Below are 144,179 nucleotides of genomic sequence, written 5' to 3'. Positions count from 1 at the left end.
TATCTAGCTTGGGGACACAGGGAAATACCCATTCCCTACTAAAATAAACCCCAGAGAGATCAGCATTAAGTGTCTGTGCACCAGGACCCAAGTGCAGAAGAAGTAGCTCCTCTTAAAGGAGCTCTGAATTGTGATGCCTCTCAGGGCCTCAGTCCAGTCTCTTCTCTGTCTGTGACAGGGAACAGGGGTTTCCAAGGGGTGAGATACTTACCAGTGGTCAAAAAAACTTCAGGTCTTTATAGGGCTCAAATTCAAGGTAGTACAACTTTTCTTGTAGGTGAGCCTGGCTGGCTGCCAGGTGCTCACCAAAGCCACCCTACCATTCTCCATCTCAGCTGGACAGGATAGAGAAAATATAATAAAAGTCTCCTGGGCTGAGATAAGGGCAAGGAGACATCACTCACCAGTTATCATCATTGGCAAAACAGACTCAGCTAGGGGAAATTAGTTTGATTTATTACCAATCAAATCAGACTAGGGTAATGAGAAATAAAACTACATTTAAAACACCTTCTCCCCACCTCTCCCTTCTTCCTGGGCTCAATTTCAAACCCCTTTTTCTCTACCTACTGCCCCACAGTGGTGCAGGAGAACAAGGACTGAGGTTTGGCATCAGTTTTATCACATTACATCTGCTGTTCCCTCCTACTCAGGGGGAAGACCCCTCATGTTCTTCCACTGCTCCAGTGCGGGGTCCTTCCCTTGGAAGGCATCCTTCCACAGTCTTCTCCAACATGAGTCCTTCCAATGGGCTACAGTTCTCCATGAACTCCCACAGGGTGCAGAGCTTCAGGAGCAGGCTGCTACAGTGTGAGTCCCCCAAGGGGTCACAAGTCCTGCCACCAAACCTGCTCCAGGGTGGGTTCCACCACCCACAGGTGCACAGGTCCTGCCAGGACCCTGCTCCAGTGCAGACCTCCCATGGAGTCACAGTCTCCTTTGGGCATCCACCTGCTCTGGTGTGGGATCCTCCACAGGCTGCAGGTGGATTTCTGCTCTCCCATGGCCCTCCATGGGCTGCAGTCTAATGGCTACCTCCCTGTGTGCTTCCCTAAAGGCTGCAGGAGAGTCTCTGCAGCTCCTGAAACACCTCATCCCCTCCTCCTTCACTGACCTTGGTGTCTGCAGAGCTGTTCCTCACAGCTCACTCCTCTTTCCCAGATTGTTGAACAGGGTTTTTCCCCCTTCTCAAGGCTGTTATCCCAGAGGCACCACCACCACCACTGATGGGCTCTGCCTTGACCAGCTGTGGGTCCATCCTGGAGCCCCCTGGCATTGGCTGTGTCAGACATGGGGAAGTTCTGGCAGCTTCTCACAGAAGCCACCCCTGCAGCCTCCTGCTACCAAAACCTTGCCATGCACACTCAATGCAGGTTTCTTATACCTAGGACTCTTTCACTAAAAAGCAAGGGAATATCCCTTCTCCTGCTGTCCATCCCTTTAAAGGTAACAAGAGGTTCCCAAAGAGAGAGTTTCTGAAGGAGCATTTGGCTATTTCATTACATCAATAACAATTCCTTGTACAAAATAACTTCACAGAGATTTGCTGCTGGGATGAAACTGGATTTGTCTTCAGGTCCTTCTAGTCCGTCTCTATAAGTGGATCCTGCTATTTTCACAGTCTGTCAATGCAATCACAAGAGATTCCCAGACCTCAGTTTCATAGGTTTTCCATTTACACATAGGAAATGACACCTTTTACTTCTATCCTGTTTCTGAGTCATATTAATAAGTTCAACTGCTTTGTGTATTACCAGTTTTAATGCTGATCTGTTTTTCAAATCACAACTGTTTTCATGTCAGCAAAAGAATTTCAAACCACAGGAAATTCTGAGGATGAGGTACAAATATACACTTGGAGCTATCTGGAAGCAGAATCAAACCTGCAGTTGGAAAAATATTAAAAGAATGTCACTGCTTTCATACTCAACTTTTAATTTCATCATTCTTTAAAGACATAAATGAACAAGATTAATAATTCAGACAGTAAAAGAAAGCCTTTGAAAATCCCTGAATAATTCAGAACTTCTGACATTATATCATTATATAGCCTTTGTCATACTGATCCATCCAACCTGAGTAAGATTCTGAAGAGAGAATGAAGAGAGAAGAGATTCTCTCTGAAGAGATAATCCAATTCTCTCACAACCCTCTCATATTATGGTTTAGGAACAACAAAACTCTGCAAATCAGAAGGTCACAAAAACATAAAAATCAGCTCATGTTCACCAGGGTCTGTACCAGCAAGATGATGAGAAGGGGTAAACAGAAGCATTATAAACACAGTGTTCAAACTATAACACCTGGCCTGCAGCCCAAGAAAACTCACTCCTGTGACCTACCCAGGCTGTAATCATAAGGTGTGTGAAAGGTCTGAGAAATTCAGAAAATATTCATCGTACAAAAACCATTTAAAAACAAATCAAGGTTTGCCAAACTGAGAGTGAACCTGAGAAAAATATAAACATATATTTCTTTCTATAAAGCAGCACTTGGAATTTTTATGTTTCCTGCAATTAATATGCATTTGCCTCATCCATCTAACTAAATTTAAAATCTTTCAGTATTATAATGATAATGAACTATATATACCTTCAACTCTTTCACCTCTTTTCAGTTCTGGTCAATATTTTGGGTCACAACTCATATAGATGGATACCACAGGAAAATGTAAGTTAATGAACTTAAGAAACTTTGTCTTCTTAAGAATAAATAATTGAGATTTCTGCTAGGATTCCTGGCATAAAATATTCCAGAATGGGAGTCATCCACCACTTGCCTGGCTGTAGTATTTGCGCACCAGACACTTATAAACACATATTTTGTGGCTAATCCTTTAAAGAGAAAACCAGAGGCTGCTTTCAGAAAAGACTTATTTCCAACTAAGCTGGAAACTTCCTAAACACTCTGTCACAAAGTTTAAGATATCTGCCACCACTCAGGAGAGTGGGCTGAGGGGCAAAGGGATTTAGTAGAGCTAAGAACCACCAGGCATACTCAGATTTTTTTGAGATTTTGAGGAGGTTCTGCAGCAGGACTTTGCTTACCCAGCATTAAACCGAGAAGACATCTCTGACTAAGCTGATTGTCCAGACTCTTTTGTAGTCACTTGAGATTATAAACATCTGGAAAAGAGGGAAAGTAAACTTCATTTGGAGGTCCTTAAGCAGACTCTTCAAAGGTTGCCCGACGGCACTGCCATAAGGATGACTCAATCCAACATTTGGGGCTTTCAGTTTCCACAGACTCATGAGTAGGAGCTGAACATTCATGTCATCTCACAAAAACTTTAGATGGCACAACTCTTTCCTGACCTCTGCAGGAGCTCAATAGTAGGAGTTTAAGTCTTTATCTGCAGTATATATCAAAGGCTCAGAAAGGCAGAAAGGAGGATCAAATAGGTCCTTGAACTTAATCAGCTGCTGCTAGGCAGGCAGATATTTCACTTGGGACATCTGTATTAGTAATGGTAACAGCCTTCTGAAGCCAGAAAGAAGAGTGAGAACCACGTTTTCAAAGCCTTTCTTAGAAAGTAAGTCCTCTGTAATGCAGAATTAAAGTGTTCCTCTAGACAAAAGAAGGATTTGAGTATCAAGGCTATCCATTGTAACGGCTCAAAAAGGCAATGAAAGCACAAGGGACTATGTTACACAAGTCTTTTCTAAGCTAATAAATACTTAACTCACATCAGCAGCTTCTACAGAATTCTTCCATGGGACCAGAATGGAAAGCAAGTGTTCCCCCAGCAAAGAGGAAGCTCTTTGGTTCAGACCTTCAGAGTCTCTTTCCAGGGCAGCTCGGCATAGAAACTTGTGTGGGTGTAGCAGTATTTAAAAATACTGAGAGGTCTCTTTCACAGAAAACAGTTTATACATCTGCCAGACATCCACTCTTGGCTGGCCTACACCCTTTCCCATCAGGACTGTGAATTCCCACAGCATGGAGACTCTGCTCTTCCTAGGCATTCCTACTTGCCGCTTCCCATATGCTTTGGTAGCACCGCATTTCTTCTGCCTCTAAACCAAAAAGCAACTCCCCAAGATGATTGATATCTATTTACATACATTTACAGGTCTTTAGACATAAGCTAACATAGAGAGGTGCAGAGGATATGGTGTTACATGACGGATGTGAAAGATCAAACAACACACACTGTGTTTGTTCATCCTGCCTCCCTTTTATTGCCCCAAGACCATCCCTTTCCTCAGACATCAAGTGAGACAGACAAGCCATAGAGATGATGATACTGCCTTGTTATTACAACCTTCTAGAGAAAGAAAACCAAGTTCTAGTCTCTTCACTGTTTTCATCAGGAGTCACTGACCCAATCCTGCAGCTGAGAAGAAAATTTATGTTTCAGAAAACCCACCACAAACTGTTGGAAACACTGTGAGTATACCCGGCTCCAATGTGCCTGATTTTCTTCCAATAAGTTAATTATCTTCCTTCCACCAAAAAAAAAAAAAGCAGGCAAGCATCCCTTGAGTTCCCAAAGGCAATCCTTTGAGAACAATGGACATTTGATAGACTTCTGTGCTCATTAACTATATAGTAAAGATGAAAAAAATTCCCATAAAGCCTGAAAAATATTTAGCAGTGACTGAAAGTCAGTAAAACCATGACTGTCATACAGCTATTATGTTATCCTGACAGCTCTCAGTCTGTGAAGCTATCAGCTATCAAACATCTGAGCTCAAAAGTACAGCCTCCAACTACAGATTATATATGACACATGTCTATGCAACACCAAAAAGAATTCACACTCTGCCATTGCTGCTGTCTCTGCAGGGATCCCTCTGCTTCTATTTCTAATTCTGCTTTTGCCCTGTGGATATGACATAAGAAATGCCAAGCACAGATTTCAATGCACAAACATATTATGTGGCGTGGTAAGAGAAGTACCTCATAATAGCCCAGTTTGGAAGCATTTACCAAAAATTTGCTTCCTAATAATGAAGAGCTGGGACTTTGACCCTTGTACAGAGACAAGGAGAGCAAACCGTGGCTTCAGGCTTCACCAGTTGTATTGAGCTCAGCACCACTCCAGGGACTGAGCACATTTGTTATGCTTTATGCCCTCGTAGCCTGTGCTCTCTGCAGATATTTTAACTTTGATTCACCTTGTGAAAATGAACACCTGCCCACTGCATCCTCGCTTTTGCTTCGCTGTGTCTATCCTTGACTCAGAATTCACATGTTGGAAAAACCAAGCTCAGTGCCTGAAATAAAAATAAAAATAAAACCTCCTTTCAAATGGCACAAAGCTGCTTAAAAATGTTAATCTCCCCTATTTTTATGATGTGTTTAATATTAAATGTTCCCATATGAGTACAACACAGCAAACCACGTCCTTCCATTTAAATAACCTGTTTACTTTAAAATCTGAGACTAGCTACAAATTGAAACCCTTTTTGTTTTTGTCCACCTGGAAAAAATTATTAAATTCTTAAGTCTGCATTGTAATCGGAGCAAACACGAAAGAGTGTGAATTCTTAAGTTTCAATATCTATTTTTAAATTGTTTTGCATGTAAGCTTTTAATTTAGATTTAATAAGATTCTAATTGCATTTTTTCAAAAATACCAGTTGATTATTGAAGACATATTTCTGTAGGATTAATTTACAGTTTAGACTTTCAAAATATTGTTTTAAATAATAATTTAGTATTTTATGATTTATGCTACTAAATTTAAATGTAGCTAATGTAAAATAATTATAGAATGATTGCAAGAAATTAACTTATTGAAGATTAACCATTTTATGAGATATGCACATCTCCTGTGTAATTATTCCATGTCATTAAGTGTCTTCAGAAAGCTGCGGGCAATTAATGTAAGAAGAGTGCTTAGTTATAATTTCACATATTGTGCAATTAAAGGCAATCAAAAGTTTTGCAATTTTCCATATAGCTCAGAAACAGGAAGAAAATATATTAGCGTGTTAAATGAAATAAGCTGTGCAGTTTCAAGTCTCAGGTCTGTCTCAGCTGCTTTTTGCTACTTCAGCAGTGCAAAAGAGCCAGAGACCCAGCAGTCTTTCTCTCCTGATGGTCTTTCCTCAGGGGAAGTACTGGGTAATTCAAAGCAGGAATAGTGGCTGCATGCCACCTCCTCTTCTTCAGCTGGAGGGTGCAGTATCAACACCACATTCCTCTCTTGCTGCCAGATGTACTCTTCAGGGTCACAAGTAGCCAAGATTAATTTATAATAGCTTTACAGCAGCCTAAAGATCTATAAAGTAATTTTTGCCTCACTAATCTGGCACTGACTACTACGGAGGATCTGGGCCTTTAAGCACAGTAAGGTCTTAATTAACTGTTGTCTTGGGCTAGCTGTAGGCTTCAGACCCGGATTGAAAAGGCATTATGGTCACCTGGAATCCGTTCCTCTCCTCACTGGAAGCAGCACAGACCCTCAGCGTGTTGCATGCTCCATGGAAACACCCTTCTTTTGGCAGGCAAGGATCTGCTGGAATAGTTATTATAACAGACATTATGGAAGGACTCCACTAGCAGAGAGGTTAAGGAGATAACCTCTGTCTTCTTTTTCACCAATTTACTTTTATGTTCTCAGAAATAGTACTTCTTTTCCCCCTCACTACTGTCATGACGCCCCTCACTATGCCTCTCCCCAAATATTATTTAGTACATTCTCTTCAGGAGTCTGAAGGTAGAAACTGTCTTTTGCTCTTTTCAGATTAAGTCAAATGTTTTGATTTTTACCATTAAGTTTATGTCTAAAACATGAACTAAATAAGGCATTCAAAAGCACACCCAGCATTTAAGAGGCACTGAGCATTGGAAGAACCAATAAAGATAACATCTACCTTTACTCCTGTGAGTAAAACTGCCCCAAAAAAACCACCATTGCAGAACAGCAGCAGAAGAATTTCTTTCCTTAAGTGCTTCTGAATATGTTAGAGGCACCTTCTATACCACCTTCCCTTAGTGCTAGTTCATGAGAAATTTAATGTTTGACATCTTTATTTGACATAATAATGCCACTTCATGTCAAAGTTAAACTTCCAAAACTCCTGTATGTGACAAGTAAGCCAAGCACATGAACCCCTGCACACCATCAGGAACCTCCAAAGAGCTGCAAGACTTCTGGTGATCCACATCATCACAGGCTCAGCAACTGCTGGAGACTGCACTGATGATGGAGCTGTGTTCCCCTGCCATGAATCACTCTTCAAATAATTAAAACCATTATTCAAGTCAGTACACAACAAAGAATAAAAGCCTGGAACCCCTGGTTTTGATGCTTGATCAAAGCCTATGCTTCTTGTGCAATGTGGTGGCACTAGCCTGCCGGGCTGCTGAAGGCAGCTATCAACCCTGCAAATATGCCAACAGCCCAGTGCAGGTTGGTAATGGCAACAATCATTCACAAAACAAAGGGTTATTTGGAGCTGAAATACAATTGATGTCATTGTTTTCTAGGCTTTTGAAAATTAATGAAGAATAAGCTAATCAGTCTGCTCAGGTTTTATATTTATTGAAGAGCAGTATGTCCAGTTGGGAAAAGATTCATGTGAATGTGGGCATGTTGCTCAATGGAGTAAGGGACTGAGTGACAACAGGCATGAAAAAGGCAGAGGTTCTCCATCTCTTTTTTTCTCCTCATTTTTCAGTGGGCAGATGTGTCCCAGGCATTGCAGACCCCAAAGGCTGCCAGCAGAGTCTATGGGAATGATGTGGAATCTGCAGTAGAGGAAGGCAGGGTCAGGGACATCTTCTGCAAACTGAGCACATGCAGCCCAGGGGAGCAGATCAGCTGCACTGAGGGGTGCTGAGGGAGCTGTCTGACATCATTCTAGAATGAGATGTTATCTTTGAAAGGTCACTGCACTCAGGGGAAGTTCCTGATGACAGAAAAGAAGGTCAACATCACACCCATCTTCAGAAGGAGCAAGCAGGGTGACTCAAGTCAAATAGCCTCACCTCAATTCCTGGCCACATCATGGAGCAAATCCTCTGGGAAGCCATCGCTGATCACATGAAAAGCAAGAAGGCAAAGGGGATCTAGCAAGGGCAAATCACAATGTAAGAATGGACGATGGAAGAACAAAAGATGTTTTACATCTTGACTTCAGCAAGGCTGATACTGTTCAGTTTTTACTAATAAATGAAGACACTCAGCCTCTTTGCAGGTAATACCAGACAATATACAGGGGCTGCAGTTCAGAGGGACCTGGACAAGCTGAAGGAATTGTGCTGATAGGAATCTTACAAGGACTAAGGCAAAGTCCTGTACCTGTGAGAGAATGGCTCCAAGCAGCAATAAGGGGTGGGGCTCAAGCATGTGGAAATCTTGGCAGAGAAGGACTGGGGCACCCTGATGGACAATATGCCGAGTGCAGATTGGCAGTCTAAAGAAGAAGGCCTTTGCAGGAAAGAAGGCCAACTGGACTCTGTTGGCAAGAATTAACAGTGTCTGCAAGTCAAAATATTTGCCTCTATTTGCCCTTGTGAGACTGCACCTGGAGTAGGACACCTAGTTTTAGGCTGCTCAGTGCCACAGAGACATGGACACGCTGCAGTGAGCAGTGATGCCCAGAAGGATGAGCGGGATACCAATGCCCAGGATGCACAAGAAGAGGCTGCCTGAACTGGGTTTGTTCAGTTTTCAGAACAGAGGCTTGGGTGGATCTTCCTGTTGCCTGTAACTAGCTCAGCAAAGGGAATAAGAAAGACAGAGGGAGCCTCACCTCAGAGGTGCACAGGTACAAAATAAGAAGTAAGAGAAGCCACTTGGAGCTCAGTTGAATCAGAAATTCTGATCACATAAAAGGAGAAAACTTTTTGCCACAGGCTGATCAAACACTGGTTTCCCAGAAGATTTTCAAAAACCAGGCTGGATAAGCCCTGAGCAACTGGCCTGGTTTTGAGCCAAAAACTGGATTAGATGAACTCTAGAGTTTGCTTCCAGCCTGCACCACTCTGTTGTTCTATTTTAGGAAAAGACAGGCACAGATGCCTTTACTCCCTGGGAATGCCATTTTTTTCATTGAATATAAATGGAGATGAAGCTGACGAGGTTAGGTGTTCACTTTTCACATTTAGATAGGGTCAGTTGCAAGAGAGAAATATCACTTTTAGAACAGAAAAATTCACTAAAATTGAGACACTGTAGAGCATTATACTGGTAGATACCTTTATCCTCGAAAAAGTTCCTAATTGAAGGTTTCCAGGCTTTAATTCTTAGTTATACTCAAGATAGGAGAATTCAATGGTGGCATGGGCTTAAAATCCCAGAAATCTGTATGAAACATATAATAGATCATGATATACTTTATAAGTACATATAAAATCTACAATATAGAGAAACATACATGCTCAGTTGTGGGTTTCAAACAATTTGAGTAGTATAAAACAGTTTTCTATACAGTTCTAAATGTCATCCTTAAAAATCTGGAATTGCACGTAACAGGACTAGATCCCAATTGTAAATAAGAAAAGATCGTATTAAATACAGGACACTTTGAGTAAGAAAATCTTGATTCTGAAGTTTTTTTTCCTCACTTTTCCCCCAAAGTCTAATTTTGCTGCTTTTTATATCTGTTGTACATCAGTGTCCCTTTCTCCAAAGTATCCCACAGTGAGGCTGACTGGGAAAGGGCTGTGGGGAAGTTTCAGTCTGCATGATTAAAGTAGATTGCTAAGGTGTGCATTTTAGTTTACTTGGTAACTTGAATTACTTTTTTCAATTTAAATATCTATTCAGGTTTGATTTGGGGAAGGAAGCAGAAGTTTTGTCTACCAGCACTACAGTTTAGACTTGAAGACCTATTGCCTTCTACTGGTGCCCATCACTGTCCGCTGACTGTAGATAACTTCCTGAAGAACTTTTCTCATTATTCAAGCATTTCAGCTGAGTGCTTATGGTGAGGGAGTGTAAACCAAGCCCTACAAGTAAATGTGGTAGTGTATTGTGATTTTCAGTTATGGAGCTGTGCAATGGAGCCATTTTATTGTATTTCCTTTGTTATTATTTTTAAAAGGAACATCAGAGAGGATGTTGGCTCACACTCTTGACATGTTTGATGACCTTATTCCTACTCGAAGGGGCAAATTCCAAAGAATTACTCTTACCTATTGCACCCTTCTCTGAAGCATGAAGCATTTTCTATGTTTTCGGGGAACAAAATCTGGAAAAAAGTTTCCAGGCTCATCCACAGAGAGGATATTAATACTAGTTCATTTGTGAGCAGCAAAGGGCAACAGAGTATGGCATGTGGTTATCTGAACATCTGAATTCTACAATAACCACACCTCAAAACTGAGAAATTGAGCCCCTACTTTAAAAGTGTGTTTATTTATTCATCAGATGGGTCTGGTTTTGGATAAGAATGACCCATGTGTGTGTCTGTACTACATTTCCTGTAAATGGTAATACTTACATGAAAACTGGAATATTTCTGAGACTTTCAAAATTTATGCTATATTTTGTGCTTTGAATATCTAATTTGGCCCATTTCCCAGACCACTAAATGCTTTCTAGACTTAGGTACCATTTTCTCCATGATGTCTCCCTGCATTTCCTGACACTAGCTAGAATGTGGAATTGAATTATCAATAAAGCTACGAATCACTTGCAATGTACTTAACCCCCATCCCTCCCAAATAATTTAGTATTCTAAATATAACTTAAATAGAAAGAGATTCTTACAGTACTTCCAGGGTAGTTCTGCAGGCTTTGCATCTTGCACTGCTATTTTTATCTGTCAGAACTGTTTTTAATTTATAGTATTTTGCAAGTGAAGTTTAGTTAGTTCAGAGGAAACTTGGGGTACACATGTAAGGAACTGGCACAAAAATTATGTCACAGTTTTATATTTTTCAAACAAACTCGGTCTACATAAATCACAGACCTTTGGATGCAACAAATCAGCACAGCAGTACTGCAATCAGCTTTATCTGCAGCTGGGTCTCTGGCATGAGTAAAGCCTTTCTTGTTGAATTAATAGCACTTCTCCTTGTCAGCATCTCCCTCCCAGACAGTCGTTCTCAAGAGCACTGGTTATGGCTGCTCAAATATTTTATGACTAGAGAAGTAGATTAATAATGATAGGCCGCACAGTAATGATATTTCTTTCATTTCTTTCCTTTTTTTTTTTTTGTTGAAAGGAACAGGTGGACCCAGGTCCCAGCCCCATATTTCATCAACTCTGTCATTCCAAAGGGAAAAAAGGCAACTTTTAATCAAACATCAGGATTATGCAGGTTGGGAAATAGAAAAAGCATTCTAGTGGGATTACCTTGTCAATACTGGAATAGATTTCCTGTGGGAATTACAGCCTCTTTAGTGGATGTGCATAATAATAGGAACGATAAACTCCTCAGGAGCAACAGAGCAATACTGCATCCTGCCTCTAGACAGGATAATGGACAGGTGATGTCTCAGATCCTTCCAGACTTATTTTCCTGATTCATTAATGCTACCAATTATCCTTCAATGTATGTGAATACCACATGTCTTTCCTGTGTGCCATGTCAAAACATTTGTTCCATTTAGATCTCCTCTGACATTGCAGTGTCACATTTAGTCCTTATTTGCAGTTGTTTATTATGCAAATCTGTGACCATTAGTTTACAGAATCTCTTCTAAAATTTCTAAATACCATAAAATTATTAATTTGTTAATTTATTTATTTCATAATTCCTTTCAAACTGGCCAAAATGTTGCTCTCCTTTAACCAAAATTAAAGACATGTTACAAAGCACCAAATTATCAGATGTCAGAGAGCAACCCAAATTGAAGTTCACAGCTAGCTGTGTATGTGGTCACAGATACTGCACCAGTGAATGGTGAATGATTCAGCCTCCCTCTGAGGGATTATATGCAGGAATCACTGCACAATTCTGGATACTTTAATACCAGTAAAAGGCAGTGGAAATATGGGCATGTGAAAAAAAAAAAAAAAAAAACAACATAAAAATAATTGAACAGCTAGGGGATTTGATTTATGAAGACATTAAAGGAATGATGTTTGATTGTCTGCACAATGTCCAAAAGCCATATGTTAAACACTTCAAGTATCTGAAGAGTGTAAACAGCAAGCAAGGGAATAATTAGCTAGGCTACAACAAGAAGGTGTAACTAAAAATACAGAAAATAAATATATTAGGGGAAATTCTTAACAATGAGCTTTGTTAATTACAGATAAGTATCTGAAGAAAAGCAGCAGGAGTCTCATTTTTCCTTGTAACTTAGAGAGTGAACTGGACAAATCACTGAAAAAAATTTAAATATCTATTTGGGGCTTGTTGGCAAGAGAGCTTGACAGCTATTATTGTTTGATAATATCTTCCTTTGTGGTACTTATAAATCAAAATGCAAAACACAAGTGGTCACTCAATGAATGGAAAGAGCCATTTACCTCAATTAACCCTACTTTTCTAAAATGTTAGAGCAAACAAAATAACACCCTTATGCAAACTATACTCATGAACACTTCCCGGAGGTACTTTCTGTCAGATATTTTTCAAAATAATAAAACCAATAACAATGCACATTTAAAACAAACCAACAAACAAAATTGTTCCTACACAATTGTTTAGGACACAAAGTTGGAACCGTTAACAGAAAACCAGCATCTTCTGCACTTGTAATCCAGAATTCAGGGAGTCTTCTTTTCCTCTGCAGCTTCAGAAATGCTCTCTTGTACTTCTCCTTTGCTACTCAGCCAGGCTGTTGTAAGAAGAAAAGTTTGTTCCTTGTCAAAAGGCTGTAATTCCCATTTATTTGCAAAAGAGGAACTTGATATTCCCACTCCTCTTACACAAAGAAAGCCATATCGTTATTTACTAATTCCCTCTTAGTCCTGCTTCTGTGTTTTAAAGATGGATTAGAAGGTGCAAAAGATAAAAATGTACTCTAGGTGAACTCCTGGGAAAATTCACCTCAAAAAAATTCTGCTTTGAAAATAATTAAACTTAAGCTCAGCCAAATAAAGGTCACAAGAAACAGAAAATGTTGGCAGAAACAGTTGGGTTGGAAGGGACATTTGAAGGTCATCGAGCTCCAAACTCCCCTGCAATAAACTGGGACATCTTTTACTAGAACCAGGTTGCTCAGAGCCCCATTCTGCCTGGCCTTGAAAATTTTCAGGGTTAGGGCAAGTACCAGTATTCTGGGCAACTTCTTCCAGTGCATCACTAGTCTCACTGTCAAAAATATCTTCCTTACATCTAGTCTAAATTGACGCTCGTTCAATTCTGCCCCTTGTGCTATTACCACAGGCCCTTGCAAAAAGTCCCTCCCCAGCTCTCTTGTAAGCCCCCTTTAGGTACTGGAAGGGGCTAAAAGGTCTTCCCAAAGAGAGGAAAGATCAAAGGTCTTACAGAAGCCCTTTGGGAGATTGACTTCCATGCTTCCATGCTTCTGATTGTAATAGCATGAATTATAACATCTGTATTTTCTCACCCTTCACATGAGACTGAAAATAGAATAAAAGTTTTTTAAATGCCTTTCAGTTGCCCCATCTCTGGGTCAAAAAAGAGCTTAATCTGACATCAATCCACTACTCAACAATGCAGGAAAAGAGATTAAACCAAGAGCTGTCTCATTTGAGAAAATTTAATTCCAGTAGTAAATAAGTGCCTCTACAGCTGGGAACCAGGGTCTACAGCCAAAGGAGGGAACAAGCCAAAGGAGCTTTGCTGTCATGCTGGTACAGCCCAGAGTACACACTCACAGCTTCACCTATGGGGGACAGACACCAAAATGCAAAATGCTTGTAAGAGTATCTAATACAGAAAGGAAAACCCATTTTCCCAAAAACAATTTGAACATAGGTGGAGAATTGTCGCTTCAGTATGCTTATTAAGATTACAGCTACCAACATTATACATTCAAATAATTTCTAAAAAGCAGAGACTGCTTTTTCAAATTGAAGTATTTTGTGTAATTCACAGTGCTCTTATTTTTAAGTTGTTTTTTTCTTACTTTCCAGGCCATCCCAGAAGGAATTAATCTAGAAGCTAAAAGCAGAAAAAGTGAGAGGAAAAGGAGGAAGAAAGATGTGACAGAGAAAACGAAAATTGACCATGGAAAATATATTTCAAAATACCAGAAAAAGCTAAAAACAAAAGTGGAGAAGTCTCATCAGGATCCAATGAGGGGCTTTCAGGTTACTATCTCATCTCCTGGTGAAACTACTCATGGAATTCTACCAAAAACTTTGGCAGAGCAATTAGTAAATAAAGGAGCAAATGGGTGGAAATCCACAACTGAGAAAGAGAATCCATCCTGCCAAGCTGGCACCACAGCCATGACCTGCTGGCTCCAGCTCTCTGCAAGGTTTAATGCCCACATCCTTAAAAGCAGTTAGTGCATTTAATAGGGGTCAGTGGAAATGAAGCACCTACATAATGGTTAGTCACCTAAATATCTTTGCAGATCCAGGTCTTATTTCAGCAAAGGGCACAATAGGGCACTATTTGTCATGGAAATTGAGATTCACATTACCAGTGACAGAAATTTCTGAAGGTCCCAAGCTGAGTAGCTTTCTTTGGAAATGACCATGTGTACAGCAGCAGCTACTTTTCTGAGCAAATGTGCACATTTACACTTGGTTCCCAGGGAAACAGTTACAAGAGCACTGAAATATGGAAAGAGTTTTGCTGTATCAGGTGTTTTCATAATAGAAAGTTTGTAAACATACACCTCCAAAAAGAAAAAACAAAAGGAAAAATAAAGGAAGTGTGACTCAAGGGAAAAAAGCATCCAGGGCAGAACAGAAAGTAAGCTGACAGGCCTGTGAACCCAAAACAGCCCCCAAAGAAGATGTGTCTGCCAGCAGAGCCAGCCGCGGCGTCAGCCAAAGAACTCAGCCACAAAGCCAGACACGGCTGCTGGAAAAACACATTCCAGGTCCTACACACCGCTGCCAAGTCCACCCCATGATTATAGCCACGGATTTTGGAGAACCCAGAGGAAGAAGGTGAAAAGGAATAGGATCAACACTGCCTACAGGGAGAAGAGGCAATGCCAAGGCAACACAAAAATTACTGGTTTGTCCGATTTTACTTTGTTCTTGCCCTACTTTAATGGAGAGTCTAGCTACGGTCTTTCAAAGTTTACAGGAGACTTTGTCATTTTTGGCAACAAATCCAGCTTTCATAGCAAACATGATAATGGCCTTGCATTACATGGACTTATGGCCCAATGGATTCCAAAGTGTTTTACAAACTTCAGCTGATACATGGCCAATGTATACAGGGACCTCTTCATCCCCCACTGAAATGTGCTCAGCCTCTAAGATATCCTGTCACAAATGCTTAGCAAAGCACAGAACTCTCCATAGTATTTAAGGCCAGGATATGGTGAATGCTTTGCGCTACTGAATCTGAATGGGAAGGAGGAATATAATTATGTGAGCAGATATTCAGTTGCCGTCACACTCCTTCTGCTCTGCACCTGCTCTTAAACTCTTACTACAGTGCCTTTCAGTGTCACAGTTTGATGACCTTTCTTTTCCAAAGTCACTTTGGGTAATGTCCTCAGTTACACATTGGATTCTCCTTGTATTTTGACTGTGCATATTCTGGGCTCACACCAGTGGTTACCCCTCCACACATGTGTCCCAGTACAGTTCCCAGCCAGAGCCAACTTCTTCTGGGACAGAAATATATAAAGGCCAATAAAATTCTGGGTCAAGTCTTGTAGATCTCTTCCCCTTTGCTTATTTACTGCACAGTGGTAATTTGCCATATATGATGCTTTCTTTCATTTCATAAGCACTGATGTATTTTAACTCTCTCCTCCAAAAAAAGAAAAACAAACAAAAACAAACAAAAAATCAACCCAAACCACCATTTCACAAGCAGTACAAAGTTTGTCAGGCCCAATGTCTACCTGTCATCATGAACATTAATCTTAGCCACAATTTGATTTCTTCCCCTAATTCTATAACAAAATGATCATTTTTATTCTAAGATCTCTATTAAGCACGTAAATCTTGTGGCTTTCCAAAGCCAAGAGAAGGTCAAATTATTTAATCCTGTAAAAAAAGCTTTGTATAGCCAAGCAGATTTGTACAACATCTAGAAAGTTTGATGGATTTTGAAATGTAACAAAATATGTAATGCAGATTTTCAGACACAACAACAACAGAATCACAGATACTCTAAACAAAATAAAATCAACACACTTTTAAACTTCACCTCCAAGACAGGGATATAGACACATATTTCTCTTCAAGGGTTGTTAGGAAAAAATATTTCTAATTCTATTTGTTTTCAACTTTCTTTTTCTTCTCTCATTAAGTATTTTCTCTGGTAACAGGAATTTTTACACCTGTCACTCACACTGTATCTAAATTTGGCCCATGCAGTGCCACCATGGACTCATGTCAGGATAATCATTGTAAGGATGTCAAACTCTGATTATTTTTTTTTTTTAGCTTTTGAAAACAGATGGTATTTTCCAAAGGTAAGATATTTCTGGTCATGTGTGAGAAAGAAATATTAACTGTCATTGACTGAAAATTTCATCCTAATACTGAGCAGATGGTCCCACCCCTTTCAGTTCACCTGAGTGTGTCACACAGTCCTACATTGTGCATCCAAGAACAGACTCGGGCCTTCTTCATATGGTATATGTACTATCACTTCACAAGGATCAGGTAGGAAATCTGTACCAGTCTAGAAGAGGTGATAAAAATATGAAAAAATTGACTACATTTGCCCCAGGAAATGTCTACAAATCAGGTGCATGCTAGCCTTGGGAAACTGCTTTCAGAAGCTCATACACATCAGAAGAACCGAAATAAAACTATTATACCTCAAAACTATGCCATTACACATCTAATAAAATCAAGCACATGTAAAAGTCAAGCCTGTGAATCTCAAGCTGGGTTGTATCTCAATGTTCTTATTTTCTTATTTAAAAGCTTCTTATGCCCAAAAAGTGAGGATAATGTGCTAGACCTGGATCCCATGGCCTGACTTTACAGGTCTTCAACTCACACCCAGTTACTCCTGTGCTGGGCTCAGCAGGTTGAGCTTGGCTGACTCCTGCAGCACACCCATCAGGCACCAGGGCTTTGGTTTGATTTGCAGATATCCAGAGATGGAGACACCAACATTCCCCACAGTGGTATTTTCCAAAGGTTAGTCTTTTCCCTGTTAAAACTTGTGTCTTATTTCCAATATGATTTTGTCTGGCTTCAGTTTCAGGTTATTGGTTTTCATTATTCTTTGGGCAAATAAACCTGTTCATAATCATACATGTAGATATACAGCTCCTATCCTGCTTTCTCTGCAGCTCCCAGAGATCTGAACAGATGGCAAAGGCAGATTAGCTCATGTGTTAAAAAGGGGAAAGCCCAGCTAGGGAAAATACTGCACTTAAGAAAGTCATTTGGTTGTTTGGTTTTTTTTTTTGTTTTTTTTTTTAAGAAGACAACAGCACCCACAAAGACATGCAGCATTTTGAGACCACAGTCTTTTGTTGAACTTCTCACCACCAGCTCCTTGCTGGAGAGCTGTCTCCACAGAAGCCCTCCCCACAGCAGCTAGTGGTGAAAATACTTTTCCTGCTCCAGTTTTTCTTGATGGGGGATCCAAATTTATTCCTCGGTTTGCCACATTTCAAAGGGAATTGTACAATGCCAATCTCTTCCAGTGCTTCTTTGTTGGACTGCTACTCTTAGCTGAGGTGGCTGCAGAAAATCACACCAGCATTTTAATGAGGAATTCAGAGAAGTTAAAAGACCTTTCCATTGGTGTTTAAATCTCACACAAACACCAGGCTGCAGCTGTAGCCTTTGCTGCTTATGGATAAATGTATTATTTTAGAACATGGCCAAGACTTCCTTCTAGGAGGTCCTGCAGGAGTGGAGCCAACAAGTGATTATGAAAGGCAGCCTAAAGAACATTTGACACTGTTTTCTGCCTACGCTTAACAAGCACCTCGTAGTTCGGGCTGCAGTTTGCACGATTTTGGCTTTTAGAAAATATGAAACACCTTAGTAGATGGATTTTACGTCTAGGAGATTCCATCTGAGGCACTGAACCCACCCAATTTTATTACTTTCAAAAGGTTGGGAAAAGCTTCAAAGTCGCATCTGACAACTTCATGAACTTATTCTAAAAAAATATCTGGAACTTTGGCATCCATGCACTTTTTTTTTTAAATAAACACATACAAAAAAAAGATCTACACTTCAAATAAATCTCACTAGACTTATTTTCTTAAGCTAAAATCAATGAATTTGTTCACTATTATGTATTTCATTTCCTTTGAATAAATAAGCCTTTGTTTACTACCTTTTGAAATAATACCCAGTATGTCACTCAGCCCAAGTCTGCCTTGTGATCCAGTGGCTGGGATGGGAGAACCAGCTGGCCACTGAGAACATTTGAGTGAAATAAAAGCAAAGAGCAGAAGCTTCAGAGCGGGCAGAGCTACAAAGGTGAAGAGAAGGTCACCATCCACTCCAGGAGAGAAGCTGGGAGCACTGTTAGGAGCAAACTTCTGAGGACTGCATATGGATTGCCTCCCTCTCCAAGTCTTTTCTAATTATTTTAATAAGACACACACGCCTTCACCCACAAAGGCACTCAGATAAATGATGACAATCTTATGTAGCGCACGGCCATTAGTGTCAATTCCTCAGCATTGAACAGCCACTGGTGCTCTCTACATTCTGCACAGGGCTATCAAGCAAGAAGACTGGATTGAGAATGAGGACCATACTGGAAAACCAACAGAAAATGCTGCAGAGAAGTAGCCTAGACATTTGGGATTTTAATTTCAGGTAAAATAGTGTAGAGCTTTGAAAGACTTGATTAGTGCTCAGTTCTGGTCTCCCCCAAGTAACACTCACTTACTTGGACCCAAAGACACCTATCAAGTTATATGAAATTCACATTTATTTCTACAGAGCAGCCCAGCCACAAAAGGAAGATTGGAAATTGCCTCTTACAATGTTAATTTGGTCAATATCCTTCTTCTTCAGAGTTCTTCTGAGAGAAGAATTGACCTTGGTTTCCTACTCTTTATTAGAGTTATTTGTCCTGGGATATTTGTCCTGACCACACTAGTTTGCACTGGAGGTGTCCATCAGAGGAGCACCACCAAATCTGAGGATGGAGGTGGTGTACCCTGATAAGAAAGGCAGCGAGGTTGCTAATTTTAACCATTGCAACTGTATGTACTCTGCTAATGTGCTGTCTTATGAACTGCTTTTAAATATATTGCAGTTGTATGCAAAGGTGTTTTCTGCAGCATTGCCTGCTTCTCACAACCTTAGCCCAGAGGGACTAAATCGAAGGAATAGGAAGGAAACAAAAGTCTTTTGCAACATCTGACCTTGGCATGCCAGAAAAGCAGGTGTTCATCCACAGGATGAGATCAATAGAAGTATGGGGGCAAGGGACAAAAGAGAAAGAGCAAGCAGAGGAAGGCAATACAAAGTAACAAGTAAAGGGGAAAAGTGAACAAATGACAAAAGGATCATGGCAAATTTCCACACAAGTTTGAAGTCACAAATGAGAAAAGAAGAAATTAGAACCTCCAAATTAGAAAAAAAGAAATCTGAAGCTCCCTTTGAGACCATTAAGGAAGACAGAGTCTGGACAAGCAATCTAATATATGAGAGGCAAGGCTAGACTTGGGCAGGCCTTCAGAATTTAATTAGGAATGGAGCAGGCTGACTCTACCCAAGAAGGAGCTCAGAGGCTAAAAAAAAGAATGGAGGACAACATATACCAAGGAATTGTGTAGGGTTACTAGCCCACCATTCAGAGATTTGAGCCTGGCAGCTCAGACATCCAGTGACTGAAACACTTCACAGAGATGCACAAGAGAGCAAGACCACTGGAAGGACCATTACTAAGCAGAACTCCAGATTGACAAAAGTCAGCAAGCCAGACAATGATGTGAGGAAAGAGCTCAACCACACCCATGCAATAAAGAAAGCAGTAACATCACATTTTGTTGGGCCAGTCAGCTTTCCAGCATTCCAACACTTCTCATCCTCTGGAATCTGGTATCAGAAAATATGACTAATTCAAGAATTCAGGTAGAGAACAATTGCAGTTGGCACTGCTGCATTTCTAAAAATATGCTCTTTTAAACCAAAAGTGCACAAAGTCTCCACAAAGTCACTATGCTACTCTACCTTCAAAATGAATTGTTATTAATTGTTACCTGCAGGAACCAGATAGTGTTTTCCACCATCATACTCCAAAGTCTGCAGTTTTCTGGGACTAGCTCAGTTATTCCAGTTAGCCTTGGAACAGGTTAACTCTGGACTGTTTAAAATCCTAATTCTTGAATTCAAATACAAGATTCAGCAATTTGCCATCAAGTTGCTTGAGCTTTCAACCCTTCTACTCTGCTACCCCTGGATGTGAAACTAAACATATAACAGCTGAAAATAAACTAAAATGATTGGTAGATTGTGGGAGTAAAATTATAAGTAACTGAGTATGTCTTGCAAGAAAAGGTGAATGATATATGAAGCAAGTTAGGACAAGTATGCTTGAAGATTCTCAGTTGAGGTGCTAAGACAGTTATTCATTTATTACACAGTTCACAACTGTGAATGGCTTACTTTGTTTTCTCTTCTTTATTTATTTTTTCCATTTGATGTGGAATATCAGGACAGGTACTCTTTTCAAGTTTGGAGAGGAGGATGAAAGTGTTGTTTCTTTAAAGTATTCTGTCCTTTTTGTTCATGTACCTAATGCCTAAAGCAGGACTGTAATGGAAATTATGGTTAAAGTATTTTCTAGAGGAAAAGGTCAGCCTAAGCAAGAAAGAAGGATGATCTCATATTTCTGACAGCTCAGATACAAGCAAATCTTAGCACCAATAAGTTATGTCATCTGTTAAATTCACATAAGCAGAATGCTTATGTAGATTTTGCACTGTTATGACAAGGCTGTAGAGAACAGGGGTAAATATTCCATATGAAATAGCTATCTGTACAGGGTTACTTATATCTATTATTATCTTTAAATAAATCAACTGAGAGTTAAGGCCAGCATGGTTTTCTGTTCTGTCTTCAGAGACCCAAGCTGTGCCACATTAAAAAACATAGAAAGCATAAATTTATGTTTGGCCAGAATAACAGAAAGCCGTACCTTAGTATCTTACTCACTGAGATACTGCCCATCCTGGCCTTGGCTGTAGCTCCATATTTTACACACTATTACTGTCATAGTAACAGACAGAGCCAACAATAATTTGCTTATACAATTTACAATACATTGTCTCCCAGCCACACTGAGGTCTCTTTAACCATCAGCAGATGTGTTGCTTGTATTAGCTGTATTTGAACAAAGCAGAATCTATTCAGCCCTAAAGTCCCTATGGCTGGTTGGCTGTGTTTGGAGCTTAGTGCATAGCTAATTTGGTGTTCATACCACTGTAAGTAATCACAGCACAGCTGAGGAGGTCTAGAAGTTTTCGCCCACAACCTGCTGACTTAATTTCATGTGTTTCTCCCCTTGCTGGCATCTGAGTTTTAGGATGCCATGATCAGAAAGGTTAATTGACAATTAATACTGTAGATGTTCTGTGACATTCAGTTCTTAAAGTTCTTTCTATGTGAATAATGTCCAAAATTTCTTTCACCATAACCTTAAAATATAAATGTCACTCATTAAATTCTCAGTATTCATGCTTTGTAATTGAGCCACAAAATCTTGTACAAAAAAATCTATATATTCACCTTAATAATCCTGAAAAATAAACTAGTGCAAAGAAGAAAAATACCACCACTGTTGTCTCACATAAAAGACAGAAGGGCTGTGTTTTTTTAATGTGTAGGTATGGACTACTTCTGTAAGCAAAGGCACTAAAGAAAGAAAAAAGCAGGCTCCCCCAAAGAAAAGGCAGGTCTTTTGTTCCAAATTTGGGTTCCTGATACAGCAATACAAATGTATCTAGCACAGTATCTAGCAGCTATAATTAAATACAAATGTATCTAGCAGCTATAATTAAATTTTTTCTCTGTATAAAGTCATTCTGACTGGTGAAAACAGGTTGATACTAATACTTGGTTAGCATCAGCAAATAACTTAAACTAGTTGTCCCTGAACTCAAATTCATTTGGGCAGAAAAGCTGTGTGGTTTCAAGGCTGTTTTTAACGGTAGAAGTAGACAAAGAATTGCCTCCCCAGAAGGTTCCCCAGACAACTTTTGCTTCCTATTAAAAGAATAAAAAGGAAAGAGAACCAGTTCAGAAAACTGCAGTATGTTTTACCTTTCTTTGCTAAATTTTGCTCTTTTACTTTTCAGAATTAGAAGACAAGGAACAAGGCAAGTCTGAAATAGATGGAGTTGACTCGAGCAGTCTGTGTATCCCTCTGCTTCCTTACCCCTTCTTCTATCAGTATTTCCTCACACATTTTACCCAGCATACAGCCTTTTCTTTTTAATATCTTTATCCCATCCCATTTATTTCCCTTCCTGGTATCCATAATACCCATCTTCGACATCTGGCTATTAAACCTACCGTTATAGCACAATGGTAGGTATAAACCCCATGTAAAACATGGAGTTTATAAAGCTTGTTGATTATTTTGATGGTGTGGCTCCACAGCCCAAAGATTTTGCTTTTAAGCCTGACATATCCAGTCTGCAAGGGATTCATACAGCTGTAGAGATGTTCTTATGCCTGCTAGAAAATGAGAAATTTAGGTTCAGAATTTCCCCTTCTTCTTGCTGCCTCCACAGGAGATAGCATTTCTCTAAGCTGATCCCCAGCTGCTTTATTGGACCCTTGAGTCCATTGCCAGATAATACATAACCCCAAACAGCCTTAAGTTTGCTGGAAGTTCCTGAAGGGTCTGGATGCAGGAATACTGCAACTCAGAAAAAGGCAGCTTTATACTTCCTCCCCTGGGCGTCCTTTTTGCTCTTTGGACATAATAGAGCATCCGGACTTCATATTTCACTTCTTTCTCTCTGCTTCCCTTTCTGGAATGCCAGTGTACATCAGGCCTCGTGTCTAAAAATCTAGGTGAATTTGCTGTAAAGTTAGATGTTGGTCTAATTGCTGCAGCCTGGATGTTTAATCCTTCTGCTGCTTCTCTCTGAAAAATCACAATGCCTGAACTGTCAAGCACTGGCAATGTTTCTCTAGGATCTTTTGTTCTTATATAATAATATTCATCTTAGTGGAGATGATTATGAAATGAAGGACCTTATTACTTTTCCTAAGATGGTTTTGCTTAGTTCCAATACGTCTCCAAATTTTCTGAACTTCAGGGTAGTAATTGTCATCAAAATAGATAATTCTGTTCTTATACAGCTCTTCATTGTTCTTCCCAGCTGCCTGAAAAAAATTATAGCTGAGTTTGATAATTCTGGAAACAAAAAACAACGTATCTTGAGGGCTTTTGTGCTTCTGCCCTTTAAGATCTTTACATAAGACTATCAAAATGCAAGGATTGTATAAGTGACAGAGACAGCATTCCCACATTTTAGTTATTTTCTGTGTTTTTAGGAATGCCATAAATCCTGTCATTGCTTCTCCTTTGAGCTGTTTCCTAAATCACCACATTTTGCTCTTCGGAGCCTGTTCTGTTTTACCAGGAAAAATGAGATGTGTGTTCCCTGCACAAGGTTAATCGATAAAATCTTTACAGTCTCTTCTCATCTGGCCAGCCTCACTTTAATTTCAGTAACAGTGCTGTCAACTCACTCAGAGAGGCAGTTTAAGCTTTCTGAAGCCTTTGTACTTCTTTTCCCCATTCTTTTACTCTTTATTGCCAACTCTTTTGAATGTATTATCCAAGTTTCTGATAGCCAATTGTTTTCACAAAACCCAAGCTCTTCAAGTCATGTTACCATGTGAAAATCTCAATTTTTGAGAGTATCTGTTAACCCTCAAAGGTGTGAAAGATTACTTGGAAAACATGTTGTAATGTCTGGGAAATACTGAAAAAACAGGGTACAAATATCTTCAAATGCATACTGTCTCTAAAAGTTCTTATTTTCTTCTTAATCTTGTGATTTTTGAGGCCTGGTTCATGATTTTCAAATGCCTGAGACTGGCAGTGATATTTTTTTCTCAAAAGCAGAGCAAATTTTATTTTTGGCCAGCTGAGTACCTCAGGACAGTTCTGGACAAGAGTCACTCTATGTCTCACCACTTAAGCCATTTTCCCCAGCAGTTGCTTAATACCATACTTCACCTTCCTTTCCAATGGAAAAGACTCTTACCAATGTTCCAAGTCCTTTTACATCAATTTTTTCACCATCTAAGTGTTGGAATGGATACAGTGAGGCAGGCAACATTTATTTTAAAGACATATTTTCCAATACCAGTCACATTTACACAAGCATCTCTGCAGCTTATATACACAGAGACACGTCAGAAGACTGGGTGATCAGACACAAGAGCAGAAATGAATGCTCAAGGACTGTCAGGTTTGGTTTTGCCAGACTGTTTGGTGCTTGTGCCAAATACCACACCACAGCCTGAGATTTGATGGAACTGAATGTTTTGGAGAATATTGTGAACAGCTGTCAACATTACCCTTAAAATTAAGAAAAAGTATGAAATATTGTATTTCATTTTATGACTCTGAGAAAAGTAAGCTATTTATTCAGGATAAGCTTTATGACTGAAATAGATTTTTTTAATTGGCAATTTCACTGTACCTTATTTTTTCAGATCCATCTGTCTGAAAAAATAAAGGGAACAGGACCTGAAATGGTGCACAAAACTTAAGCAAGGTACCAGGGCTGTTCAACATTTGTAATATTAATGCACTAAAAATATCTACTATGTACTAAATGTACTAAAAATATCTGCTATTTTTCCAATTCTCTCATTGTAATATTTGAGAACCTGAGATTATATATTCATAGCATTCTAGTTTTTAATTAAGGAAATTTTAAATTACGGGCATTAAAAACAAGGAAACAAGAATAGTGAAAAACAGTTAAACCTTCTAGTTTTTAATTAAGGAAATTAAATTATGGGCATTAAAAACAAGGAAACAAGAATATTGAAAAACAGTTAAGCATAATTCAAAGTGAATCTTCCTTCTATCATGGCCTAAAGATTACTGCATAGGCAACAAACTCAAGGTTTTCTAAATGAAAATTACCCTAGACAGACCTGACAGGAAAGCTGGGAGCTGAGTTGTTAAACACTGAAAGTAGTGCAAACATGAAAGCACAAAAAGGCCTCTTGGGCAAGTCTGTAAAATATATTTGAAAATGCAACCTGAGGAGATCTGGGAATCACTGAAGAAATTTAAAAGCTAACTTAGGCTGGTTTATACTGTAAATTTGGGTGGGTCTACAGTTCTGGATAATATGAAGAAGGGTTCAAATATACATGGCAGCTTCCACTGCAAAGAGCCACAAATGGCTATCAAAGGGCCATCAAATGCAGGTAGTAAGTGCCACAATTGAAACAAGCAGGATGTGGCAGCAGCCTGCAAACTTATGCAGCTCCTCAACTAGGAGCAAAACAAATTTTACATTCTGCAGCCTCACGCACCTAAATTTTTATTAAAATTGTTATTCCAATAGTAATAAATTCCATCTTTAAAAAGATTCCTTTTAGAGATATTTTAAATTTTTAAAATAAACCTCTCAAATGAAGATTCTTCTTTAAATAAATAACAAATTTTAAGGAGATTAGAACTATAATGTGTTTTAAAGCCTACCAGTTTGGTGTGTAAATTAAAAAACACATAATACAAGAATAGATCTTTTTCTGTTCCCAATTGTCTAGAAGTAATGTCAAAAATCTTTCTAAACAGCAGGATTAAAATACTGCACATTACTTATTATGCTGCTAGCAGCTGTACTATCCTCTGCAAGCTTAGCTTTTCCAAATGATTAGAGGTACATATTACAAAATCATGGTTTGTTTACATTTCTATCTAATACCTTTAATTTGCACTCTGAATGGAAGTGCTTTAGGTTCCAACTCAAATAACAGTAGGTTTTGAAGCTGTAGCCGCAAGGGCTTTAATCATGTGCTATATGGAACAAGTTCTAAATATTAAGGAGAATATGAGCTCCACCAGCTAAATAAAAGGCTGGGTTCCAGCAATACTTCTCTGCAAACACAAACTGAATCTCACTCTCTGTGTGACCTTGAGCAAGCTACTTGATCTTTTTGTGCCTTGACAAGACAATTATTAAAACTTGGACTTCTCTGACTAACAGATGTTTCCGTACATCAGCATAGAGAATACTAGAGTAAACACATTACTGAAAACATTCATGACAATAAAACGATGTGGAACCAAATTTCTTTCATTCCCTGTGATTTGCATCCTCATAATTCTTACTGCACTCACTGACAAAGCCACTTAAACCATGAGATCACTTGTTTTCCAACAAATTAAGTCCCAATACTTGCCAATCACTCTGCTTCAGAGGTCAAGGAAGATAAAGTCCTTCTCTTCCTTGCATAGATCCTTAAGACCATTAGAATTACATCTATTTGCAAGAAGGGCTCACAAAGCTAACAAGTTCCAAATGTTTCCTTTTCTTAAATGCATGTTTGTTTCAAATCACATGTTTTTAATCTGCACGAACTGCCCATTTCTTGCTTATCTCTAGTATATGCTGTCCAAGAGATAGCATAACTAAATACAAGTTAGAAAATACTTTTTCTTGCTATCACACAAACTGTTGAGCTAGACAAAAAACCACTATCTTCTCATGATCAAATTATGGAGTCTGTAGTACCACTTAGTAAAATACTAGTTGCAGAGAGTATCATTAGTAGAGCTGATTACTTAAAATAGGCCTAGCCATAATTAACACTAAATGCATCCCAGTAAAAGGTTTCAATGCTTTGGAGTCACAACCACATTTATCTAATCAGTGTAGGTTCATTATACACTATCCCAAGGTGATCATTCAAAGGTTAAGTCCTTATTCAAAGGACTTAATCATCCTTAATCATCCTAAATTCTAGATGTATTTAAGAGAGGAGGGGAAATGCTTCTGAGGGTGGGACATCCCACCCTCGACCAGTTGATTAAAGTCACCTGTCTCAGTGTAGAGACAGTCTAGACAAAATTCCTAGTTGAGTTATCAGGTTGAACACCTAAATTCAGGTAAGAAAAATGCCAGCCAAATGTGGGACTGTCTTTTTAATGATGGCAGGCAAAGAATGTAAAATTAACCAATGCCAATAAGTCTGTTAGATAGCAAGATACTTGTAGGTCTCTAATTCTTTTATGTGTAATGCTTGGTCATTCTTTTTTGGGAAGAAGACCTTTGAAGCATCTTAAAACTATTTGGTTTTTGGATTTTTAAAATTTATATTCAGTTTAATATACATATATTTATGTAAATAGAGAAATAATATGCTTCAAAATGTGTTCAATGGTTCTACTGTAAAAAGAGCAGTGTTGAAAGAGATAATGCATAAAACAGGGAAGGGAAAACATTAAAATTCAGACACAGAAGAAGTACCATTCCATAATTAATATGACCTCTGATAGGTTCAGATTATTGCTCTTCAGGCTAATGTAAAATAAAAACCCATTAGATGTTTCAGACTCAAGATGGTTCCATGAAACCTGCTCTTCCAGTGGATATCATTATAGATTTTGGGCATTATTTTATTTTCATAGCATTGATAAGATTTTATCACAGGGCAATTCAAATACAAGTGTTTAAACAGTGATTTGGAGAGTTTTGAGGGGATCTTTTTTTGCTTTGCTTAACATAAAAACATCCAATAGAAATTTTTACTTCCACCTAGGGTTATTATATGTGAATCCATATTCTCCCAAGGATACAACCTTGTTAAACAACCTTTCTAAGGTTGTTTAACTGTTAGGGTTTGAAAAATGAATTCATGTATATATTATATACCTAGACATATATATACACATAATGTCTAGGTATATAATAATATAGGGATTAACCCCTCTCTGGTGTCTCAGACTGATTCCAGAAGGTCATCCAACAACAGCAATGATTGCATATGTTATGTGTCATATACGCATCTTGTGATATCACAGCAAGAACCTATTTCATACCAAAAGGAATAATTTTGGCAAGGAAACTAAAGAGATTCTTAGGACATGTCAGTTGATGCTTACATGCTCTAGTGTTATCCATTCTTCCAACAAATTCATGGGGACTAGAACTAGCTGCAGAGCTGGGAATGAAAGATAAAAGGGTAATTTAAAAGAATTTGTGAGCAGCATTGATGGAATTATGCTTCCAATTTGAGTCTGGTATGAACTCTTATGAGGTTTCCTCCAGACAAGTGGAAATTTCTTTGCCACTTGTATCAAAATAGCTCCAGTAATTTGCACTTAACTCTAGCTGAAATGTAATGAGTTTTCTCTCCATTCTTATCTAATTCTTAGAGACATTGAAAATCTAACCATGCAAAGTGCTTGAAAGATGTCTTCGCAAGACATTTTCCAGCACATAACATTGTCCAGGCTCTCACCCATTTTCATGCAGTGAATGAAATACTGACATATAAAGATATTAATCCAAGAAGCATTTTTTCACTTCTAGGTTAAAAGAGCCTCACAACAAAACTCTGCTGTATGTCAATATCACACAGGCAGTTGTCATTACAACTGGCTCTGTCCAGCTTTCTTTACTGTGATCAGAGCTTGATATGAAACCTGAAGCCTTTTACCATACTTTTCGAGAAAAGAAAAAAGGCAAAAAAGCCAAAAAACTGACTTATGTTTCCCAAAGCTATAAATGCAAAGTGATGTTAGTTAGCAGGTTTCTAATGAGCTACATGAGTAATTAATCAGTTTCTTCTGGGAAAAAACAAATCTGTAAACATCAGTTACACTGTTGACCATGGGAAGAGTTAGGTTTTGAGGGATTTTTCTAAGACTGTAAGAGTAGAAAACCATATGGACTCTTCCTATGGATTGGCTTCACCTTCCTGTACATGGAAGTAAAACATACAGTTCTTTCCCACGCAGAGAAGTCCCAACTTAAATGTAACATTATTTTCCTTTGAGAGCCCCACTGCAAGGCAACTTCATCAAGTCTCCTCCACCATCACCTCCTGGCCCTGGCAAAGAGGGCACCCCAGGTCTGCAGGAGGAGGATAAATGACAGCAAGGCTCACAGCAAATTCGGGGTGATGTGCATCCCCTCTTTCACTCCCCTTTTTGAGTAGAACCTGGCACACCAGGAAGCTCCCACAATTTCCCTGGGGCACTCCCCCACCCCATCCCTTAGCAATCTCTTTTCCAACCTTTATGCCATGTCATTTCATCTTTCATCAGTCCTCTTCCTGGTTTAATTCCTCTGTTTCCTTCTTCTTGGCCCCTCCCAACTGGTGAAGACTTGGTTAAGACTGAACATTTGTCTTAAAAGGAAAACGACAAAATAACCACAATCTAGTGGTTACAGATGCTCTCCTACCTTTCAGTCTGAATGTATCCATATCATTTTGCAGCCCTGTGCCTTTCTTCCAGAGTTAGGTAAGACTGAGTAGATCCCAGCTTTTTTGTTTATTCTTATTGCCCTAAGCCACAAAATACATCTATGAACGATTTACATCCCCTATCAATCTTCATCAATCAGGTTAAATAGAAATTATTTTTTTTCTGCCTTCCTGAAGCAGGCTTCCTCCTCCACCCTTCTCCGCACCTGTTTCAATTTGAATATTTTTTGTGTTTTTAAACACAAGAAGATAAAATTGTATGAGAATTCAGCTAAGGTCATATTGGCACCACACAAAAAAATTCCTCTTTTGTTTAATGCTTCTGCTAGCAATATTCCACTTGAGATTTATATTTACTTTTTTCCCAGCTGTGCCACATCCTTGGCTCAGTCAGAAACTTTTGTCTTTCCCTGCTTTCAACTGCAGCTTCCTGCTTCACATAAAATTTAAGAGAAGCTATGGCAATGAATTGAAATGTGTTTAATAATGTCTTGCTTCACTTAATTTAGTCACAATGAAGATTAAATGTTATTTATAGTGCTATTTTACTTGTTTAGATTAGAAGAATTTCTTATTCTTGAAATTCTAATAACTCAAAAATTATACCAACAATTATAAACCAAAGGCAGGGTGAAGAGCAGGCATCTGTGCTGGTCTGGGACTGCAGTTCCAGAAGCTTCAGCTTTGCTACTGTCAGCTTCAAAGCCTGACTACAGTTTCAAAGATGTCATCATCTTGCTGTAAAAATTAAGGCTATTTTAAGAGGTTCCTCAGCTGTTTATAGGGATTCAGCTCTCAGCACAGTCAACTCAAGAGGTGGGGGCACATATTTGAGGACATCTCTGGGCTTCTCAGACGTGCATTGGACTTTTCCCAGTGCATGTTCAGTATCCTGTAGAGCCTGAGACTTATCATGGAAATTAGCAATGAGTTGAGCAGCAGAAGCCACAATCATGCTAAACTAACTCTGGTTGAAACATGAGGTTCTTTGCTTTTTCATATTCCTTGAAAAGGTCATGGCAAAATGACAGATTTACAGATCACATAATCTTTCTCCAGCTGTTGCTGAAGCCGGGTCTCCTCCCATGCTGGATGTGGCCAGTCAAGCCAGCACTGTTGCTGTGAAGCATTAGTAGATCAACAAGCCCAGGAATCAAGGCCTTTCACAGACCATGATGCCAGATAGATTATCCTTTGTAACTGATAAAATTCCTCAATCTAAATATCTTGCAGCTGAAGTAGCTTTATCAGTGCTGTTAAAGTTTTCCAGAAAATGCATAATTTCTGTATTATTTTACTGGCAAAGTATTATTTACTTTGCTGATTGCTGGAGTGTGTGCACATTAGGAAGCTGGCCTTCCAGGCCATGCTCTCAATTTTGTTTTTATTTTCTTTCAATGATTTGTCACTGGATAAAACAAAAGAGCCCTGGGAGCATGATCTGAAATCCCAATTCTGCCCTTGGCCCAAGCAGAGTAGAGAACTAGTCAGGCTCCCTTCTACCTCCTGCTCTCCCCCTCCTGCTTCTCAGCTGAGTGTCTTTAGCACTACCCCATCATGCAAGAGGCAGATGGCAGCATGTCAGGTGAGGAAAGTTGCTTCCCTGACCAGATACAGCACCAGAATGCCTAGAATTTGAATATTAGGATAGTTTTAAGCGGGAAATAAACTCCTCTCTTGAATGAGTGAGAAATAGATTCAAGACTAGACACGAGTGACTAAATAGAATTCTTCAGGCTGTCTGGGTTAGTGTCCAATAAATCTGCTTTCCTATGGGGCTGCCACATAAAAAAGTAGGTAGATTGGATGACCACTTGACCTGTTCCAGAATATTTCTGCCTTTTATCACTCCACTGCAAGGGTTAATATGATACGGGCTGTAATGAACTGGCCAGCTCCTGACATGAACAGAATCTGATTGATTATATGCATAGTACACTAACTCTCTGCAGATGATAATGGCCATTCATGTATCATGCATTCAGCAATCACCAACATCTTTAATACAGATGTAAACCTTTGTATTGATGCCAGTTATGCTACAATGAAGAGAGAAAGAATGTCAGAGAACATTCATTTTATTTCAAAGGGTCACTCCCAGCAGTGCAGCATGCCATTTTGTGCTGCCGTTGTTTCTCAGAAACATAATTCCCAGGAATGTACTGTTCCTAGTTTCAGAAGTAAGGACACAATTAAACAGAGAAATACTGCAAACAGATAAAATCCATTGCAGCACAGCTCTCATCCTTTATGCAACAGCATGACAATGCAATGGCGTTTGTGACAAGATGTCAAAGGGGAGAGGGTGACCACTGTTCCCTGCTGGACCATTTAGGATGAGCTGGACACTAAATAAATTCCAGTATGTTTTTCTTACCTTCAGTTCACAAGAGCATTTGCAAGTACCATGTCACGGCATTTTCAGAATAACGTCAGATCCTCCTGGAATCAATGAGAGACACAGGCAGATATCACAAAACAAATCTGCACAAGAATAACTCAAGGAGAAACTTGTGCAGGGAATGGAAATGAGGTGCAAGTGGAAAAGAGGATAATATGCAAAAGAAACAAGAAACATTTAAGAGCAAGAGAAAGGAAAGAATGGTGAGATATCTACATTTCCTAGTTTTCAGTATGGCAATATCACATAAAAACTTGCATGACAGACTAGACAGGCAAGGAACAGAGAGCAGGAAAACATGGGATGGGTCATAACAGAAACCTGAAATTGCCAGGACAACTAACTTGAGCTGAAAAGAAAGGTGAGATAATAATTTCAAAGGATATGTTTCTTTGCAATTTAAGCTGAGATCAGTCATCCTAGGTGCAACTACTACACACACTGCTAAATCCTAGCCTTGTGTTGAACACAGGTAGGGCTGGAGATGGTGCCCCCAGACGCTGCCCTTGGGTTGCTGTCACCCTGTTTTGTTTTACTCTCAGCTCTTTTCTCTCCTGTGCAAGCACAAGCACTGAGGCAGCAATGCACCGAAAAGCTCACCTGGATGAGAAGTAAGAAGGAAAACACAGCCATTCCTCACCTGCATCAGTTTTCTGATCAAATTCAGTAGGAGCTGCTGCAAATGCTTCTGTCAGCACAACACAGGAGTCAGCAGACAGAGACTGGCATGAAGAACGAGTGTTCATGGAATGGGGCACGGACACATGCAATGAATTACACCCTTGACATTTGCTGCTTCTGCTTCATATCTGAAAGAGGGCTTGTATGCCTGAAATCTTGTCTGTGCTATTTTATCAGTTAGTCTAGTAAAAACAATAACAGAGGAGGGTCAGAATTAAGATTTAGAGCAAAACCAGCTCTAGTTTGTAACTACAATAGTTGCTCCCTTGAATAATTGGATTCACAAAGTTAGCTCTGCTTTGCCTGCATGGTTCAGTACACTGTAAGCCAAATTTTGCAGCAGTTGGAATTATATCACAGTAATGGGATTGGTCAGACAACAAATTATAAAATAGAGTAGCTTAAATGTCAAAGTCCCAAAGAGTTAAGTATTCTTTGAGGAATATTTCCATTCCCTAATGTAGATGGGTGTAACGCTCAGGCTTGAAGTCATTGATAGGAGTGGCTGATTGCATCAGGTGCATGAATATGGCTCCTGAGAGGCCAAAATAACCCTCAACACCAAATTAGATAAATGGGAGATTTGTTTTCTCTTTCACTCTCCAAGTGGTTCTTCTTGCTTACTTCTTCCTCTCTACCCTCCAGCAAATGTGTGAGTCACTTTTCATGCCAAAATGTCCAACAGGGTTACTTCTCCTTTCAAGACAAGCTTAACCTATCTGATGTGCCATACCAAAAACATGACAGATATTCAGCAAATCTACATTTGCCCACACTGCATTTAGGCAATATTTTGACAGAGGTCATTTAACACTGGGACAAATGAGATGGTGTTAGGTATCTGTACTATATGAAGGAGGGGAAAATATTTACCACAATTATTTTTGTATGTATGTAATTCTGAGAGACCTCTGTATTCTGGTACTTAATAATCGTATGTCCAGAAGAAAAAACAGTCACCAATTCAGTTTATTCAGCAGTTCTTGCTGTATTAAGACACTAAGGAAAAAAAAGAAGCAAAAAAAATGTTCCATGTGCTGGAAAAGAACAGTCTAGGACACCAGAGAGACAAAGGAATGCAAGTCCACTTAATGTATAATCAATTCACCTCAGTTTATAATGGGAATTAATTTCACTTCCTCCCATGCAATAAAAAGAATGCAAACAGAGAAGTGTACCTGATGAAAGTATATAAGAAATGTCAAATATTCCACAGATGCAAGCCAGGAGCTCAATTTAATTGGCAAAGTACAATCAAGAGAGAAAATAGATCTAAGAACTTACTGTACTTCTCTTTTTGTATAGCTAATTCCTGTGTATGTTAATGTGCTGCAAAAATTATTTGACCTCAACACATCACAAAAAAATCCAAATTAACTATTTCATCCTGAAGGTGTAATTTTAGGCTACTACGGTTCAGCATTTCCACCTCTCAGCAAAATCATTTAACATCAATTAATTTGTCTGAAATTTTCTGGGGGAGATTACTGAAACTAGGATCTGTCACTTTCTTTGTTTGTTTCATTTATTCGTATCAACAATGGGGATTTCAGACCTCTGTGTTTCCTCCCCAGGAAAGTGTCCCATTTCTGGCATGGATTCAGTCACCTGTAGGTCTGCCCAGAGTCTCAGCCCTTCCACTCAAGAAGAGACATAGAGAAACTTCCTACAGCACAAATTCACCCAGAAATAGCTGAACATGGCCACCAGGAACACAAATAGCCCCAATATATAAGATAACAGTGTTGGTGAATTTGTCTTTTTCTCCTCCAGAATGAGTCACACAGAAACTGATGGCAATACTGTCCCTGAAGATGATGATCAAATCATAGGATCATAGAATAATTTGGGTAAGAAGGGATGATAAAAATTCGTCTAGTCCCTGCTTTGTGCAGGAACACCTTCCTCTAGACAGTTTGCTCAAATCCTCATCCAGCCTGGCCTTGCACACTGTCAGGGATGGGGCATCCACAGCTTCTCTGTGCAATCTGTTCCAGTGCCTCACTGCTCTCATAGTTAAAGAATTTCTTCCTAATATCTAATCTAAACCTACCATCTTTCAGCTTAAAGTCCCGTGTCACTACAAGCCCTTGTAGAAAGTCCCTCTCCAGCTTCCTCATCGGTCCTTTTATGTACTGGAAGGTGCTAGAAGGTCTCCCCTGAGCTTCTCTTCTCCATGCTCAACAACCTCAATTCTCTCAGCCTGTTTTTCATAGGAGAGATGCTCCAGCCCTCTGATCATCTTTATGGTCCTGCCCTGGACTTGCTCCAGCAGGTCCACATCCTTCTGATGCTGGGGTCCCAGAGATGGATGCAGCCCTCTGGGTGGGGTCTCACAGGAGCAGAGCAGAGGGGCAGAATCACCTCCCTCAATCTGCTGGTCACGCTCCCTTTGACTCAGCCCAGGACATGGCTGGCTGGCTGGGCTGTGAGGGCACGTTGTGGATCATGTTGAGCATCTTATCACTAAGATAATCTATCATCCCCAAAGCCTTCTCCTCAGGGCTGCTGTCAACCCATTCTCCACCCAATCTGTGTTTGTGCCTGGGATTGCCCTGACCCAGGGCCAGGACCTTGCACTTGGCTCTGTTGAACGTCATGATGTTCACTCAGACCCACCTCTCAAGCCTCTCCAGGTCCCTCTGGATAACATCCCTTCCCTCCAGTGTGCTGACTGCTCCTTGCAGCTTAGTGTCATCAGCAAACCTGCTGAGGGTGTGCTCAGTACCACTGTCCCTGTCACTGACAAAGATGTTAAACAGCCTCCATCCCAACATCAGTGCTTGAGATATGTCCCACTCTTTGAGCATGACCATCTAGCCAATTCTTTATCCACTGAGTGGTGCATCCATAACATCATGTTTCTGCAGTTTAGAAACACAGATCTTGTAGGATGAACAACTAAAATGGGGAAAGATTTGTGTATCCTTAGTTCTCTACTTGTCTTGATTTTGAGCAACTAGTTGAGATGCAGAAACCCAGAACAACTTCAAAATAAGATGTAAACACCTTCAGGGCTTAGGATTCCAGCCAGCAGCAGATTTCCTTGCAGGACACAGCTATTTTTTAGTGTCAATCCTGCTGTCCCCGAAACATTGAGTAGCCAAGGTCTCTAACATTATAGTTTTTGTTACAGAAGTTCTCCTGCTCTGTCATATCTCAGAAGAGGTATTGGAGAGGTCTCTTGCCTACTTCAGAATTTGTTGAGCCTCTCTTGTAGATCATTTTCAGAGCTACGTGCCAGAACTGCAAGTCCAAATAGAGCCTATGAGCACCACTATTATATCCTACTATAACAGTCATCCTCATCACCACAACTTTCTTGGTTAAACAGAAGGAAGAAGTACCCACAAAGAAATAGGACACACAAGAAAATCTAGGACTAATCTCTGAAACTGCAGGATGTTCTTTTTCTTGATGTCCCCAAATTACATCTCCCCTGAAGCCCTTCAAAATTCATTTCTGGCAACTACTGGGAAACACCACAGGATGAACTACCTGACCAGCTCAACACCTACCTAACACCTGAACTTTCTTCAGATCCACAAACCAGGCAACCTGTTAATCTCTCCTGAGACACTCAATCCAGCAAGTGCTTGAAGGAATATGCAAAAGGCAGTGGAGGCTGCCATAGTTTTCCAAAAGAGTTCAATTTAACCAACACTGGATTTGCTCACTCTGTTGCTGCCAGCTATGGAGACCTACCCTTCCCTTTCACCAGCTCTTGCATTAATTTGACCCCTTGGAAAGTGAATTTAGCTCACTAAACTGGCAGAAATCTAACCCAACAAAACAAAACAAATCAAGAAAAAGTGAATACTTTTCACCACTTTAGTGAGCTAATGGATCAGACACATCCCAGGGATGACAGAAGGGAGACAAATGGAGTGTGTGTCCAGGAACAGGCCGGGCCCTTTCACCAGCAGCAAATTCGTGGGCTGAATCAGCTTCCTCATGAAGCCTCACCCACAGGAGAGGATAAAGCCTGTTGGAGAGGCCAGATACTCTGAGGAGGACTGGGAGAGATAGAATGAGACCTTTTAGTCCAGCTGCGGTGCTGCAGGGCCCAAGCTGCTAGAAAATCAGGGCCAGGTAAGTCTTCTCAGAGCAGAGTTGTGACACCCTCTGGCTTGAAGTTTGATCACCCACCAACTCCAAATGGAAGGAGAGGCAGGAAGGAATGGAAGGAGAGGCAAGGGAGGCTGTCAAAGCCTGTCAGCCCCTGGAGCAGGGGTCCTGCTGGACTGGTTGTGCCTTTGAAAGGGTAGTGCCACATTTGGCTGTGAGCACAAAAAATGATGTGTCCTCCAATAAGAAAATTAAGGACCAATCACAACAAAGTTTACCACAGTGACTGAGGACATAAAGGCCTGAGCTGAAATAAAAGCCGATCTAACACAGCAAAACTGGACCACATGCAACATTTTCTGGTTAGTATATACAATTGAGAAACATCAGAGAGCAAGAAGTCTGGGTTGACAAAGCAAGTAAATAATTTGTCAAAGAGAAGAACCTGCCCCGTGTTATATCCATGTATGGATATAATTGACCACATTTCATCTTAGGAGAAAAGAAAAGTTGTGGCCAACTTCAAAGGGAACTGAACAAAAGTATCCTAATGATTAATGAATTAGCATCGTTGAAGTAAACGAGCTATTCTGAATGCCTGCCCAGAGGCAGTCATGGGAAAGTTTCCAGAACTATTGTCATTTTTCCTGGAACTCATTGACTTTAAGGACTCCACAGCTGCAAGAATTGTGTGAGCATTTCAAGACTGTCATTTTCACCACCGATTTTCTGAAAAATTCTTCCTGAACTGATTTTTATTGGTTTCAGCTGGGGAATCCATTGCGCCCAGCCAGGAAATGCCACATGCCTCCTAAGCTACTGCTCTATTCTTCTTGCACTGATGCTATCAGAGACTCAAATTCACTGCAGGGAGAATGCTGGGGGCCAAATTTGCCCTCTGATGTATGCACACAGCTCCCATAGAGCTAATGCAGAATTTTTTCGCCTTTGATGCCTCTTATAAAGAAGCCTGGAAGTATTGCATTAGAACAGGGAGTTCACACTATTGGTGGTCCCCATTGTCATTAACACAGTTAGTGGCGTTCCAGTGAAAAACACAGAACAACTCTTTTGTTTGTTTGTTTTATAAGCAGATCTTCCAGGGTGGGATCTGGCTTGCTCAAATCCTGCCAAAGATGAAACTTCAGCCTCTAAAATCCATGTAAACCAAAAGTGATCCATTCTGCCTTCTTTGGAGAACTCTCTTACCTTTTAGGCACTCAAATAAATCAGGCACTCTCCTCCTCTACCTGAAAACTCCACGGGCAACTAATTCACAGCTCCATGATCAGCAAGGCCAACTGAGCACACTCCCAAAAGGAGTTAGGGAGGGTATCTCACTCCTGCTCCCACTCTTACTCCCAGCCACACCAAACCATCCCTTCTGTTGTGCTGTGATGCTCATGGGACCCTTGCTGTAGCAGTCTAACTCACTGCACAGCAGAAAATCACCCACTTCTTTGCAGGGCTTGTTTTCTGCTACCACAGTGAGTTGGATCAGCCCCCAGAGGGTCTCAGTCCCACAGACAGCCCTATGTGGTTGCATATGCAGACAGGAAGTGTGAAAGATACCACTCTGACAGAATTTTTGGCCCATGAAACTGGCTGCTCAATTGTCAGTTCATGTTCAGAAGGTCCATTTCTGGGGAGAGAGGAGCTCTAAGTCATCTGCTGCAACTTGCAAGCAGGAAACTACCCCAGATGTAGCCCTACCCTCAGCAAAATCTGCATAACCAAGTAAGGCCAAGACTACAGCTACTGTGAATCACTGACTCTTGAAAAAACCTACATCAGGCAAATTTGTTCAGTTGACTTGGTTTTTCTTTGATACAGTTTGGACTTTTTCTATGAAGTTGAATAAAGACAGACAAATTAGAGCAAATCGTTAAAGTGAATTAAATACATATAAACATAATTTCACATTGAAGGGAACATAAGTGAAGACGTGTAACTTGGAGCAGAACTGAACTCCACGCCCACCAGCTGCAGCCAGTTCACCTCCTCCTTCCCGCATGAGCACACACCCCGGGTGTGCTGCTCTGTGGAACTGCTCTGGTCCTCTGTCCAGGCGCCCAGCTTCAGCAGAGCTTTGATCACAGCTCCTTCCTGAATGCATTCTTGTGTGCTGGAGCAGCCATGTGAGGGGCCTGGATGGGACTGAGTGCTGAGAGCCGCAACAGAAACTCATTTAGTTTGATGTGACAAAACTGCTCCTCAGACAAATGCTCCGTGGTGGTCCCATGGTAGGAACATGTGTAGAAGGCCTTGCTGAAGTAATAATACTGAAGTAATTTCATGCCTCCACCCACTTCCAGGCCTTGAAAATTTGTCATCCTCAACTGGTATAAATGGATGCAGCTTCTCTGAATTCAGTAAAGCCATGGTAATTTACTGAGGATTCAGATTTCCTGAGGGTCTGGTCTTCATGGTCTTACAGTAAACTACCATAATGAGCTTTATTCTGCGTCCTATTTATAAATAAAAGCTTGTTCTTCATAAGTTCAATCTTTCTCAAGTCACAAAAATGCTTGATTTTTTCTAGCTTCTGATTAGAGAATAGACTTACAGATACATGTATTTATAAGTATCTAAATACTTAAACTCCTATTTCACAAAATTAAGGACCAAGTTTTGTAGGAGATCTCCTACAGAAAGAATTCTTTCCCAGGTCTACAATGACGCTTCAGATGAATCTGATATCCTAAGATTACAAAGAAGAAATATTAACACCTAAAGCAAGTAAATCAATGTATGAACTTTTACAATACTTGCACAACTGCCATCAGTAACATACAGACACCTCATTTTGGCAGTCTAATTAATTCCTGTCAGCATTTATCCAGCAATTTTTCAAGCACACAGAAGGTCTAGATTCCCAGGACCACCATTGGTACAATAGCAAGAGGATACAACAAATTCCTCTGCCATCAAAAGAAAGCAGCCATTAATCCATCAGGAGTCTTGAGAAGGACTCAAAAACTAGCTTAGACCAGATTTTGGTGCAACAGAAAAAGTTCCAGAGAGCTAGATGTGACACAGGCTGAAACTGCAAGCTCAGCTTTGATTCTCCACAAGGAGGGGCCAATGTAATCTCATATCTTGCTTGCAAACCTGGTGTGCGAACAACCATCTGAAATTCCAAATCAATGCAGAATGTTAAAACTGTTAAGCTGTTTAAATCTGATGGGATGCATTCAGTGGGGCCAGTTCTCTAGTAAGTGGATATGAACTGAAATTCATTGAAACTATAGTCTCTTCCAGTCCAAGCCATTCTGTGATTCTCTGAAACACTGTTTAACAGCTATTTTATTTAATGAAGTACAATCACAACCAGGTTTTACATTTTCCTAAGGCCAACGGAAAAAGTTAGAGCATTAGATAATTTCATTGCCTGCTTAGAACACAACATTTCACACTGGAGCAGGATGGAAATCACACAGATCACTGCCAGGCATGCAGATTTGTTCTTATAAGATCTCTGAGACTCAAACTAATTTTAGAATAAAGAAAAACTCTCCTTCAAACTACCCTGCAGTACAAAAGTTCCAGTGACAAGCTTTTACTCTCTTCTTTTATATTCCACATACCCTTTCAAGTCCTTCTCTACTCCACTGTCAAGTTCTGTTATCATCAGCACACTGTGAAACAGACTGGAAACTAACCACAAGAAAACCTGTCTTGCTAAAATAAACCTGATTTTTCTTTTCATGTGAGATGACTAACTAGCATTTAAAACCTAGCATTTTACTTTAGTTTAGTGAAGAGTTTTGCCAGAACTGCAAAATTTTGGATAGAAACTTGGTTTTCAGTTTTGTTTTTCAAATTTCTGTTTATACTTTCAAAGTCAAATGGATTTAGGCTTGTGTTCTGACCTCTTCTGCAGGTTTTTCCTCGGTGACCCACCATTCCACTATCTTTCCTCAGAACCTAAGGTTCCTGTTAACTAAGAACAATATATTTGCACACTGACTTGCTAACATAATGAGCATCGTTTTAAACCAGAACTGCTGGACACTTGAAGTTCTCAGCAAATGGTTAAATGAGGGCAGCCACAGGAGGGGCTTAAAATAATTAAAGGTAAATTAGCACTACAGTTATAGAGGCTAAAGGACAATGGTGAGCAAGGAACCATCTCTTTTCCATGAAGCAAATAAGGGGAAAAGATAATTGAGCCCAAGGTCTTATTGCAATATTTCATTAGCAGTGGATGATCTATAGAACTGGCATATTTAGAGAAGTTTTATGGTTTTTTCAGTGGAAAGGAAAAATCTGACATACTAATCACGCATACACTTTCTTTTAAGTCCAAACAGAGAGAGACTTGCTGCTTTAAGATCTCTGGACAATATTAAAAGGGCTAGAAGACTATTGGGACTGTCTTGGATTAGAACACAGCAAAATATCACATTGGGAAATTCACACGGCAAGGCTTGTGGCAGTTGCAACAAAAATTACCTCAAGTGTATAATTTGGTGTTTTGAATTTCTCAAACTTTAGCTGAAAAAAAAAATATTACAAGGCCTGTTCAAGTTGGCCAAATATTCAAACACTTTTATAGTCAGTGAACAGAGATAAAATTTGGCATAAGCTATTAATCCTAGTCAGATATTCTAAATGGAGTCAAACCATCTTGGGAGTGGTCCTATCTACTGCCTGAAGAAACAGCCTGGACATCTGGTCCAGAAATCCGATGTGTAGATGTGTAGGATACATGAGCTGACTCCCTCCCAGCAATTTCTTGAAATGTATCTGTCCTGGAGCAAAAAGGACAGTACTTGCCTGGACTCCACTCTAAGGAGTAGGGAGGGATGGGGTGGAAAATGGAAGTGGGTTTGTGACTGTGGATTTTTAGAAGACAAAGTGGCAAAGAGCAAAACAGACAATGAAATTTAGAATGGAATTTAGGAAAACAGCTATCAAGAAATGCCATATTAACAGGTTAGAAAAAGAGTCCAGTACAGGGCATTGTCAAAAAGCAGTAATTCTTCCAATTCTTCCAATGTCTCTTTGTCAGATGGTGGCACATCACAAAAGATGCCAGCCTCTTGTGGGGAGTCTGAAGAAGAAGTCTAGAAATACAAGGAAAATTAGGAATTGCTGAAGGAACTCAGAATATTTAGGTCTAGGAAAAAAACCCAGACTGATTTACAAAATTGTGATAATATTCTAAAGATAGAGTAGTGCAACATGAAGGAGATTAACCAGTTAGCGTGAACATGTCTGATTTTGAATTGGTCAAAAATGCTCTGAACTTACAGCAAAAGAGGTTTAGGCTGACATTAGAGATTTCTTTCTCCAGCAAGACTAGTGAGGTTGTGCAGTGGAAATTCAACAGTCCCAATCTATAAACAAAACTCCATTAGAATTTTATGAACAACTTTCATCAGGGCCTGCAATAAATGTAGATAATTGCCTTGGAGTAAGTGGTGGAGTAGATGAGCTCAGCCATTTCCTAAAGCAGAGTCCAGTAAAGCTAATTTTAGCCTAGAGATGCTAATTCCTCTTGGCTCTCTCCACAGTTAGCCGAGAGCAGCTACTAAAGATGTAGATAGAGAACAGAACTCTCCTCACTGGCCTAACATGAATAGCGCCAATATTTCCCAAAAGCTAAGTACATCCATCCTGGTGCCCCTCCCTCCACTGCTGCCACAAATAGTTTTGGTGCTCCTTTCAATCCACTCACAGTCTTCTCTTCCTGATCTTTTCAAATACCAGACCTCAGCCTGTGAAACCCAAAAATATTCCCATTCCTTCTCACTGTTATCCTTGTTCCTTATTTCTCTGTTTTGAAGAAGCATAATTTATCAAGAATTCTTACAAAACTGATCAGAGTGACAGGGCTGTGTATGAGAAATGCCTCGGTCTGAGTTACAGTCTGGTCTGTTTTTCAGAAAGTGCAATTACAATATCACAAGTGTCCTTTATCTCAAAATTTTTTTAAATCAACACTAACTAATTGGCAGATATTGGTGCTCTCTGACATATTCCCTCAGGTTTGAAAAGTAGTCACAAGTCAGCAACCATTCTTAAATACTTGCATGAGAAAAAAAGTGGCCTCTTTGCCTTCCAAGAAAACATCATAGAGCCTTAGAAATTAACCATAGTTTAGTAGGGTGTTATGAACAAAAATTCAGTTGATTTTTTTCTGTGAGAAAAAAAGTTACCACTACTGCTGGGCTGCTGCCTGTGTTATGGTAATTGCGGGTCGTTGTCGTTAATGGTTGTTTTTGTATTAGTAAAAGCCCTGGCTGGGGCGAGGTAATGGCCCTTCTCTGAGACAGTGAAGGGTGGGGACCTTCCCAAACAGCGAGGAGAAGAGACCTGGAGGGGGGGGTTATGCAAAGTGACTCCAAGACCAGCATTCTTTGCGGGACCCCCGACTCCAAACCCACGGAGAAAACCCCAAAAACAACGAGCCAAATAAGAGTTGAGAGACTGGAGCGATGTCTGGACGTGAGGAGCCGAGTGCTGAGCCTGCAGAGATGTGGAACATCTTTGGAGCCTCTCGCCCTGACCATGGGAGTAGTCCCCGGAGATGAGGGCCGGCTAAGACAGGCAACTAAAGCATGAAGATCTGATGGGGATCACTGCACCTTAAAGGCTCCCCTGAGGACTGGATCCCCCAGTTCTGCCCCTAGTGAATAGAGCTATTCATATCCTCCTTCTCTGAGTTGCCATGGGACACAGGACGGGCACTGCAGCCCTGCCGAGATACCCAATCCTGAGCTGATCACTTGAGAAGAAGTCTCCTGGCCCTGTTTATTTCATAGGGCATATTGCCCACTTGTGAAAACAAAAACATAATCCCTGACAGACAGAGGTCAACAGCTACAACAGGCTCACAGTCACTCTCAGGTTTCTGCCAGGGATAGGGTTCAACTTCCACTGTGCAGGTCATGTGCAGGTTCAGGGCCCACAGAACAAGCCCTTGAGCCTCCCACTTTCCTCAGGATAAGCTGGCTGCAGAGTGCTCCACCCAGTGCTGTCCTGCACAAGTGCTTCAGTCTGCATTGCATGGGCAGGACTGACGAGGGACACTGATCACGTAGGGTGAGACCACAGCCAATTCAATCTCAGAGGCACACACACAACCTCTGTGCTGTGCTTCCTCTAAGAGCAAGGCAAAAAAAACCCTTTGTGGCCAAAAGCATTTTATTAATTGCTTTTGCTTGCCAAGAAACACCTAGTTCAAACCCTCAGTTCAGAAATAAAGATTCTATCTAAAGCCTCAGGAGATAAAGCATAGTACAGGGTAATCCAGACACATGCAGGTTTCAAAATTATTAGAAGAGTAAACACAAATCTCAAGTACTGCTCAGCCCTTAACACTATGGTCTGCTAACTCCAGTATTATTCAGCTGCAGATCCTATCACTTGCTTCTGTCCTATAAGCTACCATACTGGGAGTCCCTGGGTGAGCCACAGCAGATGTGACAGGACAAGGCCAGAGCCCAGTATGGCACAGGCAGCATAGCCTCAGCGCTGAACCCACCTCGCTCACCCTTACATTCCCACTAGCCAGCTGCAGGATAAGAAGGGCTGTGGATAACTGCTGGGGGCTGTAACAACAGAACCACAGAATCATTAGACCTCCAAGATCATCAAGTCCAACCTTTGGCTGAACACCCCCTTGTCAACTAAACCACAGCACTAAATGCCACATTCAGCTGTTTCTTGAGCACTTCCAGGGATGGTGAAGCACTTCCAGGTGATGGCTGTTTCTCCACCACTTCCCTGGGCAGGCAGTGCATTGGGTGTGACAGCACTTTCCACGAAGAAACTCATCCTGATGTCAAATCTAATGGTTTGGAAGGAAGCAAAGTTATGTTTACACTGTCAAAAAGGTCCATAGGTCACGGTTTCTTCCTTAGGAGATGCTAAGCAGTATGAAGCCAAAGCAGACCACTGGGCTGAAGTGTTGTTGGCAGGAGAGACTTGAGGCTTGGCAGAGGAACCCAGCTATTCAAGAACTGTGGAGGGAGTAGAGTGAATGAACAGCTACAAACTCATTCACACAAGAACATTGAATCTGAATTAGATACCATGAAAAGGTAAAACCACATTATCTGTTGAAAATCAGACAATCCTACTAGGTCATAAGGGGATAAAAAAACCTGAAAATGGCAGAGAGAGCACATGCATTGCTCTCTGTGAAAACCAGAATGAGAGACACAAGAGATCGTTTGCTTAAAGTAACCAGACAATGGCCAGAGAGAAAGAACTGGCTAAGAGAGAAAAGCAGAGCATCACTTGGTGAAAAGGTATGGTCAGTGGCCATTTCTGTAAGCAAGTACCAGAACTAAGGCTCAAATAAGGAAGAGGTCAAGATGCAAGAGATTGAAAGGTCCCTTTAGCTGCAGCCCCAGCTGGAAAAGGGAGAGTGTTCAGGAAAAAAGAGCAATCAGTAAATAGGTACAAAACTTACTAAGAAAAGTAAACAAACCAGGAAATATCATTCAACAGACACACTTGGTTTATTTTTCAACTCATTGAATTGAACTCAACCAAGTTTATGAACAAGTTTATGATAAATATTAAGACCCATGCTGCCTAAGAAAAGCAACAATGTATTAACAAAAGCCATGCCAACTGAATACTGAATGCACCATAGGAATGCTATTGAATAAGAATGAATAAGAAATATTGAATGCCTGGAGATTATTATCTTGATGATGCCTCTATTATTCATGTCATAACCAGAGCTCAGCACTCCTACAGAGTAGCCCTGCATAGCTTCCAGCAAACCCCTGTTTCTTTTCTATTCCAAATGGTGAGGTTTTGTCCCAAGATTTTAAAAAGGTAAAGGACAGAAGACAGGTCTTGGTGAGGTACATGATCAGTCATTCACTCTTCTGACAAATATTCACCGTAATTATGATTTTAAAACAAAATTTCTTTGAAGCACTTTCAGGCGTTGCTTTACAGTTTTCCACACATAAATTTTGGATACAAATAGCAGCAGATTCAAACACTCTGCTGGCATTTCCAGTAGTCCACAGTCATCAAACTGGCAGCTGTACGGCACCAGCAACACCACCTGTAATTTAAGATGCATACGTAAATAGTCAAGGGTGTAAAAATAGGCTGTCAGCTTTCCTGAATATGAATGCTAAAGAGCGAAGTGTTGCAGTCCCTTTTCTCAGGTGATTCAGATTTATAATGAACAAACTTCTTATGAATCCTCAGCAAGTATGCAGACAGCTGAATGTTAGCCAAAGATCCAGCACAAAGGTAGGTTGAAACACAGGAAGAGAAGTGTAATAGTAGCAATGTATAATTTATTCCAGTATCCCAGTTACACTTGTATCTGCTTTCATCTCCACCCAGATATTTTCCTGCACCCTATAAAGAAATGTCAAGCACATTCCTAATCTGGTGTTGAGTGTAATCCGACATTTGGAAAAGTTTGGTAACTAGAAGGTGAGGTCACATACACCCCTGAGAGAATCTGGATACTTCAAAGGATGAAGTTACCAAGCAAGCAGAAATTATTTTTGCAACTTGTACCACAATACTAAGATTACATCTTTCTCCATTATTACTGGATGGAAAATAATCCTTATTCAAACACTATTCTTCTAAGACAGACAGAGGTTCTAGGCAGATAGCGGGGCCCTTTCACTTAAAAAAAAACCATGAAAAATTATTTTTTAAATTCTGATTACATTTCTAAAAGAGGAGGAGGAAAGATGCTCCATTAAATACCCCAAATAATGAGCAACATAGGAGGGTGAGAATGGCTGTGTATGATGGCAGAGTAGCCCAGCTTTCAGTGGGATCATAAAAATTCCAGTAGATCTCTTGGTTCCCCCTGTCCCTGGCTGTGCCAGAGCAGCAATAGTGCTGTGGTCCTACCTTCTGACCCACCAGGCTCCAGCTGTCCTTTCCCTGTATGCAGATTCCTGTAGCCCACTGACAGGGGGGCTTCTCATGACTCAGTTTTCAGTCTGCCCAGCACATTTCACATGCACCTCATGCTCTTCCTCACCAGTGCCTCACAGCACCATGGGCATTCCTCAGGCCCTTTCCCATCAGAAGCCAGCTCCACACAGACTCCCTCAGCCTTGCTTACCTCTCCCTGTCTACCAGCCTTTGTGGAAGATCCATATCCCACTTGATGAGAGTAAATCATTAAGTCATCACCATTTCTAGCCTGTCTTTTACTAGAGATCAGATCAACTCCCCCTGCTGTTCCACAGCTTCATTCTGCTTCATTCTGTCTTACCCGCTCACAATTTCTTTTGTACAGCAGACAGCTTCAAACCTCATTTTTGCCATCTGGAAGACAAGTCAGCATGCTTTGAAGAGTTCCTCTCCACCATATTTAATCCAAATCCTTTAGCCTTGTGGGGATGAGTTGGTTTTGTCAGTAATTTGAGTAGTAAGAGCACAAACAAAATTGCTAACTGAGCCAAGCTTTTTCTGATCTTTCCTCGGTAAAATTCCTGTCCTAAATCACAGCTCCCTGTGTTTTAAGAAATAATTGCTCTCCCAACTCAATCTGCCTTACAATCAGAATGGAGTCAGTGTCTTTTACCTGACTCCAAATAACAAGATAGATGGAGGAACCAGAAATTTAGCTAACAAGAGGGATTGAGAAGATCAGCAGTGCCAACTTGCTATAGAAGTTCTAATAAATGAGAACAGTCCAATTAATAATGGCCTTTTTAATTTTTCTTTCAGTTCTATTTAGTAGATGAGAAATTCTTTTCAAGAAAGATATTTCTAGTTTGGTTTGGTATTGGACCCCCTAGCTAATATTTTTCTTTAAATTCTGTGGCCTATTTGCCTTCATTCCTGAAGATTTCTTTTTCTTTTTTTTTCAAAGCCCATGAAAGCTCTTATTAAGCGTTCATCAGAACACACACATCAGTGCTTGTGTGCTGCCTTCTAGCAGAATGCTTTTAATTGAAAGGAAAACCCGGCCTCCTGCTAGGTTTGGGTGGGCTGCAATTAGTTCCATACTAGTTAGTTTTTCCAAAAAGTCATATAACTCTTCTACTCAGGCATTCCCACTCTGGACCAGCTGCAAACAATATGCTGAGTCAGAAAAAAAGAAAAAAATAAAAAGAGGGGGGAGGGAAGAAAAAAAGGCAGCAGAAGGAATTTTTCAATGAATTAAGAATCCATTCTGTCCTCAAATCTTATAAAATACGTGTTGTATTCCATCTGCCTTGGAAGATACCCACTCTGATCATGACATTTCCTGGCACTTGCATGGGACCTGTGTGCCTGCAGTGATACTGCAAATTCCCTCACTGCATGGAGGCTTTGGACTCCATCAGCCAGGGACAACACCTTGCAAAGCAATGGTGTGGACCTGTGTGGGAAGCAAGAATACAAATGTCCCCTTTTGCCTGAACCATGCTGCTCAGTGAGGAAAAAAAAAAAAAAAAAATTGGCAAATTCAGATGCAAATGAAAAAATGAAAGTTGGAAGAAACCTTTTTCAGGGTACTTCTGGTTTATTTGAAGCCAACAAAGCATAAAATGGTCTTAGCAGTTTGTTATTTTTTGATGTAATGTGAGGATCCAGAATCTCTTGACAAGTGGAGTAGGAGCTCGAGTTTCAATTCGTTGATTGGTGGTTTTCTGGATTCGTCCAAGAAATGTATTCAAACAGCATGTGCAGCAGAAACTGTTGTAGTCATGAATGTCCAATAGCAAACATCTGAAAGTGGACATCAGTTAAATAAATAATCATTTTCATTTCCAAAGACAACTGTTAGAATTGGGATATGTTTTATCTTCTCACATGCACCAAGGAGCATGCTAGGATTTTTCTCTGTTCTAACAGAAAACCATGAGTTGCAGGCACATTCAGAGCCTTTACTAGACCTAAGAAACACTTACGTTGAGACCCATTAATTTTGTGGGGTTTCATATCCATGGCTTGGATCAGCACAGTTGGTCCTCCAACATTACTGCATAAAAATTCAAAATAGTCAGCCCATATTTAGCTTATTCTTTCACAAGCTTCTCTTGGTAGTAGTAAAAGACACCAGGTAAATTTTGCATTGTTAACTACAAGTAAAAGGAGTGTGTCACATTTTATTTCACATGGGAAGTGAAAAAAGGAATCTTTATTTGAACTTTTTCCTTTAAAGTTGCAGTGATTTAGTATGAAAAACGTGATTTAGTATGAAAAAAAAACTTTTGGAGGTATTTGCTCTGGGAAATTGAAAGTTTCCAGTGGAAATGAAGTAACGCCATAAAAAATCCACAATAACAAAACAGTATTTTTGGTAAGAAAATCTTCTGCACTAAATACTGTGGCCAAGAGTAATTACAATTTATTCAAAAGCCTGAGAGAGTTACAATGGATTTTTGGAACCTTTTAAATATCCCACCTAGTGCAGTAATAATGTTGCACAGTGAGAGCGTGAAAAGATTATAGTGAAAGGTTCGTATCCCAGCAGCACCTGAATATAAACAACATGTTTGTTTAACTGACAACAGCTTTTTCCATACATGATTTTCAATTTGCAGAAAACTATAAATAGATAGCACTTTCACTGAAAGCATTAAATTAACCAACTGGGTACTCAACTTCGTAATGTGGAGCAATGTGGAGTGATAATGAACACCATGTGTGTGTGATAATGGGGGTTGTAGAAAATAGATCTGGCCAGCTGAGTGAAAAGGAAATGCTAAAAAGGAAAAAATCTGAAGTCCAAGCCAAAACAAGTGACCTAGTGGAGCAAGTAAAGGTTTGTATTTGGGGCAGGCTAGAGGCCTGAGAGAGATCAGCAATTCAGCAGGGTATTTTTAAGCACATGCTCAAGGCCCTCCTTATTCAGCAGGAAACTTAAGCATATGCTCAGAGGTTAAGCATCAGCTAAAGTCTCATTGATGTCAATGGGTCTTAAACACATGCCTAGAGATACATATGTGCTGAAGTGCTTTTACAAATAAGAATGGACTGGGGATCAGGGCCTCAGTCCCCTGGTATTCCATAGCAGGCTAACCCTGCAACCTCCTGGCTTTCCAAATTCTTCGGAGTAGATCTCATTTATTATACACACAGGACCAGACTTAAGCGTTAAGAACTTGCATTACTGTACATAACTACCATTGGCCCTTTGGTACCAAAATAAATAGGAAAGTACAGATACATTTATAAAACACCAGTAATTTCTACTGCAATGTGTCCAAAGAATTCTCTTCATGATAACAGTGAAAACATAAAATAAGCAGAAAGACAACTTTTGAGCAGGTCATTCAGTCTTTCCAATACTGATGTAAGAAGATTTCCACAATAATGTATTTAAAGATAAAACTGAATTTTAACTGGAAACTGACTTTGAGTAATTTATTTTGAAAGAGTACATGGTGCTCTTAATTTTAATGCGGCCAATGGATCTGTATTTCCTTATGACCTTCTGTGCCTGATTAGTCCCAGATAAGTCCACTTATAAACCACAGAGCTGACTGGACATCACTGCAACAACAGAATAGTCACTTTGGCAATCCAACTTCATATAGGCAAACTGCAAAGCATTACCCTGCCATGACACAAATTTAGAAATCCACAACAATTATTCTCTGAATCTCAGATGGCAGGTTAACATTATGAAAAAAGTCTCCAAAAATTTTAGGTAAGTTATGTCAAACTCAAGTATGGCTTGCCCTTCTTGAAAACTGAATGAAAATATACCATAAAGTGGCACAGGGAATTCTATGGTCAGGCTACTAATGATATTAAATATTTTTTCCATGAAGTTACTTCAGAATTTAAAATTATCAATGGAAATCCTTCCTGTGAATTTTAGTGAACCTGAACAATCACTTGGTCTTTGCATTTTGTAACTCTCCAAGGACAAATATGTGGCAGTGGAAATGGTAATAAAGATGCACTGCAGGGCCTGTTGAGAACTACATTAGATGGATTCTGTAAATGATGGCCCATTTTAAAACACCCTTAATGCAACAGGAGCAAACTGGGGTGCATTTGAGTATCAGGACACTGCCAGACTACTGCTGTGTGCAAGCATTCCATTGCTTTTCTCTAGTGATGCCACAGAAACAATTATAGCAAAAAGCTAACTTAAACAAACAAACAAACAAACAAAGATAACTTCAATAAAATTTAGTAAGAAAATCTATTATTTGCATGTGTGTTTTCCTTCTGTCAGAGGACTCATGTCTTTAACTGGAGAGCATTACAGTTTGGCATTTCCTGCAAATGCACTGAGGAAAAGCCACAGCAATATAGTACTCCTTCCATAGATGTTAACGTTTAAAGACTCACAGAAGTGGCTAATGTTCAATTTCTGGTTAACATTTGATTACTCTCTTGCTTTGTTTTTCCAGATGAAGACAACCTGGTGAAAGCGTTCCCACATTCCTCTTTGCACTTCTGCTATGACAAAACTTAGCTGAAGTAGGCAAATTCAAGTTCCAAAAGCATGTATCTTAGTCCAATTTTGTTTCAAGTTTCTGCCTCTTTATTAACTAGGGAAGAGCACCTCTTCCTTCTTGCCCAAGAAAGCTGCTGGTTATCATTCCCATCCCTCCGGTCGGTCGAGTAACACATGATGCTAGCCTAGTATAAATAGGAAACAGGTTCCTATGGAATCTGAAATACTGTTTGTACATCCTACCACTGACCACAGCGGAACAATGGTGTGCCAATGACAGAGAAAAAAAATAACTCTATTTGCTTGCTCTTTCTGTGCCTCTGTCTGAAATATACCTAACTCCAAAGCTATTATTTATAGTTATGAGGTGACAACTGAGAGCTAGCAGTCTGCTGAGTGAAAAAATGTTTGCATTTATCCTTTCTAGAGATATCTTATATATGCACACACATGCATGTGCAGCAGCTATTCATACATACTGGATAGGGAGAAATACCTAATCAACTGCAGTGCTTATTCAGTGCTATGAAAGAAAAGAAAAGTTCTTTTTTTGGTGTGAATTAAGTGGCAGAACTTCATTTTTTATGATTTTTCAAAATGAAGATAATTTTAATCAAAGCCTACAGCTACATTGGCATTGTTTAAAACACTGAGAAGGGTTGTAAGTTTTCTGTGAACACTTCTGGATATCAATTTTATTAAAAAATCACCTCTTCAGAGTTGCAATATGTTGTAACTTGCAAATATGGGGTTTTTTAAGTCAATCTTGGGGAAAAAGGTTGGACTGGATAGACATTAGGAGAATATCTTCACAGAAAGGATTGTCAAGCATTGCAACAGGCTGCTCAGGGAGGTGGTGGAGTCCCCATCCCTGGAAGTTTCTAAGAAAAGACTGGACATGACACTTAGTTCCATGGTCTAATTGACATGGGGGTGTTTGGCCAAGTATTGGACTCACTGATCTCAGAGGTCTTTTCCAACCTAATCAGAGGTTTTTTCCAACCTAATTGATTGTGTAATTTTTTGGAAAAAAATTTACATTGTTCACACAATCACCAAAATGCTGATGTTGGAGGGGTCTTCTGGAAGTTATCTACTTTAGCTGCCTGTCTGCAGGACTATCACCAGCACCAGACCAAGCCACCCATGGCTTTCCTTAGTCAAGTCCTCAAAACCTTTAGGGATAGATATTCTGCCTCTTCTCTGGGTGCCCTGCTCCAATCATCCAAAGCAAAAACATTATTCCTAACCACCATTCTAACACACAATTTGATGTTGTGACCCCTTTTTGGCCACTTGAAGCTATGAAGAAGGGTTTAGCTTCATCATCTCCATAGCTTGCCTTCAAGCAGCTCCGGATTGCCCATAGCACCTAAATCCCTCAGAGGTCATTTCCAGTGGACTTTACCTCTGAATTTCAAAAAATGTATTTATTCCTGGGTCATTTTTCTCCATGAATGGGTCATTTCAAGGAAAAATAAAAAACAGTTCTATGATCAGATGCAGCCTAAGTCTTATGACTGCTGCCCTTGATTTAAGAGGAGCAGAAATCCCCTACACAACTCTTTCCAGCAGAAAAGCATTTAATAAATCTTGTGAAAGTGTGAGATAAATATGGGGGGAAAGAGACACTGATAAGAGAAATACTTTCAAAATAGACAGTAACAACAGACAGTTTAAAGTAATTTTCTAGCCAAGTAATTACAAGAGTTCTCTGTCATAATTTCCCATGGAGGAAAAAATTAAAAAACAAATAGGTAGTAATTTGCTAGTCTGAACCACAGAAAATCTGTTGTACTGTCCTTCTAAGGGAAGGTTAGAACTTCTGTCAAAATAGGAGGTCTCTGTTTTTCTAATCACAGGAACATGAAGTCTACATCAGTCCTTGGCCCCTGATTGCATGGATTATGGTGGATACTACCCCTCTCATGAGCAGTGCAACTGACTTTGGCCTCTTCTTCAGCAGTTCAGCTGCGTGTTTCCCTCCTTAAGGTGGGAGAAACAACTACTGAACAGAAGAGCTACATTCTAATAGCTGTGATTCCACCCAAATCTATTTTTTCAGCATGTCAGGATGTTGTGTCCATGTTTCCTACAGAGCAAAGCTAATTCCACTTTCCTTTAGGTATCTCCCTGCTCAGTGCCTTGTTTATGCTCTCTGGGCTGCTTTCCAGAAGCCATCAAAGCTGCCTGGCTCTCCCCACATGCTAGGAAGAGGGGATGAGGTGGGATTTAGGTTATCTGACCATGGCCTGAAGCAGAGAGTCCAAGTATCCCACCAGCAGGTGACAATTGCTTGGCTCTCCTCACCTCAGCTATCATGCATGCCTGACCCAGGCCAAATCCCACCCAGCCCAGGGGCTACCCATTCCTACATGCTTCCAGTCAATCTTTGGGAGCTCAGTGTATACACACACACACTCCTCAGGCAGATCCCTGAGAGTGTGCCAGGCCATTAAAAATGTTTCTTGTTCCCAGCTTGGAAATATTTGACCAGTTGAAGAGAAATATACTTTTGGCATGTACTTCCAACCCACACTTTGTTTTCATATTCTTTGCTATCAGTAAAGACATTTTAATATGCCACAAAAAAAAGCTCTGGATGAATTTGCTCAGTTAAAAGTATTTCTGAATCTACACCATAAACAGAAACAGAGCTGACTCAACAGCAACACTTCCTAAAAGCCCAAAACTCAACAGCAAGTTACGTACAGGAAACAAGATAGTTTTAGTCATAAAAAGCAAACTCTAATCTAATATTGGGTATTTCTGTCATCTATATGAGACACAGTAATAAGTAATCAGACCTTTGTCATGTTATTTTCTCAATGCCTTAGGATGCAAATTAGTTCTAGAGAAATAATGAGCCTATTAGGAAAATATAAGGAGACATCTTTCCTTTTTGCACACCGGGAAACTTGAATACCACCTCTGAAGATGCCTACATACACTTGCTCTCCAGCCATCGGCTGACACTGAACAGCAGTGGCAAAAGCCAGCAAATTCCCTCCAGAACTCTCCTGGAGACACACTGATGGGATGGGATTTAGGATTTTGAGTCAAGCTAGATGTCAGCTCAGTTTGTGCCATCACAGCTTCATGGAGCAATTACAGCACTGAAACCAGTGGATCAGCCATGTGAGCAATTCCTGCTCTGTCAGATCCCTCCATGTAGTCTGAACATGAGTACAAAGGAGACCATGTATAACCAATTGCATGAAGCTGCATATTTTCAAGGAATAAACCTTCTAATGCCCTGGGAGACTGAGGCTGGAGGTAAAACCCAAGGTTTGACAGGTTCCTCCTCCCCTTTTATGCCTGTCTTAGGATTAGAGGTATCATTGGGTAACCCCTTCTCAAGGGAAAGGGAAAAAGAAAAGTTCTGGTAGTTGATCTGTTAGTTTTGTGAACATTTTGTTCTAAACTCCTGAAATTGTTTTCAAGAAACAGAAAATTTTTGCTTTGCAAGGACAATTGTTCCCCTTCAAAGAGAGGATAGAAGTGCATTAAAAAAAAAAAAAAAAAAGAAAAAAAAAATTAAAAAAAAAAGAAAGGCATACTTTAGGAATGTTTCTCACAGGAAAAAAAAAAAGGACACTCATACAAAAGGACATATAAGGCAAAATTCACAGGGGTATAAGATCATAATAAAGGAAACATTAAAGCTTACCAAACTTTTCTGGTAATCACACAGCTAACCTGTCTGACTCCTCTCACACACGACCAGACAAGCTGCTCCCAGGTGAATGTCAGTAAGAACAGACCCCACTACAGCAGGCTCAGCATCTTGACCCAGACTAACACTCTTACATGGACACTAAGGACATTGCTAAAGAAACACAGGCCCTATTGTTAATCATTGCTTTTAGCAAACTTCCCTCACAGCCTGAGCTAAGCACCATATTAAATTGTGAAGAAATCACTAGAACCACTATGCTGCAAGTGACTTTTAAATCAAGTGCATCAGTTATACGATATTTAGCGCTGTGCTGTAAAGGGTGGTAAATGGAGGTGTCATAAATATCTGACTTTATCATCTGTTGACTCATAATCCAGATGCCAATGGGATATAAATCATGTAAAGCATGTTTCCAGATTAGGAAAGTCTGGCTGTTCACTATTGTTCTAGCAAACCACATTATTTCTTTGTAGGATCAGGAGTGCCCTCTGATGGATAGCAGCTATTACTGGGAAGTAAGAGTTGACTGGAAAGTGACACATCCTAAATTGTGTATGCAATACAAGATATTCTCACTTTCTGCATTTACAGTCTTCTGTATGCTTAACTACTATAATAACCAACTTTTTTTTTTTCTTGGAAAGAACTTTTTGCATATTTCTCTTTCCATTTCCATCATTTGTATTAGTATTAGGAATGCAGTCTGGGCACTGCATATGCATACATCAAGTTGTAAAATAAATAAACTGAGAGAAATTTAAGACATAAACTACAAAATTTGTGTAACAAACTTTGAGAAAGGTCTTGAAAGGCTCTGACAAATTCAGACACCTGAAAATTCAAATATTCAGCTGAATATAAAAAAATATGTAACTGGGGAAACAGGTAAACTCTCTTAAGTGCTTATATGCATGTAAGAGCCCAAGAGCTAGTATGTATGTATTTTTCTAGCTCTATAAGGTCTATAATCTAATAAAACATGTTACCTCTCTTTGCAAACTTTGCCTCATTTATATCCTTAGGCAATCACAAAAGAGCTATGAGAAAACAGGAAATATTTTTTTTTCCTCTCTCATCTGTTACTTTACCTGTGTGTCAGCAGCACCTTCAGGCTGCTTAAAATTTTAAATTTTATCACCTCTGATATCAACTGCCCTTTCCAAACTGATTTAGAAGCTGGAGAAGAGTCACAGACATGGAGTTTTTTGTGAAGATGACTGTGCCCAGTACCTGGTAATGTCTCTCCCTTCCACTAGAGTAGCAGGACTGGAGCTAACTCCTTTGATGAAGCAAAATCCCCTCAAACTGGTCTCAAACACACACTTTCCCTATTTTACACCAAAAAAAATACAAATAGAAATTTGAAATATCCAAGCCCTTACGATACTCATGAACAGAACCTTAAGGTTAACAGCAATTAATAATAATACTGACCACTCAAAGACCCTTTAAAAAGGCAAAATATAAGAACTGCACATTGTTTAGTAAGTTACAAATGCAGACACCCACAAGTTTCAGAGCAAAACCCATCTCCTTAGACGTGCAAAGGAGGATGGGTGGCATCAAGGAATGTGGCTGAGGAACAGGGAGCTGTGTGCATTTCCCCACGTCTCCATCACTGCTGCTGATGCACAAAGGCATTTGTGCAGCCATCTCACCCCAGGTCTCTCGTACCCTGTTGGCAGAGACCCACACAAGCTCTGCTCTCTTATTGTTACTTTATTTTATTGTTATTGTTAAGATCTAAACCAAATGTCACTTTTAGATTTTGCCCCTGATGAGCAAAGCAGGAGGAGATAACAGCTTCGAATGAAAGACACCAGCAGAAAGTTTTTCTGTGACAGATTTTACTCGAGTTTTACATATACCATAGAACCATAAATATTCTGAAATAGCCAACACTTGGATACTATGACTGTAGCGTCCCTTTTCCACAGGGAATTGCAGGCAGCCGAGACTCAGACTGGGATTATCCAGCCTCTGCCCTGGGTGGGGTATGAGGCATGTCCTCAGCACATCCGTCTGGGAGAGCTCCCGTGTGGAGCCCAGCAGCCCGGCCGGCCCGGGGAGCGGGCCCGCTGCCGGCAGCGCCTCCGGGCCCCCGAGGGCTCTCCCTCGCCGGCAAAGGACGTTCCTGCCTCTCGGTCTGAGGAAGGACTGCCCAAGCCCTTGTCCCTGAGGGTTTCTACACCTCGGCGGAGATGCTCTGCAGCGAGCGGGAGGAGGCAGGCGCCCTGCTCGGGCCGTGCGGGACCCGAGGCGGGCCAGGGGCTCTGCCCGGCCCCTCCTGAAGACACCGGCCCCTCACGGAGGGCGCTGCAATTCTCCGCTAGCGATGAGGAAGGGGAAACCTCCTGCAGTGTGCCCTCAGCTGCCCGCGGCCCCCAGTTAGCCATATGCCGTCTAGTAAAGCTTCACGCAATCGCTCCCGACGGGCTGAGCCCGTCCCAAGGCTCCAGCCTCCGCCGCGATCACCCCAGGCTGCGAGAAGGAGGCAGCGGGGCGCAGACCGGGCCCTGCAGCTGGGAGCCGGCAGAGCCACGGCCTTTTCCAGCCGAAGGCTCTCCCCCCGCCGCTGCCAGCAGTCCCAGGGCGATGGGTGCGCAGGGCGGCGCAGGAAGGGCCCGATCCCCGGCACCGCCGCGCCTCCACAGCGTGTGCCGCGGGAGCGCAGGGCCGCGGGTGCCCGGGGTGTCCTGGAGCGCTCGGAGCCGCCTTAGAAAAGGCCTGGAAAATCGCTTGGAATTTTAGCTAATTTGCGCTGATTTGGTGGAAAAGTGTTAAAGTCGAAATGAAACATCCTTTCCACTTTTCAGTGGGGCCCTTTAATGTTATGTTCAGATTCGTGAAAATATCGAAAGCGGTGCCTTTTGGCTAGTTTTAGAGCAGGATTTTCATTTTTCATGCTATGACCTTTCCCGCACATTAGCACTGCCACCCCCACTGCACTATTGAAGGCGCTGAGGTGCCGTGCCGAGCCTCGGGGCCATGCCGTCCTTGGCGCCTCACAGAGCTTGATCCCAGCCCATCTGAGTCCAGACCCAGCCTTCATGCCTAAATACCCCTCCACATTAATTTTGTATTTTCTTGCATTTTCCCATGTGGGGTTGGGGAAGATTGAGGAGCCCAAGTCTTATGAGGAGTGGCTGAGGAAGCTGGGAATGTTTAATCAGGAGAAGAGGAAGCCCAGAAGTGACCTTATCACTCTCTCTACACCTCCCTAAAAGAAGGGTATAGCCAGAAGGAGGTCAGCCTCTTCTCCCAGGCAGCCAGCTGCAGGACAAGAGGACATGGCCTAAAACTGCACCAGGGGAGGTTTATGTTGGACATTAGGAGGAATTATCCACAGAAAAGGTGATTAGGCATTGGTATGGGATGCCCAGTCAGGTGGTGGAGTCACAATCCCTGGAGGTAGTAAAGGAAAGACCAGATGTGCTGCTTAGTGCCACAGTGTAGTTGACAAGGTGGTGTTCAGTCATGGGTTGGACTTGACGATCTCAAAGATCTTTTCCAATGCAATTGATTCTGGGATTCTGTTGCTGTCACCCACAGGCCTGCTGTGATCTGTGAGCTTGGTGGATAACTTGCATATACACACCCCAGGCAAGTGGCATTATAGCTCTGCAGGAAAGATTTGTAGCAGAAAACTGAGTCTTGTTCTAAAACTAGCCAAAGGGCACCACTTTAGATATTTTCATGAACAAATAATCTGAATAGAAAATAAAATAGATCCACTAAAAAATGGAAAAGTAGTTTTATTTTGGCCTTAACACTTTTCCACCAACTTAATAATAAATTTGCTAAAATTCAAAATTATGTGCCCTTCTAAATCAAAAAAAAGGTTCCATTTAAAAGGTGAAATGGGTTATGCTCTTAGCATTTCTTCAAAACACTTTTCCATTCAGAGTAATCGTAACTAACCCTTTAAGCTTGACATTTTTTTCCAAATGTAAACATTGTCCAGTGAGATAATAATCATCATAATAATCATCATTACAATATCACCAACGCTACTCAGCATCCCAAATACCATGAGATCCCAGTTCTCTTCTGAAATCTCAATGTCTTCACTGTCTAGATGTAGCAGTGTGCAATACCTGCTGTTACTGTTTAGCTATGGCAGTAGCATCCACAAAATATAATCTGTTTTCAAAATGTGAAATGAGTGGTAAAAAAATTTGAGTGAATTTTTTTACCCAAAAATTTTACAAGGGAAAATACTTGTAGTTTTCTAAGAGAAACTAAGCTGTATGGGAGTAGCTCAGAAACAGTAGCTGGCTTATGAGTATGCAAAATAATATGGTAAAAGAAGATGCCTACTGGGTCCTTCCTGTGTTCAGGGCCCTTGGTGAAGTGCTTATGTTATGAACAGTGTCAGAAGAAAAGTACCTGAGCTGGAGCAGGGAAAAAGTGTTACAGGTTTTTGAGGTTGTCCTTCAGTGAAAACGACGTAGTTTGAAATTGTCCTGAGTTTCTTTACAATAAAATACTGCCTTTTGTTTTTGCATAGCACTGGAGAAGCAAAATTACTGCATTTGTACTCTTAAGAGATCAGGGTATTATCAGTTAAGTAGTATGACACCATTCCTATGTGAACACATGGTTTAAATTTATTCTCCAAAGTTTGACTGGACTTACTCTTTATAGGTGAGGCCTTTCAGATCCTGCATACCTGTCTCTGCCATAAATAAGGAGTCAGAAGTGCAGTGTTGTACTTTTCATTTTACTTGTCATTCCTCTGATCTGAAATCTTCTTTTGATTTGCTGACAATTCAGGGCAATTGTGATTTAAACCCAATAGATATGAGAAAGGCAAAATTAAAAGCAGTCCAGAAACAGAACTCTATGGACAAAAGGCAGTGAATTCCCTAGTCACTGGGATGGATGGATTAATTTGTCAATAATTCATCAGTGTTATGGAGAAGTATCAATAATAAAATGATATGAAAATACCAGTCTTGTTGCTTTATGGACAAATCGACCTAGCCAGTCCAACACCTTGAATGAGGGGAGACTGACATGCAAACTATGGTCTATACATCTTTACCCTTCAGGCATGCTGAGGTGATGGCAAGATCAAAGAGGCTTTTGAAATGCCAAGTTCTGAGAAAGGAAATTGGGAAATATAACTCCAGAGTTAGCTGGAGGGGGCAGGGATGAGGGTCATGTTAGAAGGTGTTAACCACTGTAGAGAGAAGAGAGACTCTTATCCCAGATGGTGCAGACATTTCATTGTTGAAATACAACTGTGACCAGCGCTTGTTATAAGGTAATGAAATCTGTCACAACTGGAACATCAAAAGTGGTCACAGGCTATAAAGGAACGGTGTTTGTGGGAGCAGTAGGGGCAAGCAGTGCCGGACACTGGAGGCTGTGTCTCTGAGACGCTGCAGTCAAGAGGATCAGAAAGGAGAGGAAGGAAGAGATTGTCTTGCTGACAGCTGCCCGAGGATAGGAGCGGAGGACAAGTAAGATATTGCTTCCTTTGTAATGAATCCAAGATGTACCTCCGTAGCCTGACATTTACTGAGTAAACTGAGTTAGTTGCTCACTCAGACAAGTCCTTTCAGTCCACTCTGGTTTTCCTATACATTCTTAGTACATTCTGTTTTAATTAGACCAGTTGAGTCCTTGATTGTTTGCAAATTTCATGCAGACCTTTCCTTAGCGGTCCTTCTAAAGAAGAGGAACTGCAGAAAGATGCCTGGAGCCTATCATAGTTGGGATGTTTGGTCAAGGGGGCTTGGACTATGGAGAATTCTCACAGGAGATGGCACTTGCAGAATTGGGGACTGGCAAACACAAAGGAAACACCTGGATGGTCAGATGTCTTTTTATCTTCCTCTGATTTTCTTATGACTTTGAATTTGAGAATAACGGAAGTCAATTCAGAAAGAGGGCTGTCAGTCAGCTTTCATGAAAATGGATGCTGCAAAGTAGAATTGTATTGAAAAGTGCAAACTGATCGCAGGAAAATAGGGGAGAGCAGACTAAAAAATGCAAGTAGCAGAACTAGACACTTCCAGCAGAGTGCAGCATCACCCTGGATGAGATGTGCATGAGCATGAAGGCTGAGAACCACTTGCCTACTGATAAAAGATAAAATAGTAGGTGTCTGCTGCCAATAAATCTCTCCGAAAACTGATTACACCTTTCAGTTTTTGACTTTTGAGTGATACTTAGATGCTCTTAAATTATTGACTGTGTATGATAAATGTGTTGGGGATGAAAAGTAGGAGGAAGAATCTGGGACTGGAATTGGAAGTGGGAGCCAGGAAGATCCAGGCCAGACACGTGGGTAGGAGTGGAGGGTCAGCCAAAGAAATAATGGGTTGACTGGTAGCCTGGTGATAGGGCAGGACATTGGAAATAAATGAACTCATGGAACTGACTGAGCAGAGAATGAAATGAGAGGAAGTACAGGCAAAGAGAAGGGATGAGTACGTGGAGCCAGAGACAGGAAATAGGCAAGCATACTGGAAGAGATGAGACAGGTGAGATCAAAAAGAGAAGGAACAAGCAGAAAGGATATTCTGTTAACCAGTAAAGCCCATCTCTCTACAGAGGCCTTGGGATGCATATGTGGAATTATTCTGCTTCCTGCGAGTCTCTGTGAAACCCCATGCCTGTCATAATATAATATTGTCCTATCAAGGATGAGAACATATTGTTGCTGTCTCTCCTTTTGAAAAAAGTCCCCAGGATTTAGAGGTCTCAAACCAATTGTGGTATCATGGAGATAGTAGAATGCTGCCACGTGATAGAACTTATGATTTTTTGTTCTCATTTTATTAAAAAAAAAAAAAAACTAGGACATTGCAGACAAAATTATTTTTTAAAACCTTCTTAAGTTTGCAGAGTCAAATCTGAAAAAGTCAGGCAACGAGACAGTCAGAGGATTTTACCCAATCCTCTGTGAAAAAGCATTGTGATGGGTTCTTGAAGCACATGGCCACCTGGGTCTTTTTCCACTGGAATTCGGTTTCATTTTTTGTATGGAGAAAGCTTGTTTTGGGGATGATCAGATTTGTACGGTGAAGGAGGGTGACTTCCCTCCCTTTATACCTCTTTTGTTGCAGAAATACAAAGGACATAAGACATGTGGAGAGAAGTTTATAGAGAAGGACAACGATACGGTAAGAGTCACTGGACAAACCCTGAATTTTACTTCAGTGCCTTAGCACCTTCCTAGCTTTGTGATATCTGGGAATTCAGTTAGTGAAACTTTGCTAGTTGTGTTTGTTTTCTTCTGCTTTTTTCAGCTCACTTTTGTTTTCTACGTGGTGATCATGTCATAGGGTGCTTGGCTTGAGGATCTGTGGTGTGCAGTGTGTAGCACTACCAAAGGCTACAACTGCAGCAGTGTCGTGCTTGAGACAAGGACTACACCCACCTGAGAAAGCCAGGTATCAGGAGACTGAAGCTGGGGAAAGTGACAATTCTAATCTTAATTTCTGTGCACCATAAATTCCTGATTTATAAAATTGTCATGATGGTGTCACTGCATTACCCCAGAGAAGCAATCTAGAAATTAAATAACATTTAATTTCTAGATTGGTACAGCAGTGAGGGATTCCATAGTCCATCTTGCACATGAATCAGAGGTGCAATTGAAAAGCATATTTTATGATCTTCTCATTAAAACCTGATCATAACACGCACAGAGTGAAGTGAAATTAATACTGTGTGGCCAACATGGGATTCATCTGACCTAGTTTTAGTCATCTAGACTTGCTCCAGTCAGTAGGGATTTTATTCCAAAGCAGTGTCTGTGACAGGCAGGGCACTTATCTCTCTATGTCTACTTGCTAGGTGCTTTCTCAGAGAAAATTTATTTAAGAACTAGGTATTTTGCTTCATGGCTTAAAAATTACTGTGCTATTTCACATTGTTTGTGAAAACCAATGTGTTTTATTAATGGCAAGTGCAAAATACACAACAACACCCAGTCAGTCAAGAAGAGACACAGCTATCTGGTGAATTTGATTTCCAAACTTTATTTTCTGACCAAACAAAAAATGTGTAAGTAAAATCCAGCTTTGATCTCAAAACTTGTTTTATTTTAGATTCCTACATTATCTTTTTCAGACCCTTTTTTTTCTACTTGATATTTTCCCTAGACAGTTCTTTGTTTAGCAGCCTGTTCCAGGTACTCTTAATCTGGACTGTAAACTCTGGGCTAGGGTCTCTTTTTTATGTGCTGTCTGTGTAACACCTAACATCTGAGACACCTCTTGGGTTTGAAACTAAGCATTTCCATAGAACAGGTAATAAATACTCATAATTCCAGTATCATAATGATTTCAGTCAGGTAGAAGTGAAGCAGCATAGGTCAGATCCATAGCTGAATCTTGCACTGCATCCAGGAGATCTAAAGAGTACTGTTGAAATTTCTACAGTGAACCATTACATGCAGGTGCCATAGGAATGGAAACAGAGACTGAGGAAGTTAAATCTGCTTTCAGTGGCAGCACAGGGTTCAACCAACCACACATGGTTGCTGTTCCATTCTCAGGGAAGAAGTAGTGACTGTCCCATAGCAGCTGGAAGGGATGCTATGAGTCACTGGTACCTTCCCACTCAGATCTACTCTAGTGTGGAAAGGAAGGGGCATTTTTCTAGAGTTTTTTTTGCACATTTCTGACTAGCTAAACTGCCTTAGAAATTTCATTATAGAACCCCCCCAAAAAACTAGGTGTGACAGATGCTCTCCTTTCCCTATCTCCCCAGTCATATGCACAGAGCAGTGAATTATCCTCAAGGAAAGCAAAGTGTCTTCTCATTTTACTAAATTAAAATCACTATACTGGACATAAAGCAGGAGATATTACATCAGTTAATGCCACAAGGCTAACAGCAATTAGTGCTATCAGCAGAAACTGATGCACAGAAAATTTCACATGAATATGAGAAAGAATTTCTTTACCATGCAGGTGACTGAGCACTGGAACAGATTGCCCAGAATGGCTGTAGAATCCCTCTGACTGGTATTTGAGAACCATCTGGATGCAATCCTGTGCTTGAGGAGGGAAGTTGGACCAAATGAATCACTGTGGTTCCTTCTAACATGCCCCATTCTGTCATATAGAGAAAAGTAAAAAATACAGCTGCATCAAAACAGACTGAGTCTGTTTGGACTAAACATTGCAATGAAAATTCATACTTCTAAGACGCAGAAGGGAGAGACAGTAGGTGAGGGTCCCCACTTCACCAGGATGGAAATGAGAATGATGTCCAAAGGATTTACTGAGGGAAAGAACAGTGTGGAGGATTGTTTTGTTTTTTAGACATGCCTACAAGCCCATTACCAGAGGCGTGAGAGTGTGCCCAAGGAGAGCATGCTCTTGTTCAGCTCTGGAAAAGCAATGACAGCATCTCTCAGAGATTATGTAAACCAGGGCAAAATGAAGCCATTCTTGGAGGTGATGAGCTGTATGAGAAGCCAAGGACATTTTTTATGTCCCTGATAGCCTTCTGAAGTTGCTGAGACAGTTCATTGCTCAGTTCAGACTCCCTCTGTCACACAGCTAGAAGGATCGCCTATGTGAAGGCTGAAGGCTGAAGTCTGGTTATTCCTGTAATACCTCCAAGGAAAGAAATGCTGTGAATCACCATTCCTTGCAGTTTAGTAGATGAGCCACACCACCCTGGAATCTTTGCAGTAGAGCATGAGAAATTCCACATATGTGGGACATTTACCCAACTGGCTGACAGGCTCTGTGACAGCTCTTGCTTGTCTCAGAGCCAGTCCCTGAAGAGAGAACTCTTCTGGCCTCGCTGCTCTGAGTTCCTCATCCAGTACAGCTGAGTGGCCCTGTCTTGGCCCATTCCAGAACATTTGGAAACCAAGTATTTTGTAATATCTAATGTGAGCTGCTAGGAATTGCAACAGAGATGTCAGGAAGGAATACAGTGACTAAACAAGGTTTTTACCCAGAAACCCTTTGTGGACATTCTAGAAATTTCTTCTTAGCAACATTTGAACCCTAAAGTCAAAATATATAAATTAGCCTTTGTTCCACGCTGGCATCCAGAGTAAGACCAAGAGTTTGTTTCCCATCCAGTTCTGCTGAGTTACCTAGAAGGACAATACAGAGCAACCTACTCCATAGAGGGAAACAGCAAAGGAGAGGTAATACCCATGGTCTCTCAAGGTACTGCTGGCTGGCCGTGGAGGTCACCAACCAAGGTTTGCAACACTTGCCCATGTCAGAACTAGTCCTGTGTGAGAGGCTTGGAGGTGGTTAAAGGAACTTCACAAGAGCATTTATGAGATATATGCCTGTTCTGAACATGAAGACTGATCTCCACTGTCCTGGGACGTGCCACTGACATTCTGGAACAAGTCTTAATCACTTCTTTCTGAGGAGCAGAAGGGAAGGAAGGAAGGAAGGAGTCAACTGCATTACACATTAAGCCCTTTCCTCTCTCCCTTTAGTTCTCTCTCTTTCTCATAGACTTTCTAGACAGACCCTCTCTGATGCTCTCTTGTCTTCTCTCACTTCAATTTCAGCAGTGTCAGGTTTATTTCTGTATATTTTCGTGATGATACTCTTTTCCTTAAAGCATCGATGATAGGCTGGAGAGGCAGTGATAGGAGCAGATGGATTAGGTATCCAGAGACATCTTGTTTTACTAGCACATCCCTTGGCTCAGATACCCTTGTTTGGGGCATCCCTGCATGATTCTGGAGTAGACCATTTTAGCAATAAGCTAGTCCCACACATTTTCCTCTTATTGCCTGAATTAAATCCAAGAAGCTATTTTCCAGCATAAAAATGGCATCAAAGAGCCCTTCCCACAGCAAAAGGATGCCTATTTATGCATCGATCGCATTGTAAATGGATATCACCCGAGATGGGACCTTCCCAGCAGCAGAAGGAGCAGCTTCCTAAGAGAGTCATCATGAACAGCCAAGGCCAGCAGACACAAGTGGTAGGGTGACCCCCTACGAGTGCTTCACTGTCCACCCTGTTCCATGAGGTGCAGGGTCAATTCAGGAGAGCCCAGGCTGTTTCTACTTCACTCTGCCCAACCAGACTAAAGCACGAGCGTTCCAGGCGTGGAGAGCTCTGTGGAATTTGAGGTAGGGCTGTGCTGTACAGGCCGAAGACAATATTGTGTATACAAGTCCTCTTTGCTTCCTTTGGGGTTTTGCTGTCTCTCTGTTTGCACACAGCTGTGGTGGGCAGAACCAGCATCTGTTTAGAAATGGTGTGTCTGTGAAGGGGGATTGATGAGAAGAGGAAACAAGGCCAGACAGATGCCAACGAGATAAATGGCGTTGGTGCACACAAACATCCAGAAACAGAGTGACTGGCCAGAGTTATCTTTGTTTCTCACACAGCTGACTTCCTAGCAGATTTGAGACACTTAGTAATGATGGTGTTGCTATTTGTCGAGCAGATTAGAGCTGGGCCACTGGATGAGGATGAAGAGGATGTGAATAAACTCAGGCTCAGTGTTTACTTTCAACATATTGTGAGCTATCCAAACTCACCTGGTCAGCAGAGACCTAGTCTAGAGAGTGCACCCCAAAGAGCAATCCACGCCTGCCATGGCGTGAGACACTCGCTTGTCCAAAAACAGCCAGCCAGACACCCAGGCCTCTGCCATATGAGGCTGGTAGGTAGGGCACAAGATCCTCCTTACTGAGGGAAACCTGGAGAGCACCAAGCAAAACCAGCACCTTTGTCTGAGTGATGAATCCCACCCAGCTGGTGTGTCTACTTTAGTGTGACCAGATCCCTCTCTGACTGCCCATGACTGTCCCAACCAGATTTCCTCTGGCCACAGTGAAAGTTTAAGCGAACTAGAGCACATGTAGTCACCTCCTTGTGGACACCTGAATGTGTCCTGGCTTTGAACTGAATCCCAGCCAGGCTGCCAGCAGGGGCCAGCTGAGGAAGAAAGCATAGCCAAAGAGGATGTGAAAAGGAGGGCAGGAAGCACAGCTCCAGATTTTGCTAGCGTGCAACTCATGCCATTAAGAATTGCCCTGTGGTGAGGTGGGCAGTGCACAGTGCAGTCACCAGGGCAATAACAAGATACGAAACAGCTGTTTTAATTCAAGTCATGTCTGGGAGCACAGGGACAGCAGAGCATAGCCATCATGGAAGAAAACTCAGATTCATTCACTTTCCAGCCATCTGAGGAAACAAACAAACCAAATGAGTCCAGATTCCATTCTGTGGACTTCGGGTACTCAGGAAACTGGGGCATGACATCATCCAGCAGAAAGGAGACAGCAGCTCGTTCAACTTCTGTAGTGCTGTAAGAAACCACCACTTCTCTGCACAGTGGGGGAGCTCGTGTTTTTAAGGGAAAAAGTGACCTGTCAGTCACCACTTACAATGTATGATTGTCTAGAAGTTCCAAGGAAGTGTACAGAGGTGGCAGCGCTTCGACCTTGAAAAATTTCTTTCTCCAGATAATTTTGTTGTTTAATAGTGGAAGAAGATGTGGACTGTCACTGTGAGTGCATGATTCAAAGAAGCAGGTGGAATCCCCAGTCAGTCTGATTTTCCCAAGAGATGGTCACCCCATGCTGTACCCCTAACAAGCTGTTTATTTAAGGCATTGGCAGATTTTCCCCTCGCCGTGTATTTGCCAAACCACAACTAAGAGCTTTCCATTTAGCCACGGAAGGAAAATCTTGAAAGCAATTCATGAGTCTACACTAAAACCACTAGAGCTATAATTAAATCAACTCTTAAAGTAGTGTAACTCTTTTTATGGCTGAAATAGCAGTCTTTATTTTAAGCATCTATGGAGAAAGAGGAGGAGAGAGGCAAACATTTCCATGTGAAGGGTTGGAAACTCCTTTCAGCTTACTAAACATTCACCAAGGCTTCCTGTGAGCACTGGAGTTTGTCCTTTCCCTGCTGGCTGGATTTTCATTCCGTTTGACCTCCAGCAGCCGGCTGAAAGCCCTTCTCCAACCCGACAGCAGCTACCTTCGGGTCAAGGACACCGGTGGGACAGCGGGGACTGGGACGGGCGCAGGACACTGCCCGGAGCTCGGAGAGGACGGGCGGACCGCGGGAGAGCAGGAGGGGCGCAGCGGCAGCGCGGACAGCGGGACAGCAGCGAGGGGCGCAGCGGGCAGCCCGGGCGGACCCCGCTCACGCCCCGCGGGCGCGGCGCACCTGCGGCGGGCGGGCAGCCCGTGCCTGGCGGCGGGGCGGTCACGCCGGAGCTGCCCGGGGCGGCGCGCAGCCCGCGCGGTGTCTCGGCACGCTCGCCCGCTCCCCGCCCCAAAGCCGCGCCGCTGCCCAGCCCCGCTCCCGGCGCGGCCGGCCCGAGCGCGGAGCGGCGGAGCCCCCGCGGGATGGCGAGGCTGTGTCTCTGCCTGTGCCTGTGCCTGTGCGCGGCGGCGGCGGAGCTGCGGCTGACCCTGCTGCACACCAACGACGTGCACGGGCGGGTGGAGGCGCAGGGCGAGGGCCCGCGGCGCTGCGCGGCCGGAGCGCTGGGATGCTTCGGCGGCGTGGCGCGGAGAGCGGCGCGGGTGGCGGCGGAGCGGGCCGCGCACCGCAACGTGCTGCTGCTGGACGCCGGGGACCAGTACCAGGGCACCGTGTGGTTCTCCCGCTTCAAGGGCCGGGAGGCGGTCCACTTCATGAACCTCCTGCGCTACGATGCCATGGTAAAGCGGGCCGGGGGACGGCGAGAGGCGCGGTGGGGTCTTCCCCTCCTTCTCTCCCCTTGGCTGCTGGGTCTATTCCTGCCTTTCCTAGCCCGATGCCGGTTTTTCGCATTGCCGCCTCCTCTAGTGCGTAAAGTTGCATCAGAAAAGGCTGTAGGTAATGCTAAAATCGTGGCCAAAGGCAGGTGGGAAGCAGGCGAGGAGAAGGGATTTGGTAATGGGTAATGGGCTCCCGGCCGAATTAAGTCGAGAGCTGGCAGCCCCGCGGGCAGCCAGGAACCGGGAGATGATGGCAAGGCTACCCAGAGTGATGCAATGGAACTCTCCTTGGCAGATGCGGGCAAGGGGCTGGACGGGCTCTGTTGGAGAGGGGTTGGCAAGCCATGGAATGACCCCAGCAAAAGCCAGGCAGAGTCTGGTCTGAGACAAGGGAGTTAACTCTACCTGAGGCTCGAGCCTGTCCTGCTTCGGTCCTGCGGGAGGGCACAGGTGGCATAGGTTGGCAGTGCTATTTCAAAGGGTGGAGGTTTTTAATTTTCATCAATCCCGCCCTGCTTGTGTCCAGTGCCCTCAGAGCTGTGGTATATAAGGGGTATATAAGGGGCTGTGTACAAACAGCCCAGGGATCACAACAGCGCCTTAGTGAGGAAGGTCTCTGAGGCTGTGCTAACCGCGCACCTTTACTCTGCCTCTTTTGGTCATGCAAGTGCTGAGAGGAAGGCAGAATTCGTGGCTGAGGTTGGGGGATGTCACTCCATGTCCTTAAATCTTTTGTCGCAGGGCAGTGGCTTATTTTGCTTGTGTACAATCCCGGAAAGGAGAAAGATTAAAGTCATGTTTGAGCATGACTGCTGTTGTGAGAGTGACTGGAACTTTATTTTATCCCATCTGTCGGCTTGAGGGGAAAATCTGAGCATATCACATTCTCTGTCTTCATCTTTTTTGCTTTGTCTGGAAAGGACGGTGCTTTTATTTGCAGGTGAAAATGGTTTCACCCGTGTATTCCCTCTGCCTCAGGACAGCTGTGGAAGGGAAAGTCATGCCCCAGTGCACTTTCTTAGGCTAAGCACCAGACAGACAGGTCTGTGAGTGATACTGCTCCCTGTTCACGTGCTCTAGTGAACGGTTTTTTAATTGTGAAACATTAACAGGGTCTTTCCTCCCAATGGTGATGGAGAGTGTGTACATTCAGGACTTGTCCTCACTGAGAGCTGGAGAGCACCTTGGGATTCTGCAGTGCAAGAAATAGCTTGAGGTGTTTTTTCCTACTTTCTTCATAAAGCTTTCTGCTGTCTGTCATTTTTCAGTCTTGTGCTTGCTGGTATAACTGGTTCATGGGCAGCCTGCGAGCCTGTACAGTTCCTGATTTTATCACAAGAAGAAATTTTTTCAGGCAGTGTTGAAGTACTGTTCAGTTTTAGAAAAGTTATGTAGGAACAATCTGGATTTGGAGATACCATGAGTTTTCTCATCAGAATAAGCTTTAAAAAATAAACCCACCCCATACCAGATATCCAGAGGCTTGTGCCAGATGCGAATGCCTTAGGCGAAGTAGCCAACCACTTGTTCTCTGTGGAGGACCAGTATTCTATTACAATTTAAATAGAAGGTGACAGGATAGGTGCTAAACGTTGTGTAGCTTTTCAGTCCTTCTCTGCTGCCAAAGACCCTGAGGAATAGATGCCCAGTGTCGGGCAGTGCTGCAGCATCTGTTTCTATTCTTCTCTCTGTGGACCGTGGGGTCCGTGCAGTGGGGATGGTGGCTGGGTGGGAGCACAGGGAGCAGGGCAAGAGCCGCACTGAGGAGGGTGAGATAGTGCTTCTTCTTCAAACAGGATTTGGGAAACCACATCCCTGACAGTAGGGGTGGGGATTACTGAAAGTTTACAAGTGGGCTACAGGACGAGGATTACAAACAGGGTGAAGGAGGGAGCATGAGTCATTAAAGTTGTTATGGGATGCGGGCAGGAGCCATAGGAGGATTTAGGACAGCCTGGAAGCATTAGAGGTTTTCTCCACAAATAGGAGAAATTTCCTTTTTTGAGTTTCTTTTTCTCATTTATACCTGTTATCACCTCCAAACTGTTTTCTCCTGTTTAATTTCCTCCCAAAAAAATTCATGACGCCAGCTTTTTTTTCTGGTGTAATTAAGACTAAAATCCAATATAAATTCCTCAAAGGCAGTAATTGGAAAGGTGATACAAGTCTACTAGCTTTACTTTTAAGTTTCATCTTTCTGTTAATTTGTATCCTGATTTTTGAAATATTTTTAGACTTGCTGCTTGTGAAAAACAGGATTATATAATCACATGTTGTGTGCCTGAATATTTCTGTTTATTCCCCCTTGTGACTTGCACTTATGCTGGCCAAAAGATTCAGATTTGGTTAAGGGATATTGCACAGGTGCAGAGTCCCAGGAGCTCTGAGTGTAAGGGCAGTTAGTTAGAATATAGCAATCCAAAATGGTCCACATCTTCCTCCTCAGAGAAGGAGTAGCATCAAAAGTAAAACCATATTTTAGCCATCAGTGATTTCTCATCAACAACTTAGTAACCACCCGCACCACAGGAAAAGTTTTGATTAAAGCTAGTGTCCTAATGGATGTGAAATAATCCAAATGCAAGACAACAAAGCCAAGAGAAACAATCTTTCCTTACTGGTTGGTTGGGTTAGAATTCTGGGATTTTTTCCTCCAACAAGCTGGTGGCAGTTATAGCCCATTCAATTTCTTAAATCATTTGCAACCTTTTTTTTTGTTGGGGTTTAATTGCATATTTATGAGAAACAAAGGGCATGTGCACTAGCCAAAAGGAAAGAGCTTTTTACCATTCCAATAGACTCTACCAGTCCATAGATATCTTTTCAGAACATCCAGACAGCATCAAGATTAATGTTTTGTTTTTTTTCTCTCTATTAGTATTTTTTTACGGCAAATTAGATTGCAATTAGAATACAGTTAGAAATGGAACATAGTTGGAGTGCACTGTGTTTTCCCAAGTGAGGATTTTTTAAAGATAGTTCTTGGTTCTTTTGGAAAAGTGCTGCAGCAGCACACAAACAATTTGGCTCCTTCCCAGGGGTGTGAGCAGTGTTCTCACCAGTGTCAGCAGGAACAGCTGATTTCCAATGCAAGTTACTGCTGATATCCTGAAATTTCCACCAAGCCGTTGACTAACTGCCTGTGAGGATAAAAGGAGCCGGGAATCTTTATTTGCCCAAGAGAAAAACACTGCCAACCAATTGACTGAAATATTGAGCTCCCAGACCTGTGGTGGTTTAAGGTGCTCCTTGGTTTGGAACATGATCGGGGTTCATACAGCCAATTCCAGAATAAAAACTGGGGCAAGCACAGCTGGGTGTGTGGGCTGCTTAAGTAGAACAGAATGGTACATAAGCCACCTGAGATGATGAATGCAGCTTTACCCATTTAATTTCAGAATGAAATTTTAGAACACTTTTGCCTGGAAGAGTTGGCCCATTGGCTTTGGTACCTCTTATGTGCTTTGGTCCAGCTGCAACTTGAAACCTCATATAGATTTATTATTTACCAAGTTATACAATTGTAGTGTTTCTGTGGCTACATATTTTCCTTGCCTAACACCTAAACATGCTACAAAGTCCTGGCGTGTATTGTGCTTCTGCAAAATGCCATCTATGGAGGTTTTGCTGGCCTATCACCAAACTTGCAGGCATGAGGATGTGGCAAATTAGGCTGAGAATGAAAAAGGGGTAGGTAGGGGAAATTTCCCTCGAGGCAAGTCCCTTTCCAAAACAAACAGTCTCATCTGGGTGGTATTGCCTTGCTAATAAAAAAACAGGACTGCTCGTTTTGTGTGGCAGTCTCAACATTTCACGTGTTAAGTGCACACTCACCTGTGTGTACACACATCCACTGTGAGTTGGCTCTGGGGACTCTCCCTGACTGATAAACATTACATCTTCCATAGGCAAGTAATGATATTGATGGAGGATAGGAAATGATATTTTCTTGTTGCATGGTAAAGCACAAAAAAACCTTTACTAAATGCAACGTAAGTATGTTTTAAAAACTGTAGTCCAAGCAAAAAGCTCTTAAAATGCAATTTTTATTTAAAGAACATGCTATATATCAATGACAATATTTGTTTTCTTCAGTATTTAAGCAATGTATTTTCCATACACAAAATATATGTTTTCATTTGTGGTTATTGTTAATCCTCATTTTTAGAGCTACAGGATGTAAAATGAATGGGTTTTGATCTGATACACTGTCACAAACAGATAGGTTTTGGATTTTGAAATCTGTATCATGTATCTGTATCACATCATCTGTATTTCACATCTGAATCCATGTAAGAGAGTCTGAAAAACAAAAACCTACATCTAAAAAGAAAAACAACCCAACCACTTCTGTGTTCACGAGAAACAGGAATGTGTTGGTTTAGAAAAGTTAGGATTTTCTTTCATAGAACATAGACTTTATTTTCTCAAACATACCATGTAAATAATTATGAGACAATTTACACCGAATATTTGAGGTAGGGTCTCATATTTTCTTCTTCCTTTTTGCAGGCTTTGGGTAACCATGAGTTTGATGAAGGTGTGAGTGGATTATTGGATCCTCTTCTTAAAAATGCAAATTTTACAGTCCTGAGTGCTAATATTAAAGGGAAAACTCCATTAGCAAACGAAATGATGAAATATGTTCATCCTTTTAAAATAGTTCATTTTGACTCAGAGTCAGTTGGAATTGTTGGCTACACTACAAAGGAAACTTCTTTTCTTTCCCAGCCAGGTATGTTTTCTTTAGTATGTAAGTTTTTGTCCTTTGTTACTATTTTGCTCTTTGCCTACTTTTTTAAATCCAAAGATGAATGTTTGCAGCAGAAAAGTAGGAAGTCTGTTGTTTTATCAGAATTTACTTGTATTACTCAGCTTTGCCTGATTTTTAACCATAAAAAGTCTTGCTAACATTAAAACCCTCTTTTATACAGACCTGGACCGTATCTGTGAATATCAGAAAGTCACTGAGATTGCAGGAGAGCTCAGGGGTTGTTGGGATCCTTATTCTTGCTTGGGTTTTTAAAGTTATATTCCATGATATTTTACAGTTATTAATCCATTTAAATGAAAGTTAAAGCATGAATACAGCTTGTCTCTAGCATGAAGTGTGACATTTCTCTGTGTGTTGAAATTTTGTCCTTGGATGCATCCATGCCCAAAACCAAGAAGAGGTTCCTACTTGTTTATGAGGCAAAAGTTGCCCAAGATGTTTTTAGCCTCTCAAAATATTTGCAGAAATTTGACTACAGAAGAAACACCCATCCAGCTTTTACCACAATTGCTTCATTCATGAGTAAAATTAGAATTGATGAGGAAGAAGACTTCTCAGTTTCTGACTATTTTTTCCAGCTTTTTAGGGGGTTTGGTTTGATGAGGGTTTTGTTTGGGTTTGGTTTTTTGCTAAAATAAAATGGTCTACTGGAATTAGAAACACATTTAAATCAGCTGGTGGAGATATGAGTCACTGCCCGCTCAGAGTTCAGCCTACATGTAACAAAAAACAGAGTTTCTTCCCTGGGTTTTGCAGTTAGGGATACTCTTAGCACTGCTTTGAAGCACTTTCACATTGAAAAGGGACTTCATATTATTATTTCATGTTATTATTTCTCTTTCTATTGTGTAGTAATACAGAAATAGTGCATTGTTTTCCTGGAAAAAAGGAATATTATATTATAATATATTCCAATACTTTGAGGAAGTATTAGAATATAAAACTCTTCCTTCTGTGATTTTTAATTCCAATGCTGTATGTTTAACCTGTCAAGAAATGGACATCTGAGGTCTGAATAGACTTATTGATCTCACTTCTATTTTTTTAGTGATGTGGTTTTGGGTTCCTGTCTTTTTGTCTCCCCACAAAAAAAGAAAATGAATCTGTTTTTTGTGAAGGCAATAGAATTTCACTGTGCCTGAGGGCATGAGGGTGGATATCATCAGATGTCATGCTAGGTTTGAATAATGACAGCCAATATTGTCTTCTGTTAGGGAGTAATAAAATCTGCTGCTGCTTTTCTTCCAAACACCTGTGTCAGGGCAGTGAGATCATCAAAGTAACCATCTTGCAAATAAATACATACATAAATAGGTGAAAATCCAGATAGTGCTGGAATGATTCTATGAAGCATTTGAATACATTTCCAATAACATTCAGACATCATAACCAATGCCTCAGTATGCTGAGATACTGTAAGAGACCACAGCTAGATGAAAAAGCAGTGGTAAAAGGGAAATCCTGTTAGCTCCATTGAAGGAGCTGAAGCATCCCTAAGGAAGTATATCCCACAGTGTAACTGAGCAGAGGAAGGCAGAGGAAAATTTAACAGCAACATTTATAGTGATCAGAGTTTTTCTAGTTTTCTTCTTTGCCTTTTTGGTGTGTGGAAGAATATTTAGAAGCTTTGAAAATGTGAACTCAGGACACATTAATACACCCCAGTGACTATATCTTGCCCGTGACCTAGCAATCCTTCAGACTGGTGAAATCGTGGCAGACATCAGGCTAAATAATTATCAGTCTAATTCCTTATATTCAACTGAAAAGGGACCTTGCTAATTTTAAATTCAGCACCTTGCTTATCTCTACACATTTCTTCCAGATGATTCCGTTTTCTCTGCCTCTGTGTGCTTTGGCATACTCTACACTCTTAGGGCATTCTCAAGGCAAACAGGAAGCTTGAGAATGCTGAAACATGAATTCCTACATTACTGCCTTCTGTGGAAGTGTTTTGTGAGTGTGATTTCTTCTATTGTTAAATCTCCATAACTTCCACCCAGCTATGAAATTATAACTTGTACTTTTCTTAGTCTGCTTAAAAAAAGGTTATCAAAATACTTGAACAGAATATAAAGTCCTTAAATCTCAGTGTTTGCACTGGAAGGGACCAACTGATCTCTGCTGAAGGTACTGTTAATGCCACTATTTGGAAACCATAGGGATTGGAAACACATTTATAGATTACAGCCACCTGGCAGTTTTTCTGGAGTTCTGTTTTGCCATGTACAGCTATCTCAGCTGAGTGCCCAGCAGGTTTTTCCATGTCCTGAAAGAGTAGCTCATAACTTGGCACACAGACACAGTTACCTGTGTATTTACTTTCTAGTATTTGATGGTTCCAGCCTAGTTGCTTTAGTTCTGTAATGTTGTTTGGTCCACTGTATTTTTGTATAAGGTGTAAATGCAAACCTGCTTACTCCGTAGTAACCTTACAGGCAGCAAAATATTTACTTAAACTATCAACTTGGCAGAATTTTCAAAAATGGAATTTTAAATTGCATTTATTCCACTTTATTTTGGTTATCATGCATAATATTTTTAACAGGCAGACGGTTCTTCTCCCTTGTTCAGTTGTAACAGTTTGGCTGTTTTTTCTGAAACTCTACCTCACCTAAAAAGAGGATGCCAAATCAGATTAAAACTTTGAAAGAGAAGTGGAATATTGACATGAGCAATAAGTTAGTAATTTTGATTCAGATTGTTTTGAAAAATGCCCAGATGAGTGCTAAGCAGTATGGTGCTTTTTGCCTGGTTTCTTGGAGAATTGAACACTGTGTAATTGCTCTTACAGTCCCCCACTGTAAAACTTTCAAACCTGCTGGCCCATTTCATCTCAACTACATCAAATACTCCGGTGACCAGGATGCAGAGCTGTGTGCAGTGCCATGGCTAGGCCATGGGGAAGGGATGAAAGAAGCCCCTGCAGCCCCAGGCAGAATTCTCTTTCTGAGGGCAAGGCAGACAACAAGGACATCAGTGGGTGGGTGTGTTGGCAGTGGGATGCCCCACCCGAGCTCTGGTGTCTGTCTGTCCTGACAGGACAGTCCTGGGAGAGGGATGGGCTTACCTGCATGGGATGGGCCTTGTTCTTCCCCTCATGATGCGACTGGGTCAGTTTGTTTTGATACCTTTTCTCTACAACTGCCTGAAAGAAGGGTGTAGCAAGGTGGGGAGCAGTGTCCTTCTCCTAAGTAACAAGTGACAGAGGAAATGCCCTCAAAGATTTTCCAGGGGAGATTTAGGTTGGGTTTTTGGAAAAAAATTCTTCTTGGAAAGGGTTTTCAAACACTGGAGCAGACTACCCAGGGAAGTGCTGGAGTCACCATCCCTGGAGGTGTGGATGTGGCACTCAGGCACACAGTTTAGTGGTGGAATTGGCAGTGCTGGATTAATGGTTGGACTCTATGATCTTAGAGGCATTTTCCAGCCTAAAGAATTCTATGACTCTGTGGGTTGAAGACTAATAATAGCATGTCTTCAATGCAGAAGACTCATTTGTAGGCTGCAATGGTGTAGAGGCATAACAGAGCTGGTGCTGATGGGGACAGTTTTTTGTCAGGGACCACCTGGCTACTGGCCATGGCACAAGTTAGCCCACAGGCACCTGCATGCTGGCACAGCTTGTCAGTGGCCTGTTCCTGCTCTCTGTTTGAAGAGCTCAGCTCTCTTTGCAGAACTGGTCCCCTCACCAGTGGGGTGCAGCTGGTCCATGGTGGAGGGAGGAGTACGTGAGGAGCCTGAGCTCAGGGATCAGTTCCTGCACTTCCCTTTCTGCCAGCTGCTCTGCATCAGGCCCAGCTGCTGTCGATGCAAGGATGTGCAAAGAGGGGCCAGTGGCTTCCTTCAGCCTGGAGAAGAAGGCTAAGAGGGAACCAAACGCAGTCTTCCACTGGTGTAAGGGGATGTTTTAGAGAAGACAGGGACAGAGATTTCCCAGAGGGGAAGAGAAAGGACAAGAAACAATGGGCTCAAGCAGTAACAGAGGGAATTATGGTGGGACTTAAGGAAAAAATTTGTCATGGTAAGCATGGTTAAGCCATTAAACATGTTGCTTAGAGAGACTGGAATTTCAGCCAGCTCAGACTAGACCCTGAGCATCCTCATTTGGCTTTCAGTTCCTGCTTTGATGGGTTTTGGACTACATGGCTCCTGGAGGTCTCTTCCAACCTCAATTAACTTCTGACTCTTTGATTCTGAGAAGAGGTCCACAGGAAGAAAATGTGGGGATGCACTGCACAATTCACTCTGCAATGTGCAGTACAAAGATTCCCTCGGGCACTAACAGAACTATTGAATGGGTGTGGTGCTGAACCAACTTATGTAAGCCTCTTTTATCTCTTCCATTGTAGCAGCTTCCTCCTCATTTCCTGAAACATTTTGCAGTGGATTGTGGATTTGTTTCCCTCCTCCCTTTGTTATGAAATAATGTAAATCTTCTTACTTTAAAGGCATTTTTCAAAATGATTTGATCAAAAAATTCTGCAGGAAGGAGAGGAATTAGGTAGAGGAGGAATTGGTAGAAAAGTCACTTGGTTGTCTTCACCAGAAAGTTGAAGTTGAACCTGTCCTTAAGCTTTACTCTTAAAGCTTTGTCAGGGAAATTATCCTCTTACATAGGAAGTCCTTTTGTGCAACCCAAACCAGTGTGCCCAGGATAAAAACGCCTGTCATTCTAGTGTTCATGTAACTGTTTGTCACATTAGAGTAATTTCAACAGGAACAGAAAACTTGCAGAAGGACTGTTGGTTTCCCAACATCCTTGTCCGGAAAAGGTCTCCCCTTTCCAGACTTTCCGTTCCTTATGCTGTTGTTTCAGGATGGTAGCTCAGACATGTGCTGGCATTACTGAGTCTGGTTCACATTAGGTGAGAGTATTTGTATCAAAAGGCAATTCAGAGCTTAATGGACGACTTTGAAGAAGCTGCTTTTTAAAGCCTTGAGGAGGGGGGATAAAGGAAAGAACAAGATGAGCATGCAGTAAAAAGGGAGATTTAACTTGGGAAAAGATAGATGATCTCCAAGAAATACCATTGGGGAAGAAAAAAAAACTTTGTGATAGAATACAAGTGTTTATATGCAAACATTTCAGTTTCCTTTCCCTAGTATAAATAATAAAAGTCATTCAATTTTTGATCCTACCATTGATGCCACTGAATTTTTTTACAGAGTTATAACTTTTTTTAATCTAGGCAAGTACATACATCTTGTTGCAGAAATGTTGTATTAGTCTAAGCACACAGGTGCTCCTGAGAGGCTGAAAAACATTGGGTCAGATCAAGAGCTTGAACCAGCTAAGGATATTTGAATGACACTGCCATTCAAAATCCTTTTAATTATACAAACTAATATCTGATGTCAACTACTTTATTTCAAAGTAGCAATTAAGGTACTTTGTAAGTAAATTCTTTCCATTTATTTTCTTTTTTTAAGGGGATGATGTAACCTTTGAAGATGAAATTGAAGCATTGCAACTGCAAGTGAATAAACTCACTGCTATGGGAGTGAACAAAATAATTGCACTAGGACATTCTGGTTTTACTGTGGACAAAAATATTGCTCAAAAAGTAAAAGGAGTGGATGTTGTGATTGGAGGACATACAAACACATTTCTCTATACAGGTATTTTACTTCTTACTAAAATGTTGCTTCTGAAGCTGAGCTGAAACTGTTTTTAAACTTGGAGAACTTTCACTAATGTAGTTTACTGCTGGCTGCACTCAGCCAGGTTCATAGCTGGTACATGTCCCTAACTTCCATGGAAGAAACCAGTTCAAAACAGCCTGTGCACACCAAGTACCACAACTCACTGAGAGCTTCCATGATGCTGTGGAGGTTCAAGGTGACCTATGCAAAGAGGGGAAGAGGAACAAAGGTAGTAATACCTGTAAATTACTGCTAAACATACCATAATTTAAGCTCACATCTATAAAAGAATAAATTGGTTGTCTACTTTTAAACATGCATGTGACTTAGTCAGAAAAATCAATCATAGAAGACTTCAAAACTGCTATGGTGTTGATTTTCTCTATAATCTTATTCTATATTCATAGGTCTTCATTTGGTCTGACATTAAAATACTTTCCCCAAGTTTCATCTGTTTTTTTCAATACCTCTTTTATTCTTCTTTATTCTTCTTTTCTCTAAAGGCAGATGACATTCTAGACATAAACATTGCTAATCTGTTTTCTCCTGCAGTAGTGCTACTTTAGGCAACATCTACCATCAGCAACTTCCCCAATGCTGTTACCTTCCCCGGAGTGTAAGGACACAAGTCAAAGAGAGGCTGTTTGGTTGTTCTGTTTGATTGAATTTTTAAAATCCTTTAAATTTAACAGAAGCTTTAATAACTGGTTGAGACTATAATGAGAATTTTCTGTAATTTTTAGAAAAGTTTCCTATGTGCCCTAGTCACAGGGATAACATTATGTACCCTACCCTAGGAACTTGACCACTTAAAAGGTTTGCACTATCATCCTCTCTTCTCCCTATTCATCTCCTCTCTTTCTCATGCCCTTTTTTTCTTATCTGCACTCTCACCTTTTGTTATCTCACTTGTTAAAAAGAAACAACTGCATGCCACAGTTGCACACTGAGCAGATCAGAATATCTCTTGAGTTTGGCCTCAGGGAATAACTTTGATGACTAATCTGGAGGCACAAAGCATTTACACACCTACCTACAAGTCAGAGCTCACAAACACTTTGCATGGAGGTGCAGCAGAGAAGTAGCCAAAGTGGAACAAAAAGCAGGATGGAACATCCCAATACCATGTGTCTAAGAGTGACCAAGGGGGATGGTTGAGGGTACTGGATGAGCCTGTGGAGACACTGCACTCAGATCTGCCCATGTTTCCCACCAGTTTGCAGCTCAGGGACTCCCCAAGATAGAAATTATATTTTGATATTTGCTGGCTCCATCTCCTCCTGACTACCTTCAAGTTCCACAGCTGCCTGTAGCAGGGCCTTCCAACACTGACCTGCCCAAGCCACAGAGATCTTGGTCTTGTCTTGGGATGCAGCATGCAATTTTACTGAATTATTTTTGAGATGGGAAAAACAAGGATGGATTCCATATCCAAAGTGTGCATTCCTTGTGGATTTACACAGTAGAATCCATATTCTTTTGCACTGTGTTGTGCAAAATGTCTGTAGAGAGTGTGCTGTGTTGGCCAACGCCTGTAGAGATTTTGTGCCTCATCGTGGTAGCCACAGTAGTCAAAATACCTTTGTGGGTGTGATCCAAAGAGGTGCCACATGTCACAATTTGGAACCTTGATGTGAAGTGCTGCAGGAGCTGCGATATCTGAGCTCATATCTTGTCTAGATCTGCAGGAGTTTGCAAGCACACCTCTAGTCATCCCAGAGAGTAGCCTGCTCTGACCAGACTGGATTATGTCAAGCTGTTCCAGCCCTTTGTGGCTGTCCAAGATTCACAGTGCCAGAGAGAGCACACTGCAGGAGACTCTGCAGCCTTCAGGTTAAAAATCTCAGCTAGGAATGAGTTCTGGTCCCTTTTCCAAGGGCTCTACTCTTTCGATGAAACAAAACTCTCCTAATACTTTTATTAATACTGGCAAGGTGAGAAAAATAATGTCTGGGGGAGATACACCAAAAGTATCTATTTAGTCTAAACATGATTTTTGACAGAATGTGGTCTGAGCATATAATTTTTATCCCAAGTGCTGTGAAACACATGCTCACCCATTCAGGAGCATCCTGAGTGCATTTGTGAGCCATGCCCTGCTGAGTCAAAGCCACCAGTCAGCATTCCCAGAGAAACAGCCACATCTGTGGAGGTGATTGCACTGCAGAGTAAAACATCTGATTCGAAACATCTTTCTGCATGTCTCAAGCTGCTTATATTAAGCTTATAAGCTCTCATTTAAATCAAGAGGTGTAATCAATAAGTGTCAGCAGAATCTGGGTGAATGTTCCAGCTCAGTCTAAGTGGGGATGTATGAGCTGTTCAGCCTGTTCTGTCATGGAAGTTTAGAGACATACTGCCCATGGAGGCATTTCCACAGAGAAATCTTAATGTAAGGGTTTCATCTTGGACTAGTCCAACCTGTCTCTAAGATATTTGCCAATCTCCAGTTTATCCACAGGTTATAAGGCAAATATTGTCCTGACTTGTTCAGGCGTTTGGTTTGTAGAACTGATTGAACCAGCAGTGGTAGTTTTGGGTTAGAGCAGTTGAATTTCTGGTTTTCATCAGAACTGATGTTATGAAAATGTAGTGTGTTGGCTAAAACAGGGTTAGAAATAGGTAAGTGTTCCATGTTCTTCAGTCACCCAGTATGAATTTGTGCATTTGTAATGAAGCAGCGTCTCATGCCTTGACTGAGCATGAATTCTAGTGCTGCTGGGGTAAGATGCACTGAATAGTCTTTGCATTTCAGAAGGAACATATCTATCTTACAAGGGAAAGATGTCATAGTGCTAATTAATCCTGAAAAGAAGCATCAGAATCAGAAAGTATTTTGTTAGAAAACAAGAAATGAGTAAGACTCCGGACAAGCCGTTAACTACACACAGCTGATATAAACTATAATAATGCCTAGAAAGAATATCTTTCTAATGCTGTGTTCATTTGAGGACTAAAGAAGGACAAGAAATCAAAACTTATTCCTTTTTCAGTTCAGAAAACCCCAATGCCACTTTTGCGTGCATAAATCCTGGAGAGTCCTCATTAGTTACAGGATTTCTTAAATTTTTCCCTAAATAAACAAATAGTTAAGTGGCACTCCAAGGAACCAACTCTGTTGGCCAGGCTGAAAGTAGAAAATCTAGTTCTGTGGTAAGTTTGGTTCAGTTTGTTGCAGCTCCCCTCCCTGGAGAAATAGGAGGGATTAGAGAGGAATATGAATTGTACTGGAGTTCTAGCAGGAATATTTATCATGCTGCTTATCCTAGGATTTGATATTAAGTAAACAAATGTAAATGGAAGGAAGCAAGTTGTTCTGTGAGCAGTGGAAGTGAAGAGGCTGCTTTCCTCTGGATCCACCTCCCCTGCACCTGCTCCCCCTGCCCCTGCCTTGCCAGCAGCCCTGAGCTCACCAACACACAGGTGGGAAATGCCACCACCTTTGGGACAAGAGTCAGCAGCAGGCTCTGAGGGAGCTCTGTCACACAGCACGTGATGGCTCTTGGAGCTACCCAGCCTTGGTCTGACAGTGGGGCAGAAATAATGACAGGAATAACAGCAGGGAGAGATACTACTCAGATAATGTTGTCAATTCTCAGATAATGTCAAGGAGACACGGAGAAGCCTGGTACCCTTGAGGCAAGAGCTGTGCTGTGCAGTTCCAGTTTTCTTTGCCACTTTCTGCCCTGTGTGGCTTCTAAATCCTGTGGCCAATTGAGCTCTCTCTTTTTCTCTGCCAGTCCCTTCCCTTAATCTGTTTCCAAGTCCTATCCCTAGTAATCTTTCAGAATTTGCAGGTTGATAGGAATTTTGAATCCATGACCACACAACTTTAATGTTAATGAAGGTTGATTTTGCAGAGGGTTTACAGGCTGTCTGAAATTTTGGAGGCTGTTTGGTATAGTGAAAAAAACTCATCTGGCTCTAATTCACAGAACTGTTTATAGGTATTCTGTCTGCTTATTAGCAGTAAAATGCATTAGACTTTTTCAGACCAAGAAGTCTGATGTATGATTTACTCTGATTCTTACTTTCTGCCTGATGCAGAATAATGTGATGTGAAGGCTCAATAGTAAACTTTTTGTCCAGTGGCTGGTATGTTTGCATTACTGAGGGGTTTGGATTGCAATAATTGGAATGAAAAGTTGCTTTGTTGCTGTTGTGATGTGATGTCATGGCGGAGTGTGCAGTCATAACTTCAAAAAACACCGTGGTAAAGCAACACTGTCTCTTATGAGATAACTGAACGATCAAATGTCTGCTTGACAGCCATGGCTGTTTCTATCCTGGCTGGGTTTGTTAAGGCTGAGAAACATTTGAAATGTCACTGTAGTAGCTCCTTGAAGGTCACATGAGCTGAAGAGCCGCTTTTCATGCTTGTTCTGTGCAGGCACCCCACCCTCCACTGAACTGCCAGCTGGCCCCTATCCATTCATGGTTGACTCAGATGATGGGAGGAAGGTGCCAGTTGTACAAGCTTATGCTTATGGAAAATATCTTGGTTACTTGAATGTTACATTTGACAAGAAAGGAAATGTAGTTGAAGCAGTTGGAAACCCCATTCTGCTGGACAGCAGCTTTCCTGAAGGTATGTGGACTAGGCATTTGAGTTTGCCTACAGCACTCTGCTACAATTCAAGTCTTGTCATGTTAAATACAATGTCTGAATAAGAATTCAGCTTTCTTTCTGAGCTTGCCCATTCTCTTCTGTGAAGGGTTCAGCCTGTGTAACAGTTGAATATGCATGCATTCAGAGTGTGTTTTTATCTATTTAAAATCCCTGAAAGTCCTTTTGTAAGAGTTCAGGTGATACAATACCCTACCACTTTGTAGGACCTGTTTTAGCTAGTCCTGTAATTGTGATTTAAAAGATTATGAGGACTAATTTACAGTTTTGCCACAGGCTGGGTTCTTCAGAGCAGAGTTTAGAGCAATATGGAAAGTGGAAATGTTCCAGGAAAAACTTGAACTACCCTGCCAAGTGCTCTGCCAAAGTGCAAATACAATACAAAACTACATACAAACCCATGAGTTCTTGTATGCAGTTTTAACTCCGAAACATTTAAAGAAGTGGGATGAGGAGAATCTCTCTGTCGCTTTTTGTTTGTAACTCCATCTGAGCTCATTAACTGGGTTTTTTTTGTCAGCTCTGCAATTACCCAGGGCTGGTTTTCTAATCTGTTTCTTCTCCTGTGTTTTTTGTATGAAGTTCTGAGCTTTTATCAGACTTTCTGGGTTCTACCTGAGTATTTGTAAAACAAATAGTTTAAAAATGATTTGTTCATAGATATTGACTGTATTATTCTCACTACCTAATAATGTAGTGAGATGATGTAATGAAACTGTACATTCTTCCCCTGAAGTCAGTAAAACTTAAAATTCAGATACACTGCTGGTAAAATTTCATAGATGTTATTCTTGCTGACAGGTGTGAGCAAATTGATTAAAAACTAGTAGCTGATATAAAATAGTTGTAACATCTGTCTGCATATATAAGTATCTTTGGTTTCTTTCTGAAATAATTAAATTTTCACCTAAGAGACAGATGTGCATAAAGAATTAATTTCTTCAAAATGTTTATTCCCTGATATTGATATTTGAGCCATTTTTTCTTTTAGTACAACATTAAAGGGAGGAAATTACAAACAGCAAAAAAAAATTTGCATCAAAGACCAATCTCACTTGTATTTTTAAAATTCTCTCACCTGTCAAGGTAGGTACTAGAAACCCCATCAGTCAGAGGTTAGAACAGGACTGGGAAAAAGTACAGAGGAGGTAACCTTGCTGTGGCACAGGACTGGATTATTCCCTTGATTGTCCTGTCCTGCCTTCTCCCCTTACAGGCTTTTTTTGAAGTGAATGTAGTTGCCAAGTTGCTTGAGAAGTTTTTAGGGAAAGTGCAACCTTTTAGAATCTTGAACCTTTTCTTTTCCTAAGTTTGTATTCACTTAAGTGTCATTAATATGAGATATGTATGATGCATATTTTACACTTTTATATTACTTTACAGATGAGCACATTAAGGAAGAAGTGGAAAAATGGAGAGAAAACCTGGGGAATTATTCTAAAGAGATTGGAAAAACTAGTGTTTACCTGAATGGTACAAGCCAAGCGTGCCGTTTCCAAGAATGTAACATGGGCAATTTGCTTTGTGATGCTGTGGTAAGATGTTTTCACCACTACTGGTGGCAATTACATCTAAGGGTTACTCCAGAGCTATCCAGATCCAAACCATCAGCACATGGGCTCTGTGCCTGCTTTCCTACAGTGCAATATCCAGCGTGTCCCTAGAAAGACCTGGCAGAAGCGAGGCTGGAAGGAATGCTGCTGCAGAGAGTCAGCAGCAGTTTATTCTTTGTGCACAGCCTTGCAGAGAGAACAGCTTTTTCACAGATGCCTTTGAGGCTGCACTTTCAAGGGACGTGGCAGTGTGATCTAAGGGCCCAGCAAGGAGGAGAGCTCAGCTCCCCTGGCCCTCTCCTGCTGCTGGCCCCTGCTCACAGCACTCACCCTCTGTCCTCTCATTACTCACTGGGCTTTGCTGTCACTTCAGTGCACTGGCACAGAAAACAAATCTGGGTAATCTTCTGTCAAGCTGCTGACAAGAATTGTCCCCCTGAAGAGCCCCAAAGGTGCCAGCTGAAGCAAGGAGGGGGTGGGAGAGGCCATGAACCCAGCTGGGCACAGAACACCCCAGCCCAGAAGGAGCCACCAGCCCCTGCTGTGTTCTGACAGGCACTACTGGGCTTTAACAGTCACATATCTCCAGAAAAGTCTTTTTACAAGAGGTCATTTCCAGTTTTTAAACTTTCTGAGTTTGACTGTTTTACTGCCCTGCAGCAACATAATTTCATTTAAGTGTTTCAGGGAAAAACATTCACTAATGTAACTGTTTCCAGAAAATTAACTTTCCCTTTATGGGAAAGTTAAGGGACAGTTAATAATCATGACTTAGATATGTTTCCAAAGCTATTTATCTAGTCCATGGTATTGCTCTTATTATAGTCCTCAAAATAATTCTCTAGTTCAAGAGCTGGTTTTCAAATCAGACTAACATTTGGGAATTCTGCATACAGTTCTAGAATTGGAGCATCTTGCTTTTTTAATTCTGCTAGATTTTTTAATATCTTTATTTGCAAAAATGTGAACAAATGCTTTGGCACTTTTCAAGCTTAAAGAAAGTAACCCTGCAATCTTTCAGAAGTTTGTAGATTTTCTTGCAATACATTTTTTTTAGGAGATCAAATTCTATTTTAGTTCAATCAATGTCCCTAGACAATCACCTGCAGTCATCAGCAGATACATAGATTTCTCTTCATGTTGCCTTGCCAGTTCTGTACTTTCTTTCCTGTCTGCTGACATGTGGTCAGAGGTATAAAGGTAAAAAATAGATCTGCCTGTTCCATAAGCTTTAATATTTAGAGCTGTCCTGAGAAATGGAGAGATTGAGAATTGCAGAAGATTGAAAGTTTGTACTGGGTCAAAACAGAGATCCATTTAGTTCAGTGATGCATCTCAACCAGTAACCCAAAATCTCAGAATGGAAAGGTTGACAGGCCTAGATGGCATTTTACAAAGGACTTTAAAGGGACCCAGAGGTGAAAAGACTGTGAAATTGGTAACAGCACTGTGTGAGCTCCTCTTTTAAGCTGCCTCAGCTCAGGGCTGGGAAGTTGCAATCCTTTGATTAAGAGTTACAAACCTAAGCATGACTCTGGCCTCAGGGCATGACTTTGATGACTAAGATGGAGGCACAAAGCATTTACACAGCTGCAAGTCAGAGGTCACAAACACTTCACAAGGGGTGCAGCAGAGAAGTGACCCACCTGGAACACATGACAAGACCATTCATCCCTAAATTTTGTCTCCAAGAATGACAGAGTGAGGATGATAGGGGATGAGCACACTCCTGGACAAGCCTGTGGAGCTGCTGTGCTCAGATCTGCCCGTGTCCCCCACCAGCTTGCAGCTCAGGCATTCCCAAGGCAGAAGAGGTCTCTTGACATTTCCTGGCTCAACTGGAACGTGTGAGGAGAGCAAGAAACAGCAACAGGGAGAGAGGGAGGGAAAAGGGGAGGGAGACAGTGGGGATTAGCTCCTGCAGAGTGGCTCCACTGGCCTTTGCCTGCCTCCAGCCTTCCCAGCAGCCGGTGGCAGGGTGTTCCACTATGGACCTGCACATCCTGCAGAGACCTTGCTCTTGTCAGTGCCTTGCTGCTGCCCACTGCCTGCATAACTGCTGGGGGTCAAGAGGTCCTTGCTCTGGAACTAGCTTCCTATCCACCATCACACCAGTCAAGAAGATTTTATAGCCTTAGATATATTCCTTCATGGAAGGAATACTTCCTTCCATGATCTCTGCCTGGTCAGATAATCCAAGTCTACATCATCATTCTATATTCAGAAGTTTTGCGTGTCTTTGGTCATCCTCATCACCCCTCTCTGAATCTTTTAGGTTTTTATCATTCTTGAAATGAGAAAAGACACAAATTCCTACCCAGCCTCCACATGTCCTTCTTCATTTCATAGGCTTCTGTCATGTGTTTCCTGTACTTCTCTCTGTAAAACCAAAGAGTTATGGCAATAGTCACTCCTCCATCCTATTATCCTAGGTCATTTCAGCCTTTCCCCATTCTACTCAGTTATTTCTGAGGATTAACACTGGAGACTTATCATCCTGATGCAACTGAGCAAATATCTGGTCTTCATTTTCTTTACTATTAAGAATGTCACAAGCAAATATTATCCTGTCCTTGCGTTTTGTCAGGGCCTCACCACTGAGCTGCTGGGGACCCATTGCTGTGCAGAGTAGACTTTCTAATCTAGTATTCCTGTTCTTCCACTGTTCTACACCTTTCTAGTTACCCAAGACTGTTCCACATACTAAAAACCAACCACAGAGGAGCTGAAAAAACTTAATTTCTGGCAAAATGATTAATTAATGCTTTCCCTAAGAGATTTTAATGAACAACAGTATTTAAGGTCCTCTTCACTTCTCAGTTCCCCAAATATGCTTGAATCATTTGTCTTTATCACAGTTAATAAAATAAAAAAATTAAGTAATTACTTTTCCTTTGTTCAGCTGGCCTGCCTTGACCATGCCATAGACACACAGACTAGGGCAGAGCCTGAGAGGTCATTACAGTAAAGGGCAAATATTTTTCATGTTAAGAATTTTAAAAAGCAAAATAGTTACTTGGGTTTTTTAGCAACTAAGTATTTTACAACAGGGCTGAAGATAATGAGAAAAAGTCAAAACCTTTCTGTTTTTTTCAATCTCAGATTGTACTTGGTGTAAATTTCCAGAGGCTATAGTAAGTGAAGATAAAATCTGTTTAAACATTTTCCTTTGGTAGCTTTATGAGAATGTCAGGCGTCCGGATCAGAAGACCTGGAACCACGTTTCAATGTGCATCCTGAACGGAGGTGGGATTCGGTCACCCATTGATGAGCAGAGCACTAATGGTAGGTTAAATTACCAGCTGAATGGCAACTTCATCAGAGGAGGAAGGAATCAAGTTATGTCAGCCTGAACACAGTAATAGGTATGGGCTTGTTCTGATGGGCTTTGCACAGTGTTAGGTGTGATTTCTCAAATGGTTGTCCATCATTTGAGCACAACTGCACTCAGGCTGACATTGACAGAAGTCTCTAGCATTGTTTGTACGCAATGCTTTTTACAATTTCCCTCTCTCCTTGCTGCCTTGGAACAAAGGAAGGTCTCCTGCTGTACAGGGTCATCTGGTATGGTCGCTGTGAGCCTTGTGTAGTCTGCTGTAGAGTAAGTAAATTCTGGGGGTTCTGAATGCTAAGGTTTTAGTTTTTATTTTCCTGATACCACATAAACGAAATGTGAAAATAAACAGCTTTCTCAGTTCAGCTAAATCTTTCTGTAGGACTATGTGAATAAATCTTAACTGGAAAAAGTGCCTGATGTAGTATGAATAGCTGTGTTTCATCCTAGATTGGTGCTTTGTCATGTATTTTAGTAGCTCTGTTCTAATAGCAATACATGCAGTTACACCAAACTCTGATTTATTGGTCTTGATACTTGCTGGACAATAAAAGATACAGGTTCTTTGGGATCCTGCAAAAAATATGTGAGTCTCACTCCTACAAGCCCTCATTTTCTTAAACTGTATTTGCCATGTTCCTTGTCAAAAACTTGATGTTAAACAATCCTAAAATAATTCTGTAAACAGGAAAAAGAAACACACACACACCCCAACAATAACAAAAAAAACCCAAAGAAAGAAGTGAACAAAGTGTCTTTCCCCCAGGTAGCATTACTGTGGAAGATTTGCTGTCTGTTCTGCCATTTGGAGGTCGTTTTGATATGGTGACATTAAAAGGCTCCACACTGAAAGAAGCTTTTGAGCACAGTGTGAGGAGATATGGAAAAGGAAGTGGAGAGCTGCTGCAGGTTGGAGGTATATTTTCTTCTTTCCTCTTCTCAGTTTTCCAAAACAGCCATCCCTCCTGTTGGCCTTTTTACATCTGGAAGACTTTTCATAAGAATGGAATGTCAAGCTGGCCATACATCCTCACCCTGTGCCTCCCACATGCCAGCCAGCAGCCACTCTTTATCCCATGTGTGTTTAATTGAGCCACTGCAGCACACAGCCCATCGCTGCTCCCTTCGGCAGAGACAGTGCTCCTGAGCTTCCAAACCCATAATGGCATCAGTTTAACACTGCAATTAACCAGGGGAAAATAGAATTTAGTGTAGCTGTAGCACAGAAATAGCTACAACTCCAGTTTTTAGTTCCTAACTGGCAGCCTACCTGAAATGCCAAACTGGATAGCTGTGCTGAATTTCAGTTTATCAAAATCACTTTGTGCAATTCTCTAATGACTGATGACAGTTTTAGAGTTCGTCCAACTGGGCTATGGAATTGCTCCAGTGAATTTCTAAACATTTTATGGGTGAACAATTAATATAAAAAAGCTACTCAAATCTTCAATTGCAGCTATCTATATGTTTATCCAGATGTGTATTAGCCTACAGTCATGTTTATTCCTGGTCTCTCTGTGATTTAGTGCAGATTTTATTGTTTAGTTATCAGAAGAGCTGAACTTTAGGGCAGAGGTTGATGCATTGGTTCCCTCCCTCCAAGCCTCTCATCCCATACACCCCGACAATGTGCTCCCTCACACGCCACAGACACAGTGTCTCACACTTTCACCAGTTCTTAGGTACCTCTAAGGGGAAACAGGAACAAGCTCTGCTTGCTGCCTCTCCGCAGAAAAAGAAGAAAACCAGTAGCTCTGGAAAGGGTTCAGGAGGAAGATGCAGAGCAGGAAGAGTGCTGGGATTGGAAGAGCCTCAGTGCTTTGAAGGACCTTTAGTGGCTTCCTCATCTGCAGGTTCTTGGTAGGGCTGCTCTGGGGGCCTGGCTCTCCCCTGGCCCTGATCAAGGCAGGCTCACAGTGAGAAACGTTGCCTCTCCTACAGTGAGGAGACACTGCCTCGTGTACAGCCCTGGTCTAGCTTTCCTTTTTCAGGACACTGCATATTATCCAGAATAGCTACCAAGTTGGGCTGGCTGGCCTTGAGAAAAGTAATTTCAGCCAACAGACCAGGGAAACGAGAAAGCATGTGACTACAGAAATAAGGGAAGGTATTTTTATCTTGCAGTACTCCAATCCCATGACCAGTAATTTCCTTTTGTGGAGTAGAGATGAGAACAGACATCAGATAAGTAAATGAGGTGGGACAGTGCTCCAGCAATTCTTATTTCTCTGGAATGTTCTTGCATAGAAGTTGAGTAAGTGTGCAAAGGACACAGGGCGTTAAGTGGTGCAATTCAGAACAATACAACTCTCGGTCACAGAAAGTAATGCAAAGATCCAGCTGAAGATGAGGGAGAATGCTGCTTCTGGCCCTGTGTGTTCAACATGCCCGCACTAAGTGGCATTCCAATGTGTATTTTTGTAGGCATCCACGTGGTCTATGATCTCTCCAGAGCCCCAGGAAGCAGAGTTGTTAGCTTGGAAGTGCTTTGCACAGCGTGCCGAGTCCCAGCCTATGTCCCGCTCCAGATGGATGAAATATACAACGTGACTCTGCCATCCTATATGTTATTTGGAGGAGATGGCTACAGCATGCTGAAAGACAAAAATCTGGGATACAGTAAAGGTAAGGGGGATACAGTCCAGGTAAGTATGGGCTCTAACAGGGTAGCAGCCAAACAACTCACAACAATGGAAATATCTTTCTACAGTATAAACCTCAGACTTTTTGCCTATACTCCATGATTAAACTTGCTTCTACCCTGACAGCTCTGGCTTGCTAGATTTGGTTGCAGGCAACAACTCTATTCTTTTTCAGTTAAAACCACAAAAGTTTCAAAGAGAAACATTATCAATTCAGCAGTTCTCAGAAAGCAGTCCTGAGGTTGTGGTAAACCAGAAAAGCAGCAAAGAACATGTAGAGTACATCTTACACTGCCTTGCACTTGTACTCATTACTGAAAGATGCTATTTTCTACAGACCTTAAATTTCCACTGTATAGAATTATTTAGAAAGACAGAATCATCACCTCTACAACATGCAGCTCAGGTGAACAGCATAGGGTGAGGGGAAAGATGCCAACCTGCTCGAAGGGAATTTTGGCCCAGCCAGAACCAGGGAGCCCTGGGAGCTCTGCAGGCAGCAGAAGGCAGGGTGCCACAGACACCACACCACAGAGGTGGAACAGAGGTGTTTTATAACACCGGCTGAAGGTCCTCTCAAGCTGCATGCAAAGTGTTAGAATGTCTCTGTAAAATTGGTATCGTCCATCCTTTAAGATGAAGGGAAACTTGAAAAAAATTGAGATTAAAATCCATTATTTCTGAAAACACAAAAGAGGTGTAGTGCTGTATTTTTAAAAAAATGTCTCATAGGAGCCCATCTACATTTTTGCAGAACTTGTATTTTTTATATTCTGCTTGTGCATGGTGAAAGCATGCTTTTACCTCAAAAATTTTCCTTCTGGATATTTGTCACAGGCTAATTTTTTTTTCTACAGGTGTTAAAAGTTGATTCTCACAGGTACAATTGGTGTTTTAAATTGAGTTCAGCAAAATTTGATTTAAAACATCAGCCCTACTCATGAGACTAAGATCGTGGAATAGTGAAAGGCAACAACCTGTAAGGTTCTGGTAAAGTCTTTCAGTACAACAGAAGGGTAAAACTGTAATTATTCTTAAGTTGGAAGGTTAAGAGCTTGGATCAGAAGGGGCTCATTGCATGGTTGGCACCAGTGACTGAAAAGGGTCTCGCACTGTAAAAACCCATGTAATACTTTGTGCTTGTGTGCACACAAGCAGTGCCAAGACTAAAAACTTCTCCTAAAAAAAGTAAATTTGAAGAAGTATAACCAATAGCTTTGCCAGGTCCACAGCCCTATACCCCAAACAGGTGGGAGACTATCTCAATCTACCTGAACTGGAAAATACCATTGTAACAAATTCAAAACAAAACAAGCCAAACAAAACAAAAATAATTTGTGTGTTTGTTTGTTTGTAAAATACAAGTTGCTACCACAAATTCTGGCTACAAACCACCACAGGTGATGTGTGCTGATTCAGAATGGCAAAGCATAGAAAACAATTTGATTCTTGAGCTAAAACTGGAATGTAGGCAAGTTCTTACATTTTGGTGAAGAGCTTGGCAGATGCAGAGAACAGTTTTTTGTTTGTTTCTTTAGGTGAACCTGACGTTGAGGTTATTTCGCGCTACCTCCAGAGAATGAAGAGAGTTTACCCAGCAGTTGAAGGTCGAATAAAATTTTCTTCTGGAAGTCTTATTGAAGCTAGTCTGACCCTGATCTCTGTACTGTTGACTGTAACGTTCTTGCACACTTGATTTTTTGTTTGGAGGAATACAGGAGGAGAGATGATGCGGAGGAAGCCGTAAGAGACCTGTTCTCTTCTGTTACACCTTACAATGAATGAGCAGTGAGGCTGCTGCATATCAGCACGGGGCAGCCCCCTGCCTTGTCTTTAACCTGGTGGTGCCACTGGAGCACTGTGTGCAGGGCAAGGGGGCACAATCCACAACTTCTCTTGGTCAGAATCAGCAGGTACCTGAAACTGAGGTCTCAAAAGCAAAGTTCCAGTGAATACTTACTGCTCAATCATAAAACAGTGACAAACTGAAATGGGGTGTTATAAATTGTCAAATTCTTTTAGCTGCTTTAGACAGTGAGTTAAGAACCTGAACCCAGACATAAACAAGATTCTAGAAATGGATTTTTTATAGATATATATTCCTTTCTTTGGTCTCCACTCAGGGTTAAGGTATTCAATCTAATATCTCTATTTTGCTTCCAGTCACATTTATCATACCTACATGAATACCTGAAAGAGCTGGATTAAACTTGGTGCCATTAAAATCATGAAGTCTATTTAATACGCAATTTTAACAAGTTTTTCTTTTACTACTGAAAAAGAACTATCACACTTTGATTTTCCATTAATAAAGGATGTAATGAAAGCTTGACTTGATTTTGACCAATTTTAACAAATTGAGTACTCTTCACTCTTAAGTATGACCAGTTTGGGGACTGTATCGAGAGTGAGAACACAATCTGTGACTGTACTTCATATAAATATGCTCACTTTTAAACCTCTTCCAAAGAACAAAGCACAGGACTGCTGCCTGTTACTCTGTATTAGCAACATTCCAAGAAAATGTCAGATACAGGCATTGACTGCTGCAGCACTTTTGGCATCCTTTGGAAATAGTCAGGTAATGGGGCTTTTTACAGCATAACCTGACTTTATAGTAACTGTGATTATATCTCTTCTATGGGAAGGCTGTGTTTAAAAAAATAGTTGTAAGAGACAGGCTAGTAAGTATGAAATCATATTAAATGCTAAATGTACATTACTGATGCTTTATCAAGAAATGATTGCTTATAAACAAGGGTGAAAATATCATTATTTTTCTAAGATTACTGGGAATTTTGACATCAACATGTTTGGATTGTTTAATGCTGTTTTAAACGGATTGTTTTGAATAAACCTGCTATGTTTTCCTGGAAAGCTCAACAGGCTTTTTTTCAACACTGAAGCTACTTGCCTCTTCCATCCATTGCAGCTGTAGATTTCAAGAAGGTGCATTAAGATAAACATTCAGGATGCTGGTATTTAAAGACCCCATTCACTTCCACATCCATTCAAGGGCTGTGCCTGAAAAGCTCTGGCCCCCAGAGCTGTATTAGGTGTATAAGGGGTGTGAAACAGGGAGACAAATGACAACTGACCTTGTCACACTGCCAGTTGTGCCCTGGCATTGATGATTGTCACTTTGACTCCCTAGGTTGTTAATTCACAGAATGGCCTTCCCTCATCAACATCAAATTAGTAACAGAGAGGGCACTGACAGACAGAGCTGTGCCTGCACACTGATTTTGAGAGTGGCAACAACTGCTCTGGCACAGCCAGAAAGGAGAGAAATAACACTCTCACCTTCCTTTGACAAACAGAAGGAAAAGGTCTGCAACAGTAATACAGATGAGTTATACTGACAAAGAACACCAATGCTGCACTAGATTGGTGAGTTTGTAGAAAAGGAGAAAATATGTGTTTGAAAAAAAAAATTAAGGAATGCCAATTAAAGCATCTCTGTATTGTTCTGCGAGTAAAACTTGTTAGAAAGCCAAACATAAAAGTCCTTTTTAAAATGTCTTTTATAAAGGCTGGGCCAACAAATTAAGACTTACAGAGAAAAATCTTCCACACATTTTTGTATGAATGAACTTTTATAAAATGCTGTGAACAGACTCACATCCTCTTTTCTAAGCCTGTAAAGAGGATGTCAGAAAAAACCCACAAAGCCAGATAAGAAACTGCAAAAAAAATTCTTTTCACATCTGTTATTATTTTAAGAGGGCTTTAGATTTGAAGGTCAGGTGTTGAAAAGACTCAGTTACAAATGTGATTTTCCATGCTCACAGAAAGATGAAGGCTAAAGACAGTTCTGAGATTAGCTGATTATATCTAACAGATTCAATCATATACCTTTGTTTGAAAAAAAAAAGGATTTGATAAGATACTTTAAAATAACTTAATGGGAGCATTCTACAACTTCTTCCAACCAATTTTTCTACATATACTTTCAGGAAGACATCTAGTAATTGCTCTTTCAGCAAAGCATAAGTTGGCTGATTGCCCAGCTGTCTCTTTTGATGTCATCCTGTAATTTCATTCACTGACAGATTTTGGTGAAATTAATTAGACTTTTACTGGTAATAGCTAAAACAAATTTTAAATTAAAAGTACAAATATTTTATTTACTTGCAATCGGTATTAAATTTTAATATCTTTATTGCACAAAGGTATTTTTTGAACTTAAATTTTATGTTATTTACAACAAAATATACAAGGCAATGTTAAAATGTCACATGTCCATTACAGCAGTGCACAGCAGATCCTACTGGGTGTCCACTCACATCCAGCTTGACACAGAGCTTGCTTCCTTTGGACCCTGCTAAACAGGAAAGGGGGGAAATTTACTTATTAAGTTTGAAAATGTGTATTTACATAGAAATGACTGAACTGAGCAGCAACAATTAATGGTATCTGAAAACATCCACCTGAAACCAGAGTTAAGAGAATGGAAGGCTACTGAGTTTTTAATATGATTTCTTAAAATAAATGTTTTCTTCTTTCTCTAGCAGTTCCCACTTCTCCCATTACTAACTGCTAAATACAGTTTTCTTAACACAGCAATTTTCTGCTCTGGAAATTGTACTGGAGAGATATTTTTTCAATTGGATTTCTTTCCTTACTCTGCCCAGAATGCTTTTTCCCTTTCAGCTGTCCCTTTTCCTTGTATCCTGTCTGACAGACCCCCAAGGGACTGGCTGTACACTATCTCAGCAGTTTTTCAGCTCCTGGGGCTGGCTGACTTACAGGTGCTGCCATCAGGCACAGCACACACCGAGCGACGCAGGAACATCCGCACGCAGGAAACGCCTTCAAGACACCAATCTCAGGAGGGGAAGCAGACTGACATCCCCACTAAGGAAAATCTTCCCATTCCTCCCATCACTGTTTTCCCTGCCAAAGGAGCAGTGCTCAAAACAAAACTCCTGGGATGCTCAGTTTCCCCTTTACAAGCTGACTGGTCGGAAACATTTTTCCATTCTTCAGTGTAACTACAAAAACATTTTGGTGTGAAGCATCTCAAAAAGATGCTTCAGTCAATGCTGAAAAGAGAGAACAGGCATTGGATTGATTCCCCCAATACATACATGCACGGATAGCTAAGTAAGAACCAGTCATTACTTTTAAACTTCCTAACAACTGCAGTTGTTAGGAAGAAACAATTCTCTTTCCAAGTGGCTTCACAGTGACAAGTGTTTGCAGTGATTTTGGGGAAATGTTTTTAGGGCTCTGGATGAAAACCACCGCCATTCCTCCACCCTCTCCACCTTGCATTTCCCCTCTCAGTCCTGATACACTGACAACCAGGTCCCACTGCCAAACATCACAGATGCAGAAGTTCTGTATTACTGTCAAGTTCCCAGCTGAAGTGTTTTTCTTCCTCTCCCCTACTGAAATCAGGGCCAGAGATTCCCTTGCTCTGTCCCCATCAGCTTCAGTCACAGGGGACAGGGGGAGCCCATCCCTCAACAACCCCTGCCATTTCACCAGGAGCAAAGGTGGCACTAGAGGTCCCTCCTCAGCAGGTGGTTATGGAACACTGCAGAGCAGCTGGGCAGTGTCATGGTTAAGCAGGAAAAAAAGGATAGAAAGAAGCAGAAAACATGATCTTGATTTACCTTGAATAATCTTTCTCTTGATTTGTTTTTGAAGAAAAAGTTATTTTTTTCCCCATTAAATATCCAACACATCTATGAAACCACAGCATGGCTGGCATTGGAAGGTGCCTCTGGAGGTCACCTGGTCTAGACCTCAAGCAGGGCCTCCTAGAGATGCTCAGGACCATGTCAAGCCAGTTTTTAAATACCTCCAAGGATGACCATTCCACAGCATCCCTGGGCAACCTGTGACAGTGCTTGGTCACCCTCACAGTGAAGAAGTGTTTCTTGATGTTCAGAGGGAACCTCTGGTGTTTCAGTTTGTGCCTGGTGCCACTGGTCCTGTTGGTGGCCACCACTGGTTCTGTCTTTGTACCATCCCTTCATTATTTATAGACACCAGTAAGACCCTCTGAGCTTTCTCTTCTCTAGGCTGAACAGTCCCTGCTCTCTAGCCTCTTCTCACAGGAAATATGCTCCAGTTCCTTCATCATCCTCATGGCTCTCCACCAGATTCATTCCAGTATGTCCATGTCTATCTTGTACTGGGAAGCCCAGAACTCCAGGTGTGGCCTCACCACTGCTGAGCAGAGGGGCACCATCACCTCCCCTGACCTGCTGGCAACACTGCTCCTACTGCAGCCCAGGATACCACCAGCCCTTTGTTCCACTTTGTGTCTTCCCAGCTGGCTGGCCCCATCCCAGCACTTGGGGCTGTTCTTGCCCAGCAATAGGACTCTGCACTTCCCTTTCTTGGAGTTCATGAGGCTCCTGCCAGTCGATTTCTCCAGCCTGTTTAGGTCCCTTTGGAAGGTAGCACGGCCCCCTGGTGCACCAGCCACTCCTCCCAGTTCTGTGTCATCATCAGGCTTTGCTCTGTCCCATCATCCAGATCATTAATGAAGCTGTTAAACAGGACTGGAGCCACAACTGACCCCTTGGATATCTCCATGTTACTGGCCTGCCTCCAACCAGACTTCATTCCATTGATCACCACCCTCTGGGCCTGACTGGTGCTTTAAAGACTGTTTAAATACCACTCATTTTTTCCACAACCAACTCAAGAAAGACCAGTGTTCCAATAAATATATATAATTAGCTGCTGAGATACAAAACCAGTTCAGCTGAGTAAAACAGCAGGGCTAAGTCAGGTCCTTTTCCTGCACTCAAGTTCCCAGGCTACTTCCTTGTTCCCTTGGTCAGCTGTCTGAGCACTGGCTGGAGGAGGGCAGCTACAGAGCTGACACAAAGTAGGTCAGACTTGCTGAGCCAGCCTCATTTCACTGAAAACAATGCAAGTGTCCTGGCTTGTTCCAAGACCTTGTATTTGTTTCTGTTTGTCATGCAAAACAAATCACTGCTGGCACTCTGCAGTTGTCAGGCACAGGGTTCATGCAACGAACATTTATTGTTAGTGAGGGGGCTTTTAAAATTTGTTTGGGGTTTTGTTTTTTACTAGCTAACTAGCAGGTACTTCCTGCTTGCCATGAAGACCAAACTCTAAAATTGCTATGTAAAAATCTGTCAAGGTTTGATATACATAAGAACAAATACCAGACAGATCCCAAACCTAATGATATGCATTTATACAGCCATTTCTCTTGTGCAAATTCTTTCTCCTGTATCTGGATAGCTGAAGTTAACATTGCAGTGACCAAATTAGAGGTAAGAAATCCTCCTGCCAGATATTCTTGAGAAAAATGCTGCAGCTTGACCTGAACTTTGCATGCAGAATTCCCTTCCTAAATTGAAAAATGCATAAAATAGAGTGGAGACAAATCAATCAAAGAGAAAGGCACAGAGATCCCAACTGCTTGATGATCTGTCCAACTCTCCTGAAAGGCAACTCAGACTTGCTGCATGCTGAACAATTTAGGCTCAAGGTGATTTAAAAAGAGCTAATTAGCCAAAATGTAAGTAATCTGGATTTCAATTATTTCAACATACTGGAAAACACATAATTTCCCCCAAAATTAAAAATTAATATTAGTAATAACAACTGCAAAAATGCACCAGGGATCAGACTCAGTAGCAGCTTGAAGAATTCTGCAGTTCTTGAATGGAGTGAGCACATACCTTACACAGCTCTGGAAAGAGCTCTTGAATCCCAATGTCCAGCAGAACATAAGTTAACTAAAAGAAAATACAGAAAATTAAGGACACTCCAAGGCAAAACTACTGCTTTTTATTCTTGGTTCTGAGTAAGAGCCCACTCCTCTGCTATATCAATCATTCACTTTAGGAAATCCTGCGCCAGAAGGCAAGTTTGTCACACGTTATGAGTTACCTGTTTGTTGAGCACTGGTTGCTGCAGTCCATCAAACAGAAGCCTGATGCCTTCATATTTAGCCTCTTCCCCAATGCACTTGCCTATTAAATCTAGACCAAATTACAAAAACAAATATACAAATCATGAGGAAGTACTGCAAAGCAGCTTTATGATGCAGTTATAGAACTTGATTAATTAATAAGAAAAAAAAACTGTTTAAATTAGAGTTCAATTTCTTTTCTGTCTCAAATGGTAAATGGAAAAAAACCCCACACTTCTGGGTTCATCTTCTCCTCCCTTCCCTTCAGGGCTCCACACCTAAATAATTACTACACTTTCTGTAGTATTTGTAATATTGTTTTGTTCTAATGCACTGTTTAATAAACCACAAGTGGATTTTTAAACATTACTTTCAATTAAATGGGCCCCTCTTTCCTAGCTTATACCGTGCAAGGATTCAGATGTACCTTCCAGCTTAATGATATGCCCTTTTTTTAACACAGTTTTCATCTGTATAAAATACAAACCATAGGAACATTCTAAAGATGAAAAATTACAGTACTAAGTACATATGTAAAGCTCTTGATTTCCATCACCATGTCTTTATTAAATAATCACTATGCTACAGCCTTAGTCAGCAACAGTTAAATGACAAAACTCAACTGCTGGGTTTTTACACCTGGTATTCCAGTAAACTTAAATCTCAGCAGCCCAAGTATTATTTGATTTGGAAAGACAGTATATGACTGTATCTGGGTTCAATATCTGCTTGAATAATTAACCACACTCATACAGGCAGTCATGGAATACAGAACCTGGAATGTATTTCATCATCTCTTCAAAAGTCTGCTTTGCTCGTTTCTGTTTGTCCTGGAGAGAGCGAGGCTCAGTGTTCTCACAGAACACAGCATCTGCAGAGAAGACACATGGAAAAAAAATGTATCTTTAGGCAGCTACACATCACTGACACAGAAATGTGTTCCGGATTGTGGCTTCAAAACTGAACTTCTCTGTATTGTGTTGATTAGAAGGGAATTCTAGTCTTGTCAGATCATACTTTTTGCTTACATTAGCCCGATCAAACCCAGAATGAAGGACATCATCTGAAGGACAATCCCATCTGAAGGACAATCACCTTTTCACAGTTTGTTTCCATTCTTTTCAAAGTTTAAGGAATTCTCTTTAAAGTTTGGATCAATTCCATTTTAGGTTAGTTATGATCTCCTTAATCACAATTTCCCCTATGCTTTCAAAACTATAAGCAGTCTTTACAGCTTGTGCTAAAACACTGTCTGGAACTGTCAAAAACTTCAAATTTAGCTATGAATGAGGAAGCAAGTATTGCTATTAATATGAAGTAACGGGTGCTCAGTTTTGGTTTTAGGCTTTGGAAGTCTTACTGCACTCCTTTTTTGCCTTTCACAAGCTTCATTTTTGGTTTGGTAAGGAGAGAGCTGTCCTGAATCCAGAGTTTTGGCCAGATGCATTGTTTGGATCAGAATGCAGTCACGTAATACTCTACAGTTGTGAGGCAATTAAAAATTTTTTTTTCACTCTCCTCTTCCCTTATTTGAAGGTCAGGAACACTCAAGCCCTCTCAAGAGCTGACCACAACAAAGGGAACCAAAAAATTAACAATAAAAGACTGATTTAGTACACAAGTGAAATAACTTGACAACTTCATGAAACATTTGCATTGATGCACTAAACTACTTTATTCTGTTTTTCTTGCTATTCATAATACTTTCTGTAACCATCACTGACAACATAGGTAGCTCAACATCTTTCCACAACAAGCTCTGAAGTTAATCCAGCCCCACTTGATTTTCAATACTCCACTGGTGTTAGTCAGCATTGCAAAGTTTAGCACTTGGAAACTTCACTGAAGGGATTTCAAACACCAGACTAAAGCAATATTTTGCCATCAAAGATGTAACTATTACTGACCTCTGAGTAGTGTTATCAGAGAAACCAACCGGTGCTCCTCAAACAGCTGTTCTAACTTGTTATGCAAGTAATAGTCTGTGTAGAGTTCCAACGTGTTTTTGAAGAGAATTCTTCCTCCCATCAAGAGATGATGCAGCCAGTCAGGAATGCGGAAAACTACCCTACCTGCAAAGTCACAGCAACATCTATGAGTAGTAACACATGAGGGTCTCCTGCTATACATGCTAAAAGAATCATTTATCCAAAAGAAAAGAAAAAAAAACAACACTGCAAGCATGAAAACAAAAATTCAGTTTTGTTAGTGCAGCACTGAAAATATCAGCATTCTCCACAGTGCTTATCAAATACTTCCTTTAGCTATTTCTATTAATTTAACAATTCCAATTCCCAGAGTCTACCAGCAGCCTAGGTAGGCCTGAGAAAAGGGATGAGACCTACTCTCATAAACTCATACTCCTGAGATGCAGAAAGATGGAGACATAACAAAGCAACTAAGCAATGATGAATGATAAATGACATTTTAGCACCACAGTAAATAAATTAAGTCTTCTAATAAAGTCTTCTAAGGAATGACCATGTCACTAAGTTGTATATTAGCTTGAAAGTGTTGAGTTATATATGACTGCTACAATGGGATTTCATTTCTTACCAGAGACTGTGAACTTTGTATTTGTCATGAAGGATATGAATAATTAAGAGAAATCACTTCTTACCAACATACATTAAGTAGTCATAGACTCCTTCTACAGTCATCATTTCCAGGAAGTAGTTCTGATTTTGTCGCCTTTCTGTATTCTCAGACCGGTTTGCATTGTTCTTGAACAGATCATTAAAAAGCTAAAAACAGAAACATAAGACTGAAACTGCATCCAAAGGCAAAAGGATAGCCAGTTCTTTGGATTGGTTTATTTTTATAGAAGCAGCTTCTTTCCAGAGCTTTCAAGGAACTGATCAGGGGTGTTGATTTGTTTCATTGTTTCTGGTTTTGTTTTTTAAAATGCTTCACTTTCCAATAAAGAGCACATCACATGCTGCCAAGATAGACAACAACCAAAATACCTGGGTTCACAACAAATCAGCACAGGGACATTAATTCATGAGCTTTTCTGCTCCCACTACATTCTTCCAACCTAAACAATTGTATGATTGTATGCATCTAGATTTTTGTCATAGGCTCTGATTTCCTTGATGCACCCTGCTCTGAAAATGAGGGGCTAAGACAATACAGAGTTTGTCTGCCTTAAATCACAAGGGAAGCCTACAACAACAAAGTACTACTAGAAGTTCCTGTTGGCTTCCACTTGAAATAAATACAATGATTTCTAGACCAAATATACAAATTTTTACACAGAGAAATACCTTTTTGCCCTGCCAGTTTAATTATTTATAGTAAAATCTTCATGAACTAACATTTAGGTTTCTTTCCATTTATCTAATTTCTCAATTATATTCTTTTAGCCTTCTATTCTCCTATGTTATCACCTTCCTCCCTGATCCCTTTATTTCCTTGCCTTCGGTTCTTTCTGAAAATATACTGTAATTCTTGCAAAACTCCAAGAGGCTCTTCCCTGCACAGCAAAAGGGGTCCCAAATCACCTAGGCAGCAATCCTTGCCTCCTCTGCCCCCAAGTCTGGGAATCTTAAGAGAAGGAAAGGAAAAATCAGGATCTAAATCCTAATGCTTTCCATGTTTAATATCTAGCAATCCCTACCAGCAGTTTATTTTAAATTAACTTACCCCCAAAATAGTTAATCTAGATATAAAATAGGATTTATACAAGGTACTCCGTATTATGAAAAGAAAGTTCAAAAGTTTATGCCAGGGTTCTAAAAAAAATCCTGGAACTAGAAGCAAATGCTACATAATCATAGAATTGCCTAAGCTGAGGTGATTGCCACTCAGACAGGTTTTTTTTACCACTCCCAAAATAGCATTAATTCCAAGGAACAGGAAGTAATTTGTTTATATATGGTTCACTTTATGTACTGCAATTCTCCCCAAAATAAACCAAGCCAAAAACGTGCAAATCACAACATCACACAAGTCTCTAAACAGAATGCTTTGCACTTTTAGGAAAAATTACATCAGGACATCTGGGAAGAGTCAGGTTTTTGACCTGTACTCCTTCAGGCCCTCTCTTTAGTTAAATGCTGAGCTGCTGGTATTACCTTCACAAGGTTCAGTCAAACTAAACAACACCAACTTCTTACATAAATTACACAGAAGGGCAAATATGGCTAATGCACTGGTGGATGTCTGGTATCCAGGAATGTAACAAACCTAAGCATAACACATAATTATTCACACCTACTTTATGGAAGCATCCCTGGTAGGTTGCTTAAAAAACTCCATATAAACTGAAGTCTACATCCTCCATAATACTGACACCAGAACAGCAGAAAAACCTTAGCTGTAGTATTGTAACTTAACAAGAGCCTCCTTTATTTTTTAGACACACCTCACGACCTGACAAAGGTGATACATACTGAGCCAACTCAAAGCAGCCCATTATGCAATGCAGACACAGGTTCAGTGTCTGGAGGCCAAACTAAATCATTCACAGCAATCTGGTAGGTAACCTATTAAAAAATCAAACACGAAGGCCAGCTTAGGGCAAAGCTTCTTGATTTCAAGTGCTATTTCCTCTTTCACCCCAAACCAGAAGCAGCATCTTCTGAATGCTGACTGTACCCCATACATGGATGATCTGTGCTGCACTTTAAACAGCAATGGTTCCTTGAGCAGAGGCACACTCTGAAAGCATTTCAGAATGCAATCTACAATGCACTGCAGCAGCCACAATACCAAGAGGCATTAGACCTCTACTTCCATGTTTTACACTTTCCAGTATCTTGGCAGAGAAGAAATTCAAGTGAAAAACACACAACAGATTATCTAGCACAGAAGTTGAGATTATACTCACAGCTCAGATAAGCACAGGATTTTGCTTTACATGTTGCTGTGCATGTTAATATTTGAAACTAACACCACAAACCTCAATGCTGTCGTTATTTGTGTCTTTAAGATTAAACAGTAATTATGATTATAATAACCATGAAATATTCTTAAAAGGTTTACAATGAGCAAATTCCATGAATTTGTATTGATTAATAATGGTAGTTGAGCTCTTGAAGTCAGTGAAAGACAAAAGACCAAAGTAATCCCTTGTACAATAGGCTACCATGCCTTACTGGGAAAAGCAAGCAAAGGAAGCATGAATGCTCATAGAAAGTGCCTCACAGAAAAGTTACTCAATGGTGAGTGCATATGCAAACATACACCCATGCATTCCAGCACAGGTGTGAACTGTACAAAAACAATACCATGACTATGAATAATATCTACAGCCAGAGGCATACACCTCTCTCCTGTTCTTCCTGCTCATTTAAAAAGTACAGAGGATACCAAAAGAATAAGAAGAAAGATTTTATGTAGTCTCTGAATCATATCAGTCAAAGTGTCCACATCTTCCTTCAAGTAGCTACTCAAAAACATTTATTATACTGCTGGTGTTCCAAAACCAGCTTTTATTGCTGTTGGCACGCCATCACAAGCCAGCAGAACAACGCCTTTATTGGCATCTTTGCAAAGTCTGCATCAGCTGAGAAGTCCTGACCTATTATAGCAAGTCTGACAAAAGTATGCTCAGAAGATGATCAAGCTGCTTACAGACCTTCAGAACCAAAACATGACCAGAAATCCTGCTAGTGCCCCTAGGAGGGGGAAGCAGAGTTTTTTGTTCCTTTTTTTTTTTTTAACTAGGCAAGTTGGTAACTCTTATTTCTAGTGGATCTGATACAGGATGAAATCCAATTGCTCCTGGTTATATTGGGGTTGATTACCCACTTTCATTGTACATTTTTAAACAGAAATCTTTCCACCAATATTTGGACTACGCAAACATACACACACCCCAGGAACACTCAAAAGGAAGGAGCATGCAGAAGATCTGTCAGAGCATTAGGCACATTTCTGACTGGGCCTGCCCAGACAGACCTTCAGGCATTTCCTACTCAGCCTGCTGAGGCAGAGGGAGCCTGCAGGTACCCACTCATGGCAGCACTGGGGAAGGTGCATTGTAACCCCAGCACAGTCCAACGTGCTGAAACTGAAATAAACAGACCCATGTCAGAAAAGACACATGAGAGCACTGTGGCAATACAAGCATAAGCTGGAAATCAACCACCATTTACCAAAAACCTGAGAAACTCTCTTGCTCTGAGATAACATGCTCTTCTCCCAAATGGGCACCTCGGGAAGTGCTAACCTTTCATCTCTCTGGCTGCCTGCCAGATCCCCACACAAACTCCATGCAGGAGCTCCCACTGTCCTGGAACAGACATTTGGCATTCACCTCCTTCACCAGGAGTGAGGTGCCTTGCTGCTGCACAGCAGTTACTGCACAGAATCACAGAATGGACTGCCTTGGAAAGGACCTCAGAGATCACCTAGTCCCAGTCCTCTGCCATGGGCAGGGACACCTTCCACTAGACCAGGCTGCCCAGAGTTCCATCCAGTCTGGCACTAATACTTCCAGGAATGAAGAATCCACAACCTCTATGAGCAATCTGCTCCAGCACCTCACCACCCTCACAGTTACACATTTTTTCCTGATATCTAATCTAAACCTACTCTCAGTTCCATTTCCCCTTGTCCTAAATGCTCTGAAAGTCTCACTCCCTCTTTCTTGTAGGCTTCCCTCAGGAACTGGTATGCCACACATCTGCACAAAGATGTCACATCTCACAACACAAGTGAAAGTGCAGAACTGAACAGCTCAAGTCTATGCCACACATATCTGGGGAGTAGGAAAGTGTGTCACTGCTGAGTCTCCTTTTGGTCTGGCCTTTGGATGGACTGAACACCCTCAGTGTCTGCATTCCTAGACAGCATTCTCCAGTTTGGCTTCATCTGAAATAATTTTAGTTAATGAGCTCTAAGACAGCTCCCTAGTATGAGAGAAAATGTATGGTCAGTTTTCTCCACTTCTGTAAAATGGGAAAGGAACATGACTTACTGTACCTTCTTGTTATTTTCAGAAGTGGGACTCAGAATGGTAAGTTCAGGCCTGCTTGGTTTAGGCTTGGGAGATTCACAGGAGTTGATGAAATTCATGATGAAAGGCTCCAAATGCTGACCTTTCTGAAAAAAGATATGAGTGACCTGTCACATGCATAATTATAGGAAAGTGAAAACAAAAATAACAAAAAACCAAGAATTTTTAAACAAAGTTTTGATTAGCCTGTAATTCAGTAATCTCATAAAATTCGCTAATGAAGTTAAGATATTGGCAACCTGAAAGACTCACTCACCTCTTTCATCAGCTTTCCTGGAACAGATTTTATGATTTTACCTACAATTAGAAAGAAAGAAAGAAACAATATTTTCTGTTATCACTGTCTGATTTGAAAGACATTTTGCTCTGCTAGATGTTATGTATTCATTCTCTATCAGTCATTTAAAAATACAATAATTTTAAAACGTGCTTTTTTTGATTTGGCAGAAAACCCTATGAAAACAGTCTTGCACATAACCAGCTTGTAACCTAGTGATTATTACTCTTCAAGAAAATATACTTAGAAATATACAGATTATTAATCTGAATACTTTTTAAAAACCCCACAATAAAGTACTGCAGCTCCACCTCTTAACTCTTACAGAGTTTAATCATAAATAGCTCTAACACTGTAACAATAGTATTGCTTCAACACCAGTACAGGCAAAATTCCTTGTATTTAAGTTAGTCCTAGAATCATAAACACTTATCACAGAGAAATCAAGACAACTCAGATTCTCCTCTTCCTGTAGAAAAATCAGCAAATATGGAGAGATGCTGTGGTGAACCAGCCTCAAAAACTCTGGTGAGTAGAATTTTCTAAACTGGACAGGTTACAGCCATGGCCTGAAAGATCAGCTCTTAGGTCCTGATAAGGCTATCAGGATATGGCACAGGAACTTTGAATGCTGAAAAATGAAAGTGTCTAGGACTAGTTTTATTTTAAGCACTACAGTTACAGCAGTATTTTTCTTATCTACATGTCATTAAATTTGGAATTTACACTGAAAAATATGTACAATGATCAAATGATAACAATAAAAACTCTCATCCTCACAAAAAGCCCTACCAAAATGCCAAGACTTGTTATAATGCTCTTTATGGAAGTGAAGCATGGTCTCAGACAGGAAATGCATTACAGTAACACCATAATTATAAGCTTTTTCAGGGTGCACAGTTGGATCTAGAAGGGAGACCTGAAACAAAACCAAAACCTTTTGACTGAAGGCTGAGAACAGCAATCTCACTCCGCAACTCATGAAGCAGACCAAGAGAAGAGCTGCCCCAGCAGGAGCACACCGTGACCAGGAGCTGCAGAAATGCAGCAGCGCAGCTCAGACACGGCTCTCTGGGACCACAGCCACAAGGGGCACAAGACATGGAGACAGAATGGCCATGAGGGTGACCTGACCAGCTCAGGCCCACTATTCTGAGACAGCTACACTGCAGCCAAGTCACACTACAGTCAACCTTTTTGATTTATTATGAACTACTGTCAATAGGCATTAGAACTTCTCAATTTCCACTTGACCTGCCTGTATCACACACAGAGATTCTATTAACTAGCTCATGTTAGAAAATATCTTAACACCAGCTAATACTAGAAATATCAAATATTGGAGTTTTAAGGATAAAAAAATAAGAGGAGTTTGATCAATTAAAATCCAAAGGTAGTTTTGTAAGTGTTCATGCCATCTCATCTGCAAACAATGACAGACACATGCAGATTTGATCTGTGACAACACCGTAAATTTTCTTGAACTAGGCAATTTATTAAGAGAAACCTTATCTTGCTTGCTGACACAAAAATTCAAAAGCCACTTAGGCAATTTTTGCCATAACTTCAAAATTTATTTTTCTTCAAGGAAGAAATTATCAGCCTATCTTCCTTGCTGAGCTATAATTTTAGGGGCTGTGAAGGAGTAGAGTTCTTATTTCATACATCCACAAGAGTTATCTATTCATTACTACAGTCAATCACAGAATTCAATCACAGCATCCACAGCATTCCTATTTGTCAGCATAAACAAATAGCATATTACATACCAAGATTCACATCAGGCAACATTTTATCAAGAAACTGAGTCTCTCCTCCATTAGGGGATAGGAAGTCAGCTAAAAGCTGGCTGTTACTTAGTTCTGGATGTTGCAGAAGTTTCTTTGAAACAAAAGGAACAAAGGAGGTATAAGTACTTTAAAACTAACCTTAAAAATCCATTTCTCTATAGCAAAAAGATATTCAAAGAGTATTATACTGTCACAGATATTGTCATTTGCAAGAGATTTCTATTTTCAGTCATGTGAAACTTTAACATTGCTCACTTGAATCCTTTCTGTAACTGTAAAGTTACTTGGAAAGAAACAAACCCTCCCCCATATATTCTTTTATTAGTTTTATACCATTAGTTTTAGAATATTCTTTGCTCCAAATGTTTGTTTGATACCTGCAGATATTCCTGAAACTCCTCTCTCTTGGATTTTAAGAACTCATAGTTCTTGGGGCCAATGATTCTCTTTGAGGGAAGCTGAGCATCAGGAAATGTACCTAGCAAACACAGCAAGGAGTTTAAATTATTCTTGTAGTGCAGTAAAAACTGATTTTATTATTTTAAATTTAACATAAGTAATGAATGATAATCACAGCAGGGAGAAAATGACTTTCCAAATGACAGAGAACGTACCATGAAATTCTGTAAGTTTTGATTCAAGCACGTAGAATTCAAGATACCTTCTGTAGACAGACCAGTGTTCAGGTTCATGTCCAACTGGTAAAAAAAAAAAGTTAAAAATAAACCAGGTTTTATGGCACCTGGGAGACAAATTAGGAACAGCAAACATATGCTGATTATCATAAGAAAAACCTCAATGACATTAGCCCCCTGTTGTAGTAACATAAACCTCAAGGGACTTTTAATGTTACAGTAAAATGCATAACTGGTAGACAGATATGGTACTAGCAAGGAAATTATCATTTATGGGATCACTACAATCTAAACAATGGAGTCCTGCATAACTTCAACATTAATGATGGCTGACTACATTAGATCTATTTTCCAATGTAGAACCAAATGATTTAGAGAAATAGTACTTGCTGAATCACCAACTTGAATGCTGATGATTCTTAATTCTACCACTAAAGATACCACTAAATGCCTCTTAAATACTTTCTACTTATTGTGGAAGTATTAGTCTCACTAAGATAAATCCCAGTAGCCTTAGGATGATGCTGTTTCCACCCTCTCCATATGGATGCATTGCTATCCAGATACTGGTAAACTAATTGCACGCCACAATGGTTCCTAATAAGCACAATTTTCATTTCCTAAGAACTAACTTTAAGATTATATAAAAAATTATTTGTTGTTCATTATTCCAAAGTTCAGAATGGGTGAAAAAAATATGACAGGTGTTTATTAATATTAATTTTAACATAAGTATTTTTGGAAAGAGAACATTTCAAATTTTGGCATGAAGTCTAAATAGAACTGATTCATGCTGAGGAGTCAGTTCTCAACTTGCAAATGTTAAATGCGATCATTTATCTCCCAAACTCATTTCCTCAGAACTTTCAAGCCATTATTTTGAAATCAGAAGAACATATAAAAAACACACTTGCAAGAGTCAACAGAATACAGCACACTAGAATATTCTGAGTTCACTTTCAAATGACACTTTATTGATCTGCAGCATTGCATACCTGCCCTTCTGTCATTTCTCTCTACATCAATGCAGAATACAGGAATTCTCTCCTTTCTGTCTTTTCTTTCCAAGGAGGGATCATCAAAAAAATCAACATATGGGATGCTGATTTTCCAAGCAGCGAGGTTGCGGGGTGTATTTGGGGTAGTAACAGCCTCCTCAGGAGAATCATCTTCCATCACCATAACACCTTCTTCAATCTGCAAGGATTCAAACAGAGATCTCCAGTTTATTTTAATTGGTACCAGTCTACCTCTGCTTCAAACCAACTCCCTCCTCTTCCCTTTTTCAAATTTTCCATTTGTCCTCCAACTGTGGTTTAGGTAACAATATCCCGTGCAGTAAATTCTACCATTGGCTCTATTCATGACTGTTTAGCATGGAAGAAAAACATTAACTCAGGGAGATATCCGAGACAAAGGAGAAAAGACTATTGGCTCCTGATCTGTAGAGAGAATGCTGCATCACAGACCAACATGACAGTGATTTCTACACCATGTTATTTATGGTTTTAAGGTCTTGTGGCATGCTGCAGATGAAGAGCCATGCACACAGTCTTGTGCATGCCTTACTACCCAGAACTGGAGAAAAAGTCATTGCTCACAAAAATATCTGACACTGCTACTTTTGGTATTTCTCTTTTGGTATTACAAAAACAATAAGCTCAGAAGCACAGAAACTGGGCATGTGACTTTGGCTTGTGAATGAATACAGGGAAGATAAGGCAACCTCATCAGAAACCAGGACATGAAAACTGTGCAGTGAAGAAAGCAGAAATTCAACATTTTCAAATGAGCAAAGGAAAGAAAAAAAAACCAAAGCCCAGCAAAGACTTCAAGTAAAATTTATTGGCTCTACTCACAAAATCATCTTCTCCTTCATTTAAGTTATAGTTAGGCAACATAGCTCCTTCCATTGCAGAACTCTTGAATACACCTTTTATTTTGTTCCCTATTTTGCTGATTCCAAATGATTCTCCTCTCTTTTGTGTGGTCCTAGGATTACAGAAGCCACAGTTCACAACACAAGGTATATTATTACAGCTGCTCATTAGGCCATTGCACACTATTTGCAGATAAGAGAAACAACTCTATAAACAGGTATCCAACATATTTACAGTTCCACTTCTTTTAAATTCATTTATGGTATATCTGTTCTCTGATCAACCAGCAGATTTTCTTGATTACACTTTTTAAGAGACGCAGGATTCCCATATGCTTAACCATGAGTAAACTCTTAAAAGAGTATCCTAGTAATTGATGACAGAATAAACAATTAGCTAGGTAAAGCAACTTTGTTTTGACAGCAGAAACTGGGGTATTGCTACAGGCATGCACATCAAGTAGGTCATTAACTTTGTCCTTTTCCTTGTACTTGTATTTAAATATTTATCCTTCTACCGAGTGTAGATGCATTTTTTTAAATGGAATTTTACAAGCACATATCATTCAAGATAGACCTCAGTTTTTAAGCAGTAGAGACAGATAAAAGGAACATGCAAGGAGCAAGACTAAGCATGAGAGAAAACAGATGCAACTGAGGAATCCTGCCTTGAAGAGCCAGTCTGACCGAAAGATGAAGAGTTTTTAAAGTCTCGCCACTTATGACAAAGCGTCCAAAAGCCAACAAACCAGGTATGGGACTAAAAAATATACAAATACTCGGGCAGCAAGCACACTCCTCACTGACAGATTTTTTATCATTCTTATGCCCTTACACCAGTCCTGACACTGAAGATTATTTCTTGCATAGAAACGCTAGCAATTTTGGAAAGAAAAATGTTTCTGTTGAATATAGAATCAGCCTGAGGTTCCTTAGGGTGATTCAATACATACAGTTGAGAGACAAGTTAAAAATCAATACAGGAACTTCAGAATCAAACATTCAAAACAAGTTTATAGATTGCTATTAGATGCACAACTAGTACTTTGGAGGACAAACAATCCTGTTTCTTTTTCCTTTAAAACAAGAAACTATGGACTTCTGGAAGGGATTACAAAGAGAACCGCAGCAATCAGCAGGTAAAGCATATTCATCATTCATAAAACCATGCAGACAACACCAGCTGCTGACTCCAAGCATGCACATGCATGTTCCTAATTACCTTCCTGTTTACAATCTTACACAGACTGTGTACATGACTGAAAATGCATAAATAACCCACTGTTTTCCCAATTTTTTTGCTTTTTCTATCTCATCTAATCATCAGCTCCAAAGCATACTGGCACCATCTATCTTAATTATCTTGTCTATGCAATGACAAGGTTGCTTGGCTCCTTGCAATCTAAATCCATATTTGAAAAATCTTACTCCATTCTTGAACAACTCCTACTACATGTTACTGTGCTGAACTGAGCTGTTTCACATAGGGGACCCTGCCTGAATCTTGTTCAAGTGCTTCAACACTGGGCTAGAAAACACAAACCTCCATCAGACAAAACTAGCTTTTCTGGAAGGCTGGTATTTCAGACCTTTGGCTTAACCGTGAAGGGAATTTTCATAATTCCTCTGAAAACTAGTGCAGTTCTCAAGAGTTTGAGCAAAAAACATCGATTGCACAAGGTCAGTGATTTGACAGGAGAACTCCAGTCTCAAACCAGTTCTTCCCCACACTGAGCATGCTGCAGGTGAAAGCAGCATTCCCCTGTGAGCTGTACCCAGCCAGAACTCAACCTGGCAGCCAGGAACCAACCCTTCCAGCCCCAACACAGAGCCCACAGACTACACCATGGAAATAAAAAGTAATCACTGAACTGGGCAAGTATCAAGTAACAAACTAGGATGGGAATCTCTTCACAGGAAGTGACAAATCCAGAACAAACACCAGTGAATGAGAGGGTACACAGACACTCTCCATTATATATGGAGAGAACACAGGACTGGTTTGGCAAAAATCATTGATCACAAATCACATTAGATGACCATGGAAATGTGTGGATGTTACCAAAGATGGATGGACTGACAACAGGATGACTTGACACTCCAAAGAAATGGAACTATAAAAAAATATATACAAAAGGTATCATAATGAAAATCTAACAGATTCACTGGCCAAGCAGAAATAGAAAAAGACCTTGAGACTAGGTAGAAGGAAAGATGGGACTAGGATAGGGGCAGGTCCAAGACAAGAAGGACCAAAGATGACAGGAGGTAGCCAGTTTAGAACAGAGACAAGACTTTTTTTAAGACCTGTCAACGAATGTATATACATCCAAAACTTGATGGAAAAATAATTCACTCCCTCTAGTGCTAATCCATATTATAGCATTATTAGACCATCATTCTATAGTTGATTTCTCAGGAGGGCCCTCTGTGCAGAGTCTACAGGCTCCAACATTCCTGAAGAATGATGTGACAGCAAGAGCTTGGAACACTTATTTTTTTCAGACATTCCAAAAGTAACACATACCTAACATTTAAAAAATGACAATTATCATTTACTGTGTAACAGGGAATTGCAGACTGAAGAAGTCCACTGTGCACTGTGACATTCTTCAATCCTGGATGGCTGCAAAATCATTTTCCCACAGGATGCCTGCCTCATTCAGTGCACTGAACAGACCCTGGCAGGTGATGAGCCAGGGCTGTGCAGCTGAAGAATGATGCTGTGAGCCTCTCTGGGTCAAGAAGGACCAGAGCAGTTGTATATATCAGACAAGGCAGATATCAACATGCATGTGAAGTCATATTACCATTTCCTTTGGCTGACTAAACTCCCTACACAGAGTCAGGAGAAATGCTGCACTTGAAAATCAATGAGCTGCATTTATAACTCAAGAACTCCTTATTGCTCAACAATCAAGCAAGTTATAGCTCAACATGCTGAACTGGCACATAAAACATAAAAGCATCTAATTACCTTGATTCTTAGCTTGAAAAACTGAAAAATTTCTCCTCAAGACTAACATGAGCAAACTATGTCATACTTATCCCTCTGTTAAATTCTAAGGAAAAGATTGTTTTCTGAGTTTGGATACCATGTATTTAAAGAGGCATGAATAATGAGAAAACAAACCACTGGACAGCTACTAAGGCATTAATGAGTGGTCATATACTACCTACAGCAAATTATAAAAACTAGCATATGCTGTCATCAAACCTGTAACAGTCACAACTGTTGGGTTTGAGTGCTTAAAAATCATAAACTGGTTATATTTGCAAGTGATGTTAGACAATGATCACTCCAGATCACACAGCTTGCAAGATAAAATATGCACCTAAGTGGATAACAATATGACATGGAGTAAAGGAAATTTTGGAGCAGTTACCAGTCACAAGAAAAAAAATGTTTCAAGCTCTGGAAATATATTTCAAAACAAATAACAACAGACTGTTAAAAGCAAAGTGTTAATGTACAACAAACAATATTAATGTAATGCAAACATGTGAAATTAGCGATTAAGCAATTTCTAAACACTTGTGAAAAGGACATGGGGAGTAAAGCTTTTTGTGAGGAGCAATGCACCTCAGAGCAGAGAAGACATTAATGTCTTTTACAAATAAAATGAACAGTTAATTACTGTTACAAAGGTTGTATGATGAAGTCATGAGAGATGCAGCATAGCTAACACACAACATTTATTGAGTGTTAGATAGACTTACCGTAAGTCATCCAAACTCAGGCTACTTCTGCAACAACAGGCAAATAAATTACCTCAGAGCCCAGCAGGAAATCAAAATAAAACAAAACCAAAACAACAAAAGAACCCAAACCAAACCAAATCTGACTGACCTATCCCAATAAAATTGAAAAGGCTTTGACCATCACCACAGGTTAAGAAAAGAGGTAGTACAATTAGGAGTTCCTGACCTAGAATCCCAAGGAAGTGAAATGTGAACAGTGTCATCTTATCTCATCATCACAAGCCTGGCCTTTGGATTTCAACCATCAGATATTGAAACCTTCAGGAGATTCAGCACAAGCAACCACAAATTAATGGAGAACAACTTTCATTCTTAGAGTTATCTGTCGTGCCAAATAGCCAGCTAACTTTTCCTCCTACCTATATTCAGAAGTCATGTAGGAATCAAGTTAATTTGGCCAATACAATGAAAAGGCTGTGTACATCTTGTGTAATAAGATATGCTCTCTCTCTCTCTGTATTAGTACAGTATATATATACATAATACAGTATAATATATGTATTAGGTATAGTAAGAGCCACTATTAAAAGTTAAAAATTTTAATATTTGTAGTTCACAGGTTTTAAGAGCTGTCACGCATTTTTGACATTCTGCATAACCTGGTACATAGAATCAATGCCTCAGACATCAAACCAATCAAGATGTTTAAATGAATTAACTATAAACACTGTCACCACACACAGGATTTTAATTTATTGGAGCTAGTGAATTGTGGACAAACTAGCATGAGATAAAAACATTAAAATTTTAGATTTTGTTTTACAGAAGGATCTGACTGGAAGACATACTACCTTCGGCTGTGTGAACTGTGAAACTGGAAATATAACCTAGCAGATTAGAAATGATGATGACTATTACATTGCATAGAACTTTTCACAGACTTAATTCCATGGGTTTTTCTCCTAACCACTCCCTGAAATTGTTAGGATCTTTTATGCATGGTCCTTTAACTAAAAAAATTATTTCATTTCACTGCTATTTAATATGAGAGACCAGGGTGTGTCTATTTCGATTAGTGGTTTTTGTATGTAGAAAATCAAGACAGATATGCAGAAATCCAGAAATCTGTGAATTCACACTACATAACAGCTCCTCTTTCTTTGTAAGCCTTTCAACGCAGACTACATTTAAGTAATGTAGTAATGTGTTATAAATACATAAATGTGAGAGAAGGAGAGGGAATTCTTCTTGTCTCTTCCATGCTACCCAAATTAAGTTGGCAGAACTAGAACTTGAAACATCAGTTATCACAGGCCACACATATTAAATATTAGGTAAAAACATCAGTTACAGAGTTAAAACTCACGACAACCACAGTTAGTTATCAAGTTGTCAGAACAACCTCAATGTGACTTCTTTACACTCCAGAAACCCTTGGCACTGCCCACCTATTGCCTTTGCAGTTTTCATAGCACATTATTTGTCCTGTCTGCAAAAAGCTATGATTGTTCTGTACAGTTCAAAGAAGTGATTCAAACCAAAAATTACACAGATGTCACTTCTTCCTACTTTTCCACCTATATTTTCTAGAAACTCTAATTTTCTTGTCTTGCAATAAGGGAAATGTTTCAACAAACTACCCTCATGTACATTCCACTGGGGTTTCATACTTACTTGATCTGGTTTTTTAACCAGCAGTATCTAAGCAATACACACACAGTACCCATAGCAAAGCACATCAAAAATATGGGAAACAAAACTCATCCCTTTGCATGTAATTACTTTCAAGTGGAACTAATGATAGAATAAGAAAGATAAGGCAGGACAAAATAAATGGAATAACATCTGGAAAAATTCTGTGAGAAACCTTGATTTTTCCCCACCCTCTGGGAAGTGACTGTACACAATTCTGCAGAGGGAAAGTCCAAAGCAACAGGCAAACTACTTGCAAGATAGTTTCATGGAAATAATCACTGAGACACCACTTCTGGAACACACAGTATCTTGTACTGTAAATCAGCATATAAACTGAGAGCATTCAAATGGTTCTAAAATGTAAACCAGATACATTTTCAGTAAAGCTATGGATGCTGTTTGAGAATATGCTGCAACAGCTGCCAAAACTTGTTTATTTTGTAGCCAGAGATGCATTTCAAAAACTCCAGGCAGCAATGGCCTGTAACTTCCCCCTTTCTGTTTTTAAAAGCCAAGCACCAAAGAGGTTACCTACATGTTTTCATATTTTAACTAGATTTAAGAAAAGTATGACAGAATAGTTCTAATCTCTGACATGAATAATTTGGGGGAAGAAAGCAGAAGGCAGATTTAAAGGTCTAGGTGAAACGCCAGAGCCATCCTCAACAGAAGCCAAAGTGTCTTTAAGGTCACCCTACAAGGAGCACTGTGCAGGGAAGGATGCAGTTTGGGCAAGCTGCCTTCATCCCATGCCTCTTTGTTAAGACACAGAAGTTTGCCAGCACCACTATGAGACAGCACTACACCAAGCTCCAGTCCTGGACCCACAAAAGCTATAAAGACTACATAAAAGATGTCACCCATGGAGACATAATAAAGACAACAATCATCCCATTTTTGAATAACAGAAGCAGGGAAGAAAGGTATGTGCCAATAATACAAATCTCACAGTGGGCTGTGAAACAGGAGTTTACTGTCAGGTGTAACTCTAATGAAAGCAGAAAATGTTAAGTGAATGAGTGTTACTCCCCTAGAAGAGGACAAGAATTAGCATTTTCCAGAGTACCATGGATCTTACTTCATATCAAGAAAGAAAGCCTATCCAAATTAAAGATTGTCTCACTGATGTTTTCCCTTCCTTTGGCCAGGCTGTAAGAGAAATTCAGTCAGGCTAGTCCATGACTGCCAGAGCCATCCAAGGTAAAGTGAAACAAGAAATTCTGAGACCTCAAGGTTTATCAACCTAGCCCAAACTACAGTGGAAGATCACCCATCCCCACCACAGGAGAGGCTCTTCTCCTCCACAGGCTGTAAGGAGCCTGAAGGGGGTCTGGACCTTAAGTAAGGAGGCCCAAGCCCAGAAACAAGGCTTCTGATGTTGCATTTCTGTCATGGAGTGCGGGAACAGAAAACACATTCGATCTACAAGTGGCAAACCCTCCTAGCCACAGTAAGAGGAGATTCCCATCAAATAACCAGGCTGGTTTGGCATGGGTACACTGTACCTATCTCTATAACATGTGAAGAACATACAGCTTGGCACCACTAAAATGCTACTACATATACACAGCCAATTAAATTACCACTTGATTTTCACATAATCTCATTCTCACTGCTTTTTTTTTCCCCTTCCCTCTTCTCAAATGTTGAGGTCTAAATCACATTCTAAATTCCTGAATGTAAAATACTTCAAGAGAAGAGATGTCTTGTATAATATGCTTGCATCTTTAGTACGTAATTTGTTCATTTAAAAACAAAAAAGTAGAGCTAAAAATTTAGTCAAATTAATATCAGGCAATAACAAAATTCTTACAGTTTAATGTTTCGATGTTTTAAATTAAAAATCAAAGAAAAACGCTTAAAATTTCTACCATACCTACCTGTTAAACTTTGAATTGCGGGTTGGGGACTCTGCTCCTCTCAAAAGGTGTCTGAAGTACTGTAGCAGACAGATAAGGTACCAAAGGAAACACTAGGTTAATTGAGGTAAAGGCTACTGTGCAACAATATTGCAAAATTCAGGAAATGAGAACTGAAGGAAAATCCAAACTGACCATAACCTAGCAATTAGAATTTTAATCTGGAAAAGGACAGACCATACAATAATCAATACTTGAGACTACGACTACTTACTTAACCTGAGATTAAAACCACAAAGCAGAAATAAAAATTAAATTAAGCACCAAAATCTATGTCTCCTCCTTGTTAAAAAATCAAGTCTTTGAAGCATTACATCTATCATGTGAGAGATGACCATCAAAACCATTTTCGAGAAATGTTCTTTTTATTAATGCCAAGTGAGGCAAGTACCCTGGACAAATCAATATATTCTGCCTCAAATAAATGCAAGAAGCTTAACACACCACCTGACTTACACACAAACTTCTGAAAGGAACATGAATTCAGACTCACTCCTAAGATTGAAGTGTGTCCTACTAGAAGGCCTTAGGCAGATAAAGTCAACACAGTGCAGGGAATTCTTAAGGTGGCATTCAGAACCCAATCTGACAACAATCTTAAATACCTTGTAAATTGCATTGAGTGATCTTCTTGAAAACTAACACCAGACTTTTAGCTGCAGGAATGCATAATGCTGAAAAAACCTAAATACAACTTTTGTATCTTTAAATCTCGCTATATTCTTAAAAGTAAATAAAGAGACTGTGTTCTACATCTGTCAGGCAGATTATTTTTGCACCAAATTTGCAATCATAAAGACAGGATGGAGAGGATTTTGGAATAGCTGTGATATACACAAAATGTTACATCAAAAACATGAAGATTTCCTTTTATTCTGTGATTATGGGTTGGACTAGAATGAATTTTATTTTCCTACTGAGAATGGTCCAGCTCTAGAACATCAACTGAAGGGGAAAATGAAGCCATATTTTTCAGTTCCATATACACGTGACTGTTGTAAATAGCGCATCCTAAAAAACTACAATCTCACTTTTAAGACTACTCTTCCAATCTTTCATGCTTACCTCATCACTGTGACAGAACATGGGAGTGAAAACATTCTCGAGCAGAGACAGGACGTGCTCATAAGCTTCAAACAGACACCGCATAGTCTGAAGTTTCACAACATCCTTATATGGACCTTCAGCAACTATCAAAAAAAATGTAAGTATGAACAGAGAGAGATATACATAAGGCATATAAAGTTTATGTTTTCTCCTGGTCAGAGTTTGTGGTTATTTTGCAAGCTACTCCAAGTTTTATAAATAAAAATATAAATAAATTGACAAAACAAGGATTAAGCACAATATAGCACAGCAATAATTTTTAAAACTGGCAAAAAAAAGTTTGATATTCAGCAAAATTTCTTTTCACTTTATTACAGAATGTTGTTTAAATTTCAATGTACATTATTCCTTTCGAATTCCAACTTACTTCTTTGAATCTCTTCCACAATGAAAGGGTCAAATCTGATCTTGTCGATGCTTTCATCCAAACAGTAGGTTTTATAAATTTTCTGTACTTCGTCATGAAGAGACATCTTTTCAGTATCTGATAGTTCTGGTCTCAAAATTCGGTCATTGAATTCCTCTGAGGAATAAAGGAAAGAAAAACCATTTCTTGATCAACTTGGCAAACAAATAACATCCTGAAGCACCCTATAACATCAACTAATTTTCCAGTAGGTAGGTAATTTGCAAAACTTCAAAATTAAAAGAAACATAAGACATCTCAAAATCTGAGGTAATAAGGCAGTTGCCTTCTTATTAACTATAATTCAGCTCTGTTAATAAAGTTATTACTAAAAATATATTGCAATTAGAAGAAATTACTCCTTATCACAGAAAGGATAAATTCATGAGGTTGTTCCTGGCATATGAATGATTTTTTCTCCCTAAATTACCCAGATGCAAATTGCAGTGTTCTATTAGAATGACTGAATGATTTCCATATCATCAAGTAACATCAGCACACTGTAATCTTACCCACAGCCAGGCAGAACTGCAGCACATGGACAGCCCCTTCCTGTTTCAGGAAGTTCATAAACCGAAATAAAAGATCCTGCTGATCTCTGATCTCCTTTAGCTCCAGTTTCAGTACCTGAGTAGGTTAAAAATGCAGTCAGTCAACTTTCAAACTTGCAGTCAGCACATAAATAACACAAAGAGCTGTAGAACAAAATCAGCAGGTAAAGTAAAACACTTGTTCAAAACAGGAAAGGAAATAAATGCTGCCTTTGCTTACAGATGGTTTTTTATTTCTTGGCTCGGCAAATTTCTGAAGGAATGGAACCAATGAAGAAGTAGGCTCAGTTGCTATCTCAGGCTGCAGAAAAAAATGACAACTGGGTAAGAAAGCTTCTCTCATGGGTGATCAAAATGCCACTGTTTTAACTTTGTCAGTACTCACTGGACTATCATCAATGAAGATCAGCAGTAAATGGTTGACAGTATCCTGCAAGAAACAGCACAATAAATAAGAATATGGTTAAAGAAACTCAACAAAATAGATTAAAATAATTTCAATGCTATGTTTTACCCAGTTTAAATGTGAGTATATTAATACTTTTAAAAAAGCAAAGCCTGGCAATACATATTTGAGAACTGAGCTTCAATGGTCTCAAGTTTTTACAAGTCAGGGAATTTCTGAAAAGACCTGCACAAAAATATTCTTTACCCAGTGGAAGAAAGGCCTCCAAAGTGTTTTTACTCTAAGTGCAGATCTAACAAACTAGAAATACTTCCACCCTACAGTACTTTCTGTTTGCAGCCTGGTGATGCCTGCATAAGCACTGTCATTCTGCCTATTAAAATACATGTATATATCAATACAAGGATGGCAGTGTTGCAGCTTCAGAAATAAATGCCCTCTGATTTGCAGAATTGAGGGAAAAAAACTGATTTCAATACAGTTGCAAAAAATGCTGGTTACTAAGACTGCTATAAAGATCCACAGAGCTAGAGTCCAAGTAATCAAGCCCTTTTTAAATGTAGCAATAGCAACTTGTAGATGTTTACATTTAGCACAGCATCCTCCCATTTGACAGCAGCTGTAATCCTTTACTGAAAAATGCATTCTTAAGAGACCACACCAATACTGTTATTTCAGTCAGTTCAGTGAGTTAATTCATATGAACAAACAAAAAAATTGGCCACGATATTTCTTTTTCTTTTATCTAGTCAAAATGCACAGCAAGTAAGTCATTGCACATAATTTGCTTTACCACAACATACTTAGCAAGTAAACAGTAATTTTGAATAAATTAAGATTATTCTTGTGCTCCAAAGTCTTACAGGGTCAGCTAAGAAATCCAGTGAGGGAAGGAAAACTGAACCAGGGAGAATCTCTCTAATCAGAAGGGCCAGGGATCTGAAAAGAAAATAGAAGAAAGAAAATAAAAATCCAAAGCAATATTAGATTACCTAAATTTCTAAGTGAAGTTTCCAATTCTGTCATAAACTACTGGGAAATATTTTAGGATTTCATAATACCATAAGCAAGCTATTTTAAGACCAATCCAAAAAAAAAATCATAAAAAAGGGGTAAGAAGGAAGATGACTGTGAAGTTCATTCTTTCATTTTCCAAAATGATTGTACTACATAATATGGAAACACTTTAAACACAATTCTAAGTAATTTATATACCTGCACTCTGTTGACTTTGGGGGCAAAATATAAGGAAAAAGAAGTTCAGTAAGTTTTCTCAAGTAGTGAAGTTCATCTCTTCGGCTTCTCAAAGCAACATGCAGTTCTGGTCCATATTCTTCTAAAGCAGCTTGCTGCAAAAATTCCGCACTTTTTACTGAAAGTAAAAAACAGCATCACAGAGTTGCTTCAGCTTTTTCTTACTGGTAAACAAAAGATAATTGGTTGTTTGAGCTAAAAAGTTAGTATTTGTAGTACACACACAACTGCCAAAGGGATAAAATGTTGAAATTTTATGAAAGAACCTTGGCTTAGACTTTGAAGCCATGCTATGTAAAAATAAAACCTTACACTGAAATAAGAATTCCTTCACCAAACAATTGCAGTTTGCATAGTATCCAGAATGCTTTCTCATTTATCATTATATATAAATATATATAAAATAATATAAACTTTTATTTATACATTCAGTTTATATACACATATAAACTAAATATAAAAACTCAGCATCTGGATTCTCAAAAAAACGGCATTGTGCAAAGTCTGCCTCTAATTGCCTTTTTCCTGACCTTCTTCATGATCTCCATTGTTTTTGGCCTATGACACAATCTGAAATCAACGTAAACTTTTACTCAACCCTGTAGTATCTGTTTCCTCCTTAGAACATTTAAAAACAAATGTGAAGGAGCATACATTTTAAACACAGGGTGAAACAAGCCAAAACCTTCAGGAGGATATGCTAGAGTACTGCCTCCTAAATTACGGTGGAATTGAAAGAATACATCTTTATCAGATTAAAAACTATAGATATTAATTAGAAGCAACAATGTTCCATTTCTTCAGATCACTTCAAAGGCAAGAACTGAGCTGCTATAAATCACACCTAGCTGAACTAGCAATGTGGCACAGCCTCATGCCAACACCACCACCAGGCATAGTGAGGCATGTAATATATTCCTCAGATACCCTCAAAGTTAAAGCTTATTCCCAGCATATGAGAGAAGCCTGCTGGCTTGGCTTTCAGAGCCAAAACCCATGAGTGGTATCAGCTGACAGAGGGGATGCAGGAATATACATCACCTGGTAAATCTGCCTAGCTGGTGTCGCTAAAAGCAGAGAGAAGGAATGCAGCCTCTAGCGAGGACAGGTAATGAATTGTGGAGGTGTCTGTGCAAATAGGAATTATTAAGAGAGGTAAGGGTAACAAGAGCAGGAGAAAAGGAAATACCTCCTAAAAGCAATCCACTTGAAAAGGATTTAGAAAATAAGGAGAAAAGGTTAGGCTCAACTAGCAACCAAAGCAGGGTCTGAAAGCTGCCTCTGAACCATGTACTGTGATGGCTGCTTTAGCAATGTTTACTAGAAAGTGCTACTAAAAGTAATTTTCAGTTGCTGCTTCACATATCTACCCTTAGGAAACAATTTTTTATTTTTTTTTTAATACTGAGAAAAATGGCTATATTTACAATGTTGTACATATAAAATACAGTTCTTTACTGCTAAAGAAAGTGTTTCCAACTCCTTGGTAGAAATCAAAGGAAACATGAAATTTGGCATAAACAGCACTTCAAGATTATTTATCTTGAAATTGCTGTTGTGCCATGAAAGACATCCAACATGATTAAACTATGTCTCATTACTCATCTTAATCATTAACACTACTCACAGGACCAATGACATGTATTTATGGATATCAAGCAGACATTTGGAGGGAAAGAAGAAAAGTTCATGACTCCAGTTAAAGTAAACATCAACACTTAAAAACTGAATGAAACCACATTTAGTAGATACAGCACTGTGGAACAAAGCCAGTGGAAAAATAATAGCAACAGCAAGTGCTTCCAACTATTTCTTCTATGTGCAGTTTAAATACAATTTTTACATTAGGCTTGTGAAGATAAGAGTATCTTGGATAACAAATATGCTTTTATGAGACTTTTTGCTCAAAGTCTCTCCATGGCTTTTCAACTTCAATATTACAACTTCATTAATGCAGATTTCAAATCATTCTATCTATAAGAGCTATGAGGTACAGTGCACAGATGTACAAATCCCTTCATCTACAACTACTCGTCTGGAACATAAAGGAAAAACTTCAAGAAGCATTCCTAAATGATCTTGATTGCTCTAAATAGACAAAACCCATATTCCTGTTCACCCCTGTACAGAGAGAGAAATTTTGTATTTTTATTGAGGCAATAAAAATCAAAACAGAGAATACAATTATGTACTTTTTCCCTATTTGCCTTTGCACTCACCAGAAGAAAAATTCAAAAGGACCTCATTTTTAAAAAAAGAGGCCATAAGGATAAACAGACAAAGTAATATAATCTCAAACATGCATAAAAGAATATTCATACCTGGCCTTTGAAACTGGCAACATATTAAGTCTTGACATTACCTTTTTGCCTGGCCTTGGCTATTACTTCAATGTGTTTCATTGCTGCCTTAAGCATCTTCTTCGTTACAACCGTTGGAATGTCCACCTAAAGAATAATTTCAAAATCAAACCAAAACTGTTCTATCCCCTCCCCCCCCCAAAAATTTATTACAGACAACCATCAAACAGTAATTTGCTTATATGCTGTGGTTTGAACCATAAAATAAACCATTACGAAATAATCAAAAATTCTCTAGGTGAGCTGACAGTGTCCAAGGTATATAAAAACACACAGAACTAAATGCCATAAACAACACAGTTAACACATTTATTGCCAACTCATTCCCATTACGAATTTTTCATTGCAATAAATAAAACAGGGCAGTGTGACTTTTGAGTCACAGTAGATGAAACCCAGCTCCATGGGACAATTTGACCACCAACAAAAGGAATCAAGTTAACTATGCTCTGCTTCTAACACTTGCATGCCTTAACACTCTACAGTTGCGTCCACAAGGACTAAAACCAAAGAGAAACCTTCCTACGTACAGGCAGAAAAAATGTCACCCCTCATGTGATGGCAGAACCAAAAGAGAATTTGAGTTACACAGTCAAAAGACCATCAGTGCCAAAACCAAAACCATGTGATCATAAGCCAAACAACAAACATGTATGATTTAATAAAGGATTGTATTAGGGTCCTGCATTTCTATTTTCTTTGGTGGCTATAAAAATGGAAGGAGAACAATCCAGGCACAAATGACTTTGGGCTGCCTTAGCCCTGCTCCAAACAGGCTCTGATCATGGTGCTCATGGCTGTATCCAAGCTGGTGCTGAAAACCCCCTGAGTTGAACACAGTCACCTCCTCCAGCCCCAGTCATCTGGGTGGCCCTCTCGTTGAACCTGCTCCACTTTCTTGTAAAGTGTCCAAAACTGGATTAGTATCCTACACGCCATCCAAAGAGCATCCAGTGAAGGCAGATAATCACTTCCTTGATTTTATCTGCTCCTGTCACTACAGCCCAAGATGCTGTTGGCGTTTTAAGCTGCCACTGATGGCTCATATTCAGCTCACAGCCTACTATGGGCCCAGGTCCTTTGCAGCAAGCACAGCTTCTCCCTGAACCCAGTCAGTCTCCAGCCTGTACAGTTTCAAGGAACTCTTTATCACCTGCAAGTTTTCACAGAAACTCATCTAGAAGGTGATTTACACTTCACATACTCTTTATTTTAAACAAGAGACACCTTAGAGATGCAAAAACATGCACCTGTAAGTGCTCAAAATCTAACAATTCTAACCAAGTTTCTTTCCTAATGGAGGAATCCCTCCTTGATACAGCATCTTGCCAGACAAGAGACAATGCAATTGCAAAGGCCACCAGAGCCAAGAGAAAAACTGGTGTTTTTTTATTCAATTGTACAAGGAGAATATTGCATATTCCTGCACACTCCCCTATAATATTTGAGCTGCACAGCTATGACCTGACCTGGCCAGCCCCGACAAGCCAGTACAATTGACTGGAGCTGCCTAAAAGTAAGGTCAGCTCCTGTTTACAAGCACAAAAGGACAAGCTTCTGCTTATCAATGGAAAATCCTGTCTTTTGTGCCTCACATTCCAACAGTAATTTCTAGAAATTAAGAGTTTCCTATGGCATATAAGGATAGGGCAGTGTTTCTTCCTGCAGAGGTAACTCAAAGAGCACAGTCAAGGAAATTGTTATCAACTCTGCAGCAGACACTGTGACCTTCTGTCAAAAACTTCCATCAGATGCAGGGTTATCTATACTATACCATACAAAGGTGTGGTATAACACTTCCTTTTCCCTTCAAAATCCATAACCAATCCAGCAATGGCCACAGCAAGGAAAATCCAGATTTGAAGTATTTCAGCATATTAGAGTTGACTGGCCTGAAGTGCTTCTAATTTAATTCAACAACCATGCTTTGACCTAGGCAGCTTTAAACAGAAAATAAAAGCATTCCTTCCATTAAAGCAATTTGTAATTTTAAGTCTCAATTCAAAAGTAGAATATTCTTTGGCAAAAAAATATAAAGATATAATGTAAAAGATGAAAAAAAGCCTGTGTTTTCTCACACAATTCTTCCTTAATTTAAACATTTTATCTCTATTAGTTAGAACTATTGCTTTCAAGCATTTAATAATAAATCCAAAACAGAGTACAGCTGTTTGGCAAGATATACAACTATTTTATTTTTCAACTGATGATGACTAATTTCTCCTCGACATATGCATTTCTGTGATTAACTCTATTTTGTAGGTCCCCTGACAGTGCTTCATACTGGCTTGATTGTTTGTTGCACACACTGCCTACCCAGAGAACTGAAGACACGACATTTAAATGCTCACTGTCAAAGGCAGAGATGGTAAATTAGCACTCTGCTTCAAGGTGCTGTAACTCACTACAGATATCCCAATCAATGGCTCATTGCATGATCAATACAGGAGACATGGTCACTTTCTGAGTCAACAATGGATCCATGCACAATGCAACTAACACCAGCAAGTATTACAACTCCAAATTAAATTTTAAGACCTTGGTCTAGATTTTCACTTTGAAGCTTTACTCCACTTTCACACCTCCATACAATATCTGTGCTACACAGACATTTCCTAATCTTCTCCCATGTCCATTTTAAAAAGTAACATGCCTGATTTAGAGTAAACAAGAAAGTCGTCTGGATTTGATATGTAAGAAGGAGAGAATCACACTGTTAATAAGTCATGACAGGGTACATGCACAACTTGTAGCTCAGAAAAAAAATGCTGTTAGTAAGGAGGGGGGGAAAAGACACATATTTATGGTCGTGGCTCCAGCAGAGCGGCCAGCACTGACTAATTCTGGAAATTGAGTTAGCAACCCTTTCTGCTTAAGAACAGTCAAATAGTTAGAAGCAATTCCTGTGAAAGAGGCTTGGAGCACTTTACCAGGAAATAGCTATGCTGTTAAAAAGAGAGCACACAGAAAAAAAGTATATGCTAATAGATTAAACACATCAAATAAAAACTTGTAATCTTTAGCACTCAAAATGCTCCTGAAGAACTGCATTAATGTAAGAACCACATCTGTTTTAATTCTTACAGTAACCTGGTCACCTAATGACAGTTTTCTTTATAGACAATGTAAGGGCCTTGTTTGCATTTTAAGAAGACAAGCAAGCAGAAGCTATAACACAGCTCACCAGTAGGTTTTTTTCAGTAATTCCCAAAATGGTTTCCACTTGGATTAAGTCACCAAAAGACAGCTAAAAGATCACAAGGTTTTAATAATGCCTTGCACTGGTGTAATAAATATATCCATTTGCAAGAACTGGGGAAAGGTTTGAGTCACAAGGGACCTTCACAGATCACTTATTCCAATCCCCTGCCATGGCAGGGACATCTTTCACTGGAACACGTTGCTCATATTCAACACAATGCAGAACACTTCAAATGATGAATCTTCAGCGATGGTTTACAACTAGGAAGGGAATAAGTTCCTCACAAAGAAGTAACCTGGATGGTTAGAAACAACCTACAACATAGGGCTGACATTGGAATCACAATTAAAAAAAATAAAGAACTCACAAGAGAGGGATATCAATTAATTCTGATGGGAAACCAAGACTAATACCTTTAAGTCACCTTACCTTGTGAATTCTTCGAACTAAGACAGATGCAAAAAACCGCAGTGTCCCTCTCAGTTCATCCACTGAGGACTCATCATCAGTAATATTTCTGCAGTGTTCAAAGCATGGCATATGAGAAAAGAGAATAAAATAAATTTCTATTAATCCAACCACAATACATTTGGCACTATTAAAAGCATAAGAACAAGAACATTCAACAGTGATACTTCAGCTGGAATGAACTGAAATGAAAGCTGCCAGAGAGTCAGCAGTCTTCTGTCTGAGGAAAATACACAGCATTCCCACAATGTCTGTGCACACAACAGCCTAAGAAAAACATCAGGAAATTGCAATGATATACCAATTCCTGCTACCATATAGTATCTGCACAATTTTGACTGAGTAAAATCTAACCTAGTTTCTACATATCCAAACTCAATGGTATAAAGGAAATTGAAATTATTTAAAGTGGCTTCTGCTTGGAAGCAAAGAAGAATTTAAATAGATTTCCAAATCGCTGTCAAAATATCATCCAAACTTTTAATCTGGCTTGACAGTTTCCATCCACTTCAATAAAATATGTTCAGTGAAAACTCACGGTAAAAATAATCAAATGTGATTCAGGAAGAAAAATACCTGAATCCATGACTTTTTTTGAAAATTGAATGAAAACAGGAAATACACTAAGTCTTAGATGAAGAAACTGCACCTAAACTGAGTGGAAAAAGATCACGATGCCAGCATTCCACAAAATGCAAGGGAAAACCAAAAACCTATCCGTTATTAATATGAACTTCAGAGCATGACTAATATATTGGTTAAACTGAACTATAACAGCTGAATAATGACAAAACAAAGGAAGTTGCATCCAGTTTTAACTAATGATCATATGCAAGAACCATCACACTTCTGGTGATAAATCAGTGTAGTAAGTAGAAATATTACTTGTGTTATAAAAGAACACTACAAGCAAGAACAGGACATTTAAAAATAACTTTTAAAATTATGCATAGAACATTTTATATTATTCAGTATCCAACTTTTAAAGCACTTTTAGCCTGGGTTACAGAACATTCAAAGGCATGTTGATGATGAGCAACCAGGTAAATATACTAGAGATACCAGTGACCTGAGAGTCAAAGTATGTAACTAATTGCATGAGAAAACACCTCAAAGAAAGCAGCCTGGCACAAGAAACACAATTATCCTCCAACTGCTAACCACATGCAGATAAGAACACTGTAGGGGAAAGTTTGGTTTAAGATCAGCAGCTGATATTTTATATGCAATATGGTTAGAAAATACCCACACTGTCAAAGGGATTAGCATTGCCAAGGGGTTGGCAAACCGACTGTATTATGGTATTACTAGCATTTGACAGACAGGAAGATACATGAAGTAATTTGGACCAAGAAGTTGTTATTTTATTGACAGCTGGATAACCAGTATCTTGGCTAGCTCAACTTGGACACAACTTCATGCCACATATTCTCACAACAGATTTGCAAAGACATTGTTTTAATCACCAGCAGACTGAAGACTGGCAAAAAAAACATCATGAACCTGTAAAATGTCAAATCTCCAGTGACTCAGGGGAAAGTCCAAATAACCCTCTTGGAAACATTTTAAAAGCTGGCTGTGTTTTCCCAGAACTTTAGAAATATTAATTGTAAACAGTTACAGAGTCTAATGTCTCAAGAGAGATACACCCAACTGCTATTGCATGCAAAGCCTTATGGGATCCACTGATAAATGAAAATCATATACAAATAACAAAGTGATATTTTTCCTCTGTGTGTCAATTATTCTTAAAAAACTTGGCTAACTCCTTTCAAAAAGATGTAGAACACAAGTCATAAGCTAATAAAAATGTACAGCTATGGTTTGTAACTCAACAAAAATTCTAAATTTTTCTTCCATTACTTGCATTTAAAAAGAACTTTCATTTAAAATAGAAGCAGCTCCACATGTGAAAACACTGTGTTTATCACCATCAAAGAGAAATGTTTTCATAGTAATGTATCACAAAAATGTGGTAATTACTGAATTCTGTCCTAATCTGAGAGAACTGGAGTTGCAGTACCATCAATGACCAAAAATATTTAGTAAGCAAGAGTGACCCATTCGAACTTTAAACTCTATTTACAATAAGGTCAGTATAAGTAAGATATTATATAGTCTTGCTGTACAGCATAAGCAAGAGACTTAGACCCGTGTTTTGTAGCTCTGCAAACTTGGCATTACTTACAGCTATGTTTGATTCTTCTCATACAGTTGAAAAAAAATCTTAATATAACCAGTATAAATACTTTGAAAAATAAAAAACAAAAATGCACATAGGTATAATGACCTATTTCAGTAGAATTCAATGGATTTTAAGCACTAACCCTCATTCCCCTAAAGTGGTCCAAATTTAGGACCTGCTTAAATTTTAACCTGTTAATAAAAAATTAGAAATTCTTACACCATTTATTAATGAAACAAAGATAAACCAGTTTTTATATGCTTACAGCACTTTTATTCCTAAGCAAAAAAATCCATGATTTTATCTTGCAACCCACCCTGGAAACATAACACTTCCCAGGCTTCTGACTGAGATACATCCTGGTAACACTAATGTCCAAGACAGCATCAGTTGGCACAGCACATAAAGCAAAAACCAAGGTCGTTGAAAAAATAAATAAATAAAAATTAAAGAAAAAGGTAGCTTCTATGTAAAATCCATTTACATGAAAGGCAGAGCAGCTATCCCAAGGAATTATGCCCGAACTTTTCTATGCAAAGGAACACAGCCAAGTGTTTTAGCAGCCTATCTGTCAAGCATGAATTGCCTGCTAGTGCTCACCCAGCCGCGCTGCTAAATAAGGAGAGCGTGGAGCAAAGGCTCTGGGAAGAATTAACCTGAGTTAGGTTTATTTGCTCAGAAAACAAACATGCCCTGGATGCATGAATTCTAATTTCTCAAGTGATGTGAGCTCTGCCAACAGTGCAGGCACAACTAGAGTAGGAAAAATCAGAGCTGACATGCTCTACAAGCCAGCTCTCAAACTATGGCACACAGACACAGTTCAGGTCTCCCTGCACAAACCCTGCTGGAAACACCTGAATGTCAAGATTAAACAGGGTCACATCTGACATTACTACTGTTAAACTGAAACCAGTAAGCCTTGCAGGACCAAGATGCTTCCTGTATAATTGCTTGGACATCACAGCACTCACTGTAGATCACTGAAGTCCTGGTATTTCAGGTTCACGTGAACCTGAAATTTAACAACCTTCAGGCTGTTAGATTTCATCAGCACAGTGTGAATTTATGGAACTAGCTCAAAATCCAGAGGTACAGCCATGCAGAATTTAAGACAGGGCAGGAACACCTACACTGCTCAGCAGAGGGCAAGATGGAGCACAATGTAGGCTGGTTGGCTTCAGACAAGGTGTACTTTATACTGCATTTCTAACTGTACATTACAGATATAGTGAATTATTATCTCCACCAGATGATGTATTCCAGACTTCCACTGCCTTGGGTGTCAGAGAGGTAAGTAATTGGTGGAAGCCAGGTTTTCTTGTCACTCCATAACAAAGACATTAAAGACACTTTCCACCAGCCAAGAAAAAACTGTTTTCCAGTCATGAAATACAGGAGATGGTTGCTTTACATTTGTTACTTTAACAACAACCCAATAGAACATGCTCTAGTTTTCTGTATTTGAAAATTTAAAACCTCGAGGTTTCTAATTTGCATTCACAAGACATGGTGCTAAAGCTCCCTCTGCTGTTTGCATCAGCAGTGAAGTTTTACACTTCAGCATACTCAACACACAAAGTTAGAGGTGAGATGGGCAGGTATTGGCCACAATCAAAACCCAAGAGGCAAAGAAGTCTGAACAGTAAATTTTGGGTCCCAGAGACAGAAAAAAATCCAAACGACACAGAGTAAAAATAAAAGGAAGCATACTTTTTTTAGGACAAACTGAACTTTCCGTTCAATGAAAAAGTCAAATTCAGAATTAAGGCAAGATGTTGTTTTAACACATTAATGCCAGCATTATCAGTTATAATATTTTAATATCTTCTTACAAAGCATTGCAAAGCACTATAATATATATATAAAAGTACAAGGAAGAAAACCCGAAAGAAAAAAAATCAACACAGAAAAAATAATCAGCCACAGTCCTTTTTTTAATTCACTATTTTATAGTTATTTACACAGCACTAGTGTATTCAGCACAACATAGTCACCAACAGTCTTAGAAGTTGGAAATTTATGAGATGATGTCCAAGAAGTTGGCCATAGGTAGTTTAAATATCTTTTTTTTAAAACCCTGCAAAGTTTGTTTTTTGGTTGCTTTTTCTTTTTAGCAATGTGATAGATCAGTATGCTTCTAATCTGGAAGTAAACTTCAAAGGTAGTGACAGGTTGAATTTCCACACAGATTTTCATCAATCTGTATTTAGTTCCAAGTAAGAGTTATCTCAAAATGAACATAAAAAAATAGACAATCTAAAAGTGGTTTTAGGATGAAATCCGAATTTCAGAACCACCTCTATTATAACTAAACTATCAAAAGATCTACAACTAAACTATCAAAAGATCTACTCTACTCAGCTAGGAGACAATAAAACAATGATTCCTAGCAATCAAAAGGGTCCTTTATCTTTCACTAAGGAAAGAGAAATGTTTATTTTCAGGTGTCAACTTCTCAAACAGGTTGATAAATATTTATGATATTAAAAATAGTAACTTTTAGGTAAAGCTCGTACCTGTACCATGGATAAATAAAGTTTTCCAGCACCAACTCAAGCACCTGTGCAGAACAAAGACAACCACGTTACAAAATAAACAGTTTACTACAAATCTTGGTTAGAAGAGTTAACATCACAAACACCTTCCAAAAGTCATAGGACATAATTTATACATGGTAAAACATAAAAATGTGTAAGTAGTGATCCTGTTGCTAGATCAACCATTTAGCATTGTGATCAGTACTTTGGGCAACTAACATCAAAGTGATGCTTTCATCAGATATCAACACGAAACATCTGCCACAAGTACTATCAGTAACATGAAGCACAGTGTCATGGCCACTGTCAGGCAAATGCTACAAAAACTGTAATCTTACCTTAAACAGCCCATCCCTAAATTTTCAGATCAGTCCCTGTTTTTTTCTGGCACAGCATGGAGTGTCCCACAGGCACAGTTACATACTACCCCCTTACACACACCTCCATCCTTTCTCACCCAACCTCCACCTTCAAGACGGGACAGTCATTCCTGCATGCTCACCACTCCCAAAGAAAGCAAAAGAATAGTCATAAATAGCAATTCCTATGAAAGCCATCTATAACAAGGAAAGAGACAGAAGGATGCAGTATTCTTAAGATTCCTCTTCCTTCAGTATAGCCCCAAGATATCACCCACACTACCTTCTCCCACTGCAACTTATCCCTCAATTTGAATCAGGGTTTTAGAGATCAGTTCATCCCCAACAACACCAATGCTGATGAGGGGAGTAAGAGAGAATACATGTTGCTATGTGAGGCTCCTCAGCCATGTTCTGAAGGAAAGGTTTTTCAAAGCCACTGTGTACAAAGAAAAATGTGAAGTCAGTTTGAAAGGAAAGCTGAAGGTACCAGCTGATATACAAGTGTCATTCGTGAGAATAAGTGCTACTCTTCTTACAAGATGTGCTGCTGCACTCATTCACATGGCAAGAATTCAAGACTTACTAAATTTATACTATCTTTAGGGTACTACATGCCTCTGCTCCTCTCATGATTATAAAAGCATACTCAATAAAAAACACACATGGGCTTTTTAATTCTTCTCAACTCTTCAGACCTGAGCAGCTCAAGAACACTCTTTTTCTGTCTTCACTAGTAAGAATATCACCTACTCAGATTGGATAAGATACTTTCTCTTTTCCAGCTGTTCCATTTCAGTGATTTTCTTCCCCTCTCTCTGAAGAGACGTCTTGCAGCTTGGGATAACATCAGATGTCTGTGTTATGGACCACACAAAGTCATCAGTGTCTTTTCTCCTACCCTTATGTGCTACAGCAGTAACAGATCTCAAAACTGTAATACCATCATGTGTTAATGATGGACGGGTAAACTAAATGTTTTATCATGTTGTCGTGTGAATCCCCATCCCCCATCTTGTATTTCCATTTAAAAGCAGGTGGAAGGGTAAGGGAAATGACAACAGATGCTTCAATTCCCAGTCTAGAAGAAATTAAGAAATCCCAGGGAACCTTCTATGGCAGTCAATCTTCAGACAATAGAAAGGAGATCTCATCCAGCTCCAGTCAGCAATCACAGGCCATTAGCCATAAAAGCAGTATATTAAACTACTTAACCCAATTTCCCTGATGCCTTCCATAGCACTGCCACTACATGAGCCACAATTTGCTCCACAGAAATCTCAGTTTCACAGGTATGGTGACACTATTTTTCCTCATGCAGAGTTTCTAACAAAATAAACCTCTTTCAAGGCTCAAAGTGCACTCTTCAAAAGAAACGCCTTACAGAAAGCTTGCAAAAAAAATCTGTCTATTAAAGGAGCCCTTTTCCTTCTTCCTCCACTTTTCCTCTGTGCTTCCCCATCAGAAGCAACAGCAGCAGAGCAACTTCTGTTTGGAGTGGAAAGTGCACTTGCAGAGCCTTCAAGCACAGAACAGTACATTCAAAGGTATACAATGAACTCCTCTTGAAACACCTTTCTTCATTTATGACTACTATTTTTGAACTGAGAGCCTGTCTATCAAGTTTTCCATGAATGTGCCACTACAAATTCAGTTCATTTGATGCTAACATAACTTATTGGCCCTCCCTTTCTCTATAGTCCTATGGAGGCCTCTGAAGGCACTTGAAGAATTGTTTCCAACAGAGAGAGATCTGATCCTTATTGCCGCCTGAGCAAAACACAGTTCTGAGATTCATCTTCCCATGGTTACTAAATAAGCAAGGAAAGTAAAAAAAGGTGCAAAACCTGATGATCCTTCCCACTCAAAAGTGGAAGACAAAGTCTCCTTCAGATTCATCCCATGTTGTAGTAAGTGAGCCCCAGCTGAACCATTTTACAGACTTACCAGTGTTTCTCTTCCACAGCCACACTGTAAGTGCAAGCTTTATGGTACTGCTTCCACAGAACACTGCAGACAATCCCACCAGACAAAGACACAGAGACAGCATGCACACAGACAGACAGCTAACTCAAAATGCACTTTTCACTGCAGTCCACTTATTGCTGATAAGATATCAGAAGGCAAGACACATTCTACTAGGACTCAGGTTACCTATATGGCCCTAATAAAACATGTGTGGGCACAGAAAGCAGCCCCTACTTGCAAATTAATTAAACACATGGCAGAGGCAGTTAAGTATGATGCTCCATTCCACCAAGGTGTTGAACAGAAGTTAAAGCAGAGCTACTGTGTGAAATCATCCCTACTGCAAAAATGGAAGTGCTGAAGAAGTAATAAGCCATTATTACTGCCACTAACTTTTTCAAGGCATGTAGTCCATACCGGTTTTCCTTCAACCCTATCAGCATTCCAGACTGTATAAGTGCAATTGTGCTTGACAGAAAAATTGGCCACATCATCCACTGTACTTTCATGAAGCACTGGGGAAGCAGGACATGTGCACCCACTTCCATTCTATCAACAACAAAAATATTATTCGGGCTCAATTGCTCACATTGCACGCACACCAATGAAGTAGATGGGACACCTCAAAAAATGACAGCTAATGAGAAGCCATTTCCTTGTCTGTAAAGTATTATCCTCCAGTTTTAAACACAAATGATGAGTCATTCCATTTAAAGCCTACCTATTTTTCAAGCATTTTGCAAAATGACTGGTTCTACTATGCGTGGGCAGCTTTGAACTGGAAAAAGATTACAAGTGTAAAACCAAATACAGCAGGTAGCAATATAAGGAGCAGCTGAATTAAAAAAAAAAAGAAAAGAAAAATTATTTTCTAGCATGCACTGCAACACTGCAAGCTAGTCAGTCTTTGCTGCTGAGACAAGCTTTTTGGGGACTGCCACACAACTGACCCCAATTGTCAGGAGGAGGAACTGTGCAGATGAATGATGCTGAATCAGTGGCAGGTCAGAACTACCAGGCCCAATCACAACAGAAAGGAGCAAGGATTTGATACATAAACCACAATAACAGTTCTAAAGCCTTAAAAGACAGCACAACCTGACAGCTGAGGCCACTTTCTGGGAGTAGAACAAGCCACTCCAATAAGAAAGCATACAGTCCATTGTGCTAGTGCAAGAGTTCAGGACTTGCAAAGAGCACATTCAAGCAACAACTGATTTCTTGTCAGGCATTTGTCTATTTCTTGCTTTTAGAAAACAAAAACAAAAAAAATCAAAACAACTCATCCCATAATGGAGTCAAAAACCTGAGAAGAATTAAATGGGATCAAAAGACAGCAGCATCTTGATCCAGTGAGACTTTTTTCACTATGCTGATAAAGAGTAGCTGAGCAGCTTTCCACAGATTTGACTTGCAACCGTCTCTCACATAGCAAAAATGAGATTGTATAAAAGAGAATTGAATCCTGTTGTTCTGGTAATGAATTCATCTTTTTCTCTACAATCTGTAGCACCTGGATTATACACAATGTAAAACTAACCAACTGATATCATGTCCTAATTCAAAAAGAAAGAAAACATTGAAGAAACAAGCATAATACAAAATGGATTAGAAACTGGAAACAAAATTAAAATTAGGTGACTGCATTATTTTTTTGCAAGATACAGCCCAAATTATAAAACACTGATGGATGCATGGTTGAGACAGTTTAGCATTCAACTGTAAAAACAAACAAAAACGTGGAGGGAGGAATGTTCAGGCACAGGTTCTGTTATTCTTCTAAACCACGCACAGCAGCTGAATAGACTAAAACAAGGCTGCAAACGATTAAGAATTTGCAAAGTGAGACAAACTATCATCACAATCCAAGACAGAAAAATCCATACTTGTGAGGAAAACTTGGATTTCTTCTGATTTGAGTGTGTATTAAATTATTCTGAAAACACTTGAAAAACACAAGCTTGAAGGCTCTGCACCTGGCTCAAATTAGAAACATTTGGAAATGAGGATATTGCCAAAATTCTTCAAGCTGCAAAAAAATAACTAGAAAAATTAAAACATAATAAAAAAATTCCTAAATTATTCCAAGTATTTGAAGAAACTGCTTTTTAGAAACAGACTGCACTCTGCACTCCTTTAGAATCTAATTAACCTTAATTCAATTCACACTGTATCAGCTTCTCTCTAATGTATGACTAACCCACAAAAGAAAATAAGAGCAGTCTCTCCTTCCAACCTGAAGCAGGCTATCCAATTGCAGGCCAGCATTACATGCTGCATCCTCAGAGCAGGTGGTGAAGAGGAATATGGTGTGGGCAGAACCCCTTGCTACCCTTTTAACCAGTAGAGAAGAGCTGCAGTGAGGAACCATGCAATGAGATTTCTCACCCCAAACAGTATCTGCCCAACGCAGGTGAAAAAGGTGACTCACGCTACTTGTTTGGGCTAACTGAGGAGGGTGACCATGGCTCAATGCCCTGGAATGGTCCAGAACCCAGGCCTGGCTCTTCCCTTCAGGTAAGCACACAAAGGAGGTAAAGGAATGAGAAGCACGGCCATGGATGCACATGACCCACACCTGCAGTGCTAAATAAAGCAGGGCCTGGGACGTGCCACTGAAGTGAAAAGTAACAGCAAAGAAAAGGTCACTATTTTGGTAAAAGCAGAACTACAGCAATCACACGGAAAATGCCAAGAAGGTAGCTATGGTATCTACTCATATCAATTGCAAAGAGATACTACAAAGAACCTACTCAGCATCAAATTCCCATTTAAGCCAAACAAGAAAATTTCCAGTTCTTCAGCATCTACAACATCCTTCATTAGACTGCCCCAGCTATTTGGTACCACAAATCCTAAAAATATTAAATGCATGGAAGCATTTATTTTACATTCTATTATTAAAGCAAGAGTCTATTGAAATTCTATTCAGCAATACTGTCATCTTAATACAGTTAAACTTATTTTTAAAATAAATTAAGTAGCTGTAAAAGAATAAATGTTTATTTCTGAAATCACAGAAGAAGTCACTTCATTCAACTAGTGGAAGTCAACAAGTTGTTACCTGTTCTTTTTAAAAAACATTTTTCAACTGTCCATGCCTTCCTCAAGGTTTTCATTCTCCTCCCACTCCTTCAGTGGGCCATGCTTGGGACAATGTCTCTCAGAGCTGAATAGAAGTGTCAGCTTATACCACAGACACACATGGCTCTGACTTCACACACCATGCTGCTAACTGCAAGAACTGACACACAAAAACGGACTCACTTCTGCCATGCCAGTTGTTCATCCTCCTCCCACAGAACCCCAAAGTTGGAATTCTGAATAAATGGATATTAATCTACATATGTGCTTGTGTACCTTCCTAGCTTCAAAAAACACAAAGCTTATCTGTTTAGCTCCCAATACACTGCATCAATTACTAATCAAGGAAATAAAAATCTCTTTTTTTAAAGAGATTAGAACGAAATAAAATTTCTGATTTACAGTCTTGCTACAGAAAATACATATGCTGTTCTTCTTTGAGTAAATTCAGCAATTTCTTTTTAAAGAAAGGTTTTGTTACAGCTTTATCTGATGACTTTAAATAGATTCATGGAATGGTTTGGGTTGTAAGGGACCTGAAAGATCCTCCAGTTCCCAGACCCTGCCACGGGCAGGGACACCTTCCACTTGGCCAGGTTGCTCCATCCCACCTGGCCTCAAACACTTCCAGGGACAGGGCAACCAAAAGTTCTCTAGGAAACCTGTTCCAGCTCCTCACCATGCTCACAGTAAAGAATTTCTTCTTAATATCTAATCCAAACCTACTCTGTCAGTTTGAATCCATTCCCCTATGCTCTTGTAATTTTTTCCATCTTTCTTGTAGAGTCCCTACCATCAAATTCTCATCTTCATTACAGAACTTTCGTAATTGGATCAAATCATCTTTTACCCTCAACTCCAAGAAACTAAGCAGGCTGAAATCCTTCATTTCTACGACACAGACATGCTCAATTTTAACTGATCTTTCCATTATTCTTCCCAATTTACGCAGACATTTTTTCTGTGTTTTAGGTGCACTGCTACACAAGCAGTCCATGTTTAAAAGCAGGCCATCTTGGCTCCCTGCTCCCAGCAAACACTCCTTTGACTTGACTTGTATTTGAACAAGTTAAAACACCTGCAAGGTACATCTGAACCATCTAGTGAACCAGAAGCAAAAGGTTTCAAAGACACATAATAAAAACCCACAGAATTTTTATGTACTGAAGAAACAATGCACCAATTACCTCTGAAAGTGATGCATCAACCTTGGAAGGCACTTTCAGATCCAGCCATGGCTGATAGTTTTCCAGAAGCAAAGTAGGTCTGTAGGAGAGCATGGAGAAGTTTATGTAACAATGTGCAACTGACAGGTTCCTACTGTGATGTGTCAAAGGGCAGCAGTGCCACACATGTAATTTACCTGTGCCTCTTGCATTTGACCTTGCCACACACAGCACAACTGTGACCACGGGGAAACAGCTCCGGCAATTCCAACTGCTAAGAGATTTGGACAAGCTTACATTCTCCAAAATGATGACTCTAGTAACATAGCCAAACATTAGTAAATTTCCTTTCAGAGCATACTATTACAGAGAACTGAATAAAGACAAACTTATTCTTTCCAGCAGGAAAACAAGATAACAAAGCATAGCATGAAAATCAACAGAATCTTAAAAGAAAAATGGCTTCTACTGAAACAAAGTGGGGACACAGATATCCTTTCACATCTCCACTCACCTCCCTGTACATTAATCAGTCCAGTAACAGACCAGATGGTTTCTCTGCCTTACTCATAGCCTTGAACTATTGCAACTATACCCTTTTAGCCCTATGAAATTCTACATTGAATTAAGTTAGAAAAGAGCAATTTGCTTTGGGAATATTTTTCTTTTTGAAGTGCAGTACTGCTTAGAGAATTTTGATTACAATGAGCAAAGACTCACCACTGGCCTATGAAAAGGAGGGCATCTTTAGAAAAGAAAAAGCCCCCTTAAAGGAGCAAACAACAACATAGTTTCTCCACTGCCTGCTACTGAAATGCTCAAAACGTGCAATGAGAGAAGGAGGAAATAACATCCTTGGACAGCCCAACAACCGGCCTTGCAGCCGTACGTGGATTTGACGGGACTATGCAGAAATACGCAAAGAATTCAAAGTCTTAACCATCGTCTACTTGCCACAAAACACCTGTCAGCAGGAGTGTGTGAGCTGTACTGACGCACAATATTTCTGAAAGCAGCTAGGCTTAGACAGTAATTGCTACTCCATATAGATTCTTATCGTATTTTTAAAAAGCACAAAACTCTTTACAGGCATATTTACCTTGGGTTTATATTTTATTGTGAACAGAAAATTGGGCAGGAGGGAGTCCGGTCCCAAGGAACAGTAGAAGGTGACGACCCCAGCCACGAAGGACCAGAAGACCATCAGAACATGAAGATACCTTACAGACACACAGGAAGGAAAAGCCGCTGGTGAGAAGGCGCAGCGCCGCCCGCGCCCGGCTCCCCGCCCGCCCGGTTACCGGTTCAGGAGGACGGTGGCGGCGCCCAGCCCCAGGAGGAGGCAGCAGGAGAGCGGGTACTGCCGGCAGGTCTCCCGCAGCCCCTCGGCGCCCCGCAGCCGCCGCAGCAGCCGCCGCCCGGCCGCCCGCACCCCCCCCATGGCAGCCGCTGCCGCGCCGGCCGGGCCGGAGGCGGGGCCGCTTCCGCTGCCGGCGCCCGCTGATGGCGGCGAGGCCGCGACGGGCCCGCCTCAGGGGCCGCCGGGGCGGGGACGGCGGCGGGGGCGGAGCGGTGCCCGCGGAGCCGGGAACGGCGTCCGTGCAGCACCGCCGTGGCATTTGCAGCTGCGCCGTGTCACGTAGCGTGCTAAGCACTGCAAATAGAAGGGCTCTGATGACAGCAAGCTTACCTCGTTATAAATACTCGGGTTCTGGACAACGAGGGGTTCCCAGCGCCAAGCGGCCAAAAAAGTGCTACGTCTGATTAAATGCTCTATATTTGGATGATGACTGAACTAAATCATTGAGTGACTGGAACACTAAAATCCTATAAACACCATTCAAAGCTTCGTATATTGGCTGTAAAGAAAAGGAACAGGGCAGGAAATGTAATAAGATCGCACCTTAACATCAGTAAGTATTTAAGAGTAAGAAATTGAAAAGAGAGGAATGCTAGAATGTAGTTTATTGCCAGCGAGAAGAATTTAAAGCCAACTTCACACGAATAACACCTTCAGTTACAGTGTAAGCCACAAGCTTTCAAACCACTGGAGTGCTTTCAGCAGCTCTGTAGTTACACAGCCTTACGAAACTCAAGGCTCTGCTAACAAGACACGGCTGCTTGTGGGTGTATCAGTTCAATGGGCAAAATGAAACAACTTCTGGGAGCTCGTATCCATAGAGGGGATTCTAAGTGCAAGTATGAAGGAAGCCTGCTCAGAAAGAGATGCCCGCTTTTAGTTGTTTTGAGAAGTTGCTGCTGCCTTGTGTGTCCATTTGCACGAGCCCCGCGCAGGCACATTGGGCACACTGAAAAAGTGAGGGCACATGAAATACTGAAATACATCTGTTCAGATGAGCCATGTTTACAAATCTTCACTGACATCCCCTGCAACTACGCTGTTAAGAAAATACTGGTATTTGGAGGGTGAGTCAGCATCTAGAAATCGAAATCCGAAAACAGCTCTCAGAATCTTTGCTCGGATGCTTTGTCAGTTTATGCAACACTTCCCTTGACCTCTCGAGTAGGTGAAACGCTGCAGCTCAACTTCAGTATGTTGACCTTTCTCAGAGTGCTTGGCAAAAGCCCAGGGTCAGCTTGAATTTCTTTAAGAGTCTCTGCAGAGTATTATTTCATGTCAGTCCACATTTTCTGGAAGAAAAAACCAAGGTGCATTCACACAGCAAATCTCCGTACGGCCTATTCAGAGGAAATCAATTTTCCTAAGATGCATTTTTTTGTTATCAGCTTACTTTATCCTCAGCTTTACTGCTGGTGATTTTTAGTCACTTATCTTGAAATGCTTTTAATAAGGAGTAACTTCTAAAAATCTGTAATTCTTACAATATTTCATGAGGATGCCACAGCATAGCATATCTATGACACAGGAAGTGACTTGCACAGCAAACCAACTTAAGTCAAACTTCTGCTTCCATTTGCATTCTCTCCTTCAGGTAAAGTTTCTTCAGTTTATAGCTTCATTGTTCAGAATTGTGTTTATTTACTGTAAAGTTGCCACATTCACATCTGGCACTAATTGTACCTCATTATCTTAGAAACTGTGCAATTTCCTTCACAGACTTTACATCTGCTGGGCAGACACAACAAACTGCTTTACCCCATCCTGCTCTGCTGGAGACAGCAGTGTTGGCATTGCCATCACCCTCTGTCACTACAGACAGACCCCTAGCTTGTTCTGGTACACTGAAAGACTAAGCAGATGTTTGTTTGTTTTTCAACAAAATAAAACTATAGAAGAACAAAAGGGAACTGCTGACGACATCAAGGTTTTCAAAATTCTTTGAGAAATAAGAACTTCATCCATTCCCTGGAAAGAGAAAGATTTGAATATCAAGGCTCTGAAGTAATGTGGCCAGGATTGGGTTATTCTGGATAGATTTTATTTTAGTATTTAAAATGTAAAAGGATCTTTCACTGATCCTACAAGTCATCTTGTGGAGTCAGTTCTCCCTGGTTTGGGGTTTAGGGTGTGTTTTCTTTGATGGCAGGAGAAGCTTGCCTATTCTAGCATTTAAGAAGTATATTAGAGCAGATTTTCAACAACCTGAAATATAAAACTTCAATTCTTGGCTAAGTAACATCAGTTATTAGGCTGAGATTGTATTTACCAAAGTGCTTCTTTTTTTACCTTAAAAAGGCTTTTTTAAAATAAGCCAGACAGCGAACTGTAATAAACAGATTCTCACCAGTTAATTGCATTTAATTTATTCTGCAAGGCTGCTTTTGCTCTTTTCAAGGCCTGACATAGTTCTCTCTTTCAAGGATACAGTTGTCAAGGCTAATTTACAATATCTAATCCTTCATATTTACTCAAAAGTAATGATTGTTATAATTATTCCTCACTAATCCCTGTTCATGTTGTGGGCCCTTTCCAAGAAGCTTAAAAAGAAGGCTTCATATTAACCTTTAACTACAAACATTTAGCAGAAAACTCTAGAGAACACTTATTTTTAATATTCAGCAAATAGCTAAGCTTAAGTAAAGAAGTGAAACTGAAGTTGGCCCGTCAGATTCCAAGAAAGGCAAGCATTAGTAGGCTCTTCGTACTTGACTTTCTCAGATTCAAAACTTAAAGAACATCCACCAACAGTTACTGGTTTCCACCTGAGAAGATCCAGGAGTATGCAACAAATGTAAGGTGAAAACTGCCCTTTAGCACTACTTTCTGGGCTTTAAAAGAACACTGAAACTCCAGGGAAGTGACGGCTCTCCATTTGCTGCACATTTCTGGTTTTGGTAGAATAATTACCAGCACTTTGAAAAGCAAAATTAGCTTTATTGTTATAAATACAGTTATATTCATTTGTCTGTTAACGAGTTAACAAACTGTTCATAGTCTAGATTTATGGCATTTGGAAGTCATATCCAATATCCACACCGACCCAGGCTTGCCAGCTGCATGGAAATGTGTGCTGCCTGTAGTTGTAGGGTCTTGTATTTGCTTCCTGGATCACATGCTGACCCTCAGTATGACCAGATTAAAGCAAACTGGATGAGAAAGTGATAACCTGGGCCCAGAAGCACCTGCTCAATACAGCAACAGGGACTTTGGGTTCCTGGATAAAATCCCTCACAAGTTTTCTTCTAGACAAATGGGAGAATTCACCTGCTGCAGTAAGGAGCAAAATGGCAGGTGGGAGGGAGAAATGGTTTAAGAAAAGATGTGTGAAACATTTTGTAAAAGATCACTGCTCTCCACATTTGCAGGGAATGACAGAGACAAGTTGTGTTGTTTGTTTAGAAGCAAATTTAGAAAGCAATTGAAATTAAGAGGAAAAGCTAAGAAGTTTCAATTATAACATACCATTAAAATTAATCTTTTTTTTTAAAGAGAATGCAAAATACAGTTTTGTTAGAAAACCTGAAATTACTTACTAAGCTGTGTTTAGGACTAAAAATACCAGGCAGAATAAAGACTTGCAGTGAAAAAAAAAGAAAGACAAGGAGACTGGAACAATGCTCTGCAGAGCAGGGGGGTGCTGAGGAGCACTGAGTGTGTTAGAATTTCACTGGGACAAGGTCCACTGGGAAGAAGAAAGAAAGCCAAAACAAAAAAAAAGGTAATGTACTAGAGTCAGTTTTGCCTTGAAGAACTTTTAACTCTCAAGGAGAAAGTAAAATGATTCAGAGACAGACTGGTGTATAGAGTTGTTTTCTTCAACTTGTTAACATAGAAAGGAATTTTATGAAGAAATTCTTTCACAGACAAGACACTGGAGAGAATTTAGATATTAGAGATGAAAATAATTTGTTTGGTGGTAAACTGCTATTTATGGGACATTAAAAAAAAAGAAAATAGAGCAGTAAGTTGCAAGGTGTAGAAATTGACTACAACACAGTAAGAAATAGAGGCCTGTAGGAATATGTACAAAAAAGAGGAGAACTAAATGTATACAGGTGACACTGGAAATTGTTAAAATAAATTATAATTATGATTTATGGTGACATTTGGCAAAGTTGTACTCCATAGAAATTTTATCTTCATTCACCTGAGAAAAAAACC

The 144,179-nt window shown here is 40.2% G+C and overlaps 2 protein-coding genes across 7 annotated transcripts; one reads left to right on the top strand and one right to left on the bottom strand.

Moving 5' to 3' along the window:
• Nucleotides 1–67,896: 67,896 nt before the first annotated feature.
• NT5E (5'-nucleotidase ecto) lies at nt 67,897–94,413 on the top strand. The gene is made up of 9 exons (XM_058020015.1): nt 67,897–68,214; nt 72,766–72,988; nt 78,461–78,649; nt 83,064–83,261; nt 84,684–84,835; nt 88,030–88,142; nt 88,958–89,103; nt 90,612–90,812; nt 92,368–94,413. The coding sequence occupies exons 1-9, from the start codon at nt 67,897–67,899 to the stop codon at nt 92,523–92,525; spliced, it is 1,698 nt and encodes a 565-aa protein (XP_057875998.1). The 3' UTR covers nt 92,526–94,413.
• A 111-nt stretch (nt 94,414–94,524) lies between these two features.
• Nucleotides 94,525–140,082, bottom strand: SNX14 (sorting nexin 14). 6 transcript variants are annotated; one of them, XM_058020009.1, is made up of 29 exons: nt 139,957–140,082; nt 139,755–139,875; nt 138,853–138,929; nt 138,677–138,755; nt 132,058–132,101; nt 127,315–127,402; nt 123,686–123,770; nt 121,285–121,441; nt 120,933–121,008; nt 120,049–120,093; nt 119,884–119,964; nt 119,625–119,739; nt 119,074–119,229; nt 118,665–118,789; nt 117,561–117,619; nt 114,004–114,030; nt 110,264–110,396; nt 109,400–109,601; nt 108,384–108,467; nt 108,147–108,247; nt 107,749–107,860; nt 105,959–105,999; nt 105,669–105,788; nt 101,359–101,482; nt 100,646–100,810; nt 99,514–99,609; nt 98,717–98,808; nt 98,506–98,562; nt 94,525–95,150 (listed from the first exon to the last, which is right to left on the bottom strand). In XM_058020009.1, exons 2-29 carry the CDS (start codon nt 139,857–139,859, stop codon nt 95,112–95,114), a joined length of 2,685 nt encoding a protein of 894 aa, XP_057875992.1. In that variant the 5' UTR covers nt 139,860–139,875; nt 139,957–140,082; the 3' UTR covers nt 94,525–95,111. The 6 variants fall into 6 exon arrangements, with proteins under 6 accessions (XP_057875992.1, XP_057875995.1, XP_057875996.1 ...); XM_058020012.1 differs by having other exon boundaries at nt 94,525–95,153; nt 138,853–138,926; nt 139,957–140,076; XM_058020013.1 differs by having other exon boundaries at nt 138,853–138,926; nt 139,957–140,076.
• Nucleotides 140,083–144,179: the final 4,097 nt, after the last annotated feature.

Source organism: Melospiza georgiana, chromosome 3 (assembly GCF_028018845.1).
Source record: "Melospiza georgiana isolate bMelGeo1 chromosome 3, bMelGeo1.pri, whole genome shotgun sequence".
Classification (NCBI taxonomy): domain Eukaryota; kingdom Metazoa; phylum Chordata; class Aves; order Passeriformes; family Passerellidae; genus Melospiza; species Melospiza georgiana.
This window is presented reverse-complemented; position numbering and strand designations above follow the sequence as displayed.

What these genes read in the sequence shown, in the direction of transcription:
- SNX14 (XM_058020011.1), bottom strand. Translation starts at nt 139,859, where the DNA reads ATGGTCTTCTGGTCCTTCGTGGCTGGGGTCGTCACCTTCTACTGTTCC. An exon ending in TAGTTCGAAGAATTCACAAG is followed by an intron (nt 123,771 to 127,314) that starts GTAAGGTGACTT and finishes ATTATTCTTTAG; the next exon opens with GTGGACATTCCAACGGTTGT. An exon ending in AACCAGTGCTCAACAAACAG is followed by an intron (nt 98,563 to 98,716) that starts GTAACTCATAAC and finishes ATTTTCTTTTAG; the next exon opens with TTAACTTATGTTCTGCTGGA.
- NT5E (XM_058020015.1), top strand. Translation starts at nt 67,897, where the DNA reads ATGGCGAGGCTGTGTCTCTGCCTGTGCCTGTGCCTGTGCGCGGCGGCG. An exon ending in ATTTGCTTTGTGATGCTGTG is followed by an intron (nt 84,836 to 88,029) that starts GTAAGATGTTTT and finishes TTCCTTTGGTAG; the next exon opens with CTTTATGAGAATGTCAGGCG. An exon ending in GAGCAGAGCACTAATGGTAG is followed by an intron (nt 88,143 to 88,957) that starts GTTAAATTACCA and finishes TCCCCCAGGTAG; the next exon opens with CATTACTGTGGAAGATTTGC.